The 135,600-nt window shown below is 39.3% G+C and overlaps 2 protein-coding genes across 3 annotated transcripts; one reads left to right on the top strand and one right to left on the bottom strand.

Moving 5' to 3' along the window:
- Nucleotides 1-44,555: 44,555 nt before the first annotated feature.
- On the bottom strand, nt 44,556-59,368 carry DDX24 (DEAD-box helicase 24). 2 transcript variants are annotated; one of them, XM_065635892.1, is made up of 9 exons: nt 59,254-59,368; nt 58,142-58,878; nt 54,710-55,087; nt 52,888-53,041; nt 51,986-52,501; nt 49,816-49,891; nt 49,026-49,214; nt 46,470-46,571; nt 44,556-44,700 (listed from the first exon to the last, which is right to left on the bottom strand). In XM_065635892.1, exons 2-9 carry the CDS (start codon nt 58,869-58,871, stop codon nt 44,653-44,655), a joined length of 2,193 nt encoding a protein of 730 aa, XP_065491964.1. In that variant the 5' UTR covers nt 58,872-58,878; nt 59,254-59,368; the 3' UTR covers nt 44,556-44,652. The 2 variants fall into 2 exon arrangements, with proteins under 2 accessions (XP_065491964.1, XP_065491965.1); XM_065635893.1 differs by lacking the exon at nt 44,556-44,700 and having other exon boundaries at nt 46,434-46,571.
- An 8,852-nt stretch (nt 59,369-68,220) lies between these two features.
- On the top strand, nt 68,221-133,663 carry PPP4R4 (protein phosphatase 4 regulatory subunit 4). Its single transcript, XM_065636182.1, has 25 exons — nt 68,221-68,310; nt 68,775-68,848; nt 92,917-93,019; nt 98,889-99,036; nt 99,731-99,804; nt 101,270-101,376; nt 103,906-104,013; nt 108,371-108,492; nt 111,040-111,162; nt 113,660-113,829; nt 114,806-114,925; nt 116,916-116,993; nt 118,447-118,530; nt 119,821-120,003; nt 120,982-121,087; nt 121,882-122,029; nt 123,635-123,779; nt 124,613-124,654; nt 124,746-124,820; nt 126,920-126,995; nt 127,419-127,499; nt 127,841-127,934; nt 128,385-128,455; nt 129,199-129,334; nt 133,591-133,663. The coding sequence occupies exons 1-25, from the start codon at nt 68,221-68,223 to the stop codon at nt 133,613-133,615; spliced, it is 2,583 nt and encodes an 860-aa protein (XP_065492254.1). The 3' UTR covers nt 133,616-133,663.
- The last annotated feature ends 1,937 nt before the right edge of the window (nt 133,664-135,600 follow it).

Genomic DNA, 135,600 nt, shown 5'->3' with positions numbered 1-135,600 from the left:
AAAAAACAACCAAACAAAAAAAACCCCAACCAAAATTCATTTGTACATCTTGGAAGACCGACAAGCTTATTACAGACTCATTTTGTGTACAGAGCTGCCATAGATGTGCCATCAAACGGTAAAGTGGAGGTAAGAAAGGACATTAGCACTAACTGTATTCCTGTCCATAGCCTGTACCTACCAACAATGACTAACTCTACTGTACCCAAACACTTAGCTCATGGGTGGCTGTTCTGGGAACAAGAAAATACTGATCGGTTGTGACAGTAACAGTTCCTGGACAGAAAATCCTCGTAATACTTTGCCACAGAACACAATACTGCTTTGTGCACCAGTTACCTAGAACTGTACCCTTGTTACTTATATCTTGTCTGAACTTTTTTATTTTAGAAAGACAGCTAGGGCACAAACGTCTGTACCTTTTGCAATCATATTCCAGTGAGCAGAGCTTTTCATTCAGCATTGCCGTGCTGTGCTTCCATCACTCCCAAAGATTAAATGCAAACACCATAACCAAAAGCTACTCTCCTGTGCCTCCTGCCATACAACCCACATTCAAATAATGAGAAGATAGAAACTCCCACAGGGGAAGATGGTTTCAATTTCCATTGCAAGAACTAATGATTCCTTTGGCCACAGCACCCTGAGAAAGGCAAGAAGCCAGAGGCACTTGTATGGGAAAAGGTGCAGGATGTCACACACACCCAGGGGTAGGAAATACAATATACATTATTTCTTGCCGGCTCTGCTGCCTAATTACTTCAGTGCTGCGAAGAAGTGTTTTGAGATCACTCTACTCAGAACATAATTCCCCTTTCTGGAGGAATTTATCCCACGCTAACAGCTCCTGACTCACAACTCGGAGTCAGGGTGGACTTAGTTCAGTGTACAACTTCCACCTCTGCACAGTGGCTCCTGAAAGAAAATTTTTACCTTTCAGATACAAACAAAATGGAGGCCTCACTCCTCTGGAAATATGACTTGAGCACAAAGGGGAACACCCCTGATCCAGGGCCCTAAGCCCCGTTTCAGGTATGTGATGCCTCAGCCTGGACCTGCCCTGCCAGTGAGCTTTGGGAGAACGTGCAGCTACAGCAGTCGCTGCCTCTCTGCAAATGTCACCGTAAGGTCACATCCACTGACTCAAACTGAAAGAGGAACCAGTCAGAGGGAACATGAAATGCTAATATGAAGCGAACATAACTCGAAGACTATATAAATAAATACATGTTCCTTGGAGGAAGAGGGAAAGCATAAACATTATCCTTTAGTTACTCTTTGCTGTGCAAATATCATTTATCTTATGTTGTAATGTATGTTAGTAAGAATTGTAATGAAAGACATGTCTTTTTCTTGACCTTTACAAAGTCCACAAAATTCAGAGATGTTGCTGCTATGCCATTGGTCCACGTCTCTTGCAGGGGAGCAGGAAGATGAGAATGGCAATAAGACACACAAGCTACTGTGAATAGCAAAGGTCCTGGGAGAAACAGCAAGCCCAAACCAGCAATGATGGAAATGTGAAATCGATTTTGATGGGAAACAACCTTTCCACAGCTTTTTTAGAGCAGTCTTTGGAAATATACAATGGGTATTTACCTCCATTTGATCCCCTAGGCTACTTTATGAATAAAGCCTCTTTTGATGCATTTATCTGGTACCCTCTAATTCCTTTCAGACTGAGTTGTTTCCAACTGTTGTGCCTGTGTATGCAATAAGACCTGTTGCATTGCTCCTCTTCCCTTCCCTTCCCCTCCCTTCCCTTCCCTTCCCTTCCCTTGCCTTCCCTTCCCTTCCCTTCCCTTCCCTTCCCTTCCCTTCCCTTCCCTTCCCTTCCCTTCCCTTCCCTTCCCTTCCCTTCCCTTCCCTTCCCTTCCCTTCCCTTCCCTTCCCTTCCCTCAACAACATGAAAACAGGCTTTCTAGGTATAGATCTGTCTTTACTATTCCCACAGATAAGCAGCTCTCAAAAAAAAAAAGATGCCCCAACCTAAATTCAGCAGCTTGCAGAAATGTCCGTAACTTGGAGCACAATGAAGTTCAAGGAATTATGACTTTCGATCTGCTTGGAGTGCTAAGTATAGCTAAGTGCTACCAGAGTGGCAATGCAGAGTGGGATCCTCCTGTGCACAGTCCCGGGGAAAAGTGGGTGGTTTTGGTTCCTGAGAGGTGGGCTCCAGCCTGGCTTGGGATGAACGCTGATGGTGGCTTCTGGCCACCCCAACTGGAAGGGGATTCACTGCCATGGGGCTCAGAAACTCAAGGCAGGAGGGCAAGTTGTCACCCACATTGACTCCTGCCATGCTACGCTGGTGCACTCCCCCGATGAGTTGGCCAGGCCTGGGACATCATCAGTTGCTGTGCAGACTAGAGCAGTGAAAGAACCAGAATAGACTGTGCTGCAGGACACTGTGCCATTATCTCTATTTACCCAGTGCTGGTTTTGATGTGTGGTCAAATTCATATGTAATGGATACAATATCTGAAGGTCTGATCAAATGAACTGTCCTTTATACTGCCACTGAGAAAGCTCTGTTGTCCTGTACCGCTTTGAGCACACACGAGAGAGGACCAGAGGTTTATGCCTCCTTTAAGTTCAAATCACAACACAACAGGTTTGTTTTGCAGGGCTGACATTTAACTATTTGCCCTACATCTCTCAGGTTAAATTTAGAGCTAAATTTAGGACAAGTGTCTGGACAGAATGTCACATGACACCAGTGTATATCTGTTGCACAACATGCCATACGGACATCTAACGTTCAACTCAGTTAAAAATAACCATACACTTACCTAATTCAACAGGCTTCTGGACTCCATCTACTGATCTGGTAAGCAGGCAGTGCAATAATAAGAGTCACAAGTATGCTGAGGTAAGAAACACCACTAAAACCAAGAAGGCAGAAAAAATATTTTTCTGTATTCTCTCTTTTTTTTTTAATCAAGTAGTAATTACTGTCCCATAGTCATTTATGTGTGACAGTCTAGATTACCTTAAAAAAGGACACGAATAGGTAAACTAGAGTGGATTTTGAAAAGAATTGTAGAGTTTTTTCCCACTGAAATGAGAGGTCTCTGATTCCACAAGAGCAGGGTTAAATGGCTGTTAAAACTCCCACTCTAAACTTAGAAGAGGACAGATTCTTTCACAGCTAAGAAGTAGCTTACTACATTCTCCATATGACACGCATCCTCAGCTACAAAAGGGTTAGATGACACCAGTCAGCGTGGCTGAGGCAGGGAGACCCAGACCTCAAACTAAGAACCATCAGCTTCCTTAGCTGTGTTTGGAGACCACAGCTACAGGGCAAAACTGAGCATAGGAAAAAAAACCCAAACCTGTTATACAAGCGTCAAAAACACAAAGTGAGATGGAAAATCTGTTTAACACCTTTACGGTTAAGGTGAGAACAGGCACGGCAGCATAGATGAAGGCTGGATAAAAGAGCTGAACTTCAGACAAGCTGCCTTGGTGTTACCGAGAGCTGTAATGATAAACAGGATGTATTTTCTCCATTTGAGCTGCTGCCATGCTTCTGTCCTTTGGCATTTATCTAGGCCCACCTTGCTGATAAGAAAAGGTTTTCACCAGGCCTTGGAGGGTGGGGCTATAGGCACTCCAGCAACATGTGGGTCATGGCCGTCAATGCTGAGCTCTCCTCTGGTGTGAGGGCCTGGAAGCCTCTGTGGGTCCTTGCTGTGGAAACGTTCTCGCAGGTACCCAGCTGGTGCAAAAGGTCCTGGTCCCCCTGTGTCCCTGGAGCTACAGCCTGGCATAGGGAGTGTCACTGGGATGAGACAAAAGGTGCTGAACAGCGTTGGCCATCAAACAGAGGGGCCAACAGCTGTAACATGCAAGTCAACGTGTTCTCAGGGTGCACGGAGAGCCCCAAGGCAGCGCGCAGTGCTGCTGAGCCAGCACCTGGGCAGTGCGGGGAACTGACACCCCGTGGCAGCTGAGCAAGGAGAGGGTTTTGTTTCAAGGCATTAGAAATGGGATACAAACGGCTCCCTTGGTCACTAGGCTAAAGCTGACCCAGCCCAAATGGAGGGGGCTGATGCCTGACAGTTGCGCCGTAGCTGGTGGGATGATGGGAGCACGTGTAGGCCTGGTTTGGGTGCGGGGGCAGGTTGATTGATCACATCATGGGCTACAGAGGGTAATGCCCGATCTCCTCAGCCAAAAAGCTCTGACCCTCAGGCGTGACAGTTTTTTTGGACCAGCGCAAAGCACATTACCCTGTCAGTGTAGTGAAATCTATCCATCCACTTTGTGCTTGCTCTCTGGATACTGAAGCACTTTGCTATGAGGCTATGCCAACACAACGCCTTTCAAAAGTGTTTAAATCATGTTTACCATTTTTTTCCTTTAATGAGTGATTTCCTTTTGACCTGAGATTGTGAGACAAGTTTAGACATCTTAAGCTAATCACACTATATATGAGTGTAGGTGGATGCATGCAGAGTGTCAAAGATATTTTTATTAAAATGCTGCAAAGGCTTAGTCGTTTCTTGGTTGGCACATTCTGTTTTTCATGAAAATGGTTTTGCTTTCTGTGTTGTGGTTGTACATCATGTCTGTCACATTAGTTGTGGTCACAGCTATGTATCATGGATTAATCTCTAATATAATCTAATTTTCTGTTGGTTTGTACCTAAAAATCAATCAGGCCAGTGGTCAGCTTAAGTAGACCTCATAGGCTGTCTCTGACAGTGATAATTTAGGAGCATTCGCAAGAAACTTCTGGCAGTATAAATTGTTCCCCTCAGAGGCGTCCTGCCAGCTCATAGAGGCTGGTTAAAATCTTCAAAACTTGGCACTTTGCAACCTTTCAAATATTTTTCTGATTATTTACTTCTCAACAGTCTCATTTTCATGTAATGCTGAACCCAACTTTGAATCCTGCTAAATTCTTTATCTCCATGACATTTTGAAGCAACAAGTCCCAGAGCCACAAATAGCACCTTTCTGTGCTATCGTTGTCAAACTTCTGACAACCTCTTGCTGTGTTCCAGCAGAGACCCACATGCGGCTTTGAACACTAGGAGCATGGACCTCCCTCGCAGACGAATGCTGGCACTGTGAGCCAGGCACTTGGGGAAAGCACGGCTGCACGCACCAGCCTGGCTTTTGACACATTGAGTCACACGGAAATGACAATGGGTCATGTTGTGAATACTGAGTTCACGTTGCACGGGAAACTGCGGTTAGCTTTAAAACATAGTCAAAGAAAAAAAGATCCCAAACCCCATACGTGCATCAAAACTTCGCTTTTGCAGCAGCAGCACTTAGGCAGCAGCTCTTGACGAATGTGCCAGCACACCCACTGGGACACATGTGGCACCAGCAGACCCTTAGACACATTCGTGTCTGGCAAGAGCCAAAATACTCCTTTCACAAAACAGTGATTGACAGTGTAAGTTTTCACCAGTGTTATGAAATGTCTCTGGCTATTGGTTCACTGCTCATGATGTGAATAGGAATGGAGTGTTTCATATTCGTTTTATTAATAAATACTTTTTTTTAAAAAGAGGGAAAAAAGGAAAGATGCACCAGAAACCACTGGAGTAATTGGAGGGTGCTGTCCTCATCACTGATTTTTGTGAGACAATCCATACCACTTGTCTGGCCCCAGGATCAGTTTGTTTCTGCTCTGCATCACATCTGTATAATAAAGCATGGGAACTGATATTACTTTAGTGGTATGCTCAGGTATATTGGTCCAATATCAGAGAAGATGACGGAGTCACACTGGAGTGAGGATAAAACAATCAGTCCAAACCCACTAAGGTCTCATAATACACTAGAAATAACACACATAAACACGCAAGGAATAGATCATCTAGGCATTACCAGCCTTTTCTTTCCCTAGTGTACTTGTATTTTAACGTTAATTATAACAAACTATTATTGTGTCTTCTGAACCTTCTGTCATGCAGAACACACATATGAATAAGCACTCTCTCTCTCTTTGCATGTGTATGTGCATATGTACAGATATTTTGTTGGAAACCTGCTGTACTTGCGTGAAGAGGGTGCAATCCCTTACAGAATCACAGAATGGTTGGGATTGGAAGGGACCTCTGGAGATCGTCCAACCCAGAGATATGCATTCCAGGTACAAATTTGTGTGGCAAGAGAGTAGCTGGGGAAAACATTGCAGAAGGTGCAGGCTTTCTCCAGCTTTCTGCTGACAAAGAATTCCTTTGCATAGCTAGAACTCCACTTTCAGATGCTTTCCATCCCTCCTTAAGTTCTTCACTATATGCTGCAAAATTGACAGACGAGGCCAGGAAACACAGTCTTTTGCATTTATTAATGTAAACAATGAGCAGAACTTTAGCTACTAGAAATCAGTTTATCCCTTCTTATTTTAGTAGAACTGTACTTCTTTATTTCCAAAGCAGGTGCAGCTCAGGCCGAGGAACATATGAAGCACTTCAGGGAGAGTAACATTTCATCAAGAGATTTTTAAAATTGTGTCTCAGATCTGTGAAATAATGTGACATGCAAATGGCATACGCTGTCTTGCCATATTAAGTTCTCATGATACGTTAATACTTTTCCATTTGAGCTCCAGAGTGATATTCTACATCTGGGAAGGAACAATGAGACTTCAGGCTCTTTGGAGATGAGTGAAAAGCTCTCTGCTGATCCCAGGTGGTTCAGGATAATTCACTGACCACCACAATTGTAAATAGATCTGATGACGTGTTTGTGCACAGAATCCACCCCTCTGTCTGAAAGCAGTATCTATGAAATATAAAAAATAGGTGTGCATTATGCAGATGGTAGGCTGAATTGGAACAAGCAGAAAAAAAGAGTCTTAGGACGCATATGTCTTTACTGTCATGGGTGGACAAGTCAGAGTTCTGTGCTGGCTAAGCATCTTCAGAAAAAAATGAATCCGAAAAATTAGAAGCACAGTATGCATATTAGAAGAGAACCAAAAGAAACTACATAAAAATAAAGCTACAACTACATATAACTAAAATAGCATAACCTGGATATAAGCATGGGACTCCGCACCTCTTTTGCTTATCTTGTAGAGGAAAAACACACTTTGCTGTGAAAATAAAACAAAATTCTTCTGAGACCACTGTAGTCTGGAGGAAGACTAAAAAAAGGTAAAATTTGTGTTTCAGTGCATACACTGCAATAGATATACATACATGCACACAGAGATGCAAAGAGGGGACTAAGAACTGTGTGTGAAAAAGGACAGCACCAAACAAGATGGGCAGCTTCTGAAAAATCAAATAAATCTAACCCTAACCCTCAAATTCTGTTTACAACATTTGTATTTTGGATGTATCCTAGGAACTGATTACACTGAATTTTTTGCAGTCGATTTTGAAACTTTCAGGCTGAAATTTTTCCTGAGGTGTTACATTTGGCAAGGAAGGGACATTTGCCCAGATAAGGGTGTTAACAGGACTTAGCGGATCTCTGCATAGTGGCACGCAGAAGAAAGATTTGCCAGAGCAAGTCTTGAGGCCCGTGATCACCTGCCCCACCTTCTCTGCCCGGACACGGCCAAGGCTGTGATGGGAACAGGGGCTGTGGCCATGGCTGGGAAGGCAGCTCCCCACAGCTCCCCATAGCTCCCCACAGCTCCCTCCCTGCTCAGCAGAGATCAGCAGGAGATTTGCATCCATCTTGAAATTTGTATTGCTCCAAATCATAGTCTGGTACAATTAAAACAAAGTGGGATGCAAGCAGAGGCTGTTAAAAACTTTTCTCCTCCAACTCCACTCTCTCCCTTTGCAGGAGAAGTCATCAAAATACATGTGGCTCCGTGCATAGAGCACTGTGTGTAGGGAAAGGCTCCTACTGCGCTCCCAATTCATTGTGAGCGATTGGGGTCCCCAGCAATCTCAAATGAGGTATTTGCTGCAGCTGCACAACAGCAAAAGAAACGTTTGCTGACCCAGCTGGGTGAATACAGGTAGGTGACTTCAAATCCCACCATACCCTTGAATATAAAAGGAACCTTTATGGGAAACGTGCTGGTTGGAGATTCTCAGAAACAGCAGTGTTTCTAAAAAAATTAGGACAAAAAGGAAAAATAATTGAGTAGTAACTTTCCCATACATGTAAAAGAGCTCTATCTGTAAACTTAGTGCTATGCATTAAGGGCGGCATCCCAGAAAATAAAAACAAACTGGGATGATGTCAGTAGGCACTGACTGAATTTAAATCTGTCTTGCAACATGGAGAAGGGAGGACGTAGAAGGCAGTGAGGTGATTCATCATTGCAAAATCAGAGTTTATAGCAAATAATATGGAGTCAATAAAAAAAAAAGACAGAACAACACCATGCATAATATGACACATATGTGTACAACTGGTTGACTTGGCCCCAGTAAAGCCTAGGACAGATCTGGGAAACTGAGTATGTGCAGCTGCTGCTCATCTGTGAGTCCATCTAATCCATCCCTCAACTGTGATGTGTCCACCACTGTGGCGTCTAGTTACATACCACAGAGCTCTGACACATATGTGTATTGACCTGCTTTGTCTAAACTGCTGCCCAAGCCTATTTGCCTAGCTACCTACATCTAGCCAAGTTGCCCTCAGCCTTCTCAAAATGGTGCAAAAGATCTGAGAGGCACAGACCTTCCAACGTGTGTTGGCAGCACTTCTTTCCAATAGAGTAATTCTGCAAAAGAATCAGCAGCATTCCAGACGTGTCCATTAGTTTTGCAGATTTCAAGGCCATTCTCTTGCAGCTTGCTCTCAAAGACCTCCCCCCACAGTAATAAAATACTCTAGACTTCCAAAATTTATAACCATAAACAAATCAAATGCAAAAGATCACTTAATACTTTTTGAATGAGATTAATCCTGGAACAGAAGCCTAATTTTTCATCCCATATCTGCCAGGCTTATTCTGTGCCTAGTAGAAAATCAGTAGCTGGGATGATATCTCATTTTCCCATTTGTAAACTTATAAGACTAGGTACTTTCTCCAAGACTCCAGCAGTTGTGTCCACTGAATTAATCTCTACAGAGGTGGCAGGACAAACGCTTCATCTGAAGAAAATCCTCAGGAGCTGTTTAGCATCCATCCATACAGAAGGACCCATCCAAGAGACCAACATGCTCTGAATTATACAGATAAATATATGTCAGTCTTGCCTATCGGGATCTGGGCTTGTAGATTTATAAAATTTCAGATCTTCAGAGTTAAACACTGATGTTAAACTTAGAAGAGAAATGCGATATAAAGGCTGTCATATTGGTAATTTCTGAGTTAAATCCTCTTGTTGGAAACCCTGCCTGCTTCCAGAATGCCTTTCTCCATTGTGCAATATGATGCATTGTATTTGCTGCCTGGCCCCTGAGCGCAGTACTGAAGTATAATCTTTGCACCAACTTCTTCAAGAAGCTGGACAGGTCTGTTTTATATTCCCTCAGTCTGTATTTAGTCCACTTTGTCCTCATAAGGAGCCCTGCCTGTATAGATACATATATATTTATAAAAACATCTATTCATTTTGTACGCAGAACATTTCAAAGTACAGGCATCTCTGTAAACACTCAGACCAAAACCCCTTTGGCATTGAAAGCACTGATGCCAGAGCAATGAAAGAGACTCTTTTCTTTGTCTTAACACAACCCTTTCTCATCTTTGCTACCATGCACTACTGAGCAGAGCTGTGTGATTGTATGCCACAACAATGCACCCCGTATCATCACTATCATCAGGGTTAAGAAATGTATTAGTAAAAATCCTCATCACTGCGAGCTGATACTTCTCATACAAGGTTTGATTCCAGAAGCAATTTCTAGATCTGTTTGTAAACATACAGCATAGGCCTTCTTTAAAAAGCAAAATCTAATAAACTACATCAGATTTCTTGTTACATTTCCATTCAACTTAATATTGAATGTAAAAGAAATGTTGCAATAAAAAAACACTGAAATGACCTTGCTTCATAAAATAATATTTTCCAAGTAGTGTAATTGCTTTTGAAACAGATCAAGCTTTGTAAAAATCAGAATACTAAACTTCCCCTGTCATCAATTCATAAACTTTTAAAGAACTTTTCAAACCATCACTGCATTCAGTATGCTGATGACAAATCTGCTAGAGACAAGGAGATGCATCCTGCCCTCAGCTCTTTTAACTTTCCTGATTACATCACCAGTGAATACAACTGCTTCCCTTTAAATTTACATCAGTATCATTGAGTTCATGACTTGGCCAAATAATTAAATAATTGTGTCTCAACAGAAAATCAGTAACTAGCAATATTATCAAAAGAAACCTGATGAAAGCTGTTGCCTGATCAGTTTTTGCTGGCACATAAGTAATGCTGATTTTTTACAAACATGTCAATTGAGTAATTTCCTGGCTGATGTAAGTACCTTGTCCCACACTGGTGATGTTATCTGCCAGCAGAGAGAGTGCAAGTCTGCAATGAAGATAACCAAAGAGTACTACAACTGTGTCCTGCATGGCCTAGGTGACAGACAGCATCATCAGTACTAACATGTGGTCAGTCCCTTCCTCTGGTCCCCAAGGGAGGAGAGGAGAAGTGGTCACTTCTGACCATCTCTGAGACATGAGGGATGGGTCTCGCTCTCCTTACTCTCGAAGTATGGGTATGAGGCCAGAAAGATTTGCAGTCCTGCATAACATTCAGCTTTTTCTGCATAGCTTTGGATGACTCTTCAACAGCTTTCCACAGAAAAGGTCAGGTAGGAACTCTTTCCTGAGGGCAAAATGCCTGCTGAAGCCAAAGGCCATTTCAACATATAGAGACAAGTGAACACCAAGTAAGAAATTCATTATTTGGGTGATGCTTCGGTTGATTTGATTGACTGCTGTGTGGTTTCCCAGGGAAGAAAAGGACAGACGCGTCACTCACGTCCCCATCACCTGTGAAGTTGGACAAATCTCTTTGCCCATTCACGTGTATGTCAGAGAATCTCAGGAAGCAGCACTGTCTTCTTAAATCAAAGCAAACCCTTAACTCTTAAATAAACTGCTGCCCTCTCATGTGCCAGCCAAGCTCACCCCAGATGTTTCTAGCTATTTGTCTGTTGTCATTTGGATCCAAGCTTAGGCCCCTAGAGATGTGAGCATGTGGCACTCTGTTCCTCAGGAAAATTACCTTAGTACAGTGTATTGACAGCCAAGGTGAGGTGGTGTCATGAGTGTGGGAAGCCAAGCATGCAGTAGATTCAAAGCGTCTGTTCAAATTTGAGTTGAGCCACATTTTTATATGGGGACTTCCCTCAAGTAAAATTATACATCCAAAAATTATTCCTTTTTAAATACATACAGCAACCCAAATAAGTAATTCATTATGAGAAAAAGGTAATAAATTGGGAATGCAACCAAAGAAGAAAAACATACTGTGTTAAGGAAATAAATCTTAGTTCCAAATCTTCAACAATAGCATCTGTAGTTATGGACGAGTCCTGTTTGGTATGTGAAATGTTTCAAGTCCTACCTCAGGTACTCCCTCCTGTGTGCAGAAAGCAGGACGTGCCTCAGCACCTGCCCAGTTCCTTGGACCGGATTCATCCCACATAACTGCAGGCACTGAGCACTGCTCCATAGTCTCATCACCTCACACCCCCTGAATCGCGACACAGAGAGGTGGTACCTCCTGGGCACTGCAGAGCTTGGGCAGGCTGTGCTGGCCTCTCAGGATGTTCATTTTTGTTCGGCTTTAGAGTTGGTTAAACTTCTAACCTTGTCACCTTTTTGAAACACTTAGAGATAACCAGGATGCTTTCTATTCCATTAGAAACCCCCCCCCTCCCAAAGTTAGATCTATCTGGAGTTTACAACTTGCTATTCATTTCAATCAACATGCACCAAAACCAGCATAAAGACAGCACTGAGTGAGGCTTAGCTAGAGTCTGGGCATTTCCCATCTTCACCCAGCGAGATCCATGGATGTCAGAGACTCTGAGGGCTGCTCAGACCCACATGATAGTGTCCCACCAGCCCCACTGGTGCAAGTAAAGCCCAGCCCACCACCGTCCCCTTTGCTGCTGCTTGGCTACACCCCTGACTGAAGGGTCTCTTCCTACTTTATGGTTCTTGAGGGCTGTAGAGGGATGGAAGCCAGAGTCACGGTGGCTTCTACCACGGCCTGAGGAAGTCTCATGGTTTACTATGACAAAATGGGAACTTCTTAAAACTGTCACACTCCTCTTCTGGTTTGGGATGATCACTTAAATTGTATGCCTGTACTGTGGGAGGGTGGAACTGCAGATTTTGGCCATCTTTAAGACAAAGAGTTGTTGCACTCTGACTTAGATTTATGCAAGCATAAGGGGATTTGCTGTTTACCTTTACTGACATGCAAAGCCGGTTCTGTTGGTAAGCCCCTAGCAAGACACTGGAAAGCAGCTCAGGCACACTCCAGAAGAATCCACTTCTAAAGGGAGAGGTTGAAGTCAGTCTTGTCACAGCAGAGCTCATTGCCAAGATGCAAGAAATTAAAGTGAGATGGAAGCTGTGTCCCAGCAGAGAGCAGAGCTGGCCACCAAGTGCAACAAGAGGTAAGCATCCTTCTCACTCTGTGCTAGGAGAAGAGAGCCTCGGCATCAGAGTTTAGTCCTGCTTCATCCCTCGGCGATCCTCTTCTGGCTGTTCATGGGGAGTATTTGCACATTCACACATGTTGCAATCAGTAGGAAATTTAAGCAGCAGGCATAGTCCATTGGAGCAGGGGAAGAGTTGCAAACAATAGTCTCTCTCCAAGGGAGAGCAGAGTGCTTGGTGTCTCTCTCCACTTCTCACAAGTGCACATCCTGCATGCAGTGACAGGAGTGACTTCCATATTTTACCACGACTCGCGAGTCAGTGCTGCATAGACTGAAGCCTAGATGTTTGCTTGTGCTGTAAAATCCGTTTGATTGGGTTCAGCAATGACACTGGGGCCAGTTATTACAAGAGTGTCTTCCCCTGTGCTCCTTTCCCACTGTAGACACTTCAGTCATTTGGGACTTGATCTGCTGGAAGCTAATAAATCTATCCAGGACACTGGATAATCCAGCACTTTACCAAGTCCCTGAATGGGGTGCCTTATCCACTTGTTAAATGCACCATTTAATTTCTTTTGTGCCAGAACAGGAAGCAAGTTCTGAAGTTTGATAAGTTTTTTTAAGGCTAATAGTGTGAAGAGGAAACAAGCAATCCAAACTAGCAAGCAGAAGTAGAGCTGAATGAAATGACAGATGGAGAGAAAAATAAACTGGTAGCGAATCCTGAAAAATTGAGAGTCAGGTAAGGGCTAAGCTCCCCCTGCCACAAGATCAGACTGCGTAACACAGAGCTGCCTCTGTCTGCACACAGTCTCCTCCAACTTCATCCACCTCCCTTGTTCCAATTATTCTCTTAATAAAACAAATCAGCACAATAGTACAGTACTGGCAATAGAAGCAAGGTACTAGAAGGGACCACTGCATCTTTAAGTCTTGTTCCCTGCTGTTGTTAGTAAACATTATTTATAAACCCCATTCAGAATATAACGAGACCCATCAAAAACAAGCAAGAAAATCTGAGCTAGGCACAGTAAGGGGCTGCAGAACTGCTGAGCTGGGCAATAAGAGTCTTGATTTATAGTCAAAGGGGACTCAGGATTTGGGAGCTCAGGTTCCTTCTACAGTCAGTGGGGATTAGCCTTATTAGGCTGTCAATAAAGAAGCTGTGCAAAAACGCGGATAGTGGAGCACTGCCTCCCCCTCCTGTAGCCATATTTAGAATGCAGCAGCTCTTGATGAATATTGCTAGGTGCTCCGTCCTGACAGCCCACTGCAACCCCACCATGAGGAGCCCTCCAGGTTTAAACCCCAGGACCTCAGCTGGTGACCAGCCCCTTCTGACAGGGCTCAGGTGTGAGCAGAAGCATGAAGTTGCTCAGCATCAGCAGTGCTGGGTGCATGGGGACACAGAGCTTGCAGCTCCCAGGAGACCCCCAATGCCAGCAGGAGAGGGCTAAGTGACCTAGGCACCTCCAGCACTAGAGGGCTTTCAAGAGGCTGTTGCTTGCAATGGCAGTATGCAAAGTGACAGTGTCCAACATGGCTCTAGCCTCAGCTCCTGTTACACCCAGTGATATATTGTTCAAGACCCCTCTCTTCTGATTACAAGCTTTCTTCTAATTGACTCATGGCCCTTTATTTCTTTTGCTACCGACTCTGTCCTTTAGTTTAACTGGCTCTTCATTCTCCCTGCTGTTATGCCCTTGCTTTATTTATAGACAGCACTGGTATCCACACTGGGATACTTTCTCACTAGCATTAAGCCAGCCAAGTTTCCCTTGTTCCAGACAGGGTCTCAGTTCCCTGCTCTGCTCAGCTCTCCTTAACTCCACCTGTCTGGTCCAAGTCTGCCTTTCCTGAACACTGCACACAGTATTTGGGAGTAGATCTCACTAATGCCTAATACCACAGGATATTAATACTTGCTATTATTAACTATAATGATTATTAGCATTACTATTATTTCAGGAAGCCATTGGGAGGCTCAACTGTCAGAACTATCGTAGGATAGTTGTTTTTATAATATTCCTCCAACATCATGGAAATCCTGTTTGTGTGGTATAGCACAATTAAAAGTTCCTTTGACAACAAAGGATCCCTTTAACAATAGGATTCATTCTTACTGTTTGAACTAACTCTTCTGAAATAGTCTTGTATATTTCTTAATTTTCTTAGCAGGCAGCAAAAGCTAGAGAGGAAAGTTGCTAAATATGAAATATATGAAGATTTCGTACTGAAAACTAGTGACAAACTGCCTGACAGTAAGTGTTAGTCTAAGACACCTGCTGGCTCTTTTACTGTAATAACAGCAGCTGTTGCTGCCTCCCTTCGCTCCTGAGCTGCGCTCCGGTGGATGCAGTCGCTGCCAGCGGCTGTGCGGAGAGGTGCTGGCGGTAGAGCTGGCAGCAATGGCAGGAACAGCAAGGAGCCAATCAGACCCACTTCCCTGGGGCTGAGCCTGTGTGCCTGGTCAGCACTGTCAAGCTGCAGGTAGAGGACAAGGCAAGCAGATCCCTTCTATAGCAGCTGCAGCCCAGTTTGACCATGGGATCTGCATAGCTTGTGGCTGGGAATGAGGAGCACACACTTCTCCAGCTGTCACCAGCACAAGGGGCAGAAATCGTCTTCAGCTTATCAATACAGCTGTGCTTGGGAAGAAAGTAAATCAGGACTGCACAGTGCAGCTTAGCAGCATCACAGCAATTAATTGATGATGTTGTCATTTTGGAAATTGGGTTAGGCAAGATGATATGAAGTTGCTGAAAGGATTCACAAAGTATGTATTTCATTTGTGCCTTGCTGAGCTTGTCTGCTATTGAAGATGGGGTGTAAAACATGCCCCTTGCACAGGGAGCTCTTAGACCTGCAGATTCCAACCACGCACTGCAGTCAGCATGGTTGCTGTTCTTGAGGAAGAGGGCAGTGATGTCTGGATGGCTCCACCACACTACTGCTGCAAGCACAGACTGGACTGAAGGTGGCTCTAAGCACCCTGAGCCCTGACTCCCTTGCTTCCCATTTCCATCCTTGGCTGTCAGCTCTGTTGTGCTCTTGGCTCCACACAACCATACACCACCTGGGTAGAGCCAAACTGAAGAAACCTGCTTGGACAAACTGCAACCTATTGGCCATGCTTAGCAGTTTTCTCAGACCACATGGCCCCCAGGACTTATGTTTTGACCACGGTTGGATTTGCTCCCTCCAGGTGACTGTGGAACTTGCCCTAAAATGGCTCCAGAGCACATGCTTGCATGGGAGCAGTGTGGAAGGGAGACAGCTCTGAACTTTTGTTTCCACGCTTTTGTGAGTGACGCAGTCTGTTTTTCTCCACTATTTTATTAGAGGATTAGAGTTGCAGTAGAAGAGGCTCCAGACTGTTTTATAGCTCAGTGTTTTCCATTAAATTGGTTGTCACCACTGTAGCCCCATGCAAGGCAACCAAGAAGGTTGTGATATGTTGAAATATTTATTACACTATAAAATGAATATAATATTGCTCCTTGACCCTCCCCTCTCACATGTCAACTATGCTCTGTCAGCTTCTCCAAACAAGCAAGTCAGTCCAACAAGCTTTGATTTTTTTTTCTCTTGCTTTTACAACAAATATACTGAGGTCAAGTGAATATTTATGTTAGAATGAGGGAGGCCACCACCCAGTGGAGGCTGTTAAATATAGATCCAGCTTGCAGAAGGCTTATTTGGTGTAGATAAACCGATTTGTGTTTTAATGCTGTATTTAAATAGATGATTTTCTTTTAAGTAAATTCACTGATGTGTTATTTACATACAGGTGAAGACCTGTCAACCATTACCAAAGTCTCTAATCCTACTAAGTTACACACACCTTACAGAAGATGCATGAAATGCACTTTCTTAAATGCATCTTAAATCCTACCTGAATCCTTTCAAGCATTCCAGGTCTCTGTGTTTTCGGTCTGGTCTCAGTCTGAAGTGATAATTCTGCACCAAAAGGTTTATCACTAAGAGCTATTTAACACCTAGTCAGGTGTTAAGCCTATAAATAGTTTGTCTCCTGGCAACATTTAGACCTTGCGCCATGAAAAGTCACTGGCTTGCTTTCGCTGTGAGGTCAACCCCTGTTTGAAGGAACAGCCTGCTTAAAGGACACAGGAGTCTCCATACAGATTTAAAAAAAAAAAAAACCCAAACAAAAACAGAAAAAAAAAAAGAAAATAAAAAGAAAAAACCCAACCCAACAAAAACCAAACCAAAATTCAAAACAAATAGGTTCTCTTAAAAACCCATTTCACTCATTGGTGTGAATTCTCACACTGGATTAATTTCCTTGTTGGGTCACTACAGACTCTGGCTGTATTAATTCTCTATTCATGGAACAAAACCTTACTTGCTGAAGAGTTTTCCTCCTTTCCATCCTTATCACCATGTTTTTCAGCAATTAGATTCCTTGAGATTAGAAGCTTAAAGCCCTCAGTAGTACAAGTCCAAAGCATTTCCCTGGCAAAACCTTGAAATGAAATAAGTTAAGCCACCTTGTTTTCTTACCCTTCCACACTCCCTGAGTAAAACAGGGTTGTTTCCTTTTGTCAGACATCCACCAGCATACGGACTTCGCATAATTTTCTCACACCTCAGACTAGCAGATGCTTTGGCTTCAGTAGATTAAGCAGCAGTCTTCACTGTTCAGGCACGGGTAGAGGGAGGAGGCATGCTATGTTTTTTTTCCTAAAGAATCTGTTTCAAGCCTCTTCAATGTTGCAGGAAAAGAACCTGAAAATGTGAAACTCTCACGTTTATAAACTAGCAAGCACAAAGAACTCCCGATTTCTATTTTTGGAATTAATGATTGTTGGGATGACCTCCAGATGTGGTAGAGATCTGAGTGCTGAGATACGAGTGCTCCTATCTAGCTCATCTTGAATCAGATTCCCACCGCTAGACTCACTCCTCAGCCGTGAGATGAGGCTGTTATGCAGAGATCCTGTTCCTTCATGGATTTGCAGGGTACAGGCTCTTCCTCAGAGGTCCATGGGCAGTCAAAATTACACATCCTGCAGGAAGAAATCTGTACATCAGCAGGATTTGGCCCCTACCATACACAATAAAACATGTGTGATAGACGGTAGGCGGCACCTATATCCACTTGATGTTCCATTTCCCTTGTGTCCTACTGATTATTTGAAACACAGTGGAGACCTTGTGGTGAGAGCTATCATCAGGAAGCAAGAGATTCAGCTACAAACCAGAACCTGATAAAGAATTTAGTCATCCTGTCAGATGACTAGCAAAAAAGCCAGCATATGACCTTGAAGCCTTGCTATGGGAACATGATACCACAAAAATCGTAATGTTATTAAAATGCCACCCTCTTGCAAGAAATACTTAGGGCCCAGATTCACATGTAACAGCTGAAAAAGAGAATATTTCTCCATTTATTGCTGACCATAAATACAAAATATTTTCCCCTCTTTTGAACATGCTAGAAAAAAACCCTGTTATCAAATGAGTGGTGTCAGTGGCCACTGCACAGCCTGGATTCCCTCCCGGCTGGAAGTTCCTCAAGGGTATCAAGCGGGTTCCTGAAGGGAGGCCAAGTGCAATCTAGGCCACGGTGATACACAGATGTGGTGACTGAAGCCTAATTCTGAGCCATGTTTACAAGATGTTACTACTGCAGCTGATTTCTATGGTTAAAAGATTTCTCCAAATATTTGTGGTTAAATCAATCATTCTTTACCCTTATTTTAATCGGGATAAAAGGAGAAATCATGCCTTTACTGGGAAGATAAGGTAGTCCTGCAAAAGCCCAGATCCTCACCGACATTCCAGGCCAAGTCCCAAAGAGGCTCAGATGTCACCTACTGGGCTTGGTCTGTGCCAGGCCAGCACTCCTCCTGGCGCCGACCCTTCTGCTGGGCAATGGCTGATGCTGACGCTGGAGCTGCTCAAGGTTTACCTTGGCGTTACTGGTAAGAGGAGAAGAAGGTGGCCCTGCCAGCAAGGGCAGAGCTGCACAGCACTTTGCAGAGCCTTGATGCCTGTGGAGCAGCCCACCCTGCACTTGTCCCGGCCCAGCTTGGTAAATTTGCAAAGACAGTCGCGGTCACTTGGAAAGCCATTTGGTAACTGGAAGTGATTGCAGCTGGCCGCCTCCCTGCAAGTGTGAAGCACAACAGCGGGCGAGCTTTCTGCTTTCTTCATCCAGATCCTGCTGAGTGAGCTTTCCCCGCTTCAGATGATGGGGAACAGCTCACAGGAGAAAAACCGAGAGCTTGAGCTACACATCACCCGGGAGAAAGGTCACCTCAGACAGCAGGTGAACGGGTTGCACAGAGGCCAGCCAGGGTCACAGCAAGGACATGGGGACAGGGACAAAAGCAGCAGCATCCCTGGGAAGCTCCCAAAAGAAAAAGGGGAACTCCCAAAGGGATTTGTACTGGGCTGGAGCCCTGCTCTGTCACCGCAGGAGGAATGGCCTTTTCTGGGAGCTTGGCAGCCCTAGACTTGCTGTGAGGGGCAGAAATCCAGGCAGGGCTTTTGTGTCAGGGCAGAGCCAGGAACAGGGCAGGTGGCTGTCAGCCAGCCCCTGCCACAGGTGGCCCTGGCAGGAGGTGGGATTGCCAGCGAGTCTGGACACAAGGCAGGTAAGTAGCAAGCAGGCTTTGAGTGTGGCACCCAGGCGGCACTTCTCCATAAGAAGCATGCACGCTCGTGGGCAGATGAACTCCAGAGACTCACCTGGTTCACCCCGCTCACCAAAATGCTCTGGCAAACACAGCACCACCCGGATCAGCAGCATCACAAGATCAGGAGTACTGCAGCAGTGGAAAGTGTCTAGAACAAACAGCCAGGAACAAGGAGTTCCAAACCATCCCCCAGCTCTACCAGTGAGTTACAAACAGGCTGGGAAAAAGCCACATAATGCCATTCCTCAGTTTCCCTGCAAAGAACAACATCCCTCCACCTCTCGCATTTTCTCTGAAATTTAATAGGTACATTAAACAACTTAAATACCAGGGGAAAAGGTGCTAAAAAGAACTCCGTATCATCAGCAGCATGTGCACATATGTAAGTGTGGTATGCACACTGCACAAAGCATTGCTAGTCTTATCTTGCTGCCAGTCTGTAACACTAATAGCAGTGGATTAGGCTCATTTTAGATGATCTGACAACAGACATGATACAAAGCCAGGACATGGAGACTTATACTTCTTGTCTCAGATATGTCACAGCATGTTCCTCAGAGCTGATCATTTCAAGATTCAGCCCCTGGGAATGTAAACCTGAGAAGCAGAGTATCGTTGGAGAAAGCCACAGAGCACACAGTCTGCTAGGATAAATAAATCGACTTGGAGACTGCCTAAGTTTAGCTATATATGGACATTTCTAGAAAGTGAGAATTGCAATGGTTTTTCCATCAGTATTTCAAAGGCTTTCTCCAGTCTCTCCCAAAGCCCTGTATTACAATGGTTTAGCAGAATAATCCTGTCTTAACGGGGAGATAACAGAGACACAGAGAAGTGCTTGGTCAGAGGAGGAGCCAGGGAGAAGGCCAAGAATAGAGTCCAAAGACAGTCCCCAAGCTGTTACAGCTTTGGGTCTGACTCTGAATCTTGCCTCACTTCTCTCAGTTTTCAATTCGAATCCTGGCCTGAGAAAAGACAACTTATTTTACATTGCTAAAATAAAGAGAAAGGAGAAAATCAGTTCATCTTCTGGTCTCAAATCCAGACTGTGGACCTAGTCGACATTTATAAGCACTTTATATCAAGGGCAGGAAATCCTAAAGGTAGGACATAATAATAATAAATAATCCCAGTACTGCCCAAGACTAATTAATAAGGTACAGAAAGAGGCTCCTTTCTGCTCTTTTTCTGATCCGCTTCCCTGCATTCCTGGCTGCAGAGGGTGCCCTCAAGGGGCTACCACAGGGCAGTGGTGGAATAATACAGTGTGGTAAGAAAAAATGGAAAGCATCCACACACTATTATAGATTAAGGTAGTGCTGCTTCAGATTAAAGTTGCAAACCTCAGCATCAGGCTAGCTGGTTTTCCTTCACTAATTATTCTTCTAATGTTTGTTTTCATTTGTTTTTTCTGCATCTCCAAGCTTGATAATAATAGATGTGACTGCTGCATAATGGAAACACACTGATAATAAAAAATATTGTCATTACACTGGTCATGCTGGGAATGAGTGGGATCAATGTATAGTTTGGTGCACTCTGATTCAGGGCATCCACGTTGAAATTAGTACAGAACCCTCCTTTTAGTTCTTCCTCCTCTGGGAGAAAGAATAGGTTACAGAATGGACAGAGTAATTCATACTGGATCACTGTGGGAACAGTCATGAGTGATGCTACTGGAATCACTCACAGTGCCAAAACCATATGATGATACTTCAGAGCCTTTTCAGTGTGAGGCCAGTGGAGTTCAGAGGCATTTGGCTTCTTGCTCTTCCCACACTTGCTCCTCACTCTGTGAAGCTCACCTTGCCTGGGAGCATTACTCTAGTTCCTGGAAATTCCCCCTGAATCTGGAGTCTACTGAACTGGCTGCACTGAGTCTGGTCCTCATCCCCCTCCCATCAGTGCCCACAGTCCTCCTCCCCAGTCCACCTCTGAGAGCACCAGCAGCTAAAGAAGGAGACAGGGGTGCAATTCTCCTTCACTCATCCTCCTTTCTGCACTCCTTCCCTGATGGCAATCCAGCCCTGGGAAGCTCCTCAGCTCTGGGGTGGCAGAGGTAGGAGAGGATATCAGGAGCAAAGGCTCTCCAGGGCTAGATGATGTGAGCAGGAACGGAGGAGCAAGAAAAGGCAGGATGCAAACCCAGCACCACAGATCCCATGACACTGTGGCAGCACTTTGGTACTGGTCAGTAACACATACACTGAACTGTGTTAGCACAGCCTCCATCACTCTGTATGAAAAGGGATCTAGTGCCTTATGCCTGGTGAATATCTTGCCCAAGATTTTCAATGTCATAACAGCATTTTCCATTCATGGCTCTCCTGCAGGCTGCCAAATCTCTAGATTCTCTAGGGTCAAGATTGAAATAACTAGATTCAAATCTCTAGGCTTCTATACTAGAGCAAGTTTGCTGGAAAAAAACACTACCAAATTGGAAAGGAAGCATCTGACATTGTTGTGCACCCGCCTGCAGTGAACCAAGCCCTTGACTTCTCCCTCACACCAGCCTAAACAGGACAGCTGGTTGCTAAAGTTTTGTTTCCTAAGAGTCACTGAATTAAGCACTCCTAAGTGACTCACCAGCTGGTGAAGCTAGAGGCATTAATTGCAGGTAGCATCAAGTTAATTCAGATTTAATCTCAAACCCCTTGTCTTTCCTCTGAGTCCAAAGGTAGCATCAGTTTTAATATCTCTGGCATCAAACCACTCCTCAAGACCAGCCCTCCTTGAGTCACCAAGAATTATCCAGCTACTAAAAGCCCCATGGGACAGCACCTAAATACTGTTCATGCCCCAGACTCACTGCCAAACTCAACAAAGAGTGGTACTGGGTGTCAAGGATGCTGACCTTTAGGACAGGTAGGCAAGCAGAGGTAAAAGCTAGCACTGGTGCCTTGGCTGGCAGGTGTGGAGCTGGGCCCAGAGCCCAGGAGTGCAGATTCACACATGCTGTCCAAAATGTCCCACCACCGTGCTGCAGACCCTACTCCCTTCTCAGCTTGTCAATCCTGAGCTCCACCCGGGGCAGCTGCCAGAGCAGGGCTCGGACCACCTCTGCCTTGCTCTTGCCCAGGCAACCTGAGGACATGGAACGACCTTCAAACGCATTTCTAATCACCACGTTATTGATAAGAGATGAGCCCTGTTCTCTTGTGCTGCAGCACTTTAAAAAAGCCGACGTGTGCTGCTCTGTTCTGGGGCAGGCTGCATGCAGGGCCAGGCACCCGTGGCCCTGGCTTCTCTGTGGAGACAGCACCTCACTTCAGTCCCAATCAGCTGGCCAAGCTATGGGAAGGTAAGGGACATTACATGAACTCTTTCCATTATGTCCCTAGCAGCAATCTTCAGGTAACACCTCACGGTGAGCGTGGGGGTTTTGAGGCACCAAGCCTCCCTGAGAGGAGCAAAGAGAACTATGTATGCAGCTCTGGGATCAGGTGCCACATCATAGGCTTTTATCAGCTAAATAGTGCTAAATAACTGACTTGGCGACACTGGAGACTGGAACCTGCATTTCTTAGTTCCCAGCGGTGCATTCCTCTCACAGGAGGCACTGTTCTGTCACATGCATTTGAAAACTCCTCTCAACCTGCAAAGTCATTAGTAGAGAGCAACATAATACCATTGCCTAAAACAGCATAATCCCACTGTCCCTGAAATTCGCATGGAGATAGTGCCAGGTACCCGGGTAGGCACCTGTTGGTGTGAAGCTTGTCTCTGGTTCCCCTATATTCCCCAGTGAGGCTGTGGTAGTGATGGCTCTTCATCCAAAGCATGGCACAGTGGGCTGGACAGGACTGGGATGCTCACTGGACTGCCCTGCCTAATGTTTTGTATTAAAATTGCCTTCTGATCACAAGGAGGATGAGAGAAATACCTTTTCTCCAGCTGGTACTGCAGCCTCCTGTCCAATCAGTCAATTGGAAGACAAAAAGCAATTGCTTCTCCTTTCAGAAAAGTGTAATGTAGCAGTTCACTGACTCAATCACCCCAGATTCTGCTAAGTTCTACATTTCAGATTTTTTCAATGTTTTTCTGATACTACAGTTACTGCTTGTAATGCTGCTGTATAGTTAAAAACCCAAAATGAACCAGTATGCCCGTGGGCTGTATGGACATAAAAAACAAACAAACAAAAAAACACGAAACAAAATGCCCCAAACCACCACACCTGTGCTCATTGGAAGAAGGACATTAATTTTCCTTTGGTGTTAAAGGCTCAATTCAATAGTACTTGGAAGCTGATATTTTTTGATAAACAGGAATTATCAAAGCTCAGTTCATGGCTTAGAAACCTTTAAAAGACATCCCCTTTATAACAAACTACTGCACAACCAACATAGAACAAGGAACAAGAACTGTCAGCAAACTAAGTTGTTCAGTAAGATAAAGAAGAAAATAAAAACATGTTTAAAGGCCTGAGGAAAGCAAGTGTTTTTGTTGATGTGTTAAGAGAAATGACTGCACAACAGTTTACATATATGAAAATATGACCCAATAACTCTGTCCAGGTCAGTCAGCTGAGGGGCAGCATGCTCTGCTGACAGAAGGCACAGCCAGCACCACAGACTTCCGCAAGATTTCAGTTACCATGGGTAATATCAGGAGTATCTTACATGATCAGCTTCACTGGGACTTAAAAAGCAGGATTTAGAGGCAACTGAGTACATCCCACCATTCTGGTGCCTCTGCTCATCTTCTGGCACTCCCTCTTTTCTCTGAGCATCCTTGCCTAAGACTGATGCATGGGTCTCACCTCCCATGTTTGTCACTGTGGATAAAGGCAGCTTTAAGCAGACAAAAGGACAAAGCATCAGTCACACAGAGATGGCTGTCAGGCACCAACTGGTCCTGGAGTGAATCCTGTTAACAAAACCACTGCTAACTGGCACTGCTAACGCTGAAGCTGCTTCTGAATGAAAAAAAAAGACATTCCAAAAATGCGATTATTGATAGTAAATGTAACTACCCTTTGACACACTACAACTGATATGTAAATACCTGGGGGAAAACTGAAAGTCACAGGGTTTTTAGACTGGAGTTGTACTTTGCTCCCTGCATGCTTCTGCTTTCCGAGAGGCCAGGGTTGCCAAGCCCTCCCCACTCTGTCCCCCAGGGAGCGAGGCCAGGGCCTCCCAGGGTGAGGAGGCTGAGGGGTCCATCCCAGCCCCAAGAGAAGAATGACCGCTGCAAATATAAACACCAACTTCCAAGAGGCATTATGGCTCCTGTTTTGATGGCATGTTTTTGGAAATTAAGTCAGAATTTTCCACTGAATGAAACACTTCTATTTCAGCAACTATTTCCCTTGCTTCCTCTCCGCTATGAAAATGTTTCAAAGGATTTAAGCTAAAACTGTAAACTGCACTCTATAATTTTTCTTTCCTTATTCTTTTCTTCAGGCTTTTCTATAAGAAAATGAGATGTCTGGAGTTGCTGTGGTCTTTGTTTCTGTGATAGGGCTATGGGGGCAGAATGGTGCCCACGTTGCCTTTGTTCCTCTGGCATAAAAGCACTGACAATTACATGGACGAAACTCAGAAATGTCTCATTCCCCCTCTGTGCCTGTGCAGAATGTAAAATGCAACCAAATTGCCCTGGCCCAGGCAGCTCTGGTTGCGGGGCAGTGGCAACCAAGCGGTGATATTCCTCACCTGCAGTTCCCCACCATCTTCTTCAAGATCCAATAGAGATTTCTGCCTTCTACTGCTCATCACTGCCCACTGCATGGACATGCCATTGATCCCAGCCCAGGCTCATCTGTACTGAAGAGGGATGACCAGACTCCCAGCCCTCTGCTCCCCTTCCCCAGTGGGCATCCCTCAGCAGGAGAGGTGGTTCTGCAGCTATACTCACCATGGAAAACCCCTCACAGAAAGGACATACAGAGGTGCATTTGCCACTGGAGCAATTCTAAGGAGATTCAGGACAACTGAAAAGAAGACCCACTACCTGATTTATCAATCGTCACAATCAGTTTAGAGCCATAGTTTTTCTCCAGGAGCCAGTCAGAATCTGTAGAGAGAAAGTAAATGTGACCCTACTGAGGCTTTTTGTTGTTTACTTGGAGGGGAGAGGAGAGAGAGATGGGGAGAGCAGGATTATCCGGATCCTGAATTTAGGACTGCCCACTCTACGAGGAACATACAGCTTTGCTGGGAACTCAGAAAGGACCTTGCTCAGCATCAAAATTTCACATCTCAGGTGATGGAAGAAAGCAGTAACCAAAGCTTGGGTGGCTCAGTTTATCTGACTGATTATGCCACATTTTGGTCTTTTTCCCCCAAAACAGCATTGTGCAAGCCTGCTGCTCATTTTTTTTGCTTTCTACACTTAGGGGCTATATCTCCTTTAACAGATTATTGGCAGAAACTGGTAGGCCCGAAATCTCCAGACTGCTTTATGATGTGAAAAGACACAAGTTAAAAGAAGAATCAGACTTTTCCAGGCTCTGGAAAAGCTGTTTGTTTTCAGTGTAGGCCTCAGTTGGATGGCAAGGTTATATGTAGAAAGCTTGTGTTAATGTTGTGGAGGTCGTCTACCACACCACTGCTACCAAGCCTATTTCCAGAATTAACCACATTTTACCATGAGCAGTAGCTATGTTCTGAGCTGATACACAAAAATCAATACACTTCTGAATTGGAGAAGTGTTTAATGATGCCATTAAGAAACCACTGTTTGAATGCTGGCTTTATCGGTTTAGTAAAATGCGGATGTAATCAGACATCAATGACACTCCAGCTGGGTTACATCTGGATGGATGCTTTGAATTATCTCTTTACTCCAAAAGTCAAGAGGATTGTTCTGACTGAAGATGCGGTCTTCCCTTCCCTAAGAACAGTACCTTGCATGGTTCAGTTTAGGATATATTGGTGACTTGGAATACACTGCAATAAAAATATGTAATACAGAAACACAAAGCCAGCATGTTACTTATAAAGTGCTTCTTAAATCACATTGGTATCCATATTTCAACAGAATGTGCTTACTGCCTTACGCAGCAGAAGTAATCATGCTGACTTAAAGCTGCTGATTTAGAGAGCTAATTGACTCTGGTCATATTTAAACACTGTTGCACAAACTGAGTAACTACTACAAGCTAAAAAACCCCTTATGTTCAAGAATATTAACTAGTCAGAGTCTTTGACAGCAATTAAAGAACACAAAAGAAAAGCTGGCTGAACATGAGCCAGCAGTGTGCCCAGGTGGCCAAAAAGGCCAACAGCATCCTGGCTTGTATCAGGAATAGTGTGGCCAGCAGGACTAGAGAAGAGATTGTGCCCCTGTACTCGGCACTGGTGGGGCTGCACCTTGAATCCTGTGTTCAGTTTTAGGGCCCTCACTACAAGAAAGACATTGAGGTGCTGGAGAGAGTTCAGAGGAGGCGACAAAGCTGGTGAGGGGTCTGGAGCACAAGTCTGATGAGGAGCGGCTGAGGGAACTGGGGCTGTTCAGCCTCGAGAAAAGGAGGCTGAGGGGAGACCTTGTCGCTGTCTACAACTACCTGAAAGGAGGTTGTAGCATGGAAGGTGTTGGTCGCTTTTCCCATGTAATAAGTGACAGAATGAGAGGAAATGGCCTCAAGTTGCACCAAGGGAGGTTTAGATTGGATATTAAGAAAAACTTCTTCACTGAAAGGGTTGTGAGGCATTGGAACAGGCTGCGCGGGGCAGTGGTCGAGTCACCATCCCTGAAGGTGTTTAAAAGACACGTAGATGTGGTGCTTAAGGACATGGTTTAGAAGCAGACTTGGCAGTGTTAGATTAATGGTTGGACTTGATGATCCTAAGGGTCTTTGCCACCCAAAATTATTCTATGATTCTATGATTTTATGATTACAGGTACTAAGGTTTAATACACCCTTCTGAAAATCTGCAGAAGCTTCGCAGTTAAGACACTCACAGTAACCATTCTGCTAGCAGTGGTAAGTTCACATCAGGGTCTCAGAAGCCTGCCTTCCTTAGTAAAACTGGTTGCAGGACTAGGACTCCTCCATCCAGGTGGTGGCATTGCCAGCTTCAAGGTGCCTGGAATAGGTAAGTGGAGATGTGCCTTTTGGATATCCCAGAGAATAGCAGAGATGATGAGAACAGCAAATAGAATGGTTCTAAGGACTGTATTCCTAAAGGACTAGAAAGCCTGGATAGGAACTTCAGTTAACCTCAGATCAGCCAAGTTAAGGTAGAGCAAAATAACGCATTTACTGGCAATAGAGGCAATGTTCCAATCGATAATTTTTTTACTGAAGCTGAGGCAGTTTGACAGGTCGTGGCTGCAACACAGGTGCTCCTGACACCTGCCCTGGGGCCGATGGACTCCGATGTGCCAGTGGGTGTGCCCCAGCATGGGGATTTTGGGAGCCTCCTGCAGCTGCTTGGGGCACCAACGAATGCTGTTAGGAGGGGAACAGACAAGTGTGCCAGTTCCAGCCAGCCACGGACTGTGGAGGTTTCAGTTTGCTGGAAATTCAGAAAAATGTTGTTTTACACCCAATTTGGGTCAAAACCAATTTTTTTTTTAAAGAAATACAAAAATTTCCCATGACTTTGCACTTTTCGGAAGGCTCTGCTTACTGTCTGTACACATAGTACTTCATGCAGGGACCCTATCCCGGAGGGAGGTCCGAGGCATATGGTAATATACAGAATACCAAGCACAAGATCCAAGACAGACAAATACAGATTTGCCTCAAAACAAGCAATTCAAATCCTGTTTTATACTGTTGAAATGTAATCTGAAGCTCACTCAGAGGAACAGGGTCAGACACCGGAAGTTCTATATTTTTTAAGCACTACAGATTTTTTTAAATGAATATTGAAAGTCAACAAGAATATTAAAATCCTAAACAAGATTTCAAATAGTGTCTATCAATTTAATTACTTAATGGAAAAGACAGCAAGAAGACTGTGTATTATTTTTACAGTCATAAAATGGTGGGATAGCAATCTGATGAAGCTGTGTCTATTTCCAAAACTATCTACTTAAAAAAAAAATGTTTGTATTTATGAAGCAAGATCAGCATGCTCAAGAGAGATTTTCTCCCATCACATACTGTGTTCTCAGTAGAACAGCCATATCACTTCCACCCAAAACATATTCTCCAGAGACAAGAGAATGAGATGGAAAGGAACCGGAAGAGAACAGGATAAAAATCAATCTCTCATGAAGTACACCAGCTGCTACAAACTTTGTGTTTCAAAGATTACTCCAATCTATATTTGCCTGTGGCCAGTTGTTGGGGTGTTTTTGCAATATTCCTCCTCAACAGCTACTTCTGAATGCTGTCAGAGATGAAGCTGGTCTGCTGCTGCAATCCACAATGGCAACTCCTACATTTCATGAATCCAAACGACTCCATGCTCTCAACAGCTACAGAACGGGTACATGTGTATGTCATTAAACCAAGACACTTATCACATCAACACTGTAGGATTGAACACCTGCAATCGTAGTTCAGTTGTTTCCTAATTGAAGCATCTTTGTGTTGTTTGACTGTCACTCAGTGGATGCCTTGCTCTCAGTGTTAGAGAGAATTAAATCTGGATGTTGTTTGATGTTATGGATTGAATTAAATCCAGCCTACTTTTGATTCAAACTCTCACTCCTTCCTAGAAATCTGAGGAATTGTAAACTTTAAGTAGGGCTTCTGCCCTACAAACTGGGAAAATTACTGAAAACATCAAATACTGAAAGCAAAAAAAGTACTGACTGATTTACTACCAGGCAAGAGATGTACCTAAAACTGAATTTGAGCACTGACTGTATAAAAGCTTACAAAGCTCAAGAGTAAAAACTCAGACCAACTATCTGGTAGAAAAATTGTAAATTTAGTGTCCCCCATATTTTAACAGTCATGACTTGAATCTAGTACTTCCTATATTTCTGCAACCTTGCTGTGGCTCAGTCATCCCATAGAAGTGTTTTTGCAAGTCTTGACCAGGCTGTTCAGGACTGCAGTGTGAGACTAAGCAAAGACCTGGGAATCTGCAAGTGATTGCTTGCTGAATAATGGGAGGATTTATTAGGTGCAAGCCGACATACTTGCTGTGTTTGTTTCATGCCTTTTTTTAGCCTGACTTCTGGGCTGGGTTTCTTTTACCCTCAGTGTTTAGAGAAAGAAACTAAAGCCAGGAGAGGGCAGGTGCTGCGGGCAGCATCCCCTGTTGTCTTTCATGGCTGTGCCTAATGCCCCAGAAGGACATGGGGACTTGGCTGAAGAGCCCATCCCTATGGCTTTTCCCTGGTTTTGTTCCACCACCAGGCGTGTTCTACTTTTACAAGCACTAACAGCACTTGAGCAAACTGGGATCCATCTGTCCCACCTTCTTGGAGATGTTACCCAACAGGGGGTAACACTGTCACTTCTGGGTCATGCCTGTGGCCCAAGATGTGCTTTGCGTGCACCCCAACTCCCATGGTCCTACTGCTGCCCTGGGCAAGATCTGCACGCAGCTAATCTGCATAAATGGAGACGCCGTCTCAGCCTGCGTGACCATTGTGATTAGGAGTCTATAGAGCGTAAGTATAAATGAGCGAAACTGAGTGAAACTTCCCCAAAAGAGTAACCCACAAGAGGTGTCTGCTGAGGCCATTTACCAACAAATGCATGGAGAATTAAAATATTCTTTCAGGCACCAGGCACATGGGGAAAACAATCCAGAACTGCTGCGTTTGGACAGCTTTGGAACAGTAACAGGGGTTTGTTCACCTGACTGATGACAAACCCCCAGTGCCTGCTGTCAAGACCCACATCTGACCACTTGCTTCACGGAGTATTTTGTCTAAAGCCTTTCCAGCTTCCTTTGCCCTGCCTTGTTAGGGCAGATTTAAAGGACAACTGTGATTACCTTCATCTCCTGACTGAACACACACAGATCAACATGTGTGCATGAGAACAAAATGGATGCAAAACACTGAGGATTTAAGTGAGGCTGAAGTCTAATATGTCTGCTTATTGTTCTTTGTTGACTGGATAAGTAAGTTACAAAAAGAAGTAAGTTTGGGCAAGTAAAAGGGGCAATGTAAACATCCAATGCTCATAATTTCACCCATGAACCACAAAGAGGAACATTTACAGATGTATAAACTTGGCCTGTGACACCTCTTGCTGTGGCTAACAAAGCAGAGTGTATTACAACTCATGGTTCATAACTACTTTGGTCACATTCCCTTATGTTTGCCACTCAGGCGCTTTCACTGCAGAGGTCCAGGTTTGGCCCCCCGGGGAGAGTGAGGGACCGAGACTCAGCCCAGCCCAACCCAGCCCAGCTCAGCCCAACTCAGCCTAGCCCAGCCCAGCCTAGCCCAGCCCAGCCTAGCCCAGCCTAGCTCAGCCCAGCCCAGCCCAGCCTAGCCCAGCCTAGCCCAGCCCAGCCCAGCTCAGCCCAGCCCAACTCAGCCCAGCCCAGCCCAGCTCAGCCCAGCCCAGCCCAGCCCAGCCCAGCCTTCCTCCTCCTTTGCCAGTGCATCTGTGCCATCTAGCGTCTGTTCCACGTCACTACCAAAATGTACCACTTGGAGCAGCCCACCGTTATAATAGAGACATTCTGGAAAGTAATTAGTTGGCTAATTGCTAATAACTTTAGCTGCGTAAAGATACACCTGAGATGGAAGACGCAAAACTCAGTTGCATCCATGGCACACAATCAGTCATTAAACAGCAGGGAGAGATGAACACAGTTGAACACACATGAACACAAGTTATTCTTTCTGCACATCTCTTTCCCTGTTACCTATGAAAAATAAAGTGCTGCAGTTACGCCCTCAGGGAACTGTGCAATGCAATTCAACTACGAAGGTCTTCAAAACTCCCTCAGTGTCTTTTTAAGTGCTTCAAAGCAGCTGGATGTGTTTCCCTCTGGAGAGAAAACACAAAGATACATTAAAAAGGATGTAAATCAAGCATGAAGTGCCTTAATAATGCGTTTGCCTTTTCTCTAATTAATAAATCTCTACTTAATCACAGCTTTTGTAAGCCTCTATTCAAGCAGGTCTTCAAGAGCAAGACAATCTCTGCTTATCAGAGCCCACAAAACCCTTCGTCAAATATTTGCAGCAAACTGAAGATCTTCAGTACAAGATGCCAAAACTATGTGTGACAAGAAGAGAGCAAAGCAAAAAAGACATCTTCAGCGTTGGTGGCTCCTGCTGTAGCAGAGAATTTTGTAAGAATCATCTAGATGTTTTAATCTAAAAAGTCACTGTACTCCACAACACAGAGGAACGCGAAAAAGCCCAATGACCTCAAATAATCCCCTAAAATGCACCAATTTCTGCTAGTCTGAATTTTACTATAACTGTTAAAGCAAACCACCACATTACCGATTTTTTTTTCCAAGCCAACAGAAATAATAGAGCATTTTATCTGACATTGCATCTGTATGGCTTCAGAAAACACAAGAAGGCTTAAGGATTATGTAGTGAAAAGTGAAAAGTTCTTTCCTGGTGTTTACAGAAGATCAGTACAATCTCTGAACTATGGAGCCTGCTGTCTCCTGCTGGCCTAGGCAGGCCTTTCATCTGGCCAGACAAGCCGTTCTTGAGCTCTGCCTAACATCTGCAGAACAGGAGAGTCACTTGCTAAGTAAAACTCCTGGAAACAGCACTAACATTTTGATGGGAACCTAAAAAGCATATCAAAGCCGCTACATGCAACAGCCTGAAACATCTTTAATGCCACATGATGCTTTTAGTACAGCTGAAAAAGCTGCCAGACGGCACAGCCAGGCCGCTGTGTTTAGGGATGGAGCAGCTGAACGTGCGTTTGACATGGTGAGTAATGAGCAGCAGAGGTGCTGAGGGTGAGCACTCCTGCCTGCTGCACCTCCAGGCGATGCTGCAGCTGGTTTAGGTGCAGCCAGATGGGCTGCTTGACCAGAAGCACTGACAGCTCTGTCTGGCTTCACGCTGTAGAGAAACAACCCAAGGAGCAACACTCAGTTGCAGAAAATGGGACAAAATGCGGGCAAAGGTAGTACTCTGAGAAATCAGCAAGACTCGAGGAAACTTTCCTACTCATACAACTGTGGCCAGTGGAGCACCATGTAGAATCATAGAATCATTTTGGTTGGAAAAGACCTTTAAGATCATCGAGTTCAGCTGTTATGCAACACTGCCAGGAACCCTATTAAACCATGTCCCTAAGCACCGCATCTACACATCTTTTAAACACCTCCAGGGATGGTGACTCCACCACTTCCCTGGGCAGCTTGTTCCAATGCTTCACAACCCTTTCCATGAAGAAATTTTTCCTAATATCCAATCTAAACCATCCCTGGCACAACCTGAGGCCATTTCCTCTCATCCTGTCACTTGTTACCTGGGAGAAGAGACCAACACCCTCCATGCTACAACCTCCTTTCAGGTAGTTGCAGACAGCAATAAGGTCTCCTCTCAGCCTCCTTTTCTCGAGGCTCAACAGCCTCAGTTCCCTCAGCTGCTTCTCATAGGACTTGTGCTCCAGACCCTTCACCGGCTTTGTTGCTCTTCTTTGGACGCACTCTAAGCATCTCCATGAGAGCTGAATCAAACTTAACTGTCCCAGAAAAGCCCCTCCTCTCTGTTATTCGCTCAACGTTTTGGTCTGTCCCAAGTCTTCCTCCAGTTCCAATTCTTTTCTCCACAGGTGAGGGGAGGTGGGCGCCAGCAGAGACCAGCAGCCACCAGCGCTGAGGCCACCTCAGACACGCAGCTGTCACCAGCCCCAGGGTGACAGGAGGAGCAGTCAGCATTTCGCTGTGCTCAGCAGCAAGGTGCACCAGCTGTCCTGGGGAGGAAACGTGGCACGTTTCAGCAATATAAACACCTGCCACATTAATGCTGGATTAACAGGAAGAAAGGCCAAGCTTAGAGCCTCTCTTAGCTCCCCTTAATGTGCTCCTACATGACTGGGCAAACCGCTGTTGAAGAGGCTCTTTCCAGAGATGTGGTGACAGAGGATAACAGGTACAGAGGATTTTGCTTGAAAGAGGAAGACACCGGAGGGAAATGCATCACCTGGACTAGGAATCCCCTAGCTTTAGTGGCTTAAATTCAAACGGCACTGTCCTATTGTGAACCTTTTTTTAAAAAATCATATTAACAAGAGACATTTTAACAACTTAGATATTTGCTCCATTATTCGCAATGTGAATTACCAGGAACGTAGTTACTATGAGTATCATCTTTTAGGAACTCTCCTTGTCTTCTTGATCACTGCAATGCAACTACACCTGGCAGGTGTTGGTTTTGGCGCAATAACTGAATAAATAAATATGGGAAAAGCTGCAAATGTAAAAAGAAGAGAGGGACTGATAGAGATTTATATTCAGCCGCGGTAAGAACCAAGAAGAGACAGAGCAACAATTCGTGCCTTATTATTGTTAGTAATGCCTAGAGAAATGAGGCAGAAAGGTGGGGTGGTAACTACAGCAGTGATGAGGAACTTTGAGATGTAAAATGCTGAAGCAGTACTGAGAGAAGAGCAAGGCTCTTCCTTATCTTACCATATTTCATTTGCCTCTTGCAAGGAGGAGGTAGGATTCCACAATGAGAATAACCACTGCTTGTGCTGCAGCATCACTCTGGTTAAGTTTTGTACACAGGACAAAACAATATCTCTGTAAAAGACCTGTGTGTGGAACTAATACTTCAGTTAATCACTGTACCCACTTATCCCTCATTGTATCCACTGCTGCAATGTGCTGTGCACTTTATAATTCAACAGCAAAGTGATTTTTTTTACTTAAAATTCAGTGCTTGCTAGGGAAGACTGTACTATCAGATTTGCCAGCATGGATAAAGCCAATGGCTAAAACAGAGAGTTTACCTCTCACACCAGCAGCAGCCTTTTGAATTTGAAGGCTTCCTTCCAGAACCCGAGAAAACTTCTTGAACATGGCATTTTTGTGCAAGGGACACACAAACACAGTGCCTGATATTCACTGTTTACCAGATAAAACCAGAATCTTTTAATGTTCTAATTGGGAAAGATGCCTGTCAATTCCCCAGACACAATGCAGCCTGCTGAACTCCCAGGGTTTTAAAACGCCAAATGATTTGACACTCAGATGGGCTCAGGCTGACGGAACATGGACAATCTTGTTCAATGCTTGTTAAGCAACCAGCACGCAGAGGCTCGATCTGCACCTGGCAGTTCTGGCTGTATTAATAGTATTGGATCAGTAACTAATGAGAGCTGTCAGGAATTGGCAAGCACCACTCGTAAAGCTGTCACTTGAATCCAGCGTCCCCCTCCCAAAACTCTAAGGTATTTAATCAATTTTTCTAAGCGAGTGTTTACTTTTCACATTAACTCATCTGAAAAGTTATACTGCTAACTTAAAAACAAAGCAGAGAAGGAGAACATATAGTTCCAGCAATTGCAAGGTCACAGAAAATTGTTCTCTTGAACGCGTTCCTCCCTAACTCCTCTGCTTTGGCCGCTTGGTAGAGCAAAGCATGTTCGCCTGTACATTACCTCTCTGTCAGGGAAATGATGTTATATATTCAAAAGTCTTACTTGCTTTTCAGAGCATGTAAAACAGTCATAAATATGAGTGCACTAAAGAGCAGGAATGTTTACTTATGCCATTGTTTGCCCAGCAGTGGAACCAGTGTCTGATGGCTGTTTGTTCTTGCACCTTAACCCAGCTCTGGGAGGCTGTAATTCACCGCAAACTGAATTCTGGTTTCACCGTCTGTATGTGAGGAACAGTTTAATTAAAATGCAGGAATAACAAAGACAGCTTCCATTGACATACACTAGATAAACCTTTGTCAGTCAGACTGATGTCTTACAAGAGGCAGTTTTCCCAGCCTGGGTTTTTCGTTTGGTGTTCGGCTTTTTTTTTTAATAATAGGGCATTGCAGTATAATGAAGTATAACGGAAAATGCAGACATTTTCTTCATTGCAATCAGAAAGCTGCCCCTGGGTATCGGTAACACCCAGGCTTTTGAGCACAGAAAAGCACTCACATAAATGATGGTACCCTTTTCTAAATGAAACAGTTCCTGATAAATGTTTCTCAATGTTTATTTTTGTGCTGTAATTGATCATGTTTTAAATAGAAGGAAACAACATGGAATTTCAACTTGATAAAGATGTCCTCATTTTTATGCTCCAAATACCAGGTCTTGATTCCCTTTTTTTTTTTTTTTTTCCTAGCAAATGAACCAATGTAATTTTTGTTGTCTTTGGGTGGGAAATAGGAAGAAGATAGATAACTCAGTATCAGGGATCCTATTTCAAGGCTTTGAGAAAGGTGCATTTTTTTGGTTGAGATTTGAGATCAAACTTTGAGTTTTTCTTCTTTCTTTTGAAATGTGTGGTGACAACATTTTTTTCCAGCTTGCATTTGTTTATCACTTGGTAAATGTATACTTCATTTCTTTAAGGAATGAGACATACAACTCCTGGGGAAAGGAGCGAATGAAAATATTTTGTTCTTATATAAATATATGTAATTGTATTAACTAAAAGCTAGGTCACATTGTTAGTATGTGTATATACATATATGATTGAATGATGCACTAGAAAATAGACTTCCGAAAACTTCTGTGATGAAAGGCACATACTTTCCAATCATGCTTATACATGTTTATATGTGCAAGAATAAACTTTTTTTTCCCAGCTGGAACTTAGGAGATTTTAAGAACCTAGTAAAACAAAAAAAAATAGTGAGAAATATTTCAGCAAATTGAATTCTCACATTTTTTTTTAACTTGCCTGGAAAACCACACTGTGAGGTCATCTCAGAACTGAGAGGATGAAAATTACCTCACTTGAGCCAACTTAGAAGTAACACTATAAGAAACAGTCTGAAATGACTGCACCTTATACTTTGTGGCTTACGGCACTGTTATTATCAATACTGGTACAGAAATCTAATAGGGTTATATTCCTGTGTTATAGAAGAAATTTGATTCACCATATTCTTCCCTCTGAAAAGCCTCGTTTAGCATTAGCAGTTTAGCACTAGTAGCTAAAGTAGTTGAAGCCTCTACTTTCATGGATCAAACAGCTCTGGATATTAAAAAATGTTTTTCTAAACATGTTCCTGACTGGCCAGGGAAGTCAATGGACAGGGTAGTGCATTTGGCTACATTTGTATGCAAAGGTGGAAATGAGGAAAGAGTTGAAGAAAAGAGATGTCAGAGGAAAGAGGAGGTAAATGTGTTTGTGGCTGTGCTGAGGGAGGGTTTGGAGAAAGTAGAGGGAGAGGCAAGGAAGAGTCAGAGGAGGTAGATGGCATCAAAATGAACATGATTTCCCTCTGAGAGCTAGTGACTGTCGTGCTTATTGTGGGGAATGGGGGCACTGGAAATGGGAATCTCCCATGAGGCCAAGAGGGCCCTGGGAACCCAGATTTTGGAGAAATTAGATTAATATCACTGAACAGCAATGACAGGAAGAGGGAGACTCAGACAAATCTTGGGGTACGTATGGGTTTTGGAGTATTAAACTGAATCATAAGGGTCAAATTGTGGGAAAAAAAAGAAGACAAGGAAATAGTATTCCTAGAAGATACAGTAGCTGCTGTATTACTTTTGCATTTCAAACCTAATGGGTAGCTCTCAACTGATAGAATATTGGTTCAAGGAGTCACGGGAAAAAAGAAACAATCACTTAGTCAGCCAATGTTGCTATGGATAGGTGGCCAGGGAGTGTGGGGAAGATTTGTGATCACAGAAGAATCACCTATGTGTTTGTCAGGATGAGACTTATTACAGTCCCTAAATGCCCAGATCTGTCTGTCCCCAGAAAAGGTAGAATTTACAGTAGCAGAGGTCTGTCTCACTGCTGAAAACTCACGCGAAGTTCCTGAATGAGAATGGATGTAATTTCAATAGATTTTAATAGAAATCAGCACAATCGGTCTCCATAAAAACAAAGGGAGGAAAGCCCACAGCAGTCGAGCAGTATCAAATTCCCAGGGAAGCAGAAAGAAGTATTCAGAAACAAATTGACCAATATCTGCAAAAAAGGCGGTTTGTGACAATGCAGTTCCCTGTATAATACCCCTGTTTCACCTACTAGCAAAAATAGGTTGGACAAAGGAGATGCAGAATATTGATTTGTACAGGATCTTAGAGAAAAAAAATCAACGTGTGATTGCACCCCATCCAGTGGTCCCAGACCCAGCAACAATATTATTCCAAATTTGCACCTTGGGCAAAATACTCTACTGTTATTGATCTAACAGCTGCATTTTTTCAGTCTTCCTATAGCAGAAGACAGCCAGCATATGTTTGTATTTATGTGGAAAGGCCAACAACTAACGTGGACCTGCCTGCCCCAAGGGTTCACTGGGTCCCCTATGATATTCTCCGATTTGCTTAAAGATGACATGAAAAATATTACCTGGAGGTTCTATACTTGTACAATAAGTAGGTAATTTGTTACTTGCCAGTAAAATATATGAGATATACTATTTGTCTATGTACTGCTTTAGCAGAAAAAGGTCACTGTGCATTTCTTGGCTTCAGCTGTGTCAGCAGGAAGTAAAATATTTAGGATTCATATTAAAACAAGGACAAAGATTAGTAGACCCAGAACAGGTCCAGGCTATTGTAGAAATACCTCGACCACTAACAAATAAACAACTGTGAGGACTTTAGGCACAGTAAGGTACTGCAGACCCTGGGTACCGTGGCTAGGGGAGTTAAGTAAGCCACTGACAGAAGCTACCAGGGCAGAGGAAGTGGAGCCTGTACGTTGGGGACCTGAGAGAGGCGGCTTTCTAAGCTATAAAAAGGAGCTTTAGCTTCTGCTCTGGCACTGGGATTGCCAGATTACTCCAAGCCCTTTGAACTATTCATGCATGAGAAGAAAGGAGCAGCCAGCCGAGTCCTTACTCCAAGGCCAGGTCCACACCACTGCCCTGTGGCTAAGTACCCAACTCAACGGGATCCTGCAGAGACAGGGAATAATTCCCATGTTAGAGCGATGGCAGCAACAGCAACTATCACAGAAAAAACCAGACCATTAGTCCTGGGTCATCTGACAACAGTGCATGTCCTGCATGAAGTAGAACTGATTCTTAAGCAACATGCTACACAAGCATTGTCCCCACAAAGAGCGCATCTCTACAAATTAATTATTTTAAATGCAGATAATATTATTAACACTTCTAAAAGATGTAATGTTTTAAATCCAGCAACTTTACAGTCTGTTCCCTCCAATGGTGAGCTGCATCAAGCTTGTGCTAAGGTAGTGTTTCACTCCAGTTGCCTACAGGAAGAGCTGCAGGATCAACCTCTAGAGAACTCAGATCTAACCATTTTCACTGATGGATCTTCATACTATATGAATGGACAATGACACACAGGTTACACAGTGGTGAGAAACTCAGAAGTACTCGAAGCAGAACGCCTACAACCCCTGGTATTTGCCCAAGGGCCTGAATTAACTGCATTAGCAAGAGCAGCCTGGTGGGGATATAACCAGTGGTAACTACTTACGCTGATTCTAAATATGCTTTTGGTGTGTATCATGCAACAGGTATGCTATGGAAAGAATGAAAGTTCCTTACCTCGTCGGGAAAGAATATTTCTAAGGGAACTGAAATCCGAACGCTCTTGGAAGCTATTAAGCTTCCAAGGGAAATCGCTGTAGTACACTGTCCAGCTCACAGCAAAAGATCCAGCAAAATTAAAAGAAATAAAGAATTGGCAGATGAAGCAGCTAAAGCTGCTGCTTGCTAACCTATACGTCAGTGTACCGCCATAACAACTCCCTCTGCTGATGACTGGCCAGAGATCAATAATCCAGCCCAAATATATGCAGAGATTACTCAGGAAGAACATGCTCAATGGGAAAGTTGGGGGGCTGTGAAAGATTAAACTGGAATTTGGACTATTGGGGGAAAACCCATTTTACCAAGAAAATATTTAATGACTTGATCTAGGTGGTTTCGTGATAAAACATACTGAGGGATGACAGCAATTGTTAACCAGATTGAAAAAATGTTGATAGCCCCTGGGATACATATGGCATAAAAAGGATTGTGAGTTCTTGTCCCACATGGTCGAAGTTTTCTGATGCAAAACCCAAACAGGAGGCTGGAAGACGACCATGAGCATACTTCCCATTCCAAACACTGCAAATTGGTTATGTTGACATGCTTCCTGTGAGCAGATTTAAGTACCTGCTGCTAAGTGTGGATCAACCCTCAGGATGGGTAGAAGATTTTCCCACCAGGAAAGCTGATACTGCAGGAGTGGATAAAGCACTCTTGTGGGAAATCATTTCCAGATACAAAAAACCTGAAACCATACAATCCAACAGAGGTTCTCATTTTTTTAAAGGAAATACTAAACAACATCTATGAAAGTTTAGGAATACAGCAACGACTACATGTTCCGTATCATCTGCAGTCCTCAGCACAGGTGGAAAGAATGAGCAGGTCTCTCAAAAAGAAAAATACTCAAACGTAGTCAGGTAGGTTTGAAATAGCCTCAGGTTTTAGGAACAGTGGTATGGGATATTAGAAAATGTGGTTATTATGCTTCTGATAGCCTGTTGGGTTTTTTTACTTGTATTTGGAATTGTTTTTAGAATATGCTTATGAAATCTATACAAGGGTATTGAAAAGTCCTCATACAAGACCAACTACATATGGGCAGGGATGCCTGAAAAAAAAAAAAAAAAAAAGAGAGGACTGTTACAGAATAAATTTGATTAACTATATTCTTCTCTCTGAATAGCCTTGTTCAGCATTAGCAGCCTAGCACTAGTAGCTAAAGTAGCCGAAGCCTTAGGCTGCAAGACCTGACCGACAGTAAAGTTTTTGATGAAACTAATGCTAACTCAGAGCTAGCTGAATGAGGCAGATGCGGGCACAATAATGATGATAAGGACTAAGGAAACAATTCCAAGAGAATGAGGTAACTTCAGAAGAAGGCCAGTCCAGCAACAGTGAAAACCAGTAAGAAATCAAGAGTCCAGCAACCAGGATTCAGTGATTGGACGTGGGGATAGGGTGACGGGTGGTGCGGGTAGAATTAAGGGGTGTGATGTGGGGCAGGGGTCCCTCTCTGGAGGTGCCCAGCTTGAGCTGCAACCTGAGAACTCATAAAAGAAGGACTGGAAACCTTCACTCAGACTTGACATCAACCAGCAGGATCCTAGGGTGGGGACCTATTATGGTGGCTGGTGTGTGTAAACCCACAACACCCGTCAGTACAAAAATTGCTTATACTGGTGCAGGTATCCCACGAGGAAAGGAACATAAACTCTACTCCTATAAAAGTATCCACACTGCTCATTAGACTGATATAATTACATCAATACTAAAAGAACATCAGACCTCTAATGGGCTCAGTGGTACCAAAGCCCATTCGTACTTTGTAGTGCCCTTTCTCCTTTTCCAGCCCAGGATTTGGGTCTGTGTTCTGTAACTGCAGCCCTCACTCACAGAGATTTGGCAATTTGTACCATCCAAATTTGGTTGCTCTGGAAACAGGCTACAATTTCTTCCAGCTTCACAGCAAGAGCTGCTGAACTCCAAGACAAACAAGCGTAGCAGTTCTCTTAACTCATTTCCCCAGGCTGATAAACTTGCTTCAGGAATCACAGATTATTTTCCTCTTTCTCATGCACGCTGAGGTGAACCACACAAGGAGCTTTTGATTGATTTGAGAAAACACTGAAACCCTTAAGTACCTTTCACAAAAGGAAGCTGAAATAGGAAATCTCACACGGGCCAGAAAAATATCAGACCACTTCTGCCTGAGTATCAGAATGGGAGTATGGAAGTGATCTATAGAGGGTTACAGAATAAGGACCATTTCCTAAAAGATAGCCCTTCTGTCTGGTGCCTCCCTCCTTCTCCCCAGTCCTATGACCTCTGACAACACCCTACTTTTCTGCAAGGACTATTGGATATTACTTACACATTGCTGCTTGCAGTAACAGTCTTACTAGTCACTCAACTCATGGTCTTCTGAGCTCCTTCCTTCACCAGGTTGTTTATCAATCAATCTGGAATCACTCTGGCACCCTAAACATACCCTGCTAGGACAGGGCAAAGCCGTGGGTATTCTAACACCCAAGAAAGCAGAGTGTTTCCTACCAGATTTTCCTCCTGGTGTCAGGCAGTATGAGGTGAGATCATCAGAAAGTGTCATTTTCCCATCTTTTTTCCCCCTTAGGGACTTGGATTCACAGCCTGGCTGCAGTAAGCCTGCGGCACCTGGCTCCTTCTCAGCAAGGTGCAAATTACCTCTCCTATGCCACATGGCCAGCCGTGTGCCTGGGCTGCTGGCATATGGCAAGACAGCACTCCGGTTTCTGCTCTGCTAACTTGCTCTTTTATTAACATACAGGGAAGGAGAGAAAGAAAAGGCTAGGGTAGTGTCAGGAAACTTTGCTGTCCAATATGTGAGATCCTGTCCAAACTTATCTCCTCAGCAGATGTCTTAAACTACAGGGACTCTTCCTTCTCTTGACAGGCATATGACAGACCAGGAACTCTGCGGCAAAGATGAGGTCAACTGGCCCTACGTATTCATAAAATAAGGAAGGCTCAGAAGCTATTAGGGTTTCAGGGTTCTGTTATGTAATACTGGTTGCCCTGCATCAGCCTGGCCCCTACCAATACTCTGCTGAACTCACATTTCTATTAATCTACGTGGAAGTTGCTATGACTGCCTAGAGAGACTTAATTAGTCCTTTAATTAATGGGTATTTTAGCAGACAGAAGCTGCCACAAAACACAAGATTACTTGAGGCCACAGCATAACTGCTGTGCCAGTAGAGCATTACAGAAACTGTTTGACACTACATATTTCATTACATACTAAAATTAAATCGCCAATACATACTTGATGTAAAACTCTTCATGTCTAATCTGTACCAGTGATACACATGCAAATGACCACAGCTGGAGAAAACATTCTTCTTTGCCTTCCTCTCTTCCTGAGTAACCTAGTTCATATTGGAGGAGGGCAGCTAAGTGGTAATATTTTCCAGTTACTGTTTAATTATTTGTTGAAATTAGCTAAAGCAAGTACAAGGTTTTTCCTCTAGGTAGAAGGCTCGGGGTATCCTGTTAAGGACAAGGCAAAGCAGGCAGCCACAATAGAGCCTTCAGAGCAATAGGTATGAATTCTTTTTAAGACGGCGAGATATTTTTAGGGCCCAAGCTCCACTTGAGCTCCTGTGGGGGTGCAACATCAGTAGATTAAGTATTGAGAGCTCATGCTGAGCACATCAGAGGCTGCAGGAGAAAACCAGCAGCACAGCACGCCACAGGAGAGCACAAAGACGGTGAGAAGGGCAGAAGTGTCGTGCTCCATCTTGGGAAGACTTAGCCAGACAGTCGGCTGAGGGCCAGATGGAGGGGTGGGAGTGTGAGAACTACGTTGTTAAACTGAGAGAACCAGAAGCAGCTGAAAATCTTCACAGTAGTGATGGAGAGGAAACAAAAATACTGTCCCCCAATTCAGTTCTCCTCATGATCACGTGGAAGTAGAAATTACCAAAACTGTCCTACCTCATGCAGATTTTCAGATAAGGGAGGACATGTACAGCTCTTGTGTCAGGATCCAGCCTTGATTTTGCTGATGAATTGTAAGCAGAAATATATCACAAAAGGCAGAAAAGACCCACCTGGTCTTCAGTCCCTTCAGGGATGCAAAACCAATGCAAATTTCCTTTCCATAATGTAAGAATATGATTAAAATGGCACAGAAAAGGACCAAGGGCATGCTTCCCTTTGCTCATGGGTTTTTTTCAGTTTTCTTTACAAGGAACTTTCTTTAAATTCTTGGTTTTATTTTTCAGATGTCACATTAACTCCAAAGATGTTTTTGTCTTCTCACAGGGGGAGGAAGCAGAACCTTACCATCTCTTCCCCCTCAAAACTTTCCCTCTGTCTACTCCGAAGAGCATGGGAGAAACAGTGTGTTGCAAGGTAAGCTTTATACATAATTGCTAAGCTCTGAATGTTTATGATTATATTGTCACAGCTCTTCTTCAGTAATGCAAGGAAGTAAGAGAAAAGCCCTCCAGAGGTTGGGGAGACTTCGATTATTCACATAGATGAAAGAGTAAAAACTTTGCTCTTCTCACGTAACTGGCAAATGGTTGGAGGCAGCACTCATCTCCATAGACAAATTTATTTTTGACTGGCTGAGTAAATCGATGCCTCCTGTCAGGGCAGTGACTCTGGTTATATACTGTATGAGACACAAAAACTCGCCTGATGTAGAGCTGGCAGATGAAGGTTCCCTGTGCTTCCACCAACACAGATCCCACTGCTACGTCTTACCTTTTTGATGCTTTTCCCCTTTCCTTGCCTGCTACATGCAAAGGGCATCAGCGATGAGCAATTCAGAAACTCACATGATTGAAAACTGACATACGCCTTGAGGTTTATAGCAGATATAATTCAACAAAAATTCAAAATATATTTTTCTGACGTATTTTTAAAAATAGCTTTAAAAATTATTTTCACAGGTCAGGTTAAAATGATTTAAAAGCATAATTATCAGGAAGCACTCTTCAAAGTGGCATTCTACAATATAATCATCTTTGTAGTAAGGCAAACATCATGGTTCTAACATGTTTTTAAATACAGACTTAACTCCAAATATCAATTAATAAAACACTGAGTAGCAACACTTATTTCTCAAAAATCTACACATCTCCCAAGGTCCGTCCACGCCCATTGCCACCTTGACTTTTTTTGCACATTCTAAAACATACTAGCACAGAATTAGACCCAGTAGAGAACAGAACAGAGAAATATTGTCAGAGTAGAAAGAAAATTGGGAGAGATTTCCATAACCGGAATTGTAGACTTGCTGGCAACACTGCCTATGTTTGCTGCCCTTCTCACTGAACTGGCTGCAGTAAAAGCCAAACCTCTCATTACAACCTGCTCAGATTGTACTCAGACTGTACACAGCCTACCTTCCCCGTCCTTTAAGGACATTAAAATTCAAATCAAGTTTTTTCATTAGAGTATGCCCACTGTGAATTTTACTCAGTATCTTTAACCCATCTCACAAAAAGGAGTAATAAACAGAACTATTTCAAAATTAACTTCTATCGAGAATAAGAAAAAATAAGTAAGAATGTAAGAAAACAAGATCCAAGACAAGATTCAACAGTACCTAACTGCATGTTAATAGAGCCCTTTAAATCAACATTTTGCTTTGTGCCTGCACAACCAAGACACAGGCAACATCCTCTGATGCTACGTGTCTTCTAGCCGAGTTCCTCCATAAGCACTGACAGCCTGGATAAGGATTGTCTTTGCTTCCGTCGCACTTAGTGATCTTGCTCAGTTATCTAATTTAGTTTTATTGATTTCTTCTTCTTGGCTTGTTGTTTGGACACAGTACCCAGAGCAGATTCTGAAATGCCCACTGATGTCTGAGGCAGCAGTAGTTTTCCAGACTGTGTTGGGTACTTGGTTTTCATAAGGACTTTAAACAGTGGCTGGGACAACATATGTTTTAGTTGTTTTTTCATCCCCTTCAGCATCTTTTGCTTCTGGCTTTCTTCTTGCTCACTAGCTTTTCTTCCTTGGGGAAGAAATCAAAGATACAGAATGTTACAAGAGAAGAACTTGCATTGGCCTCTTTCACTAGGCTTCTGCAGTGCTAGGGGTAGATGCTCATCTCATCCTTCTCTCTCTAACAAGGTCACTGAACTTCCATAAAGTCTTCCAGTCATCTGTGACACTTTCAGGTCACCTAGGCTGTCCATGAGATAACAAGATCAAGAAGTATCCTAACTACTGAGTAACTATACCCCAGGTATCATTCTGCTAAATCATTCAGCTAGCTCTCAACCCAGAACAGACTTGGGAACAAAAGGAAAGGGGGTGCAGAAGATAAGGGGTTAACCCAGGATTTCTAGCTCAGGCAGAAGCTGCTTCTTTTCTGTTACTTTATGCATGCCTCATTTCAGCACCTGTAAAACAGGAAACCCTATGTTCCTTATACATAAAAAACCAATGAGGTGCTCGGATTTAATAACATAGAAGAAAGAAGAGCACAGAAAACACTGGAGATGGTTAATATGGTCAAAGGCCTGAACTGGAGGGAATAAATGCAATCAAGGCTGCTGTAATGTAAATTGAAAGGACATTACTAAATCTTTTGTAATGTGTAAGAGGCATTTATGGGAGAAATTACTGAGATTTTAATTGGTCTACAAAAAGCTATGGAAGAATCGGAGACCGAATACATTTTAAAGCATGAATCTGACAAGATTCTGGCTGGCAATTACAAAGTGCTTCACTTGAGAGCTGCAACTTACTTGGACTGGATGTGATGTTTTGAAACTCATTTCAAAGCACAGCATACTCAGATTATGTCAAAACAAAGCAGCAGAGTGCTAATTATCTGAGAGCACTCCTGAACAGTTTGGACAGAGATGATTAGTGTTTGCTTGCAAAGTGTCTGTGAACAAACTAGTCCAGCCATGAATAAAGAAAAAAAATAATCTGAACATGCTTCAAAATCAAGGCATCTTCATATTTAGCAGCTAACGGGCCAGAGACAGCTTAAGCTGAAGTGACTCAGGCAGCACCCCTACTCAGCATGCCTTCAAAGAACTGGTAGGAAATCATACCTCCTAAAATTTGAACACAATGTGGCATTTTATAGCACATCTAAGCAGTGCAAAACTTCACCGCCTTGAACTAATAGGCACCTTTAGTTGCACAGCCCTACGTATTCTCTGAGGCACAGACTGCAGAACATTTAATTTTAAAAGGAAACGAAATTACTTACTTCTAACACACCACCAAAAACCTCAGCAACTTGAACATAATATTGGCCATTTAGTCCACACAACTCAACCTACATAAGGCTCACATAATTTTTGGTGTTTGCTGGTGCTTCCTGGGTGTTACCTTCCTGTTGCCTGACTACAGGGAGGTGGGAGAGATAAGCAGAAGTGGAGAAACAGCTTTTTCTTTGACACAGAGGGGACAAGACTGAAGCAGGACATACTGGGCTGTTAGATCACCCCAAAATGTTTCCCAGAAACTAAACAGTTCTTGTTCTACAACATGTGGACTTGTCTGTGACTTGCCAGAATTGTCACACCTCATTCCCTCGGGTCCAGCACTATCTACTGTGCAATCATCCCAAAAACACAACCAATACCATGTACTAAGTAATGACATTGCTTTCTTTCCCTTCCCTTCTGCCCTGCAGGTTTTAAGAATTTCCCTGCCATGGTGAAGAAGCCCCTTCTGGACACCACTGCTATGGGACCAACTAAGTATATCCATAAACAAGCATTTCTACTTGCCCATAAACATGTCATCATCAAGATCAACCTCAAGAGCCTCCGCAGCTTGCTGGAGCCAGGAGTCGTGTTGCTTTGCCCGACTGTTGAAAAACTCTGCCTTCTCAATCTGCCGTGCCAAATTCATCCGTTCCTGCAACAAAAGCACATTTCAGACATGACGATCAGGTTTAAACATGGGACACTTTAGCAGAATCAGTGTTTGAGAGCATGCACAACAATGCAACTGAGGTGCAGAGACACTTTTGTTCCCTCCTGGCGTCCCAGCAGATGCCTCACTTAATAAACAAATCTTGTCATTTGCTAAAGTGTTTTCCTTCTTCAGATCTATGATAGAATCTGACTTATAAATCATGTCAACTATTAAACATGCCTGAATGTTAACTCCTTATTCTTTAAATGCACCATTGCAAACACTTCAAAAAAGTCAAGGACAAATAATGATTCAGATACCAATCCTTCCTAATGTACATATTTACATAGCACAGCTGGATGTTAAAGTTACTAGTCTCAGCAATAAGGGGCAGCCGTTGGTTTCATCCCACTCTGAAGAAGTCAGCTCCTGCAAGGCCATATGGAAAGAGCACCATATGGAAACGCACCTGGATCTTATGTAGGCACAGGACATGTCCTGCCCTTCTTCCCAGCTGCACATAGGTGGAAGAAAGATGTCCAGCAAACCTAACATGACCTGCGGCCTTCCAGCTGGGCCAAGCTGTCTTAAATAACTAGTTCACTACGGAAAGGAAATCTGCACTGACAGTAAATAATAATCAACCCAACAGCAAGTTCTGCTGTTCGGAACATTCCTGCAGTTGCACAAAACAAACCTTGTACAGGACGCCCAGACCACCCCAAGGAAACAGTCTGCTGCTACATAGTAAGAGCACCAGCCAGAACTGCCAGGATAATCAACATGCAGAGAGAGAGGAAATTAAACATGCAGTTGACTAATAAAATAAGCCAGTCACTTTTTAGATCATTACAAGAAATTTTAAATAATTTTTCCATCTTTGCAAAACTTGAGTCCTCTTGGGCTATACTCTGGTTCACCAATTCTATTCTTCTCCAGTGTGAAATCCCTTCGGACTTGTCCTGAACTGGAAGGAAGGCATGCAGAACCAGGGAAGGAGCGTGCCAAAGGGACAGACATAAAGAACCAGCAGCAATATTAGTCCCAGCTACAACGGCTTTGTGATTAAGCCCAGGGCAAAGTGCAAAAGAGACCTGACCATGTGAAGGGCCTAGGAGGCTGGAGTCCTTTAATTACAATTACAAACACATCTTTTTCTGGGGAGAGGAGCACTATTACGTATAGGAGAGAAGATCATGAGATGATGGCAGGAAAAATTAAGTGTGGAAACAATATTTATTTGCCCATTAATTGACAGAGCATGATAAGACCCAAGAAGTACTCATCAAGAAACACAGAAGGGACCTCTGAAGAAACACTCTAAACAGATTTCTTTCAGTAACCAGAAACATTTGGCAGGTGGAAACGGGGTGGGGGGAGACAAAAAAAAAAATTAATCAAATTCTCTGTGTTACTACCAAGAGGAGAAAAATGAGGCTGTGGAAGCATTTCCTTGATTTTCTTTCTCTTTCAGAAAGCCATACCTCCTGAAAAAATCACGCTAAATAGCCTATTTGCAGCAAGCCTGGGCTTTGAAACGTGCTGACATTATTCCCAAGGTGAGAATACCCCTGTTGCCACTGGGGTGGACTCTGGGCTCAGTCCAAGTGAACTGGATGAGCATGAACCAGAATACCATATGGAAGATACCTGTTGCATTATCTGACTACTTGCATCTTTCTCCTGTTCTCAATGACTGTGCAATATTCAGACACTCCAATCCCAGCTGGATTCCTTTCAAATGCAATATTTAAATATGCCCCATTTGTACAAGGCAGATGCCACCCAAACTGTCAGGAAAACGCTGAGACATGAAACAGCCTCTTATTTGAGAAGCAGAAAATCTGCGGTGACTAGAAGCTTTCTAAAATATATTGTTTTGTAAATTCCAACCGTTGTTCATTTGTGAGTTATTGAATGACTGAATTCTCCTTAAAACGGGCAATAACCTAAAAAAAGGAAACATATCTGGTTTCACAGAGTTCTGTGGCAGCTGCGGCCTCGCAGTGTAAGAACTTTTAGAAAAGCAGACAACTCACTACTTCAGCTGAAAAGAGGCAGATGAAGACCACTGAATATCCCTGGACCTGCTACTGTTCTCTAGTGTGTTCCTAACACAAGAGGCTTTAAGCAACATATTTTACCTAACAGAGCCACCCCAGCTCCCCAGCCAACTTCTCTGTACTCGTTTTGGGAATCTAGTCAGGAGAAGCTTTACATAAAAACATGCAAGAAAAATGTAAGTGACATTATGTTTGAACGTTTTGAGGCCAGTTATTGAGGAGAAAACAGAAATATTTCTTAAAAAAAGGTAAAGTGCGATTAACTTAATTTTCAAACCCAGGTCCTGAAGAGGAAATTTCATCTGAAACCTAGACAGAATGTACTGGACAAGGCAGTAACATAAGTAAACAAGCAACTATTCAGGCTATAAAGAGATCGTTGTTTCTTTACCTTGATAGAAGTCATGCACTTGGTATCAACTGGGAAAAATGGCAGCTCTTCACTCTTCTCCAATGTTTTATAAATTTTCCTAAAATTGATCAAGTCATCAGGGCCAATCAGCAATAGGCTAAGGCCTTCATTGGCAGCTCGGGCTGTTCTGCCGCTTCTGTGTACGTACAACTCAGAAGTACGAGGGACCTGCAAATATTCCGAAAAAACATGAAGCTGGCCATGGAAAGCTAGCAGCAGCCTGTCATGCTTTGCCTAAGAGGTTGCCAGAGAATATTAGTTTTTAGATACACATGGTACACTGCACGTAACACAGCTGAAGGTAAAGTAAAAGATGATGTCTGTAGACACTCTTTCTTCTCTGGGCCAGTATTCTTTCTTGCATAACCTTTTGTGAGTCTCTCCTAACTTCTGACCCTCTGCCATTTCATTTGCAAAGTATGAAAAAATTCTATGTGTCCTCAGAGAAGAGTTATAGGGCTGAGTCAATTGACACCTTTGGATATCAAAGTTAAGCAAAAAGCAAGGAGAATCATAGCTATTACGTCCTTTCTCATATATAATCACACTTTCATGAAGTGCTACCTACCAGAGTCAGCCACTGCAGCAATGAGATCCTTAAGTACCAAGCACCAAGGACAGCTAAATTAATAATGATTAAATCTCTGTACTCGGGACTATACTATATACAGGACCGAGAATCAAAGCTTTATAGCGTTCAGGGTTTGGATCAGCAAAAGCTTATTTCAAAACCAAAACAGTAAAAGTAAAAACATTAAAAATATTTAACCTGGTAGTGGATGACATGCTGCACGTTGGGAATATCAAGACCGCGAGCTGCAACATCTGTTGTCAGGAGGACACAGCTGAGAAAGTGATAACATTTAATGAACATAAAATTGAAGAGTAAACCATGTGCCAAGGAACATGAAATACAGCGACCTAGTATTCTACCACAGCAATTTAAGGAACAGATTTGTACTACATCATCTGCTGGAAATATGCTATTTGTTTTTCCTTACAGAAAACGATACCCAATATTACATCAGAGGCAGTCTTGAAACAGCAATTCTTAAAATAAAAAATGCAAATACTACCTTCGACAGGTCTATTCTGCTTCCAATAAAGAAGTTCACTACCTTGCTTCCTAAGCTTTTATTCTCTCCCAATTCACAGGAACGCTAGTGCAAATCACTGTTCAATGACCTAATCCAACCACTTGGCAGGGGGGTATGTTCCCCTTCATTACATTTTTCAGTGCTCTGCCCAGGCTGGCTTTAAAAATACCTTTAGCTTGATACGACCATACCATTAAAACCATAGTTGATCTTTTGGCAGGACAGATGGATTATTACAAGTTTCTCCAGTTGAGAAAAATCGCATTATTAACATTATAGATTTAATTAACAGCATTTGGGCCTGAAATGTATTCTACCAAGTGGCACTCAAATAAGTTTTCTCAGTAAATTAAAAGCTAGAACTACAAGGGAGGGATTCTGTTCTGACAATTAGTATTTCTGCTTACCTCTGGAAATGGAGAACTACTCAAAAAAGTCATTCTTTTATATAAACAGTCTACAACAGAGAAAGCCTACCTAGCGTATGAAACAATTTATTTTTAAAAAAATCTCCCTGCAACTGAGTTACTTGTAGGTAACAGGAACGTGTTCAGATTTTATGGCATCTGACTGCATACTCTATTGCTACAAGGTTCAAAGCAGACATAAATAGAGAAAATTCTACGGCTTGCAATCTGCAGGAGGCTGTGATAGATGGTCTTATAGACATCTTCTTGCCTTGAAAATCTGCAGTCGGAGAAGGCCCCGTCTGCTACCACTAGTACGTTTTGCCAAGGGATGTTGTGGATCCATCATGGCAATTCAGCCTCTTCTCCCTGCCTGAGTCCAGTACCAAGGTACAAATTTCCACACAGTCACACAGCACACAGCGCTTCACCGCAGGACTGAACTGTGGGGCTTCTGGATTATGGAAGTACTGAGACCACCGACCTCCTCCCAAAGGCCATCCCAAAGCCAGCAGGAAACAGTAATTCTTCAAATGGCAGGACAGGCCTGCCTGGGCAAACCTGACTGTCCACTGCTGCTGAAAGGCACAGCCGCCCCTTCTCTTGCATTGCTCTAGAATACCTTGACCCTTAGGAAGCTACTTCACCTAACTACACCTGAAAACCCTAACCCATCAAAAAGTGGTTAGTCTTCTGATGGCTTAGTGAGATGAAACAACTTACAGAAGGATCAAATGAGCTGCAGTGTGGAGGCACAGAGGCAGAGAGGTGTGTAGGGCAGTTATAAAAGCATACAGCTGAAAACAGGGCAAGTGACAGCTCCTTTGGCAGCAATGAGCTGCCAGACCACAGGATAATTCAGGCTCCAAGGGACCTCAGGAGGTCTCTAGTCCAACCTCATCCTCAAAGCAAGATGAGCTATAAGGTTGGACCAGGTTGCTCAGGGCTTTATGCAATAGAGCCTGTTCCAGTGCCTGATGGTCCTCATAAACAAACACCTTTTTTTCATATCCAGCCTGAACCCCTTGTTTCAATTTGCACCTATTACTCCTCACCCTCCTACCAGGCACCACTGTGAAGAGCCTGACTCCATCTTCTTGATAACCTTTTAAGATATCAGAGGGCTGACATGAGGTACCCACAAAAATATTTTTTGCAGCTGACACAAACCCAGTGCCCTCAGACTCTCCCTTTCCAGAGCAAGTGCTTCTTGGCCATCTTGACGTCCTTCCACTAAACTTGCTCCAATTCATCACCTCAACCACTCCATGAAAACTCGTCCTTAATCGTTAATAACCTGGGCTCATGAACGGGGAACTCGCATCCCCAGCTAACTCCCCCAAACTGCTCCTACTCTAACAGAGCTGTTTTCTCTCCTCACTTCATTTTACATTATTTCTTTTTTTCTCTACTAGGAATTAGAAAATCAACTCACTTGTCTCGCTCAGCAAACCTTTCCAGGTTTTTCAGCCGTTGCTTTTGATGCATGTTGGCATGCAAAGGAAAAGGATCGCAATTTAAGATTGTGAGGAGAGAACTGAGGCGTTTTACACAGTCTATGCTGTTTGCAAAGACCATGGTTCTTCCTGGATACTGGAGAAGAAAGTAATAGAGATAATAGTCCTTTTCATCTGTATTACAGTGAATTCTGGTTTCTGTCAGAGTCTCAACAGTAGCCTCTTTCCTTGTTAAGTCTATCACTTTGGGTTTGCCCTTTATTCCTACTTTTTCCATTAACAATTCTAGTTTGGTCTTCTTGTCCATCTTTTTAGCATTCTTTTTCTGTAAAACTCTTGTGGGAGTCTGATGGACTAAAGTCAAAGTGGCAGAAAAAACAAAAGTCTGTCGTTGAGGGTTATACTGTGAATCATTTAAGATTTCCAGCAACTGAGACAGCTCTGCGAAGTGACCTTTCTCAACCATTCGGTCTGCTTCATCAATCACAAGGCACCTGTCAAATAGAAAACACACAGTAAAAATCCACTTGTGCTGATAAATACAAATGTGATAGAGTTCAAAATAATTTTTCCTGCTAAACACTTAAGGGAAGTTCTACATGTAAAACCCAAAGCAACACCAGGTATGCTGGGGTAGCTACAGCAGCTTTCCACGTTTTTTTGAAAAAACAGGTCTCTAACAAAAAAAAGCGGTTTTTGCTACTGGCTTTACTTGACAGTCTCCTCCATCAATATAACCACTGGGCATTTCAATCAAACACTCTAACAAAGAAATAAGTGACCTTACGTAGTCTAAATCATTTAATCGGTTAGTAAACATAATCAGCATGCAGTGATGCCCAGTTCAGTATCTGGCAGTCAGTCTAGAAGGCACGTTTACCTGAGCTGTCGAAGATTTGAAAGATGTGGGTGTCTCTCTTTAACTAACTCCCACAGGCGGCCTGGTGTTGCAATTACAATTTCTGGCTTTCGATTCAGTACACGTTCTTGCTTCTGTGCAGCCATGCCTCCAACTAGAATTGCAGTCTTGATGCCTAGAACAAATAAATAATAGTTTTTAATCTCACTAGTTTATCAGTGAATGTCTTTACATACATCCACTCAGAGAAGTATTTTTAAAAGTCTATACTGCAGTTTTCAGGAAGCATTTTGTCCAGGAAACCTCAGAGGTTTTATATAACACTGAACACGCAGCAATGCCCTCAATTTTACAGAAAAATCCTCATTAGACACCAAAAATAAAGTAGTCTTTCATTTAGTACATCTGTCTTGCAATAGCAGGAAGCATCACTTATGTCCTCCATAGGTGTTAGCTTTGTTTACCCGTACTTCAGAATCTCATGTTTTGTCAATTAAATTTGCATGAACAAACAAGTTCCTGTTATGAATAACCAGCAGGCTCCTCCAAGACTGAGAAATGCTTGTCTTGCTAATAATTGCTTACTTGCTATGGAATAATCCTAACAAGATTGCTCCCTCCCAATTAATGATTCTCTGGACTGCACAGTAGTGCGGAGACCCTGAGTCAGCTTTAAGCAATTTGCTCAGGTACTAAAAGTTTAGCTTTGGAAGCACAGAATCAACACATGGCTTATTTCACCCTACTTCTTCAAAGAACACAATGGCCCATGATAAACTCAATGCTACTGTCCAAGATTCCTCCAGTATCCAAGCTACCACAGATCCCTCTTCCCTACGACTTGTTGAACCCCCTGCTTCCAGGGGGGGATTTGTTTCAAAGCGAATTTGAGACAACAAAGCAAGCCCATATCAAAACATATTTTCTCTCCTGCCGCAGCAACTATATATCACTTGCGCAGCAGATTTTTACATACAAATAGCACTGCTCGTATCAAGACTGTGCTGACATAAATTGATTATTTCAGGCTAGGAGTTAAAATTAGCCATGTAATCAGCTGTAGACTGATGAGCACAGCAGGACGTATAGACACCAAAGAAAGATGTGCTTAAAAGCAGTTCACTGCGCTACATATCCTCTTCAATAAAAAATTACTGCTACTGGAGAAGTGAGGAGTTGTTCCCCAGTTCTCTCCCTCTTGGACTGTTCCACATCCTCGCTCACTCACTTAACAGATGTGCTGACCTCTGGTTTGGAAGAGAAAGGAACAGAATGGAATTGCTTTCATCAGACACGTTACCCAGCAATGTGCAGTGTCCTGACTGCTGTAGGAGGTTAATCAGACAAAGCACCAATGCCTTCTATCCTTAAAATTTATGGGCATATTTTCTTTTTTTGATAAAGCAAAATTATTTATATAGATAGATCTATATGTATTATCTATATATATCAAAACATCTGTCAAAAAAGGAAATTATGAAAAAATATACATATATAAATAATAAGATGATTTTTTATACATAACCTACATCATACAAAACCAGGACAAAGCTGTGGCGGGGTATCTAGTACTGACTCTGTGTTGCTGAAGCACAAGTCAATAGCTATTTGAAGGCAGAAATATTTAAAACCAAAATACCCCACATTAACTGTTTACTTCCATATGCATCTCATGAAGAATCTTAATGCATTTCTCAAATACTAATGAGTACAAACCTTAACCCTTCTAAAGCCACCCTGTTTTTATGATGCAGAAGAAACCGTGGCACACATTCTGGCTCAGCACCGATGCCAAGATCCAAACCCAGCATAATGTGGAACATGGCCCATGGGGTCTCCATACCTGTGAACTTTGCAACCGCATCAATGTGGTGTTTTACTTGTACAGCTAATTCTCTTGTGGGGGTAAGGACCAGTCCTAAAAGAGGTCTCTTTTTATGGGAGCCAACAGTATGTGTCTCGTCACCAGAATCAAATTCAATATTTTCGAGCACCTTCACACAGCCTGCTGTAAAAGATGCATCATCTTCATCCCCACTGTCTTCAACCTGCTGATGGATTAGTTTTTCTGCTTCATCCTCATTTTTCCATCTTGTTTCATCCTCATGCTGATGGGACTCTTTAGAAATGCTGTGATTTCTTGTTGTTGAGCTATTTGATTTTTGCCACTGCAGCACAGAGTGAATCATTGGAATTGCAAATGCAAGCGTTTTGCCGCTTCCTAAAAAAAGAAAAAAAAAAAGACCAACAAGTCATTTATTTGAAAATATGATAAAAGTAACAGCAAATCGCACACTGTTCTTAAAACATACAGTTGTAACAGATGCAAACTCCTGATCTTTAGAAGACCAGAAATTTGCGGCAATACCATCTTTTCTCCTGTTCCCTTTATACATTGCCTTGAGGTCATCAACAGCACACTTCCTGAGGAACAGGTATTTTTCCTATCTCTAGCAGGTCAGGCAGATTCATTTGTTCTGAAAACGGTTTTTAAAAGCTGCAGTTGCAGCCAAGATATTTTTAAAGAACTGTATGCCTGTAAGGAGAATACCATGCCCTAATTGACAGTTCTGATCAATGTTCTCAAAATAAAGGAATAGCAAATGAGGCCAAGGACAAACTGGAATGTACTTGAAGGATTTGTTTCCATCTACGATTTACAGTACTGTGTTTACAACTTTCAAATAAACTGTATTTTGAAATACTCCACCGTCTAATTTTCTGGTCTATCACCAGCTCACATTTTTATAGTCAAAACACATAAATGTAATTTAAAACAGATAAACCACTTTGGAGAGGAGCTGTCAAATACAAAAATGCTCCCCTAACTTTAATTTCAGGGGTTCACTGTACCAAACTGCAAGTCACATCCCTGCCACACATTCCTTTCTGAACTACCTGACACTAATAAAGATGTTAGGAGACACCTGGTAGCACGTCCACCCCAGTTAAGGTTCTCATAAATACCAGTTCATCAATCACAAAAGCGGCATCCGGAACACAAGACACTATCACACCATTCCTGTAACAGGCCACTGCTGGGGAACGGTTCTCTGGAAATCTCATCTCAATTCCTTGAGCACAGTTTGTCCTATCATAAACCCATAATGGTTTGCCAAATTCAGCAACAGAGCATTTTGCCTGTTTAGGGAAGAACCTTAATATTAGTTTTTAAATAGCTAAGCCCAGTATCCTGACCAATATGGCCGCAAAGTCTCCTCATATCCACTTCCCACCTTTCTGCATGTCTAAGAAGTCTCTTCTGACTTAGGCACTTGAAGCAGAAAATGTTATGATCTGCATTTGAAGAGCACTTATACAATAAGATTCTGTGTTACCAGAACTTCTGTTTTTAAGGTGAAGAACACTGCTGATTTTGAATTAAATGTACTGCAATTTGGCTGGTGCAAATATCAGTACTGCACCCAGGTAGATTATGGCTGTGATAATCAGGACTATTCTACAGGCACTAGATTCCCCCACAAATGAAACAAATAATCACCTCACAGGGCATGTTATCTCCACAACGCACTTATCACATACCATAACCAGGCCTGTAGAACCTGGAGAAAAGGTACTCTCGGACACTACAGCACAAGCTATTTCATGTTCTTTTAAACAGTTTTATATTGTAAGATTTTACAGAGATCAAATTCAATTCCTTAACCAAAAACTTCACTACTTCCACATGGCAATGCACAGAACTGGTTAGATCCACTGTAAAAACAATAAGCCTTGACGTTCCCTGTATCTGATCGCCACAGGGATCTACTTCCATATCAAAATCTTGTCATTCTCCCCATGTACCTAGCAAAAATGGAAGAAAAACAGTTGTTTCACCTGTCACCTTCCTCCCTCGGGCCCAATGCTAAGAGAAGCTATAGGATGTAGAAAAAAGATCTGGAGAGTTCCAGCTTCTCCCAGCTGCAGCGCTCCCTAACAGACAAGGGTTCACATCTTCTCTCAAGTTTCTACAGGAACACTGATGACCCACTGGATTCTCTGGAGAGAACCTGGCTTTCTTTCATGAAATAAGAAAATATGAGAGCAAAACACAGTCCTGCTACCTCAGGGTTATGCAACATTAGACAGCAACAACACAACCAGCCACCAATCATGCTTTCCATTCTGCAGCTAGAGAAGGATTTGCTTTCCAGCACTGCCAAAATGTCACTTTTTTGCAGCACAAAAACACCATTTAAATTTTCAGTTCCATTTTCAAAAACAGCCCCTGCGGGGTTTTCTAATCTTATTAAACCTAATAGTGCCAGCCTAGCTTCTAATTAAAATAAAAATGCAAATGACTGCATATCTTATTAGTTACTATAGCTTCATGTTCGAGAGCAGTAAATGGCTTTACAAGACAAGCAGTAAGATAAGGCAACTGGAACAGATGAGAAGAATGCAAAGGAGGCTTTTAAACCAACACAGCTTCCAATTGTGTCTCCTATTTTTAGTTTTTATGGGAAAAAAAATGTTGCACTGTTGAAGAGACAAAACTTCAAAGGTATGAGCAGCAAAAAAAGTTAAAGGGGAAATAATGCTCTGCAACTTCACAGCATTGTTTAAGTAAAAAATAAGCTATAACAAATCTCACAAAGGCTAGCAATGCTCAAAGACAAAGGTATGAGCTGATCATAAGTTGGACAAGAGACAGTACCTCTCCAGTTAATGAACCAAGGTAATACTTCAAGCACAAGCCATGAGAAGGGCTGGTGACAACCTACAAGCCAAGCCCAGAGACAGGGCACAGGGTGGGCCTGTTTTGCTACAACAAAGTCCTAGGCCACATCCACAATGCCTCACGCCGGGCCCAGTATTTATTGACCTCTCCAAGCTAGTACTGTATGTTCAGAGGAACCTAGCTCTTGGCTTTGCCTCAGCACAGGGACATCCACAGAAGTTACTGCCAGAACATGACTCTGTTTTAATAATTCTGCCCTTTGTAGGGTATCACCCTGCAGTTCCCAAAACAGGAAACAATTTGAGAAACAACAGAAAAAGAGGCTTCTGTCAAAAGCATAAAAAATCATTGAGACTTCAAAGCCTTGCACACTGTGCTTCACTGTATCGATGGAATGTCCTGTGTTTGTAAGCTACAAAGTTTTAATGCTTCACAATGAATCTACTAATATATTGGATATGCAGAAAATACAAGCTCTTCTATGTATAAATGCTTCTTCTGCTACATATGAAAACCTGTAACAATAACCTGCATTTAAAGAGGGGAGATAAGAAGCTCCCAGCATACACAACCAGTTTAAAGGATCTGTACCTGTTTCTGCAGCACCAAGAACATCCATATTATCCCGGATGGCAGAAGGCAAGGCTAAGGCTTGAATAGGAGTTGGAGCACTAAACCCCAGGTAGCTCAAGGCCTGCAACACTGGCCCAGGTACAAAGAGGTCTTTCCATGCAGACACATCGGCTTTGTGATCAGTTGAGGCAGATAAAACTTCTGTTGTCCAGTTTTTAACTTTTTTAGAAGTAATTATTGATGGAAGAGCTTCTTGAGCCTGAGAACCCTTCTTTTTAGCTGCCTTCTTTTTCTTTTTCTTTGGAGCACCTTTTGTGCTTGAAGTGCTCTCAGCCACATGTCCCTGGTCCTCCAAATTTGCCACTTCAATTATTTCATTACACTCTGCCTCTTTATCAACTGGCACATCAATTTCTGTTGCATTAGGATCATTGCTTTTATCTGTTTTGCTTCTCAAATCTTTGGTTTTCTTTTTCTTTTTGGGAGGGACAAGAAGTTCTTCCTCCACCTCAGTGTGTTCTTCTGAAACACTCTCCGCCTTTCTCTTCTTATCTTTTACTTTCCCCACTTTGGAAGAACTTACTAGTTTGTACTCTCTGAGTTCCTCCAAGCATACTATGTCTTTAAACTCCTCATCAGCAAATAGATTGGGGTCAATTTGCACAGTTTTCCATTTCCCTATTACTTCAATGCCTTTTTGTTTCATTTTAAAGGAAGATTTAAATCGCCTTCCTTTTTTCATCTTCATTTTTTACCTAAAAAGAAACGGAGGAGTAAAAAAGCAGATCATTAGATAAAAAGAATAAGGATTATATTGATGATATTCAAACACACGGGAACGCAAGGCTTATTTTTTTTTTTTTTATCTGGGAAAAACATCATGAATGGCGTTAAATATAAGCTCAGCAGGTCAGGCTTTCAGCCTCATCTTTGGAACAGCTCCGGGATAAAACCAAAATCGTCGGAATAAATCCCCGCAGGCCGCGAGGAGCTCCCGCCCCGCCTGCCCGAGCACCGCCCGCCAAGGGCCCCGCACGGCAGCTCCGGACGCCTGCCCGGGCCCGCGGGAGGCCCGAGGGGCTCCAGCAGCCCCAGGGCGAGGGGCTCCCCGCACCCCCCTTGGCGCTTACCGCGCGTTACGGCCCCAGAACAGCGAGGGACAGACGGACAGACAGACAGACGAGAGAGCGAACACCCGTCCGACCCGACCGCCGCTACCGCCGCCCGCCTCGTGCGCTCCCGGGCGCCGCCATTACTGCGTGACGTCACTGCGCGGCGCCCGCGAGCGCCGAGTCGGTGGTGGGCGGAAGCGGCGCGCGCATGCGCACAGCGGGGGGCGCGCTGCCCGCCCGAGCCCGCTGGCGGGCGGCGGGAGGGTTGGCCCGGCGCGCCCGTCCCGGTGGCTGGCCCTGAGGGAGGGCCCCGGGATGCCCGTTCTTCGCGGGCCGGGTGGGGCGGGCTGCCGGCCCTGCGGAGCGAAGGGCTCGAGGGCGAGCCCCTGCGGTAGCGGTCGGGTTTCCGCGCCGCCCGTGACGGGGGTGACTGCGGGCAGCCGCTGGCTCGGCTTGTCCCTCACCGAGCCGGCGGGCCGGGGGCGGCGGTGCTGGCCGGGCCGTGCCGAGGTGCTGTGCAGCCGGCGGTGTCTGCGGGTGCTCCCTGAGGTAACGGGTCTGTGCGGGGCCGGGTGAGGGCTATGCTCAGCAAGGCCTGAACGCAGGGGTTCTGACAGAGCCCTAACAGTGCTGCGGACTCCTGTGCTTGGCTCTGTGATCATAGAATCATTTCGGTTGGAAGAGACCCTTAAGATCATCGAGTCCAACCAGAACCTAACTGTAGCACTAAACCATGTCCCTAAGAGCCTCGTTTACACGCCTTTTAAACACCTCCAGGGATGGTGACTCAACCACTTCCCTGGGCAGCCTGCTTGAATGCTTCACAATCCTTTCTGTGAAGAAATGTTTCCTAATATCCAGTCTAAACCTTCCCTGGTGCAACTTGAGGCCATAATGAGCTTAGCGACACAAGCTTTCTAACACGTAAACAACTAACCTGGAAGAATGAGGATACTCCCTCTTCTTTTCCAGTTTTTGGATTACTGGAGAGTAACATCTGCTTGCTAGTGTTACTATCGACTTGTTACTGCAACCTGTCATTTAAACCATGCAAACAGCAGGCTGTGGCTTGCCGGCCCCTTGGACTGACAATGCAGATTGTGACAGCTACTTCACCAGCATAGAAAAATACATACCTTTCTTCTAGTCAGGCATTGCATTTATGTTTCACAATTACATTAGTAGCCATGGTGCTGTTTGCATACTGAGGTGTGGATTAGACATACTGCTGCAGCCGTGACAAAGAAGGAATAGGAAAATTTGTTTATCTTCCTGCAACTGAAAATTTTCTTCTAAAATATAGTCAACATCTCTATATATCATTTGTGCATTATTGTTTGCATAATACATCTCATTCAAGAAAGAATGCATAAAGGGCCTCTTAAATTTCAACTCTAAAATTAGCAGCTAAGGTTGAATGTCATCAGCATTGCTCATTCAATAAAAAACTTGTTATTCATACTTCCTTATGTGTTAATGTGTTCTTTATTATTCCCTGTTCAGAAGAGTATTGTGGGTAAAGTAATGCAATTTGGAGAGAAGTTGCAAATAGCATCATACCACGGAGGTCACAGCATGACTTTTTCTCCTGTGTGATCAAGTGTTCTTTGCAGCTTGATCTTGGTGTAGGAAGAGGATGTCACAAATTATATACTATGATAATGGAAGTTTTTTATTTCTGCTAAAAGATTGGCAGATGCTCTGAACAGCTGCTTTTGCTATGAGACATGGTGAAGAGACGAAAACACAGGAGGTTTCTAGGAGATAGAGACCAGGGTATTAGATTAAGGTGCAATTATAGCAGCAATTACAATTATTCCTTTTCTGTGGTATCTGCAGGTGTTTCTTGTTTCTGTGAGAAGATGGGAAAATAGAGGGTTATTGTGGTTTGCGGGGTTTTTTTGTTTGGTTATGGGGTTTTTTTTTTTGTTTGGTTTGGGGGGTTTTTTGTGTTTTTTGTTGTTATTGTTTGGGTTTTTTTTTTTTTTTTAATGATCTGCCAATGTACAACATGAGGACTTGCTTCCAATTCAGATTTTCGTAAGAACATTTGGTGCTTTGTTCTCGTGTTCTGTAAGAAATGAGTTGAACTAGGTGAGAGGCCCAAACTGAGTTTGGGGAGCAGGATTTGATAACGGTAGCTTTAACACTTCAACAAGAAAATCTTATTTATGTAGTACTGAACTGGAGACAGCAATGACTGGTAGTGCTAGCACGCTGATAGGAGCTGTGACTGCATCTTCAGGGTCAAGTTCAATGAGGAGTCTCAGCAGTCTTTATGCCTTCCTTCATTAAGTATCTCTCATTCCAGATTGTGTAGATTTAAATTTTTAAGTCACAATTTTGCTAGTTTACAATTTTTCCACTTATCTCTTTTTATTTTACTGTATATTAGGAAAAGCAAATTTGCAGAAGCAGACTGATTATTCTCAAATTCTTTGGTAAAGATATATCAAGGTGAAGATTTTTCTGTGTGATTGAAGAACAGCAAGGGAAACATTTGCAATGATTGCGAGTGCAGTAAGATGCAATAGATACTTCAGAATGTATTTTGATGGGAAGAACAATAAAAGAAGTTATGAAAATAATGGGAAATAAAATAAAAGGCTGTATTGGTTAACCAAGGGGAAAAGGGAGATCGAGTCATGTCACTTGATAGGGTAACTGGTTTTCTGGGCAGAAAAACAGAGTTCATCTAGTCTATCTGGATATCCTAAAAATATTTTTATACGAAAAATGGTTAAAAATAAGGAATAGGAGAGAACTTTGAGGTGAAAGGAGTTGGCTAAAGAGGAAGGGAAAGGCATGTTTCATTTGGGGGCGCACGTTGGTGTGTGTATTGATAGATTAACCTATCAGGTATATAGAGTTTACTCAAGGAGTTTCTTAAAGCCTTGTGGACTAATTTATTTCATTAATAACTGTGATACAACATTAAATTTACTGATGACACAGTTATTAATACAGAGGGGAATTACAATATCAAGCAAATTGAAAGGACCTCAAGGACCAGAGTAATTGAATGAATTTACTCATACAAAGGGCAGCACCATTCAGGTAAGGCTAATGGTGAGAATTTATACGATTAAGAAGGGAATTAGTTTTAGATCACTGTGGATGAGAATGACCTCATATATTAATTGATCCCAAGATAACTGTGAGCTGCCGATGTATATTTGGTAAATTAATTCCTGTATAGACGTCCATTCTTCATGGGAGGCATTACTTCTCTGAAATTCTTATTTGCAATACTGTATTCTGATCACCTCACTTCCAGAGAGGTAAAGCCGAACTGCAGCAAATGCCAAGGGGACAGCTAGGGTGGTCAGAGGAATGAAGAGCCTGTTTCAAGAGTGAAGACTAAATGCTGAGCTTAGCTTGTTTAACCTGGGACTATAACAGATATGACTGCAGTCTTTAAATAACAAGAAAGGAAGAATAATTTAAAGCAAAGGACAGCACTGGCACAAGAAGAAACTCTGTAAACTGGCCAACAGTAATTTTAGGTAGGAAATCTGAAGTTTCTATGGCAACCAATGAGTAAAGAACACTTGAAGGCAAAAAGTTGTTAGTTTTTATACAAAGTTTGACATGCATATGACAGATAGTGTTCATGGTTGTCATAGCAAGGAACTGGACGCATCGGCTACCTCTGTGTTATGAAAACAGCAGTGCCAGTCTTTGGCTCTGGGCAAACTGGTGTGATGTGACCATTTCCGAACTGGTAAACCCTCTGAACCTCCTGAACTAGGGCACTTGCACCCTTCCTGCTGATGGGAAGTGTCTGGGCTGGCACTGACCAAGGGAACAGGGCGGGAGCGTGCAGGCTGGCCCTGGGGACCGCGCTGGCAATGTCACTGGGTGAAAGATTGAGCTCCAGTGCCTGTACCAGGCCCAGTACTGTTTAATCTGTTATTGGTTCCAGAGATGCTTTCCCTTCCCTGCTCATTGTAAAGGGTTGAAAATTCCTGGTAGAATATGGTATAGACCTTCCTCCTGAAATACTGATGGCACTGACATTTTTGCCATTATTGTTTCTATTTCTAAAATGTAAATAAATTCTGCTTTATGCGGACATTTGAAACAAATAGTAAACCTGGAAGAAAAAAGTGTTATTTTTATACAATTGAAAATTACTCACTTAATAAAGTAATTGGCTATTAGATCCTACTCTTAGGTCAAAAATCCTAGAAATAGGTGGAAGATAAGAGGAAAAATGGCAGTTTCTATTTGCTCTGTTGTTATTCCATCTTTATGTATGTGCTGTTAACAACTTTTGGACAGAGGGTAGTGGATTAGATGCTGTAGGAGGAGAACATTGCTAATTCTTATGGAAAGACATGAAGAATGCAGTGATTGCAATCTTATAAACTTTATATGTTACATAAGAACAAAAACAAATTTAAGGGTCTTTTGTGTTTTCTTGTAAAGTGATGTGTTGTTTAGATCTTATTGGACGATACAAAGTTACAGGAGAAAATATGGGAGACCAGTTTACAGATGATGAAAGCACAGTGAGTACATTCCAGTGTTTTTTCCTTTATACCTCTTTTAATTATATAGCTGTTACAACAAGATGACCAAAGTGGCAAAAGAACAATCAGAAATTTTCTGCAAATGACAATAGTAAAATGAAGCAATGGTTTCTTAGCAACAAACTGGAAAATATGCTGATTTTTTTTTTCTGCTGAGGTTTGTGTATGCTACATTCCAATGATTGTTCTGAAGTAGACCCAGATTTTTGTCTGTGGTCCTTTTAGATTAATGTTCTTACAGGTTCGCCTCGACATGAAGCTTTTCTGAAGAATCACTGTTTGTGGAGACATTCTTACTTGGAGTATGAATGAAATAAAAAATCTTTTATAAGGCTAAGGCATTAGGTGGACTATTAAAGCTGCATTTTTAAGGGTTTGGTGAACTATAAGGAAAAAAAAAAGGCAAACCATTCCAGTCAGAGGTTGCTCATTTGGAAATGGTGAGGGGTGGTTGATCCAGCTCTGGTTGTCTCTGGTTGTGAACAGACTGAACTGAACTTCGGCACAGTTTAGGTGCTGAGTCCTGAGCAGAGCTGTGATTACACAGTGCGTAATCTACATAGTGTACATTATGAAAGTGTATTTATTTTTTGTGTAATATTAAATTAACAGGAAAAAAGGAAAAGAAGAATGAAATATTTAAGTCTGACCTTTATTCTGCTGAAGTTTTTCTCCTTTTTTGATTTGGCCATTGCATAAGAAATTCTGGCTTTTAATGTAGAGTGCATGCATTTTGCCTGAAGGCATTTCTTTGCATGCCCATCTTTATCCTCCAAACCAGTTACTTCATATACCGTCTGATTCAGGCATTGCAATACATGCTGAGACTTCCTAAATTTTCAACTTCTCTGTGAATAATTTGATTTACAGGTTGATTCTTTGGGAGCATGCAACAGGTAAAGTAAGAATTGCAACATTTTCAGAGGAATTTCCAGAGGGCAGACACCGAACAGCAGAGGAAAACCCTGCATCTGTGCAACGTGACAAACCCCTTCATCCCAGACTCCTGAGGTAAAGTTGGTGTACCTGAAGAATCCTTCAGGTACAAAGCCCTCCCATCGATTTGTCTTTTTTGGATCTTGGTCTGTGTTGTATTTAGAGTTTATTGCTTTAGAGGGCATGAATAATACTATTTCTTTTCTTCCACTAGGTATGCGAGACGTTTTCCCAGGTGCTCTGCAGTTGTCTCCATCAATGAAGGATTATTTAAAATCAGCCCTGTTTTGGCTTCACCAGCTTACAAAGCTCCTGCGTGAAAATGGAGGTTCCAATTCACTCTGGATTTCACAAAAGCAGGATGAAATAGCTCTTCATTCTATCACAATAGCTCTGACAAGGTTAGAATGAAGCTGAAAGTAGAGCTGTATTTGGGAGAGTAGTAGAAAAAGAGGGGGTTAAAGCAGCAGCAGTGGAAGTCAGGCATGACTTTCATCATAGATGAGAATGGCAGACCACGTGGGGAAAATATGCCTGCAGAATTACTATCAGAGGGGATTAATTTTTATGTATGTGGTTTTGGAACAAAATATAGCAGCTTTTTTTTTTTTTTTCTGTCTGGAAAATGTGTAGATCAAAAGGAGATATGTTTATATTGAATCCGGGCAAGCTAATCCCTTCTGTGATCTTTATTCTGGTCCAATATTCAATTTACAGAAAAAAACCCCAACCTTATTTTTATTCTGCTTTTCACGTTTCCAGGATTTTTGTAGATTTCTTTGGCATATCTACTGATTTTAGAATTCATGGGAGTCATCCCTGCACAGTGTTTCCTGGACTGACTTATAATGACAATTTTTTAAAGGCATCAAGGGAGCTAGTTACATATAAAAAACTCTCTTCTTTAGTGGCTTACAAAATTTATGTAATATGATCATTTATATAATATTATAAATCATAATAAATCAGCATAATTGTATATCTAAACTCCACATTCTTCAGTCTTTAAAACTGAGTAATGAAATACCTGATTAGAAAACTGCAATCTGTTTCTAATTCAAGGCACACAAAAGAAATTATCTTTGGTCTCATAAGATCTTTAAAATTCAGGAGAACTGTTTGCAAGGTGAAATAACCACAAATTGGCTGTGAACGAACTTGCAGAAGGGTTTTCCTAACTAATAGAGATTGGGATTTCGGTATGTTTTCCTAATATTTATCATTGGCAGAAGCCTGCATCTCAGGATTCTGAATTTGAGAACATTTTATAGAACTCTTTTTTTTTTTTTTTTCCCTTGTGGAGCTAGTTTGTTAGCTACTCTGAGAGGGCTTATGTTCAGTTATAACTATTATATTTGCTGTCTGATGATGTTCCCTGCTTAAAAGGATAATGCAAAGGAGATGTTCAAAATAGTGTTTCTCATTTTAATTCATCATCATGCCTTGCAAACTCCAATATTTTTTTTTTTGTTACGTAAGTTTAATTATTTATATGTATCTTGGATTAGATTTTTCTCCTAGTAATTGTGTCGTACATTTGAAATTAATGGCGATGCTTTATTTTTTTACCGTTTTATTGGTTTAATGGAGCATAGGATTTGGCCTAACTAGGACACAGAGCAGTAACACACAAAGGACCACGTTTATTTTTTGTTAAATAAAAGCTGAGGTACTTACCAATCATAAAACAAAAGTCAATCAACTTCTGGGCAATATACTACATAGTATTATCTAATCCTTACAATTTCTGGTTATATCTTAATACTTTATCAACAAAACTTACTGGGTCATGCGAGCAGTTCACAGTAATAGCAAAATGTTGCACCCACTCAAATAAGCCCTTGTACAATATTTACAGGAGCTTTTAACTCATGGTGTGAGCTTGATTGTTGAGTTGTGTTCCATATAATCATTGCAAAGGCTACTGTCTTGAGGCCTGGAGAATTACTTAGCTCAGTAAATGCTAAGTGCAACTGTGTGTGTGTCGATGCTTGTCCTGCATGTGTTTTGCATCACTAACCCACTCCAAAAGAAGTGGTCTTATGATTTTTTTTAAAAACAGAGCATTTATTTGCTCATCAGTCAGGGGCAGAAATGGCATACCTTTATTTTGAAATAAATACTCTCAGTTGTACCCTCAATGTACTCTGTATGTCAGCCAGAATGAGAAATCCTGCAGCATCCAAGGCATATCAGAAGAATGTCCATGGCGAGGTCTGCCCTGTTCTCAGTATGAGCGGTGTGTAACCCGAGTTACAGAATGGGGCAGGAAAGATGCAGAATAAGAAGTTATGAGGAGTGGAAGTGATGCCTTTGGTGTAGCTTTGCATTTCACTGCCAAGGACGTCGAAGGTTTTTCTTTGGATTTTTTTTTTAAGATTAATATAAGAGCATTCATTGGGGGAGGAACCTGCTTTGGAATTTTCATTAAAATCAGAACGTTTATAGGTTTCTTCTGTGTGATTTTCCTATTAAATAGTTGTGACGGCGGGGCAGGACGCTGGCGAGGTGACCCAGGACAGCTGGGAAGGGACACGGTCCGAGCTGAGGGGACAGCAGCAGCGGAGGAGCCGCTCCGGGGAGGCTGGAGCTGCGGGAGGGAAAGCCCGTGGAGGCCACGGCTGTGGAAGAGGCGCCCCGCGGGCGGCCACCGCAGGCCGGGGGCAGCCCGACGGGGCAGGCTGGGCTGCGGGAGGCGGCGGGCGGTGGGGTCGGGCCCGGCGGCGGCCGCCACCGTCCCGGGGGGCGCGGCCCCGCGCGGGTACCGGCCGCTGAGGGGGCGGCGGCGCCCCCCGCGCGTTCGGGCACCCCCGGGCTCGGGCGCCGTTTTGCCCCGCGGAGGCCGCTGTAGCGCCGCGTTGCCCCGGCTACCGGCTCGGCGGTGCCGGGGCGGACCCGGCGCGGGGGCCGGCGCGGTGCGGGCCGCGGGGCTCGCCCCCGCGCTGCCGGGGGGCTGCACCGCGGGAGCGGGACGGGGGCGGGGAGCGTCACTGCAGCGCAGCGGCCGTCCCTCCTCCCGGGGTGCGGGGGCAGAGGCGGCACCCGGGCACCGCGGCGGGGGCTGGCCCGCTCTGCGTCCGGCGCCGTCGGTGAGGAGCCAGCGCTGCAGTCCGGGCACTGCGCGGAGAGGCTCCGCCGCTCCCTGCCCGCGCCCGGCGGCAGCCTACCCGCTCGCCCCCACCCCTGCGGACGGGGAGGGGAAACTCGGCTCGAAACTGCCCCCCGCCGAAGTACCCGCGGCTGTACCGGGGGCTGCAGGCGCCGGCCCCGCTCGCCCGGGCCAAGCGGAGAAAGTTTCCCGGCAGGGGGCTCGGCGGGGCGAGCGGCGGCGGCCGCTGCCGCAGTGTGTGCGCCCAGGCGAGGCCGCTGGCGGCGGCTCCCGCGGCTGGCGCGCCCGGAGGGGGAGCTCCGCCGAGCCCGTCCTGCCGCCTGCCGCGCGATGTGAGGCTCGCGGAGAGCATCGGTTGCCAAAGGCTTTAGCGGTTACATGCATCCAATAATCTTCTTCTCCAAAATGGATTTTAGTCAGAGCAATTTATTTGGATACATAGAAGACCTGCAGGAACTAACTATTATAGAGAGGCCAGTACGCAGGAGCCTGAAGGTATATACTTCAAAATAGAACCGTGCTTTAAAATCCGCTTGCAATTGTGTCTTTTATTTACGCACAGCTAACCGAATAGGCAGTTAGTGTATTTTACAGCACCAGGATACTAAAAATTGTTTTCATTCATTTTGGAATAAACAATCTCGAATTCTATGTATCTCTATTCTCTCTATATGTCAGACTTAGGTCTTTTGATTAATTTATATGTGACTTGTATATATTTAAGTGGTTAATAGTGATAGTGTCTTACTTGGAACTGCACTTCTATTACATCCCATCTTTTCCTGGTGAAAGATTTATTTGATTTAATTTGAAGTGTTGGCTTGAGATTTCAAGGATTAAATTCAAATTACTCATGGAATTATCTCTGGATGTGAGGAGGATGGGGTTGTTCTAAGAAGATTAAAATGAGGAAATAGTAAGGCATTGTAAACTCATAATGTCTATTTCATGCTTGACAGACACCAGAAGAAATAGAAAGATTGACAGTTGATGAAGAACTCAGTGATATTGAAAGGGCTGTTTATCTACTCAGGTATTTCCTAAAATAGTACTGTGGAACATTACTGACTATCATGCTTACATACAGCTTTTTTTAGTGTTTGACTTTGCACTCCTGTTATTTTCTGTCTTTCCATAGTAGTTTTTTACTTTCTTCTATGGTAAATGTATAGACAAGATAAAAATAGGTACTGCAGGTGTTTTTTAAAAATACATATAATAGAATGCCTGTGTACATGTATAAATATTTATTTTCTGAGTTTCTAATATGGCCCTCACCAACACTGAGTTGTACTTCATCTTTTCCCCTGCAGCTGATTTTGCAAGATTCCCTGAGTGTTAGCATTAATAACACCCATCATTCAGTGACTTCATATTCACTCTAAGGCATATGAGCAGTTACCACAGACTGATAACAGAGCTCTTTGAGCATACTGTATATGTCTGGGCATTCAGAAGAGAGAACTTCAGAGATTAGTTTTATAGTCCTTAAGAAATACTATAGAAGATAATATATTAATAGTTCACTGTGTTCTGTTTTTTCATTTTACCTCCTTCTTGTTCTTTGAAGTATTTGCAGTACTTGAATAACTGAAATTTCTATAGTTTAAAATACAGGTCTTGCAACTACTGTGTAAGTCATCTTTGAGAGTACAAGTGTTCTGAGAAATTTTGATTTGAATATGCACTTCTATACAATACCTAGTAATTGGAGAACCAGCTGCAGCTCCCTCTCAGTTTGCTTATTCTGCTGTTTTAAGTGCTTTTCTAGTCTATGTCCGTCTTCAATGTTTAGAGTACATATTCTCATTCCCTTAATTTTATGACTTTGGGGTGCGTGGCATTATTTTTAGATAAGCATTTTTGTCTACTGGTATTACTTTTCATACTGAATTTTGTTCATGTTTTTTTAATGCTGAACTTAACTAGTGATTTTAAACTTGCTTTTCTAATAGTTCCTGTAATCAAAGAAGTCTGTTGACTCTAGGGAAATTCAGAGGAAACAGTTTGCATGTGGTACCTATCACTGCAAAGAATGCATATCAGTTTTGGTTTTTACCACATAGTAATCAGCACAGTTGACTTTTTTTTTTTTCTTCTCCTTTCCCTATGTGGCAGCAAATTTCTTTGCTATTTACCCAATTAAATGTCATGTTTTCAGCAATATGTCTTTCCTGGATCATTGCCTTGTTAAAGGGTAAAAGGTTCCACTTTGTAGCTTTCATTTTACCAATTGCTTTGCAACCTGGCCTTGAACTTCTCCTGACATCTTCACCTGCTTTCTATCTACTTGAGCAGCTGTTCTGGAGACATAATATTATTTTCCTTGTGATGAAGTTTTCATGTTTGCCTCTGCATTGTCCCCGTTGCTGAAAGGTAGCTTCGTCTCTGCTTGGTAAGCTTTGCGCAAGGCAATCACTTGCTGTGATTGTCCAGGTATGTTAATACAATAATCCAGTGGAAGCTTCTGCTGTTCAATAGTATATTGCCTTCCCTGTACTGAGTGGGGTATAAGCAGAGTTGAAAAGCTGCCTGTAACACAGGTTGTATCCTTTATGTAATGTACAAAGGTATGCATTTGGGGCTTGTCTGGTGATTTTTAATCTATTATAATACAAACCCCCTGCCTATTCCTGTTTGACAATGTCAGTCTGGTCTTTTCGTGCCTCATTTTCTCACACAGATGGATTATTTGCTGTCCTTCACATTGTTCCTTATGTGGGGCTCTCCTTGATGTTTTCCAACAAGACACTGCCTTTTCTGAAAATCCCACTATAAAAATTGCTTTGGTGAAATTGAAATGAATTGTTAATGATGTCTGTGTTGTGCTCCATTTGGAAAGGATGATGCTATCTCCATACACATTAAAGAATTTGCAAGAACAATAATAGAAGGCAAATCTCTTACCTTAAATATCTACAAATAGTATCAAAATACTTAATGTTGTGTCACGTTGGCTTTTGTATTTTCAATTTATGTAAGCCTAATTTGCAAATTGGGGATTTTTAATTTACTGAGGAGGTTATCTGTAGTGTTGCTTGTACAGTACAATGGACCTGACTGAGTGGAATCTTTGCATGATACAGCAAACATAATGTTTAGTAATTGCTTTCTCCGAAAGTCCAAAAAGAGTCCTCACCTTTTAATGGCTTTCATTCTGAATAAAAAAGACCAACCACTTTCTTATCTTTTTGCATTGTCCTTTCCCTCCAAAACCTGTCCCCAACTTTTCCACTCCACCCTTGAACTTGGATGCTCTGGTCTGCTTATATGAAGCTGTATGTTTAGTAGATACTTGCTTTTTCTAGATTTCTTCTTCTAAAGCCTTTTACTGGTGTAGTCTGAAAACAGGTACATTGACATTCTAGTTGGAGAGAATAGTACTGCCTTTTACTATCTGAGGTATTTGGTGCCTTACTAGTATTTTATTTTTTTTCCTGTAACTGATTCTTGCTATACTGTATATATAAGGAGGTATTATTTCCCCAACTCTCATCAGTTTCAATGGTTCATTCTTCTTTTTTTCACCTCTTTTATTACTTTTCATTTGCTAGTAATACTATGGAATTTCTGGCATGCTCCTTTCCTTCTTGATATTGTAAAGTGATTTGTTTTCCTTATCTAGTATTTATTTGTATCCATCTAATAATTAGTTTGTATTTCTGCAATGATTTGTCTGTCTATATCAGGCCAGATATTTTGTAAATTTCTGTTCATTGTCCTAAGTATTACATAAATATGTCTGCAAATGTTCTTAGTACATGGCAGAATACGTTGACACATTAATCCTGTTTGAAACCTCACTTTCACTGGAATGTCTTTAATTAGTTTTCTGTTGTTACCTATCGTAGTTTGATTTTACATTTTAAAAGTGCTAATTGCAATTTTTATATAAGTTTTTATATATATATTTAACTATTATTTTTAGGGGATTACTTTGCTTTCAGTCTGCCCTTTTCTGTCAGTAGTATTATTCAGGTAACTATGTAATGAGGTAGATGGACAAGAGGTTCTAGCTAAAGCTGATCATTTTTAGTCAGATTAGTTTTTCAACTAAGTCAGCTTCTTGATTTGGTTCATCATGTGGGTATAGAAACAGTTGCACAAGCAGAAGGCAAGGACTCAGTAGCCCTCCTGGTTGCCAGAGTCACTTTAATGTGACAGAGGCACAGGTGAACTTCAGCTTTAGATCATCGTTTCCCAGAGTACAGAGTTTTAATTAGGTAACTTTCTGCAATTAGACTGAGCAAGTTCTAATTTAATAAGAATGCTGTAGCAAATTGGGTTGTCATTTGTTGTAATCTCAATTAACCTTGATTCTCGTTGAGGAACTGGGTTTCATTAGGCCAGGTTGTCAGAGATGTTTATGATCTTGTCATGGAAATCAAATGGATTCAGGTACCTGAAGAGGGAGAGGTATCTGAGTGTCTAGGATCTGTGTTTTAGAGCTGCAACCTTAGTGTGTGGGTGTTGCTGGAGGGTCTAACTGGAGTCACTGAAGAGTTGTATTCTGATTGTGTTTAGGATGCTGCTGGCCCAACAGAAGAACAAGGAGGGCAGAACAGCTCGTGCATCTCAGCCGTGTCTGTGTCAAGCCTGATGGTTTATTCTAAAACCGTCAGCAGATTAAGACAAGCTGCCAGACTTTGTACCAAAGTGACTGAATAGTTTGCATTCCATTTCAGGGCATCCTGACCTCCACCAGGATAGTGGCAATAAGCAGCTCAGGGGCAGCAATTTTTATTCCTGCTGTGAACTCTTGTCTGTAGTCTTAGTTTCCATGTTTGCTGATGTTTGATGTTATTACTTATTTTTATTTGTCTTACTGTAGTTCACTCTTTTATGGCATATAGTCAATAGGAAATATGTATTCATTGCCTGATGTGAATTTGGTTTGGATATGAGGATGCTTACTGGCATGCACGTTGTAGTGTGGTTTGTTTTGTGAGACCTTTTCTGATAGATTTCCCTAGGGGTTTTACATTGTTATGTGTACTGTATTTTCTATTCAGCTACTTTTTTTTTTTTTTATTTGTGCCTGCTTAGTGTTAAAGCTTACAGGCCTTGACATTTCTGTCATACACAAAATAACAGAGTAGTAATGAGTTATCAAGGTGAAAGGCTGAGTTATTCACCCTTTTGGGAACATACTGTACTTTGGTTTTGGAGTGATCCTATCTCTCAGTTCAGCAAACTACACAACACCCCTCCAAAACATCTAGCACAGTTTTTGAAGACACAATAGATACTTCATCTAGATTGGAAAGAATTCAATGCCTGTAAACTTAGCATGGCTTAAAAAGGAAAAAAAAAAAAAGTTGTACTTTATTGTAGCCATCCCTGATTAGCAAGAGTATTCTCAAATTCTAAACATCTTTTTATACAGTATATGTTGTTAATTGTGAGTGTCAAAACCACTACTATTTTAAAGATTTTTTTAAAATCTTTTGTTTTCCCTTTAGTTTTTAGTCTTCGTCATGTTAATTTTGGAGATTTTCTCTTCTCTGTAGGTGCAGTCAACTCACCTTTGAATTTAAATGAAAGCTTTCATTTAAATGTAACTTTAGGAGCTGATTTTCTATTGTGAGAACTGGCTACCCTATTCAGATTATACAGCTGCTGAATTTATGATCCTGATGTGTACATATGATAATGAAAGATCCAGCTGTCATGCTAAGCATGTTGGAAAATAATTCTTCCAACTATACTGGCAAGCTGTAAATACTAACATTAAAAGTATTTCTTCAGTCTTTTTTTCCTGGGTACAATTTAATAGTGTCTTTTATTTTTTAAATCAATTTTTTAAATTTTATAAAAGTTTAGTTCCTGATTCACTTAGTTGGATGGATAAATTAGTTCCTTGACCTTGACTCTGTTATGCAAATTAATGTATATGAAATTGATGCTTTCACCTTGAAGTGAAAGGTGTATCTGTAGTCTTCTGAAATGATGCTAAGTCACATGCTTCTATTAAAATTTAGATTTGTATAAATACTTCTGTCGATCATATTTGCTGTGTTGAAAGTACAACTGAGAAACCTGCTTTAAATATATAGAGCAGAGTTAATATAGTGCTCTGAGAAACCTCAAAAAGAAAAAAGGAGAAAAATCTTCATTTCAGTTTTCTCCCCCAGCCCGCAGCCGGTGCAGGAAGATGGCAGTGCCAGTCCTCTCCCTGTTTGCCCTTGTGCCTGCACAGTGCGTTGGGGAGTTTATCAGAGGCAAACCGTGAATATAACAGTTTTAAAACAAATCCACCGTGTGATTCGAGACTTTGTGCACCTGGAGCAAGCCCTGTGCCAGCACAGAAGGGAGCTTGGGAGTGGGTCAAATGACTCTGAGACGTAGCACTACGTTTGGCTGGTTTATGGTATTCCTGAAGCTATGCTTTGCTGGTATGTAGTTTTACAGTCACATTAAGCTGAATGAAGCTCTTCCTATATCAGAAACAGTAGCTCTTCTCTCCTTTCCTTATGTGACTGGATGTTTCTGATACGTTTCGTGCACCAGCACTAATGCTATAGCAGATGTGCAGTCTCGATCAGATTAGGGAACTGATGCTAGTTCTAACAAATTTTTGAGGTACTTGCTTCCAACAAAGTGTGCAACCGCATGCCCGCTTGTGCTCCTATAAGCCGAACCACGAGCAGAGAAGATGTCACAGCTGGGAGATCGCTCTCCCATCAACAGCAGAATAGATTTAGTTCACGTTACGCTAATGTTGAGTCTATGCTTTGAATCTGTGAAGTCAAGTACTGGTTGAAACAGTGAGAGACTATGAAGTATCAGCTGTAGTGTATTTAATGAGCCCTTTGACAATAAATGGACTTCTGGAAGTCCACGTGAGAGCTGCGATGAGTGAGATCAGTGGTGGCTCTTCCTTATGTATTGTCAAATTCTCCTTTGGAGATGTCAATTATATTGTTTCAGAGCATCTTTGTGCATGACATAATGAGGAGGAACTAGGTAGATGTGTGGATGCCTTTTTTTAATAGTAAACACAGCTGAAAGAAACTGCGTTTTCTTAACTGCTGAAAGTTGTTCTGTTACTCTGGGAAAACCTTATGCTCTCCTAGGAAAGATCTAGGTAGGAATATCCAGCTAAATATCTACAATGTTTCTTTCTTTCTACATGACAAATCCCATACAAGAATAGCATGTTGCCCAGCAGGAGACAGAGTTTGTTTTGTTTTTGTTTAGATGAGCACTGGCATTTAATAAATAACTTTAACAGCTGCATAATTTATTTTGAGATGGCACATAATTAATGTGTAAGTATAATCATTCTCCTTTATATGACCATCCTTAAAAAGCTCCAAGTGTTTAAAACAACATTTTGTACTTGTAAGGAGCTTTTATCCTCATGCTTGCTCAAAATTCCTAATTTATGTTTGTATCCTTTGCCTGATTTGGTAAGAGGTAATAGTATTGCACTAGTTTATGTCAGGACCTGGGAGATGCATCCAGTGGAAACTGATTGAGGATGTATATGGGAAGATGTAATGTTTTGTGTTAGAATATGTCAAAGGTACAAAATCCTCAAATAGTAGGTCAAGATCTCCATTTATGGCAAGTCTGAGAACATTTTCACATGATGGTGCCCTGTAATATGATGACTCTCTTATGCTAGTGACTGAAACAAGTATCTAGCAGGTTTTCTTGCAAACTCCTGGTGTTTTGAGAACTACTTTGTTGTAGGCATAGGGAGCCCTGCACATGTCATGGTGTGGTGCTTCCATGGCCCTGCTCTCTGACTCCATTTGCTGCTGACAGAGAGAAGCAACAGCACTGAGTACTGGTCCACCTTCTCCTCCCCTAAAAGCAGTAGTAGACACATCAATTTTGTGAGTATCAGGATAGTAACATTCACTATTACCTGTCCCAAAAATCAGAGTGCTCTGAGACTCTTCAGTATCATGATTCTTAGTGCATATATACCACGTTTTTGCATTCAGATTTCTTTCAGATACTCCTCTGAATCGCCACAAAGTGAGGCAGATGACACTCCATTATGTATTGGTTCACGTTGCTGCAGTTTGTAAACGTTGTGTGAAGGCAAGTTGTTTTACTGAGGTGAAACTCTGGTTGTAAGTTAAGGACTGCAGGAACTAGGACTGCAGGAACTAGGGCTGCAGGCTTGGGCCTGTTTCTATGCCTCAGCTGATATGCTGTGACAGGAATAATTTGGAATGAGACGAGAAATAGCTTCATTGAGATTTAATTTTAATCCTGTTCTCTGGGGTATACTTGTAGAACTGTTTTATTTAGCTATTTTTAGAGTTAACTTTAGTGATATTAATGCTTTTGTCTTTGTTCCACCAGCTGGTAGTCTAAATGCCAACACTGTGGTAAAGTTATACTGGATCTTTGTCAAGCCTCAGAGCCCAAAGCTTTATGTCACAGGAAACAAACCAGGATTATTTCATCACTTAAACAGAAATTTTTATACTGGGAAAACAGAATGAGAATGTAGATAGTTCTTGAGACTAAGGAATTCAAGGAGGTCTCCATTATTCATTGAGAAGTTCCCTTACTTTGGTAGGGGCATCTTATTTAACCTTTCAGAGGCAGTTTTTTCTATAAGAAAAGTTCTCTTTAGGTCTTGAAAACAAACTGAAGAGGAAATTGGAAGTGACCTCTAGATTTCTATTGATATGATCTGGCAAAACCCATGTTACAGCTAACGAACCGTTTAAATTATACTCAATTATAGGACTCTGTGCCTGAAAAAGAAGATCACTTCAGATTCCAAAACTGATACCACAAGTGGCATGTCTAGCCAAAGACAGAGTTATGCCCTCAGGGAAATATTCTTAAAGATAGGCTAGTGATGGAAAAGTAGCAAGAATCTTTTCATTTGAACGTGATAGTGATGGGAATGCTATGTAACTGAGTTGTGCTTGAAAATTGCACTTTGAGAATTAACATGTCACTGTCATTTTTACATCTTGATTCCCCCATCCTTCCCCCTTTACCCCAACACCCCCAATGTATAATTACCCTCCTAGATCAGGTTGTATATGGGTCTTTCCTGTCTGGACCATAACAGTGTTATTTGCAGGCTTTGAAAACAAGGGCTCTTTAACTCTCATGCCTCAATCTGTTAAAACTAGTTTTACAAGGCTGTCACATTCACTGCAGTTATCGAAGTTGCTCCTCTCTCTCCGTGAAAAACCTTGCTAGTCTCATGGAGACACTTTTTGACAAGATAGAGTCTTTCTCATTGAATGTTCATTCCCTATAGCCTAACAGGTGAACACTCCTGTCTACAGAAGAAAAATGTCTTTCTGCTTTGAGTCATAATAAAACAGAACGAGAAGAGAGACAAAGAACCACTTGGAAACTTCTGCTAGGTCTCTTAAATACATCTGTCTGAGGTATGCTTTCTTGCCTCTGACTGATACTTCTATATAAGCCAGAAAATATAACAGACATTTCATATCCATGTGATTATTTGAATGGACTCTTGATGATACAGGTATTCTTATTTTAATTCTACCTTTAGCTTCTTTTGCATTCAAATAAATGCTTCAACATGTTTCATTTTGCAAAGCATTACCCTACGAGGGGTTAATGTTAAGGAATAAAAATATCAGGTTCTGGATATATTCCCCTGTATCTTGGTAGCAGTTATTTCAGGAGCAGTTTTCTTTATTCCGTGTTGTTGCGTGGCTGCGGGTTCTGAGTATGTGTACAACTCTCATGTGCAGACAAGCTGAGTCATTCCTTGTCAGTGTATCAGTTCACAGCAGGAACGAGGGGAATTGCTCTACTTTATTGAACTTGTTAACTGATGCTGGAAACATCTTGCCCATCTGCCCTTTACATACTAGTGGATTTTAGGTACCTACCCCTTTCCTAACAGACTCTACGAATAAACAATACTTCGTCATTGTATAATTCCAAAATTACACACTCTTTGTTTATAGAGGCATACTACAGTGTGATTTTAGTCCCAGTGTTTCTCTGTAATTCCTACTTTCCTGTTCTTGCACTGTTCTTAAATTTACTATAGCACAAGAAATTCAGATTGAGGCTGTGTGCGAGCAGGGGTATATAATGGATATGAATGGAATTGCATAATTTTAAGTGTGTATGAATCCAAGCTGAATATAGTAACTAGGGGTCTTGTTTTATTGACTTCATGTTCTTAGAGTAAGCCAGGTCTTCAGACTTTTTTTTTTTTTAACTCACATTTTGGGTAAGATTCTATAAATAAGGGTGATTAGCATCACTAAATAATGTGCAAGGATGAAGAAAGACTGAACCTTCAAAGAACATACATAGTCTTACACTCTGGGGACAGACTTTTTACAAGGGCATGTTATGACAGGACAAGGGGTAATGGTTTTAAACTAAAAGAGGGGAGATTCAGGCTAGACATGAGGAAGAAATTTTTTACAATGAAGGTGGTAAAATACTGGCACAGGTTGCCCAGAGAGGTGGTAGATGCCCCATCCCTGGAAACATCCCAGCCCAGGCTGGATGGGGCTCTGAGCAACTTGATCTATTTGAAGATGTCCCTGTTCATTGCAGGGGGTTGGACTAGATGAGCTTTGAAGGTCCCTTCCAATCCAAACGATTCTATGGTTCTTTCTGATGGGGAGAAAAAAAATCAATTATCCATTTATCTTGTTCTTATCCATTTTTCAGTAATCATTCAGTTTTAAGAGAATTGTTCTGGTTTCGTGAAGAGATCAGCACAGACATTTTTTCCTAAGGCATTTTTCTCGTAGGTTTTTAAAGTTAAATATTCCACTTGATTTTGGAAAATAAACTTCCCCCCCCCCAGTGTACCTTAAATCAGAATGATTTCATTTGTTTTTATTTTTTTTAGATGACAATGCCCTGTTACTTTGGATAAAATTGCAAAAGTTGCTGCAGGGTTTTCTGTGTCAGTCCAGGAGCATGGGGAAGACTATAAGCAGAAAGTCTTGGGGCCCCTGATTTTTTGCTTATGAGAATAAGTTTGGATATGAATTGTCAATTATGTCCCTTTTTTTTTTGTTTATGGGAATAGCTTTGTGTACAAATTGTCAGCTATACCCTAGGTAAAAAGCTTTGAATCCACATCTCTTGAAGTAAAAACTGTGAATTAATTTGGGTAGGTATCAATTAGCTTTCCCTCTAATGACTATTGTTGAACAACAGAGAACAGCATTAAGCACAGAAGCCATCCATTTATGCTAACATTAAATTGTAGTTGTTCAAAGCTGCCTCCAACACATTTCTCTTTACCAGTTGGAGAAGAGCAAGGAAGTTGGATTCAAGCTGGGTCAAAGCATTGATAACTCAATATCAATAGGACAAACAGAGCTGCACAGCAGGAGAAGCGCTGTTGCACTCAGCAATACCAACACATTTTGCTTGCGAGGGGTTATGTCTGCAAAATGGGCTGATTTACTGTTTGCCTGTGCTGCATGAGAAGTACAGCTGACCAGCTTGTGGTATGACTTTCCAAAGCAGCATATACTCTCTTTTCTATTTTTAAAAATTATTATTATTTTATTTGCCTTAGTGAAATTGCTTGTTAACTTCTGTTAACCAAGAGTATATTGAGAAGACTAGACCAGGGACAGTAAAGAAATGCTTTAAAAATGCTAACTATGTTTTTGTTGTGGATATGAATTGGATTTACTATCTCTGATAGAATAAACATATCTAAAAGAGAAATGTGAAGGGCATCTGCTTTAATATACATATTTACATGGTAGTATTACTTACTTTGTTGTGCAGGCCTATAGATAAAAATGCTGGCTTTAAAGGGAGAAACAGAAAAGATGCCATTTTCACTGCTGAAATTGTAACTGAGCTTTTTGAGGAGGAGGATTTACGTCCATATTAAATAGCAAAACATGAGTCACAGCCTCATTGCTGCTTGCACCAAAATTCTTCTGTTATAAACAGTTAATCTCCTTTATGTAATTTCATTTAAAAGCTCAAGATTAGAATACCTATTTTTCTACCATTTGGGGAGCTAGAAGTTATTTGGGTTATAGTCTTCAGGGAAAGATGTATTTTTTATTTTTGCTTTTCACAATTGCATCAAGTGCTAACCACTAATTCAGTAGAGAAGATAATGATGACTACTTAAAGTTAACCTGCTTCTTTAGTACAGATTTTAATCCAAGACTATGTCTATTTCCTCTTATTCTTATCAGCATGTGGCGCCAACTGTAAGTGTATTCTAAGGGTTACTTGTAAGTTCTTTTGAGCCTTGCATGCCTGTTCCATTACACATGAAGAAAATACTTGTACCATGCGCTTGTAATAAATGATTAGGTGCATACTGGTATGGAAAAATCAACTTCTAAGGGCAAAAAAATACTCTTGTGCTTTGATCAGGTAAATGGTCCCACCTATTTGAAAGCAATGTGTTAGAGAGTAGCTAGATCAATAAAATTAATATCCAGATCTTTGTATCTTATTACCAATTCTGAAGGCTTTGAGTACTTGTCCAGTGCCTCATCTTACTTCCTGATTAAATGGAGAGGATGATTTTTTTTTTTAAATGAACAGTTGGAAAGTGGCAGCTTTAAGATCTATTGTGTTTATGCCTCACGCCTATAAGACCTATGAGTTGAAGAAGATTCTAAGTAGATTTTAGTATGTGTTAGGTCATTCGAGGTACTCATGACTCACTTTATTTGCTTTTTGGTGAAGGATGCAGATACAAGGTGTTTTCTTTAATTCTGTTGCTCCCTTTTTTTGAGTCCAACATGCAGAAGACTGATTTTATTTTTCCCCAAATGCTATTCCTTCCCTTGCAAGTGCGTGCATCTGATTTTCATTTTCTTTGCCATCATGACTGCCTTATCTTCAGGAGACTACACACTGAATACCATTTGAGGTGGTTTGTGTAACACCTGTAGAGACCATTAGTCCTGTGATACTCATACAGAACTTTGGAGTTCTGGGTGCACTGAAGTAACATTGATATTCTAAGCACTGTGTGCTGTTTTTAAGGTAAATTCTACCTGTAGATACCCACTTGGATGGATGCCATATCAGATGCCTAATAAAAGTATTATTCATGAAAATACTACATTGTGTTTATATTCCACAATGAGTTTAGACTGAAGATTTACTGTCCCACACCTTTTAGTGATCAGTTAATTCTGTTCATTTTCAGTAACAAACCAAGTGAAGGCAGGGACAGGGAGGGGAAGTGGTGTGCAAATGGTATTAGTGGTTGCTTTTTACTGTAATTTTTCTTTTTCCATGTTACTTTTGCTTCCATAGAAGAATATTGATACTAACATAGTAAACAGATAAGCCAGATATTCTGTTGGTTAACACTGGTATGCTGTGAAGGATCTGTGCAGTTGAGCATATTAGACATGCATTCAAAGGAAAGGGATATTATTTTCTTCCAGAGATGATTCTGAAGTAATTTTAGTAAACGTGGGTGGAATTACAGGTAAATGCTTTATTTATTCTTTCCATTGCAGAATGTCAAACTCTTTTTGGGATAATTGTACCATTAGAAATAAGTTAAAATATGAGTATGTGAGGAAAAAATAGTCTAACAAAAGGCTGTTTAAGCTTCTTGTAGTGATTTTAAAGGTAGAGAACATCGTATGGATTATAATTACCTAAACCTAGTTGGGTAGGCAGGAGGATTCTGATGGTGTTCTCATAATGATTTTAACAGGAATGTAAATACAGATGAATTATCTGTATATGTAATACTGATTTTTATCTACTGTTTGAATTATTCTGCCAGAGGGCTGGAAATTTGCAAGATTTGTCATCACTTCAATGTGTTTATTATGTTAATTGTGTTATCTGGTTTGATTATCTGTCCACTCCAAGCTGAATGCCATCAGTGGAGAAAGTCTCTTATTTCTGAGAGACATAACTGTGACTCTTCCTTAATTTTAATTAAGTAGCTGAATTCCATCTTACCTTCGAAAGTGAACATGAATCAAGTAAAGCACTCTTTTGTAGAATCAGCAACAGCTTGGAATTGAAGTAATTTTTAGTTATTTGCTTGTTTACCTCAGAAAGCTGCCTTTGATGTATGGTTGCTACTGATGGATGAGAAAACAGCACTAGAGTCAGCTCTTTGACATTGTATTGCTGATGCATCTAACTGCATCAGTCTGAAGTAGATGTCCAAAACTACTTGAAAACATTTGAATAATGAACAGAGGGCAAACAAGCAAAGCTTTCCACTTCTGAGCTGTCTAAAAGCTAGCTTAAATGAGGAGTAAATTCATAGTTTTGTGTTCATTTTCTAATTATTTTTCTCTTTTGAGTCACCAGGCCTTTTGAGTATGACAGCAATAATTTGGTAGAAATTTAGGGTTACCTGTTTGAAGTCATTCTGAGGTCACAGTCAGATTTCCTTGCTCAGGAAAAAAGAACTGCTTCTACAGCTAAAGCTTCTAAGAGTTTCTAAAATTTCAGATATTTTTTTCAGTGCTCACAATTTTGCTCTCATATTTTTCAAACTGAAATGTAAGTTCAACTTATTATATATGATATATAACTACTTACTGTATCTTTATAGATAAATTTTTCTTCCGTATGGTGGAAAATGCTGTGAACAATAGTTTCAAACCCCTGGGTTTGGTCTCTTTATGTTTTTCTTTACCTTTTTTTTTTCTTGTGGCTTTTCATTCATTCACTGTACTTATGCACTGTACTTTGTTTCATTCTGTAGTCAGCATTCTTTACAATGTCTCTACTAGTCTTTTACATTTGCACTTCCTGTGTGATTTTGAAAATGGTTGGTCAACTCATGTACAAATGATGTTTTATGTACCATTTGTCTATGATATAGTTATTGATACAGCAACTTAGATTTTGTTGTTCTGGATCTTATAAGCCTCTTGTAAAAAGTTTGAATTTTTTGGAAGATGGCTCAAAAGCCCTACTTGTACTTTAAGTCTTAGAAGGTTATGGTTATTTCGGGCTTTTACTCTGTTCTTCAAAATAAAATAAGTGTTTGTTTGCTGTTTTGTTTTTGTGTTTTTGTTTGGTTTTTTTTTGTTTTTTGTTTTTTTTTTTTTTTTTTAATGAAGCAACGCAGATGTAGATAAATAGACCAGTAACAGTTACTTTCCTAACCTTTGATATGCTTTTCCTAATGGTATGCAGAGGAATTCCTAACGAAATTAGTATAGCATAGTTTGGTTTTAAAGGGTTGAAGAGACTCATAGCAAGGGTTGAGGTGAAGGGAAGTGATATCTCCTGTTAGAGTAGTCAATAAATATGGAAAAAATTGACAAATTTTTTTAGACTTGCAAGTCCATTTTCTAAAGGAGAGGTTGAAAAGTACAAATACTGCTTTTTGGATCAAGAACCTTTAAATATTTCTGAGAAGATCCTCATTGACTTCAACAACTATTAGATTATAGTTGCTATGAAAAAAATATGGAATTGATGCAAGATAGAATATGTTATGGTCAGCAAGAATGAAAATGCATGATAGACACACAGTTAAGTAATAAAGTGGGAGCTATTGGATCTATTGCATATAATACCTCACACTTATAAGACCCACAAATGGAAGAAGTCTCTGAGTAGATTTTAGTGCTTGCTAGGTCATTTGAAGTATTTATTTCTTTCATGCCACAAATAGCTAATTCAGTGGATGAGACTACTGATACAAAAACATGACTGGAGAATGAGAAGAGATCCTGGGTCTAAATTAGGCTATAAGATAAATTTATGTCAGCAGAAGTAATTTACCCTTCTAGAATTTGGTTAGCATCTGTGAATTTTTTTTTCCTCACTTTCTGTGTGGAAAAATTACAGGCCTTGTACTTTTCCAGAAGACTTCTTATTTCACATAATGCATGCTGTGAAATGACAAATCTTGTTGAAAGTGAGAATTATAAATTCTGAGTCAGTGAATGAGGACTGAGCAGAGGGAAAAATAACATCAGCTACTAGCTCATTTTTGTTATATTATCTAGGAATTGGAAATTGCATTATTGTGATCTTAAAGTGAAAAGACTGGTTTTACTTTTAAAAATTTAGACTCCAAGTAAAAACCACCAAGATGAATTCTACCCAGAGACCATAGAAAATACAATATGTATTATAAGTTATCTAAGGAAGAGGAAACACTTATCTTCCAGGAGATAGTAACGTTGATACTAGGGTAATATTTGAGAGGAAAAATGTGTTCCTTTGAGGCACTTCTCATATTCTTCAAACTTTTCTTAAAATTCAAGGGAGAAAAGCTTAATGTTTCCTCATAGTAATTCGTGTCTAAACTCACAGAAACTGATGATATTAGGAAGAATGAAGTTATTGTGTCGTTATTGTGTCATTATAGTACATTTATTTTGGCTCTGGAACAGAAAGGTGTATGTGTATGAATTAGAAATCCTTTCTCTCTTTGATAGTTGTTCAGCAGGCAAACAGAAATAAGAAACTTGAGTTGACCAAGCCGATCCTGGTAAACAAGGTTACTGTGAATACAAAACTACTGTGCAGCTATATCTGGGGTTTCTATTCTTACTTTAATTGCACTAGGATTTTCATGTGTAGTGGTGTATGTTCAGATATGTGCTAAGATCAGATTAATTTCTACTTTTTTAATATATAGATCATGTAGCTTTTTTTCGGATGTGCTGTAAAATGACTATAGGCACAAATATCTGAAGAAGATGATCAGGATGAGAAAGTGGTTTTGAAAATGAGATTTTAGTAGAAAAGGGTTACCAATGTCAATTTGCAAGGTGATGTTCGTACTGTGATATTGTCAGGACTTCTGGGTTCTTAATCAGGTGTTACATTTTCAGCTTAGTTTTATTCTTTCTTACTTTCAGCAAAATTATAGAAGCTTGAAAAGAAGGTTTCTTCTCTTTATTTGCTCTGGCTGGACGGGTAACAATGGGAGGGAAGTGTTAAAGGACAGAGTTGCTTAATTCTTATTTGGCCCCATCATAGTCTTGGACTTCCAGTCTGGTTTATATCTCTATTCTAGAATCTTGCAAATTATCATAAATTTCATATATATGAAGGCTTGCATACAGAAATGTTATAGTGTATTAGTACATACAGAAAAAGGCCATTGGCTTCAAGGACAATTTAAACTAGTTTTGAGGTTGTTACAGTTCTGACAGTGAAGAAAGTGCAGCATATAGTTTAGGAGCCCCAATATGGTATTTTAATATGTAAGATTGGTCTATAATAAATAAAATAGTTGGTATGATAGTGTGTGTTTAAATGAGTAACGCTTTCTAAATTCTTGTACTGGCCTTTTTTGAGAAGGAAGCCTCTTTTTTTAGCAGTTATGGTACAATGCCAGAAATGTAAGCATATATCTGATTTTAGAAATATATCCCAAACATCTTAGGCATCTTTGCAGTTTCAAATCCTAGGGCAAATTATCAGATAAAACATCATTTTGATTCCACATCCTTTTATGTGTCATTTGCAGCATGGTAGAGTATAACGTACAAACAATGTTGTACAGCACTTATGGTCTACTAAATCTCCCTTGTAATATATGGTTTCAAGATTCTGTTAGTATTTGTACAGCTTGTGCTTCTCATTCTTTGTTCAACTGAGGCTCTTAAAGGAAGTTATTCCGATGAATTGACAGATCTTTCCATCGAACTGGGTCTGCTTATAATATACCTATTACAATACATGTCAAATAAATGTTCAGATGCTCCTGTTACATAATTTTATGTTTACAGAAGTATACTTGAAATGTAAGCATACATAAAATGAAATAAAAGCAAAGTCACTGCTTTACACTGGTATTAAGAAAGGATTGCACTTTTACAGAAAACACCAGATATTTTATCAAATGAGTATTCACCCTGAAGTGAGATGAAGATTAGTCTTAAAATCACTCATCAATATTTTTGATTTCAAGACATTTTGACTTTCTAAAATTTTTTACCCTTTTTGTTACCACAAACCTGAAATTATACAAAGACAAAAACAAAAAATAAAATTTGTAAAGTGTTAATTTTTACTTAGCAAGGACGTAAAATTTATTAAACTGCTTTCTAAGTCTGTCTCCCTGTCTGCGTAGTAAAGATCACTATATAAAAATCTTTACAATAAAAGTACAGAAGATTCTCTGAGGCAGGCTTATGGGCCAAGCACTTTCATGTTATTGGCTGAAATATTTATCTGGATTTCTAGTTTGCCTTGGCAACCAGTATGTTGTACCGGAGAACAGAAGTCCTGGAAGGAGAATTGATATTGAATCATTCTGAATAGGCTAAATCCTGTCAGATACCGAACTTTTATACAAATAGGAAATTAAGTTTTGGACTTATGAATCACAGTCACTGAATAGTTTAGATGTTTGGGGACCTCTGGAGGTCATTAGGTCCAATGCCCTGCTCAAAGCAGGGCCAACTGCCAAGTCTAATGTAATTTGGTGTTAGATCAGGTTGCTCAAGACATTGTCCAGATGAGTTTTGAACATCTCCAAGGATCCCCCCAACTTCTGGGCACCCTTTTTCGGTGTTCGACAACGTTCTTTGTGAATTTATTTTTCCTAATACCGAATTAGTTATTGAATACTTTATTCATTTTTTGTCATGTTATTCTAATCCCTCATTCAGTGAAATAGGTAATTTAGTTCTGTTTTCAACAATGCAGATTTAGACCAACACAAAGCATTTTGGGATCTCGCACTGAAAATAATGTCACTTACAGGGTGTTAACACTGTAATCCCTGCAGCCGTCCATCAGAACTTCTGGCTTTGTAAATCTAAGTTACACAAAGCACAGACTTCAGTGGTTGATTCAACAATGACTATTTAGCAAATAATTTTTGCTGAACTAATACAGTTAGCCACAGCGTTAATGAAAATACAGTTCATAAACATAGTGCTTTAGTTAGAGCTTGGGTAAACACTTTACCTCAGCTGCGCTTACAATGCTTTATTCTGCTCCTGTCATCATGTTTTGCAGGCTAGTGCAAATGAAGGAGAGAGAGATGTAAATCTATCTTCTCCTTTTCAAACTCCTTTGTGGTAATATCCTCTTGGGGAACATTCAGTGACTAATCTTCTTTCTTCATGCTATAGAAGGAACTGTAGTCATTTGTTCCCTTTCCAGATATGGGTTTTCCTAATTGAGTACTCAGGGACTCTTAAAACTTTTTTTTGTTCTTATTTTGCAGAATCTGTTTTTAAAAATACTTTTAAAATGAAACTCAAATTGGATTTTTAAGCATCTACGTTAAGTAGTTAGTTTTTTTAAATATAAGAAATCTCTTTGTCTGCCCTGAGCTTGTTGAAAGTTTGCAAACCTGGAAACACCTATCCTGAGTATGAGAATCATAGAATAGTTGTGGTGGGAAGGGACCTCTGGAGATCATGTAGTCCACCTCCCTGCTCAAAGCAGTGTCAATTAGAACAATGTATTTAGGGTCTTGTCCCGAACTCGGGATTTTGAATCCTAAGGATGGAGACTGCTCCACCTGCCTGTGCAATTAATTCCAATATTTGAGTACTCTGAAAAACTATTTTTTAAGGTTTAGGTGGAATTTTCTTCTGTGTACTCAATTTGTGCCCTTTGCTGCTTGTCCTGTCACTGAGCATCACTGGAAAGAATCAGCCTGCATCTTCTTTGCTTCCTCAGATCAGATTTTATACATATTAAGTAAGTCTCCCAACCTTATCTTCTTGAGACAAAAAATCCCTGTTGTCTAAGGTTCTGCTCAAATATTAGATGCTGTAATCTTGTAATCATTTCAGTGGCCCTTCAAGTGACTCACTCTTGTCTGAGTTTCTTGTGCTGAATAGGGAAGAATAATCTCCTCCCTTGAGTGCTGGGGTTGTTCTTCCTGGTGCAGTCCAGGTTGCTGTCAGCTGCCTTTGCCGCAAGGACACATTGCTGGCTCCTCGTCAGCTTGGTGTCCATTGGAACCTCTAGGTCCTTTCCTACCGAGCTACTTTCCAGTTGGTTGGCCCCAGCCTGTTCTGTGCATGGGCTTATTCCTCCACAGCTGCCAGGACTTGCATTTCCCACTGTTGAACTTTCTAAGATCCCTGTTGGTTTGTTTCTCCAGCTTGTTGAGGCAGCACAACCTTCTGGTCTGTCAACCCATCCTCCTGGTTTTGTGTCACCTTCATAGTAGCTGAGGGTGCACTCTGTCCCGCTGTCCAGGTCATTAATGAAAACATTAAACAGTATTGCCCCCCTGTGTAGACCCCAGAGGTGAAGCACTAGTGGCTGGCTGGCTGCCTGACCATTGATCGCAACCCTTTCAGCTCGATAGTTCAGCCAGTTTCCAGTCCACATCACTTTCCGTTTATCTAGCTTATACTTCATCAATTTATCTATGAGGATATTATGGCAGAAGATGTCAAAAGCCTTGCTAAAATAAGTTAAACAATTTCCATCATCCAACCCAGTTATCTCATTATAGAAAGCTGTCAGGTTGGTTGGTCAGGCATGACTTCCCCTTCGCAAATCCAGGCTGACTACTCCCAGTCACTTTTTTGCCCTTCATATGTTTGTAAATGGTTTTAGGAGGGTTTACTCTAGTCTCAAGGCAGTCAAATGTGATGTAGACTCCATTTTTTAAGGGTAGAAAAAACAAGTAAAGCCAAATGCAGGGGCTAGAGGGAGAGGCTTAGTGCTGCACTTAGGCTTGACGAGTACCAGTTCTTCAATGCACTGTGTAGCCAGACCAGCTCTGGTACTGCAGCTGGGCTTGCAAAGCCAGCAAGTGTTGGGACAGGAGCTGAGGATTCCCAGCATTGTAAAGTCACTGGGATCTCCTGTAGGATGAACCCGCAAGATGAATCCTGAAGTTTTATATTTAAATGATATTATCTATGTGGATTTTGCTAGCACAAAAGAGGTTGAGCTAAATTGCCTCTAAGTATAGGGCTCTGTTGAGTTCTTCTATAGTTAGCACTGTTAATAAAGGAATAGCACTTTCATTACATTAAGCTTACTGCAACTCTGAAGACTTAGCATTTGTTCTAATATATTTATTAGTACAAAAATGTATAAATCTGAGCATTTAACAGTAATTCACTATAATCTTGAAGTCTTTAATATTTAAAGAAAATCTATGGTGCAGCTTCTTTGGTAGAAACATAAGAAAAATCTACCACAGTTGGAAAATTACAGGCTGTGTAGGTGTTGAAATGCCTCCTGCTTCACATTCTTAATTGGCAGCAAGCCAGATACTGAGCGTTTCTCGTTTAAAGGGAAATGCTCCCATTTTCTTTACATTTCTGATGGATAAATATTGCATTTTTTACCAGTTAGGATTGCTTCCATCTTGATACGAAGTGAATAAAGTCTTCAATTAAATAGCTTCTCCAAGTTACCTTGACCTTTTGCATTATTGCATTATTATACAAAGGTACATATCGTTTCCTTGCAAGTTGTATCATAAGAAGTTGTGGGCCTCATCCACCTGGTGACTCTTTCCACTCTGGAAGCTCTAGATTCCTCAGTTCTGCTTTAAAGCTTTGTTGGAATTAGTATGTGATATTCAGAGAAACCTGCCATAGCCATGAAAGGCTTCAGTATTCATGGCTTTAAATTAGATAACAAAATGGTTTTGAATTATGCAAAAATATCGCAAGCTGTAAATACATCAGTTATTAATAATTAATTTAAGTCAGTTTTCAGTAATTGACAATTACTGTCCTTTCACTGAGTTTATACTTTACCAGGAGACCTGTTTTTATTGAGTGTGCACATACATGTTTACCAAATAAGACTGAAGGTATGATAATATTAAAATTGTACGAAATTCTGCACTCTCATTCATTCTTGCTGGTTTTGAATGGCATTAAAAAGGGCTTTGGTGTAGCTTTGCCCTGTCAAAACTTGTCAACATTCTTGTGTTTACAGACAACATTTAAAAATTGTAGAGGGGTGTCTATGGTAACTAGCCAGAAAATTGGTTCCTAAGACTTTTTTGAGAAAATCACATCAGCTTAATTTTACATCAGTAGTAGTTTTAACAGAGGATTAAAAAACTACAAAAATACTGATACATTTTCTCAGTTAGTATACACACTGTATTTAAAAAATGTGCAGTATTGAATTAGTAACTTTCCATATTCCTAAAGTAAGGTATATACCAAGGGAAAAATACAACCCATATTCGAAAAAATACAGGAAAAAGTGATTGCTTTTATGCTCTGCCAAGCCTTTTGCTCTTGACCTTGAAATTATGTATCTTATTTTTTTTTTTCAGCCTGTTGAGGTTTTTTTGTGTGGGTTTTTTTTTTAATGTATTTGTTATTACACTGTGATATTGTGAATTTCAGTGTATTCGTTTTACATCTGTGGTGAGCTCCACCCACAGCTGTAATTTTTGTTCACTTTTTATTGTTGTAAATGTATAGGCACAGTAAAGGTGAAGTCTCTGCTCTGGGAATGATTCCCAGATTGTGCTCAGCGAGTCAGAATGTTGCAGTCCTGATGGCAGCAACGTGTGATAACCTCAGTGCAGTGTTCACAGCTTTCTGCTCACTTGTTACTCATCTTAGAATTTGTGATAACTCTTCTATTTGGGTTCTCATCTTTGTAATATTAAAGTGTATATAGTCCACTAAAAAACTAGGCAAAAATACCTGGCATTAGTGATGTGTAGCACCCACATAGAACAGTTGTTGCTATGACTAAGTTTGTGATGGATCGTTCTTGATTACTGTGGAACTCCAGGAAGTAGGAATGTTTAATTTTGTCCCAAGGTAGTTATATTATTTACGTGCTATTATAACTCAAGCGTTTCTAAAGATGTAAATTCAAGTTCAGATTGGACAGTAGGAAAAGGTTCTTCACTGAGAGGGTGGTAGGTCCCTGGAACAGGCTCTGCAGGGTCACAGCACCAAGCCTGTCACAGTTCGAGGAGCCTCTGGATGATGCTCTTAGTGCTACGGTTTAGCATTACATAGTCCTGTGAGGAGCAGGGAGTTGGGCTCGATGGTCCTTGTGGGTCCCTTCCAATTAGAGATATTCAATGATCCTAATATATCACTAGGTGAGAAACAAATGGGACTATTTGCACTCATCAGCATGAATGCCTGTAGGACTAAGGCTTGAAGTTGTTTCTTTGGGCAGGATCCATCATTTCCTTACCCCTGCAGGTGCATGCAGGAGAGCCAGTCTTCGTGTCCAGCTTTATAGGTGATAGCGGGAAACAGGCACTTCGGGACACTCTCCATCTCAACTTTTTAGGCTGAGATAAATTGCTCTTTATTGAGTCCTGTTTCTTTTCATTGATTTTGAAGGAAAATTATCTTAGAGGCAGACACGCGCAACCTAAGATGAGGTTACTTCCAGCATATATGCTTTAGACACATGCGTTCAAATTAGAGGTACTTTCTGTTATTCTGTACAAAAAATGAGACATATCTGCCATAGCAAGATTTAGGCTTTCTGGAAGGGGAAGTTTTTGTTTGGCAGAGGTTTTCCAATGTGAAGACCCTTATACAGAGGGCTAACTTGTAGTTGGTGAGTTAGATAATTGCACTCATCTGCAGAATGGAAACCTTACACAGAAGTGAACTGAGGTCTGTGTAACTCTCCACCTTGCAAAAAGGATTTGAACTCCTGAATTCCCGCCTTCCAGCCTGTGTTTAGTCTTCCAGAATTTACTGTGTTTTAACACAAAAAATTATCTTCGTGAGGATAGTGAAGAATGCTTTCTTTCAAAAAGACACTAAAATTGCAGTTTGCTAAACACAAGCAAGTTAATGTTGGTGATACATAATTGTTGTTTGAATATTTTCACTGGGAAATTATAGAGTGCAAAGAAAAAATCTTTATAGTAGGATATTACAATATTTCTATTGGGGTATTTTGATTGCTGTTGATTTTAACCAAGGCTTTTACTTCCACCTCTTGCTTATTATACAAACATATCCTCATTTTTAAAAGCACATTTGCATGCATTTAACAAAATGGATCTGAATTGGCCTGCTTGACTGAACCTGTAATTTCGTTTGATCTTCTGAAAGCTGTTAATGTTGAGGATGACGTAGGGCATTAATGGAAGGAGTAAAGATCTTTTCAGCTCTGAATGCTTCGGGAAGGCTTTGCATCTTAAACGTGAATTCCCTAATATATTTCAGAGACAGAACAAGACTGGAAACTGGTTGCGCAGATCTAATGTCCTGTGACCAATTTATGTACCTAATCCTCTTCCTGAGCTCATATATTTCACTAAGAAAACTTGGAATGATGAGGGGATGGGGAGTGGTATAGGGAAGTATTTAAAAGTAGTTTTACTTTGATTTTCTCTTAAAATGATGTGTATAATGATATTGTACATTTAATTGCAATGCCATACTAAGAAAAGTGCTTGCATGTGTACAGTTGAGCTTCGTGTGCCTATTTAAAAGCAAGCTGCTTAGCTCTTGGAGCAAATCTGAATTTACTTAGCAAAATGGGTTTTATGCATTTAAACAGGAAAAAATTATGTGTTACTGTTCAGTTTTATTTTTTATTTTGGCAACCAGACTCTTTCTGATTCCGTTCTAGAAGTTTATCCACTTGGGTGGCTTTTGTTTTCATCTCATGCCTTTTCTTCATTGCTGCTTACCATTTCCCTGCTATCCTGCTGTTTTTTGCTTTTTCAGTTGTGGGATACCATTGAAAGAGACAGGATGAGGAGAAACGTACAAGATCTGTAGTCTAACCAAGTTTTTGCATCCTTCTTTAGTCATGTTTGTCAATATACATCTGAATATACATCTGACTGTTTTCCTTACAAAAAGGGAAAAAAATGGTCGATTTCTATTAAAATGTTGTATGAGTGTACTTTTCATTTATATCTTCTATTTGTCCCCTTCCTGTGCTTTATGACTTGCATTGTTATAATATAAAAGCTTCCATGGAGCCACTGCCTTGATCACCCTGTTTGAAAAGATCTTTCAAACATTTTATATTTTTTTCCAAAGCTACACTAAAAATTAGAACGTTCCATATTAGAAATGATACATAAAGGTTTTTATGGTTGATACCATTTTAATGTTGTTTTCCACTACATATTATATAAAAAAGTAATGCCTCTCTTGACTTATTATATGAATAACTTAGGTAGTTTGTGTTTTGTTTGGTTTTTGTAAATGAAAGCTGTGAGCTTGTAACCATCCTAGAGAGTAATATATTGTGTGTATATATTTTTGTAAGTTCTGGCCAGGATATCCAAGGAACAAGTGTGGTGGCAAACCTTCCAGTCCTGATGCGACAGAATCCCGCAGAAACACTTCGTCGAGTTTTACCAAAAATCAGAGTAAGTTGTACGTGTTGAGGTCTGAATGTATCTTTTTCTGCCAGTAAGAGTATTTTAGCAAAGGTAAAAAAAAAATCCCACTTTTATTGCAAAGTCACTCTCTGTGAGAGGTATGTCCAGTAGATCTTCCACATTAATTCACTGAATTTATGAAGTATTGCAGGTATTATATTTTTTTTGAAAAATGTTACAGCAGGAAGAGAAAGCAGAATTAATAGTATTTACATATTCTAAAGATTTACCAGTGTTCTGACAGCTTTTTGAGAACTCTTTTTGAGGACCAGCTGATCACAATGGTTCATTTTTATGTTCTCAGTCACCTTCCATCCAAATGTTAAGATTTTCATGCTGCTATCCAGAAAAGTATACTTTACTTTTAGCTGGCTGAAGTTTCACATGCTGCCCTCCAGAGTTTTAATAAGTCACTGCTAGCTGTGGTAGGTGCATGCTGGCCATGTAATGTTATACAGTCGTTTTACATACAGATGTGTTTGTATAAAGGATAGTTGGAGTGGTTTAACCTGGAGAAGGCTTTGAGAAGACCTTCTAGCAGCCTTCCAGTACCTAAAAAGGGCCTACAAGAAAGCTGGAAAGGGACTTTTTACAAGGACATGTAGTGATAGGACAAGGGGTAATGGCTTTAAACTGAAAGATCAGATATAAGGAAGAAATTCTTCACCATGAAGGTGATGAGGCACTGGAACAAGCCCCATCCCTGGAAGTGTTCAGGGCCAGGCTGGACGGTGCTTTGACCAACCTGGTTTAGTGGAAGGCAGGGAGGTTGGAACTAGATGATCTTTAAGGGCCCTTCCAACCCAAACCATTCTATGGTTCTCTTAAATACCTGAAGGGAGGATGCAAAGAGGACGGAGCCAGGTTCTTTTCAGTGGTGCCCAGTGACAGGGCAAGAGGCAGTGGGTACAGACTGAAACACAGGAGATTCCTTCTGAATATCAGGAAACGCTTTTTCACTGTGAAGGTGACCAAGGACTGGCACAGGTTGCCCACAGAGGTTGTGGTCTCTCTCCCTGGAGGTGTTCAGAAGCTGTCTGGACATGTTCTGGCTCTAGGTCACGGTGCTTGAGGAGGAGGATTGGACAAAATGACCTCCAGAGGACCCTTCGAACTTCCGCCATTCTGTGAATAACAGACATCACCTTTCAATTTCATATTATCTCCTGAAACCTCTGTGATCCCAGGAGACTCCTGTTTCTTAAGAGGAGCTGTTCCAACTTTTGTCTAATTATTTTAATTCAGCAAATGGCCAAGAAATAGCTGTCCTCAGAACTGAGGGCTAGTATAGACTTTAAAGTATTTCTAGTTATCGTGTTCTGTGTTATAAGATGCAGGTCAAGATGCATTTTGTTTAGATATATATGTGTATAAAAAGAATCTTTGAGAAAAAGAATGGCTCGAAGTTACAAAGTAATTGCAAACCCTTTAACTTATACCAAGTTTCTACAGTTACTACCATGGGTTATTCTGACATACATAATGCATTCTTTCCTAAACCAACCTACTGGCTTCAAGAAGAGGGGTTTTTTAAATTTTCTGTTTAGCATACTGAATCCATTTGGGTCTCTGATCTTTCTGCTTTGAGAGCAGAGTTCTTTCTGAAAAGGAGGAGTAATAAGAAATACAGGGTTGGTGTGGTGGGGGTTTTTTTGTGTGGTGGTTTTTTTTTTTAATTTTTTTACACTTATTTGCCAGGGGGTATAGAAGTGTTAGTCTTTGCCTCTCTGTCTTTAATAAAAAGTCTAATATAGGAATACAGTTATTTATTCTAGTCTTAGGATTTTTATATAGGGATGGAGAAAAAAATCAAAAGGATGATCATTAGCATGATCAGAGCCTAGGGCCTGGAAAATACCTGTATGGTGAGAGTTGGAGCTCAGTGTGTTTAGATCAGGTGGTACTTAATTACTTTATAAAAAGTGTCTTCCTGCGTAATAATAATGGACATTCAACTGAAAACAGTATATGAAGAAAGAAGAATTAGGAATTGAAGACAAAATTAGAAATGAAGCAGACAATTTTAATAATAAATCTAATCAATCTTTGAGCAACTGAGAAAAGTAGTGTGTTTTTCATCTTGCAGTGTCATTTAAATCCAAATGCTTTCCTAGATGATAAATTAAATGAAACTTAATATGCTTAAGGCAGGGGAAAAAGAGTGAAATATAATGAGGTCAGTCTAAATCTAAGTGTTCCTTTAAGGTTTAAGTTTTATTGATTAAAACTTTCTGGAATGTATGTGAGCCAAATTTGTTTCTGTGGATGTACTCTTATGAAGCAGATTCTTCAGTGGTGGTCTGTTATCTAATATTTATTCAATCTCTAATAGAAGAACAGTTCTTTTGTACCCAGGTTCACTGCACTTTTAACAGTATTTGGCATCATTAACTGCTTGACCTATTTTTTTTTTTCTTATCCTTGTATTTATGGAGGAATAGTCCTCTAATGGAAACTGTTATAGTCTATAAAGGCATAATTGAACTCAGCTGTGGTTAGAGTCTTGCAAATGTATTCTGGCATCGCAGGGAAATAAGCTGACTTAAATTACTGCACTTGGTTTCACTTCTGTAGGTTAGGAAAAATCGTTTTGAATTCAAATTTGCACACGAAAAATAAATCGTATAGTAGTTTTAGGATGTTATTTATCTGAAAGTATTGTCACCATATAACTGGGAATAGAAAACAGTGTACTTATTTAGCATACTTGAAGAAACCTAAAAGCAAAAATAAGTGCTGTTTTTATCAGAGCTGAGGATAAAACAGATACAGGAAGAAATAAATACAAGGAATTTTCTGGCTGGATACATTACAAATTTTTATTTCACTTGCAAGATATTGATAAATATGATCACTTTTAGAAATAAATATAGAAATGGGTATATGCAAATTGCTTATCAGTCCTTAAAACCTAATTAAATAAAAATTATATCAAAGACCCTTTATATGTTTGACATAAGTGTTTCAGGTCTGAAATGAGCAAAATAAAACATCAATAAACTTGCCAGATCTAACTAATTATTAAATTGCGTGTCAGTATTTTGGTTACACTAATAAAACAAATACATTGTATATCATTTAGATGGTAATTCAGGAATGAGATTATGAAATTTTTTTAAAAATTGTACAGTTAAAAGGAAGTGGCATCCTTGTATGTGTTCTTTTGCATAGAGATCCCCACTCTCTGGATTTCTGCATGCACCTCCTCATGAACCTTGGAAGTCATTGAAATGCAGATTTAGGGAAGGTTTAGACATTCTTCTCAGCGTTTCTTGTGCACCAAATGGCTCCTCTCAAATGATGTCGGTTGTATTTTCCCTGTTGTCCATCCTTGGGCACTGCCACTGGCAGCAGTGGAGGGAGATTGCAAGTGTCAGTCTCGTTGACTAAAAAGAGATTTTTCCAAATGTTGTGATTGTGGAAAACTGCGGCTACTCTTGTGAAGCATAAACATCAAGCCTCCTTTGGTTCTGTCTGATTAGTTCCAAACTCATTATCACAGTTACTTATTTTCCTAATATCAGTCTCCCCTTGAAAGCTTTTATTTTTTCCCCCAGTTGATTTTATAGCTTAAGAAGAGGTGGGGTGATTTTCACTGTTTTACACCTCGCATTGATTTTTAAGGTATATCTTCTTTGTATCTTGGATCTTCTGTAATCTCCATTATTTCTCTGTCTTTCTATTCCTAAATAAAGATTTCTGGCATGCCTTCAGTTACTGAAACAATTGACTGTGTCTCTGCTTGCAGCATTCTTTCAAGAGAAATCTGTTACTGCAGGACATAAAGTCTATTAAAGTAGAGGTGAATTTTCTGTTTTCCAATTCATGGGATAAGCCAGGCTTTCTAAATTTTGCAAGTTCTGGTGCCTGAGTTTAACTTGTAGACATTAGGACAGTTCTAGAACATGTCAATGCCCTTAAATTCCGTTAAAATGCTTGTCTGAGTAAGACAGGAAAATAAATATATTAAGTATATTTGAGTCACTCGACTTCAGTGAAATTGGAATGAGAAGGGGAGACCCATGCGTTTTCATATGTGGAACTGTACAGTTCTGAGTGCAAACATCAATGCAGGCAGGTGTGTGAGCAGTCTAGAAATTTACATTTCAATGTCTCCCGAGGTCCATGAGGAGGCACATCCAGAGAATGTGTTCACACACATGATTATGCAGAGTTGTGTGGATCTGTGGAGGAGACTATTTGGAAACTTTATTTGATGGTAAGTAACCCTGTTTGCATTGCATACAGAGCGAATACGTACAGAAAATTGAATTCACCTCCATTGTGTTCTGATCTACAGTGGTGTCTTAGCATCTTCAGTGCATAGATAGTTCTTTTGATTATTTTGGGGATGTATTTTTGAACAAATGTAGGCCAAAATCCCAGAACAGTATGCAGAGGTATTCTGATCCCAGAAACATTCCAATTACAAAATTGGTAGGTGTCTTTATTCTTAGCTGTGGCTGTTGTAATAGCAATGGAGGCACAAGGCCAGAGACAGGCTGTGGAAATAACAAGAGGATGGTTTCCATGGCTATTGAATGCAAATATTTTTATCACATCTGGACAATGCTGTTCCTTTTTTCATTTGGGGATGTCAGGGCACAGAGAATGCTGTTACAAATATACACAGCTGTAAACTGAGACAGCTGTTGAGAGATAAGTCATGATTCTCTTTGAAATCACATAAACTAAAAATTACACATTTGCACACACAAACTGGTTGACATTTGTGTATTGAAAACTTCTTGTTGTTTTACTCTGAAGTAAGCTTGGTCTACTAAATTTCTCAGTTGTTCTCTGCAAACCGCATTTTCTCTGCATAATTCCTATTCTACATAATACTTAGGTGCATAGTGGATATTTTCTTAATCTGGTCTAGGTTGATTTAAAAAAAAATTAAAAGATCAGCTTCTTGTTTAATATGTGATCTGAGAAAACATTCTTTATTTCATAAACTTCAAAGAAAGCGACATATATGAAGTATTGAATAGAAAGTATGAGCTCTAAACTCTTACTGAGTTTTGAACCACTGAGTGTAGTGCTTTAGTAGTAGAATAATGCACTTTATTTTGTCATGAAATACATTTAGAGAAGTAAACAAGTGGAATTTTCACCTAGCTGGTATGTACATACTTACAATGAATGCTATGTTATAGATTGCATCCTGCAAACTCTGTGGTATGTGTATAAATCTGAAATTTAAATTTTTTTGTTTCATTCCAAAAATCTAGTAATATTTCATTCCTGTATTATCTTTGTTTAACTTTTGATCTGGTGTTTTTAAAGACAGCCTAATTATTATATTCTTAAATATTAAAGCTAAGTACTAGTAAATGCCGAGTTACCTAGATAAATATTCTAGTACATCTTGCTTTATTTTTAAGACTACAACTATATATATATACATACATACACATTTTCATCTGTGTTGCATGTTAGTTGGCAAGGGATGTAATTTAAATTGCCTTCTGCTATTTTTGTATCATTCACTGGATAAATGAAATATTTATTTTTAGTTCATGTACATAAGCAGCAGAAGTACAATTGTTGGCTTGTCTGTTTTTACGTCTTATTTTGTAAAGCAGAAAAATCCATGCATATGTATTGATGAAGCTGGAAGTCACCAAAAATGTTATAATTAACTTTATTTTCCTTAAAAAATTCATGCTATAATAAAAAAGATTTGAATATCTCCAAGTAATTGCTGTTAAGAGAAAATAATTTTACAGCCAATATTGTAGTTTACCCAGGTTGTTGCATATTCACTCTTTTAGAAGTGAATGTGAAAATGTGGATATTCTTTCAGTACATTCCTACCTCATGCTCTAAATTGATATAATTTGTAATTATACAGGAGGTGCTACATGTTGCAGGAGTGGAAATGCAGTTAACAGCTGCTGTTTCATTTTTGACGGTTCTGCAAGAGGAGTCGGTGTCCATTCATACGTACTCCCACTCCTTCCTACACATCATTCTCCAGCACCTGGAACACCGAGATGCAGGTCAGGGCTTTGCAGCTGTGCTGGTGACTGGTTACTTCCATACGTGGTGTTTCCTTAGTGACTGTACAATATTGTGTAAAACAGTGAGTGCAGTTACTGGGACTTGATATATAGCCTTGCATGAATGAAAAGATTTTTGCGTGTTCACCACTTCCATACTGATATTTAAACATAATTCTGATGGAAGCAAACAAAAACACTTTGTCTGAAGGACTAAATGCCAAAGTTGTTATTGAGTCCAAGCTTGTACTAAAGTGCCAGTGTTCTGTGGCTGAGAAAACAGAGCAAGAATGGTTGACATTTCTTCTGTAATGATTAGTTTTCTTAACTTCTTTGACACCATTTTTAAGATATAAAGAAAAAAGGACCTGTTGTAAAACTACAAAGTTTCAGTGGGCATAAGAAAAGAATATGCTTCTAAATGAGGGAAATTGTCTTTTCAAAACAAACAGGATAATTATTTTCCTCTACCAGAATTCGAAAGGTAAAAGAAATGGGGGAGGAATTTGCTTCTCACCTATTCTACTACTTAATGAGTGTTTGAAGTTTTGAATGTTAGATTAGTGACTTTTAGATATACAACTCCTTGAAGAGATGCAATTAAAAAATGAGAACTAATTTTGCAAAACTGATGTGTGTTTTCTTTTACTCATTATATGAACAACATAACATATAACCCTTTTCTTTCTAATAGGAGTCAGCAATGCATGGCTAGAAACTCTTCTTGCTGTAATAGAAGCTTTACCAAAAGAAACCGTCAGACATGAGGTAATAATAGTCTCCCGCCTATGTTAACAACAAATTAGTAATATTTTGTAAGACCGTGGTGCCCTGCAAATCTCATTCACTTCAGTCAGATTTGTGGCAGTTCCGTACCTGTGAAAACAGTAGTGCTTGTGGCACATACTGTAAGAGAGGAATGTGCTAAAAGGTGAGACAGAAAGGTCGTCTTAAAAAACTTTAGTGTTCTTTAGCAAATAAAGACTATTTACTGTAACACTTCCAGTGCACTTAATCATGTATTTTCATGTGTACTGTTTTGGGTTACAGGATAGTATCTCATTCTGTGTCTTCATGAAAGAGCTACATTTTGTTTGCTACTGGACTAAAATTCTGATTTCTGCTAAATGGGACTTAATACAAGAGGTCAATTTCATTTTCTGTTTCAGTTGTTCTTGATGGAACAAAGACCTAATGCCCTGCCACCACTCTTAATTTTTCACTGTGTAGCTCAAGCAAGAGGAAGTAAATCCGTCACTAAGTCATCATGCCTCTCCCCTTTACTCAGCTGATTTATTCAGTTTTGTTTTGAGTATTGATATATCATTGTCAAGTTTAAAAGCTTTGCAAGAGGCATATTTACTGTGTTTTTAATATAAAACAACATGGAGATTTGCATATATTATCGTTTGTGTAGTATAAAGATACACTTTAAAATTAATGGTTAATTGCAAAAGAGACTGAGTGAGGAACTGTGGCACACTCCAGGAGATACCTCTCTGTAATGTTCCTCTTGGGCTGACACCTGGTTTTCTGTGATTATTTCTGGCCAAAAAAGACTATATCTAAATACAGTGTTCTGTGGGCCTGCCTTTGTTTCTGGCACCACAGAGGTAATGCAACAAATGACAGCAGAGCTCCAATAAAGATGCAGGTTTTCTGCATCTATAAGAAAATGAAACCTCTTTCCTACAGATCCCTGAAGGGGATATATTATTCCCTGAAGGGGCATAATCAAGAGGAATCATTGCCTCAAAACTTTACATCAGAAGTAGTGTTTCCTGGGAAAACTTATGAGAAAGAACCTCAGAGAGGCTTCCTTTTATTTTCTCTTTTTTTTTTTTTTTTTTTTTTTTTTTTTTTTTAGGAACATATTTACCAACTTTTGTGAAAATTACCAGCTAATAGCTATAAATATTCATATACAACTTAGTCTCAAAATAAAGACACAAGTAGACAGATGTAAAACTGTGGCTGTGATTTGAATCATAAACTGCTCTTTGGGCCAAGATGTGGGTTTAATGTGCTATAATTAGTGCTGAATATTAAATACAGGTTTCCAATAGACTGTTAGTGTACATAGGCATTATTGTTGTTAGTACTGATTCATTCCATGAAAGAGGCAGATGATATTTGGGATGTGTTTTTCTAGATTTTTTTTATAAGAAGGGGAATAAAATATTTACTGCTCACATTTATTTTCTTTACATTTCTTCTTTTTTCTTTCATATAGATCCTGAATCCACTTGTTTCCAAAGCACAGCTTTCTCAAACACTTCAGTCCCGCTTAGTTAGTTGTAAAATCATGGGAAAATTAGCTAACAAATTTGAAGCCCATATGTAAGTAAACTGTACATATATTTTCACTCCACAGTATATACCACTATTTCTCTCTTAGTGGGCAAAAATTACTATGAGAAAAGTAGACTTTATTGCAAAAATTAAATGCTTTCTTTTTACAGATATCTTTATCTGGATATTAATTAACAATAAAAAGTTCATTATGTAACTGGCATATTCAGACTTGCTGATGTTCATCAGTTTATAACTTCTATTTGTATGTTCTTCCACGGGTTTGAATGGGTTCCATTCTCATGCTGTTCTTCTGTATTGTTTTCATTACTAGGAAATAAGCCAAGCAGTGGATGTCTCTGCAGTTTACAGAGACAAAACTTCTTCATCACCTTAGTTTCTTGTCATAAAGAGAAGAATCCTGTTCCTAACTTTTTGTTTGTCTAACCAAATTTAACACATAGATATATATATTTTCTTTTCTATCCCTAATTATATGGAGATGTATCAGGGGCCACTTTTGTTGCCTGATATTGTCCAGCTCTTAAATTCAGTGTCTGTGGGTTTGGACAATGGTGCAGAAGAGGGAACCGATGATGAAAGTAAATCTGAATAGCTTATCTACCCAAAGCAGTTGGTGTGGTCCTTTCTTTGGACAGTTTTTCCAGTCTTATGATAGTAGGACCATTTCACCAAATTGTTTCCTATCCAGGCAATTGACCACATATGATTTTGCATTCCAAAAGAAATCCACTGAGGGCTAGTAAATGCACAGAAACCATGCCTAACTGAGAAAGTCTGCTCTAGTAGTGATTTCATCTGCCCCAAAATGCAATACTTCAGCATAACAGAAAAGATGAACAACAGGACCATATGACAAGACATTTAGGAATAAATGTCTTTAAATTGTAATTCTTTTCTTCAATAAAAAAGAACTAGAAGCAAACAAAAGGAAGCTATCTATGCTTTCATTTCTGGTGTAGACTACACTTGTACATGTGTGGTAAAGTAGTATTTTTTGAGAATGTTACTAAAGCCTTCAAATCTTTATCTTCAAAATTTGTAGAATTCTGGCAGAATCACAATTGCTTTTATTTATTTAGTGTTAAATTCTCATGAAAATTAGGTGAATTTCCAGATCACTTCGAACCTTATGAGAAATTATAATAATGTTATCCATTATAAATTCAAATATTTGTACCTTCTCTTGTTGTATTTCTTTAAGATAATTCCTTGCTCTTCAAAAATAGGGAACCCCTTATTTCAGTGAACAGATAGTTGCACCATTTCTGTACAGAAGCTACATGTTAACAAGATCACTGAGAATTTTCGGGGACATATTGATCTTCTGGCAGAGGGCTCTGAGCGCAGTTCAGAGGGCTGAAAAGAGACCTGGAACCACAGACTGAGAACATGGCAGACTAAGATTCATGGCACACTCTCATTCCCCTGGCAGGAGGTATCTTGGTATAGGCTCAGGAGACATGTCTGGCCTCAGGAACAGGCAATATATAAGTGTATGTTCATGATCTTCTTCAGAATGGCAACATTCTTCCTCATAAAATTTGTACTATAATTAAAACCCTTTATTTTGTATTTCATATGACTCTCAGTTTTTTATATAGACTATTGAAAAACTCCTGACCCTGGAACAGAATATTAGTTTTTCTACATCTTGTTCCAACAACTATTTAAAAACAAGTATTTTTTGGAACTAGTCCCTGCTTCAGGGTATTCTAAAATACCAAACTCCCAAGACTTTGTACAGTTTTTGAAACTTGAGGCCAAATTTTTCTGTAAGAAGTAAATTAATTTTCACTGGGATGACTGGAGGCTGTACAAGATGCCTTGAAAATTTGCTTCTCTGTGGCTTCATATTATTTCTCTTGAGTTTTGCAACAGCATAAGGATTTGGACAGAGAGATTTTATGAATACTCATGACAGCATCTTGGGCAGTGACAGGCAACACAATGGCTGATTCTGCCAAGTTGCAGTATGTGTTTTTATTTAAATGGAATTCAAAATAGTGTTTTGTATCTGCCATTGATTTAGCATGAAAACTTGGCTCTACTTGCATAAAGACATTGCAGTACTGAAGCTTTTAATCTGAAAATAATTTTCTACTTTCTTCCCAAATATCTGTTTGCTGAGACGCATACCAAAGATAAGGTATCAGAGGCAATTAATTGGGAATTGTACTTCCATTTATATAATTCCTTGTATTCTTGCAGTGGCTCTTCAAAAATTGTACTGAAGATGGTTATTAAATGAGGACAGCATCTCTAAGCCTACTTGCCATTTTTGTAGTTACAAACAAACCAAAAACTCCCATGAATTATGAGTAAATTATAATGGTTGTAAGTGATCGTTTTTCTGTTTCTTTATAGCACATATTTGTGTCTGATGTATAGTATTGTTCTATAACTGCAAATTCTCAGAAAAAATCATTTACCATATGTGATAAATTAGTTTAAAAAATTGCCATTAGAAGTAACATATGGGTAAAATTTGAGTACTACAGAGTGGTTTTAAATATTCTTGTTCCGTATATTAATACAAAATGTTCATGTTTTCAGTATTAAAAGAGAGATTCTTCCATTGGTAAAATCACTGTGCCAGGATGTGGAATATGAAGTTAGAACTTGCATGTGTCGGCAACTGGAACATATAGCTCAAGGAATAGGGTGAGTACAATTTGCATAACTGCTTCTAAATGCAAAATCTTTCTCTAAAATATGTAATGATGGTAACCTAAAAATTCCTTTTAAGGTTTCTAACTAAATTCTTGCATACTCAGTAATGAATTTGGACCCTACAGATGTGTTCTTAGAAACTGACTGTTGGCAGTTGGCTCTTTTCCATTTTCGGATTTTAGTTTCTCCCTGATAGTAAAATTGTTGAACTGTACGGACACAGTTTTTTGTAAATAGTGAGTTCATCTACAGCTTCTTGCAATCATCTCAATTATCCATTGATGTCACGGGGCTTATTTACAAATGAAAGAAGATTATGGCAAGTATTAGCAGTTTCTAATAATTGCTGTGCAGTAATTTGCGAAAGGCAAAATGTGTTTTGTAAGCAAATTTCATTTCAGTATCAACTTTTACTCTAAGCCTGAGGACCTTCAATCTTAAAAGTACGGGAATAGAAGAAGTCTGGAACTTTTGTTTTAATCGATAGAACATATTAACTACCCACATAGGATTGGTCTTTGAGTGAACAAATATTTTAGAGTTCCAGGTCTGTCCACCCATTATTGTGTTAGGAAGAAAGAAAAGCAGTAACTTCTCTTACAGACTTGAAGAAATTATCAAGTAAGGTTCCCTGCCCTGTGTTATACAGTGGGGATAGATCAGATTTAAGAGTCCCTCTGGCTTTTAAAATTGTGAGTTCATGAGCAAATTTAAGCATGAAGCTGAAACTGAAATGTAATTTGAAAGATATATGGTAAGTATACGCTTCAGTTTGTTAGTACTGATGTTTGGGAAAGGTGCCTTCCTGTGACTGTGGATTTCTTTTTTTAATGGAGAGTTATGTTGTAGCTTAGAGTATGAGTTTAAAAAAACAAAACCAAAACAAATTCCTGAAGCAATATAATTTACCTCTCAGCCATGGAACACTGAAAAAGTGTGTGTTCAGGCAGTGTTTTAGCTTACTCAGATATAAGGAATGAATATTCACAGCAAGAGCTAAGCATTATTGTCATGTACTTAGTTCAACTTTTAGTAACGTCATGAAGGATAGTAATTTCTAGATTCCTAGATTAACTTATATTTGTTGCAAACAGAATAATTTTATGTGTGCGCTTTAGGCGCCTCTTCTGCAAGGTCCATGTCCTGCAAAATTCAGAGGATGTGAATAATGTGAAAACACAATATTACTCGTCTCACTGAAGTTAATGATTTGGTTTTGTACTTATTTTCTTTTATAACAAAATGTAGTTTAGCATGGTAAATACTTTTAACATTTCCCATATTGGATGGCTTTGAATATAAAAGAATTTGCAATTACAGAAAAGAAAGGTAGAATTTGTTGATATTTTTTATTGTAAAACTGAAAATTTAATATGCGTTCTACTAACCTGAATTACTGAATAATTTGAGCTTGCATTTATTTTTACTGTATGCATGTATCTCATGTGTCTTTGTGTATCTTAAAATTGAAGTCTGTTTAATGGGAGATCAAAGATGAGTAGAAGAGAGAGTTCCGTGTATCTTCAGGGAGTGACCAGGTGTGGGTTTTTTTTTTCCATGACTACCTAGTTTTGAAGGGAGGGGTGGCTCTAATTGTCACATTATTTTGAAGGTTGTGTTTGGTTTTTTGGTTGTGTTGGGTTTTTTTTTTTTTTTTGGTTTTTGTTTTTGTTTTGGTGGTGGTGGTGGTTTTGGTTTTTGGGTTTTTTATGCCACCAAACTGGAGATCCAGAGAAACATATTTGCAAAGCATTTTTTTTTTCCCCTGATTTCTGGGTCTTGATTTAGGATGTGGTCCTACCCTTCTCTGCCCTGACCCTTCCTATGCCGTATGTTCTTGTCTGTCTCAGTCACCTTCGTTCCTTATTGCTTATTTGTTATTGCTCAGTCCCATGAGCTTTTTTTTTTTTTTTGGTGTCTTATTTGAGATGCCGTCTGCATTTCCATGGATTCTTCTAACCTTCTCAGTTAACATCTCTTATAGTAAAGAACTGAGAAGTAATCACATGAATTTGGCTTTGAAAATGATTTGTGACACATAATACTTACATTATTTTTTTAATTATTTTGCTGTATGCTACTCTGACTAAAATAACTCTCATCTAGTACATGCATATAGTTAGAGAATATTTCTTTCAGATATTACTGAAATATTTCTGATGTTTTAAAAATGTACAGCTGCACAGATTGCCTTGTGCCTCAGTCTGTTGAGATGCAGAAAATGGTTTTGGTGGTAGACTTTAGGGAGCAGTCACAGTTTGTGTGAATCTGTATGAATTTGCTTTCAGCATTCTGGTTTTTTACATTAAGGATAGGTATATGTACACCCAAGTGTTTAAGAACTAAATGCGTACATTTGTGGTGTTTTCCTCACTCCTCTGAATGCTTTTTAAGTTCAACATATGCTAAACAGTGTGAAAGAAGAAACAAAGTTGTTTTAATTTGTAACAAGGTGGCTATATCTTATACTAATAAGTGACCATTTTGGAAAGGAAATAAAATTTTCTTCATTCTGTTTACTGTCTTTAAAATTAACTAGATCACATTTATTATACCTGGGAGCTGAAAATCTTAAAATGATATAGGTGTTATGCAGTGGCCACTGACAGTATTACTGGCAGTTTACCCAGCCTTAGACTAGTGATTTAATAGGGCTAAATACAGAATGAATCACTAATTAATAACTATGTATATTTTTCTTTAATTCTTTTATTTTTAGTATTAATGTATCCATATACACTGTTTGTGAGATTTTCACCTGGTCACTTGCTAATGATTTAGATGCTTTAATCTTTAATCTCATAAAAAATGGTGAACTGTTGGTATTTTTGGTATGTAAGCCATTGTAGTGTTTCATGTTGAGGATCAACAAGTAGTAGGAAAATACAGGAAATTAAAGAAACGGTAATAAGCACATTTTTAGGTGAATGTTGAAGGCGTAATGTGACAACAGCCCGATGTTTATGTTTACAATTTAGTGATGTTACCACTGAAATGATAAAATGTAATTTTCTCATAATTTTAGCTGAATAATTAATCATCTGTTTGGAAGAATACTGTTAAGCTAAATCTTGATTCGCAGGTAACAATAATAAACTCTGTAAGGTGCAAATAACTTTGCTGATTATAAACATTTGAAAGTGTTATTGTTAATATTGATTTACCATAGGGACACCTGTTACTTGTTTAGTCTGATTAGAAGTGATCTTTTCAGGCATTTTTATTTCAGTAAAAATCTATCATCCTGGAGGTTGTGATTGGTTCTGTATTAAAAACTGATTGAAATGACAGAGTCTAAATTCTTCATACACAGTTGCTCAAAGTGTCAAACGTAGTTCTGATTTTGTCATGTTGGTTAATGTAATTTTATCAGTGTTTCCCTGCAGTGTTATGCTCTGGGCAGTATAAACCTTGAGGGCCAGATCCCTGGCTGTTATAAATTGCTGAGGTCCTGCTCTTGAAACATGGTGCTTACAACAGCTTTCATTAGTTGGTGAGCAGACCAAGAGCTTGCACATGAGAACAAGACTAAATGGGCTTCTTAAATGCAGACAAGTTCAAACACTAGAAATCTCGACTAATACAAATTTAAAAAAAAATGAGCATGACAGAAAAAGTAAGTGGAAGTACTGGGTGTGTCGTCTTGTTAGTAGCAGGACTGCAGGAAGATCTTTCTAATATCTTAAGGCAATCAAGAATCAGTTATACACTGGGACAGGGGCAATTATGCTGGGTGGTAGCTTCTACAGAAGTTATACTTTTGCTCCATCACACATGCAGACAATGCTGGTACTTACCAAGGCAAAAAAGGACAAGCAGAACCCTTTCTTTACTACTTTAAAACAAGCCTGAAAGCTAGTGTTTGGACTAGTTGGGAAACTGTGTTTTCTCTGAGCAGTAGTTACTTACCCTCTGTAAAGAAGGCTCATCTTTGAAGTGTAAGATGCCCAGACACTTCAGTCCAACATATTTAATGATTTTGGGCTTTGGACCATTGCACTGAGCAATTTTTGCATATTTATTCAGAAGTGACACAGTGAAGTAGCTGGACTCCTTTGAGATTTTTCAGACTGCATTTTCTCCAATTTGTTTCGAGCTAATTTGAATGCTTTTTTAGGGGTGAAGTTTCACATTTTAAATTAGCATGTTTCTTTGACTGACAGGGAAAGAAGTTCTGAGATTGACTGGAGGTTTTTATTTAATTTTAATTTCCTTACAACTTTGGCAGTTTTTCCTTCTTGATTACCCAAAAAATATCTAAATTAGTATTTCAAGGAAGAATTCTGTTTTGCTATGGCAATATTGTTTCATTACATGTTTTCTCTTGACTGTTTGCCTCACTTTGCAGGACAGAACTAACAAAAACCGTGGTGCTTCCCGAGTTAGTAGAACTGGCAAGAGATGAGAGCAGCAGTGTGCGCCTTACAGCTTTTGAGACGTTAGTGAATCTGCTCGATATGTTTGATGCAGGTAAGAATTTAATTCAGGCTTACTAGCCCAGTTCTTAATGCTTTAATGCATCTTACAAATTTATTTAAATGCTTTTTGTTCTGTCTACATTCTTCAGATATTTCTGATTTCATTTTTTGTTGTTTTATCCATTACGTATTTCATGTCTTGTAGTACTTCATATATAGTAAGTTTTAAGGAAGCTGAACCAGTTGTCCACAAAATCAGTTATCTTATTCCAAGTTTCTACTATAATGTGGCTAAATGGAATGAGTAAAATTACTGTATAAATGATAGGAATATTGGGTTGTTAGTATTTACTCAATGCTCCCAAAACACAGAATACAAAAAGTTAGCTCAACAGATGCCATTTCTTGTGCTTTTTTTTTTGCTGTTACCTAGTTTTTACCACTTAATTGAAGTAAAGCTGGTGCTAGCTCAGGCTGCAGCCTGCCCAAGAACCCAGGCTGAAGCAATGATACGAGATTTGTGTGGGTATTAGTAAACATTGCAGGTTTTAACATTCAGTGTTATATGTCAAATACAGTTGTAAATTTTGGAACAGAAAATATTTCTTCATGTCCCATAAACTGCAGTGTGCGCAACTGATCAGTTTTAGAGGTACTAAGCATCCAGCGATTGCTATTTAAGTCCCTTTAAACTTGTAACTATATGGTACTGAAAGCTTCTTTGCAATGAGAAAGTGTGTATATTTTATAAAGCTTTTCAGTATTTAACATAGAAAGTATGAATGCTCGTGTTTTCTTGGTGCTCTGTATCTTTCCTCTGATCTACAAGCACATTTCATGCTTTTCTGGGTTTAGGGGTGAGTGTCTGTGTCTTCACGTGATGGAGAAATTCTCTGTTGTATCGTTTCTTTTGGTGTGGTGTGGTGGGTTTACCTACACACATGGCTCTCGGGTTCTCAGCACAAGTTCAGTTCAGCACGGATTGGGCCAAACTTTAAGGAGAGTTACAGTGACTGCTCCAGTGCAGGGGAACATTCTGGGTAACTGATGTGCCGTGGCCCCCAGTCAGCTGCTCTGCCGTGAGTTTTTCAGGGCAGTGTAGAAGACAATAACAGCCAGCTTTTCTGGCTCCATGTCAGTCGTGCTCTCTGCTGGTTTTTGTGACTGGAAGTGTACAAAGCAGCAAAGTACATGATAGATCATTGCTGTAGCGTGTGTGCAAAATATTGTTGATCACTGCTCATTATTTGCCACTTTGCTCTTTATACTGTCCTTTTCCAAACTCTTCAGTTGTTTATCTTCATTAACAACTATATTTTGCATCACATTTTCTACTCCCACTCGCATCTTACTGACTCTACTACTCCTTCCTGATATGTGAGTGAGGAGCAAATATTTATTGTACAAGAAGTTGGTGTTGAATTACTAAAATACGTGATTGCATATAAGCCATATGGAGGAGTACATAAAGAAATAAGATAGTTTTGGGGAGAATACCCTAAACAGATTTTTTTAGCAGTTAGCGCTTCTATCAGTAAGTTTGATGGTAGGTTAATTTTCAAATTATTGAGCCTTTGCATTGATGGTATCAAGTTTGTGCTTCTCTTTGCACCTTCCTCCCCTTCCCTCCAGTTGCTGTAACTACTGCTTTTAGCTATTGAAAAAAGCTCAGAGAAAGCAATCAGGGACTATTTACAGCTTTGTAAGGAATGTGTTTCTAGGAATTTGGTTTGTGTAGTTTTTGGTTTCCTGACTGAATTAGAAATTGAACATTTTGAAGGTAGATGACCCAAAACTATATCGTACAGTTTCTTTCCCACCATATCAAAATATTTCTTCAGGTCAACCTAAATATTTTGTCCAGCTATAATTACTTGCTGAATTTTGGTATTGATCTACTATTAAAAAATCCTAATCCCTTTAAAACTTGAACATTTTAAAATACAATGGTTTATTCAAAACAAGTCAAAACACACATTTCTTTGAACACTTACTCCATTATTTTATAAGGAGGCAGAGTGCTTGGATTTGACTTTAATTTCTAAATGATTTCATTTGTTTTATCTTACTGTAATTATTTTGTTTTTCTGTGAATTTATTGTTTACAAAAAGACTTTCAACCTCTTCTTCTCAGTAGGTTGAAGAAATTGACTTCCAGCATATCCAGATTTTTCTTTTTACTGTCATGGTCATGTTTAGTCTTGATCTCCCTGTATTCCTACTATTGTAACAAATCTTATTGTAGGAGTACTGCAGTATTCTTTCCTTCCCTATATTCCTGGTGAATGGAGAAGTTGGTGAGTCTTCATTTATTCTCTGTCTCATCCTTTACTGGGGGATGCCTTTTCCCTAAGGACAAATGAACAAAAAAACCCAAGCAAAGAAAACAGGTAAGGTACAAACATTTAGGACCTGTATTATGGTAGTATGTTTGTCTTTCTCTATACGTCTTGTTTCCTACCTCCAGCAAGGGCCTACCAAAAATACTCCTGAGCATGTTAAATTATATTTTTCATAACTTATTATGGAAGTCCACTCTCTGTTCTTTTTTTCAGATGTTGACAAATGGCTAACTTTAAACATTTCTTTTGTTTTTCAGATGATAGGAGTCAAACTGTGCTCCCCTTAGTGAAGTCATTCTGTGAAAAATCCTTCAAATCAGATGAATCTATCCTAATTTCTTTATCTTTCCATTTAGGGAAACTATGTAATGGATTATATGGTATGATTTAATGTTCCTTTAAAAAAAAAATCTTAGAAGTGAGGGAAGATCAGAGAATTTGAAGCCCTTAAAAAATACCCAGATTTGAATGTATCAAATGAAATTATAGTTAGGAAAGGAAATATGGAAGTAAAAGTCTGAAATCATCAATTGCATAAATATTGGATTTTGTGAATTTCTGCCTTTTTTTTTTTTCTCTTCCATGTTTAGACAGGGGCAGAGATGGAAACATGGTGGTTTGTGTTTATTATTTTGACTGATTAGTTTTGATTCCTTCTTGGATATTCTGGAGCTTGTGAGTTGGATGACTGAATTTTTGAAACTAGAAGTCTTTGAAAACACAGTCTGATGTTAACTGTGAACGTTCGCTTCTGTGCTTGGCATCTGTTTTGAGGCACAGTACAGAGTGTGGCCCATAAGGAACTTCAGAGGAAAAAGGAGACCTAATAGCCTGTGGATTCTCAGCTGCAGCTCAGGCCAAATCTGTACCCATAATTTTTGTGGTTTTCTGTACATTAGCACTTGAGCACAGCACATCTTTCCTTGATCATTCTACCCGCCATATACCCTCTACACAGAGCTTACCTGGGGTGTGGCTATGCGGAATCATGGTCTTATTTTACAGAGAGTTTCCCTCTAGACTCTTAAACCCTTTGACCTTTCTTTCAAAGTCACCGTTGCTTCACTACAAATAACTTGAATGGGCTGCTCCAGTGTCAAACTGTTAGTTACAGAAACATAAGCTGAGACAGTCAGTCCTGGTTTTGTCATGTCTTCCCAGTCTTCTTCTCTCTTGGTTGAATGACTTTAGTTGCTGATCTCTCTTCACCTCTGAACCCTGTTTGACAAGTTCACATTTTTCTTGAAGTGTTATTATGCCTTAGGAGAGCTGAACAAAGTGAAAGAGTTACTTCATGTGTCTTGCAAGCTATATTGCTGTTTACATTTTTCAGTATGAAAAATTGTCTTTTTATTTGCAGCAGTTTGCAACAGGTTGACATTATTTGTTCAAGTGCAACCTATAAACAGAAGTAGCTCAAAGGTCTGTGGTTTTGTTTATTTGTTTGTTTTGATAAAACTGTCACCTAGTTAGTCTTTTCTTTCTTGGCTTTATGTAGGCAATGCAAATCTGGCTAAGCATGGTACCTTACTTCTGTCCTAATGGAATAATACTCTAAAAGTTTGAGGACCATACATTCCGTTTCTGAAGATCATTTTAAACTCTGTCTTCTGAAGAACTAAGTCTCCCTCCTAGGCTGACGTTATCAAATTATTCAATAAGTGTATTCTCTAATCAAACATCAAAACACCCAATTAAAATACTGAATAGTACCAGAACTAGGACAGACCTTATTTTATACATTTCATGTCTTGTCAGTGAACCATGGGTAACTTTCTCTAAACTCCTTTTCCGGGCGGTTTTGTAGCAACTTTACAGTTTCCAATCTCTTTCCTGATCCCTTATTTTGCTTATGAAAAACATGGCCTTCACTGCCTCCTTCTGTATTCGGTCAGGATATCTGACAGGTTCTATTATCCAGTATTAAAAGGAAAGGGAATCGCTTTGAGAAGTTTTTCTTTTGCCATGTTGGCTGCTACTCATTTTCTTGTTTCCTTTTTGAAATTTACAAATAGATTTTTGATTTTTGTTCCAATTAAAAAAAAACAACAAAAAAACCCAACTTGAAAGTAATGTGACTGACCTGTAATTATATGGCTTGTCCTTCCCCTCTCCAGCTGCTAAATATCTGTGCCACTTCAGCCGTTTTCCATTCCAGTATCTTGCTTATTTCAGCTTTCAGCAGCTGGTACTTTAAATACTTTTGAATACAGGAATGAAGGACATCTGACCCTGCACATTTCAAAAACTTCTCATGTTTAAGTATTCACTGACCTGTTCGTTCTCTACTTAAAGCTTCAATCCTTGTCACTGTTATTAATTGTACTGATCCTGATGATTCTAGTAGAGTTCGAGAAAGAAAATAAAAGCACCGAGCATTTCAGCCTTCTTGATACCAATCACTGATAGCTTTTCTCTCTCTTCAGTAAAAAACCAAGTCTTTCCTTGGGCGTTCTTGTATTAGTGATGTACTTCCAAAATGACTTGTAATTTCTGAAGTCATCTTGCTAGTTGCCTTCCAGTTTGTTTTCTAATTTTGTTCTTACACATTTTTATTATCTGTAGCAACATAGCCTATTTTTTCAACTTGTTGCAGATGTGTATCAAACAAGTATGTTCATAGTCGTGCAGATAAAATCCTGACTAGTTTAAGAATTATGTAAATGCTATTATAGTTACCTATCATTTTCCTGTAATCACTGTTTCTGTATAAAGTATACTGATGATACTCTACTAGACTTACTATATGGGAGGGGAGAGAGAATAAATTGGTGTATTTGATAGATTTGTAAAAGAGATTTGAGTTTTCGACATTATTAATTGTGTTTATAAAGAGAAAATGAAACTTTTTTTTTTTTTTTTTTTTTTTCCTCCCAGGCATTTTTACTCCTGAGCAACACTTACGGTTTTTGGAATTTTACAAGAAGCTTTCCACGCTGGGTTTGCAGCAGGAAAATGGACACAATGATAACCAACTACAACTTCAAACTCTAGAACAGGAAAAGAAGTATATTTCAGTGAGGAAGAACTGTGCTTACAATTTTCCAGTAAGTAACTTTAATTTAAGGTTAAATACTTCATGTCATGCATATAGTTCACTAAACAGGACTGCATGAATGATAGAGAAGTTATTGCCAAATTACACATTGTTAGCTAGATTCTAGCTCTCTCCTAGAAAGTTAAAGTTATTGGCTTGAAGTAGAGTTTGTCCAAAAGAGTTACTGGGAAAGATTCCTTTTTGCAGAGCCCCAGAAAATTATTACCAGGCTTTGGCTGAAAGAGTGCTGTTCTGAAACGTCACCAGTCTCATCCTTTCCTACACGTTTTCTCCAAACCCTTAGCACAAAGGCACTGAGAAAATGGCTGTGAAAGAGGCGTCAGTTTCAAATCCCTCAAAGCCTGTTTTTCACATTTGCTGTGTTGTGGCATTACAGGGAGTTGAAGATTGAATCTGTTTATGCAAAGTGTTCAAATTTTCCACTTGTGTTTCTGTAAATCTACTTTGTATTTTGGCAATCTGCATTTATATTTAAAGAAAATATATTTTTATCAAAAGCCGGTACACGGTTATTTTTGTTCTGCCATTTAAGGACAAGCACCATGTATATAGGTATGCATCTGTTGGTTTATTTGAGCAAAAACACGGTATGTACACACAATTATGTTGAAATTCAGATGCTTGCTTTGTTTTTGAAATCTCTAGTTTCAGCTTCCACTAGTGTATAGAAACATTAACAATATTTGTAAAACTAAGGTTTTATATCTTGTGTTTTTAGTGTCTTCAAAAAAAAAGCCTGCAGCATGTCTGGAAGATATGTAAATCCAGTTTAGTTGTCGACTCTAGAACTTGTCTGGTGCCTGTATTTTGAGAAGACCATAAAAAATGCCACACTTCCTATTTAGAATCACAACCTGCTATCTCACAAGTGTCTTGCTGGTTGTAACTCCATGTTTTCATCTGAAAATCTCTGATAGTGTGGTCCTTTAGTTAGGCAGTTAATAAAAGACTTTATCTTCCCACAGGCCATGATTGTTTTTGTGGATCCAAAGAACTTCCATTTAGAACTATATTCTATATTTTTCTGCCTTTGTCATGACCCTGAAGTTCCTGTCAGATATACCATGGCCATAAGCTTCTATGAAGTAAGTCTACAAAGGTACTTTGTTAGTACTTACATGTTTTTGATTTATGTTGTTTTATTCTTTAAGCTTATTTTTGTGACTGTTCAACCAAAACTAAAGGACTTGAGAAAACTATTTGAAATGTAGTTTGTCAGAAGTGTTCGGTCCCTTCTAATATGTAAATACAGCCCATATACGCAATTTGGTATTGAAGTTATGTGATATTTGACTACAGAGCCTATTGCTGTGTGAGGTCTTAAGAGGCACAAGCTGGAAGAAACTTAAAACAGTCTAATACAATAAATATAAGCAATTGTACTGATAAGAATATTTTAAATTTTCGAATGCTATTAGAAAACAATGAGACAAACAGGAAAAAGGAACTTGCCACTTCTGATCCTGAAAACCTTCTTTAGAACTGTACAGTTTGCTGCTATGCTGGTGTTCTGTGGAGAATATTTGTATGTATCACGTCTAAGTTAAATGCTCAAATTTATTATGAAACTACTTGGAAATTTATGCAGATGTAAAAGTATATGTATTCTTAATATTCCATTCAGTTTACATAAGTTCCACTGTATTATGTTCATGAAAGTTCAAAAACACACAGCTGCATTGATAATATTAACTATGTGAAGTACATTCCAGAGATGAAAATACTCTCTGTCCTGATGGTTGTAACCCACGTAGGGAGATCTTCAAGGTTTGATAGTGTTTTACTAAGAATCCTTGTTTTAGTCCTCAAGCTAGCTTTTTATCCCATTTTGTTGCTGTAGAAATTGGTAAGTTAAGCAGCTTGCTGAAAGTATTTAAATAACTAGTAGAGGCATAAATGAAGCCAAGATGGCTTTATTTCCCCCATCTTAAGGAAGATGGGTGGATTTCTAGTTCTCTTCACCTGTTGATGCCTTGTCTTAATGAATGATAATCCAAAGTAATTGTTGAAAGGATAAAATTAGCATGTAATTCTACATAATGTTTAATGTCAGATGTTTAACACTTTTAAGGTACTGCCTGAATATAAGAAAAGTATTCTGTCTCATTTAAAAAAACTTGTAAAGTTATGCCATGGTCTGAATATATATTTAGTGCTGGTTGATTTATTTTTAACACCATAATTTGCAACCACGTGACAGCCAGAAATGAGTAATTTATGGCATTCACTGCTAGGTGGATTTTTTTATTTTAAATAAACTTTCTGTAGCCATTTCTCTAAAGCTTTATTTTGATTGGAAGTAAGGTCTTGTTTTCTCTTGGCTTACGTACACAAAGAAAACTGTTAAAAAGCATCATCTAAATACTCCAAATGGTAAAAACCTCATTCTTAATTTTTTTTCTTATATTTGCTATAAAACCTTTTTAACAGTGTGGAGATGAACTTGTGGTGGTTTTTACAAATTTGTATGTGACTTACGAATCACAGTAAGAAAAAAAAAAAAAACAAAACAAACCACCAAACCAACCAACCAAACCAACCCCCTACGCCCACACCCCCCAAAAAACCTCCCCAAACCTCAAACCCAAAAATAAACGAAAAACCCCACAACAACAAAACACCCAAAGAAGTAAGGAGTGAAAACTTTGGATGGAAAGCTGGGGAAACTTTAAATCCATAACAGCCTAAGCCAATTTTTATATTTTATCTGTTGTAAATTATATAGGTGACTGACTATCTCTCCTAAGGAGTATGAACTACATTTGAATATTCCAGAAGGAATCTTTCTAGCCTTGCAGTGCAGTCTTAAAAAATGTTTGGTAAATGTGAAATAGAGTTCATTTTAACAACGTTTCATGGTTGAGTAATAGTCCTGTTTCTTGACTCATATTCTTTATATAAGTATATTTTCAATGTGATCAATGGGAAAGTACACAACTTTAGAAGACTGATATTAAGCAATTGTTCTGTCTCCCTTCCTCAAGCTTGCTGTAAAGTAAGCACATGTAGAATAGTTGCTGTAGTGCAATGGAACTAAAGAATGTTTCACCTTGCTGTCTTACTGTCCTTTTTTAGGTTGCAAAGCTTTTGAATTCTGGCGTGTATACAATACATAAAGAACTGGTTACACTATTACAGGATGAGTCACTGGAGGTAATATACTTTTATTGGAACTTTCTTTTGCTTGTTACATAGAGGCAGATAATCTTGATGTTTAATACATCTGCAACAAGACAGTGCAGTAACAGTTTGAAGTGATCAACAGCTTTTACTTCTGTTTCACAGGCGCTTCATAAAGATGCAAGCCGTCTGTGAATAAAAAGGAGGAAAATAGGAGGTGTTTGAATTTAGTAAACCCATACTGAATTTATTAGCTTTTAAAAATATTAATTCTAAATTGTTATAATTGCTATATTATTTATTACCTTACAAATGCTTTGGAAATATTTGCTTTTGATACTATATTAAAATAATCATTGATAGCACTCAGGGCTTTGCTTTGTTTTATTTTCACTTCTCTTAATGAACAGGAGATGAAGTTGTGTATGGTTCAAAGACCAGGATTTCTACAAAGAGTTTCAGTCCAAGATCTGCTACAAAATCTGTGTTTATGAGACAGTTTAGTTTAATGTGCCTTGGTTTCAACCTATGTGAGACTTTTTTGTATTGAAAATGACAAATATTTATGTTTGAGACAAAATCACCATTTGCTCTGATACTAGTTACTCCAATAATAGTGGATCTTTTTTCTATGTAGCATCCTTGGATATGGCATGGAAAAATGTGTTTTGCTTTCAAATGCTCCTTTTTGTTTTGGTACCCTTTGTTAGACATTTTTAAGGAAATTAAAACTATTCATAGAATATCTACTTATTGTTTATGAAATTCTGACCCATCTTAAAAGACTTCTCAAGTTGAATACCTGAAAGTTGAGACTTGAAAGCAGCTGGTCATTTTGAAAAATTCCTTGGCTTGATCCCTATGCAGTTATCTAAATTAAAAAAAAATTTGTTCCTTTATATTGTATATCACCTCAGTCAGAATTGGTGCCAAAAATATGTAATTATTTACTTTTCTAGTCTAGTTTCAAGTATTCAACCATTCAAAAGTAAGATTATTCTATTAATATAGGCTATATATTCTATTGTAATGTAACAACTGCAGTTTTCCCTAAAGCAGGAAAAATTTATTTTAGGATCCAGCTGACAGATATAAAGAAAATGTTTCTTTGTTTTTATTGAGACTCTTAACTGTCTATGAAATACAGATCTTTCTTAAGAATGAATGTTCATTTTTAAATATTGTAGGATGTAAATAGTTTAGAAAGCATTGGCTGTGGTATTCACATAAGTCAAAGCTATAGTTTGTTTTCCTAATCTGAAAGCTATAATACTTACTACATTAAAACATAAATGTTAAATTCCAGTCATCATCAATGCAAATACATTGCACCTCTTTTTTCCTTTCTTTTTTATTTATTTTTTTTTTTAAGATGAATCTGAGAATACAATGACATAAGAGATGTCAGCAGTGGTATGTTGGTGAGAGAGAAAACTTGAGTCAAGTTAATTAACAGACCTTATTCATGCAGCCTTTCTTTAAATAGGTGTTAGATGCCCTGGTAGGTCACCTTCCTGAAATCCTTGAGCTAATGACTAATGGAGGAGAAAACAGTGGATCAGAAAGCAAGGTGTGTGTTCTCATGTGTGTTTGTGGTTTTTTGGTTTTTGTTTGTTTGTTTTTAAGTTGCTTTCTAAACTGAGGTAGTAACAAAGATGTTGAGACATAAATTGTGAGCAAAGGCTTTCATGTTTAGTTTCTCATCTGGAGAGAGATAAAGTTTCTGTGGTTTTTTGATTGGTTGTTGACTTTATAAACTTCAAAATTAAAAAAATGCAATATTAGACTTAATATAAAAATAATCAGTTTATCCACGATCTTTTTCTAATTTGCTGAAATAGATCAAGTTTTGAAATACAGTCATTAAGTTAAAACAAACTTGGTTTCATGCTGAGGGAATGATAGCAAATACCTAATTTTTTTTTTTTTTCTTCATATTGCTGTGGCAACTGCCCATGGTTGCCATTTTCAGACACAGTTTCTACTAGGAGGTTTCCTTTTTCCTGAGGAAAAGGTACTGAATTAACATTTAGGAGACATGTATTCAGCTTCCAACTTTGCTAATTTAGTTGTATGTAGCTCTGGATGATGGTTTATTCAGTGACTCCCTACCTGTAAAATGGAACATAAAAGATCATCATCTGTTTCAAGGTGCTGTTTTGAGCATACTTCCTAAATGTACAGAGAAACCGAAATATTCCAACAATAGAAGAACTGAATAAATTTATTTTCTTATACAGACAAAAATTGAGAGTATACTTCAAAATGTGATTTTTGTCAGATGTTTACAGCTGTAACACATAACTAGGGCCATGTCAAGTCTCTCGTAATTTTGCTTAGTGCTAAAGAGAAGTTAGCTTGGCCACTATAAAGGTGTATAATTCCTACTAAAAGTAATTAGAGAGCTGAGAATAATAACTGCAAAGTTTAAGAGGCTAGGAGAAAAATGAAATTTATTTGTTTTGATAAAGACTGGGGAGGATTGTCGTAATTGTCTTCATATCTGTAAAAGGGTATTACAAAGAGAACGGTGATGGGTTTGTCAGGAGGAGGAGTTGGAAGTCAAAGTGTATTTAGGTGCTGGAATAGCTTTTTGACTAATTAAGTGGAATTTACTGCTTAGGGGAGATCTTTTAATCCTGATCATTATTATTATTATTTTTTTTTTTTTTAAGAACAAGTTAGACTAATATATATTTGGAATGGTCACGGTATAGTTGATCCTGTCTGACGAGAAATTAATTGTCCCCCTAATATCTCTTCCCTCCTTACATTGTTATGATATGCTTTTTAATTATAGTAATATGGAATATAGCTAGATGATCTAAAAGTACTTTTCTGTTTTTATTTTTATTTCTAGTTATTGTCTATTCCTGACTTGATTCCTGCATTAACAACAGCAGAACAGAGAGCAGCAACTTCTTTAAAGTGGAGAACTCATGAGAAGTTACTACAAAAATACGCATGTCTCCCTCATATCATATCAAGTGATCAGATTTATTACCGTTTTCTTCACAGAATGTTGACAATCATTTTGACAAATGTGAGCCTGTCTCTTTCCTATTGTTTTGCAGTTGTTTACTGTATTTAGAAAATTAGCATTAGATATTTGCTGTGTGTAGCACTTTATATATTAATCTTAATGTACTATTTTTCATTGAATTGTGTATCAGGCTGTGGTTTTTAATATAAGACTGAGAAATTGCTAAGAACTACCCCCCAGTTTGAGGAGTGAAATTTGGTTGTCAGATTGGGATGTTTTTGCTCACACCCAAGATTTCTTTTCTTTCCTTGTGCTGATTATCAGTTTGTTTCTAGAAAAATCAAAACTTTTTCATCTGAGATGTGCCTTCATTTTTCTAGTTCCATAGATTACATTGCATTGTGTTCCATTCTTTATGAAAGAACACTTAATTCTGAAAATGAATGATCATGTAAAGTTACTGGTCTGAAATTTTATTGAATTCATTTAAACTGTCTGTTGTAATAGAAGATCTTGTATGTTTTCCTTCCTAACACCCACAATATAGAAGGTGCCTTCCAAACATGGAATACTTTTAGGCATTCATAAAATAGTTGGATAAACAACCTAGGCAGAAGGGATAAAGGAGTAGGTGTCTCAGGAACTGGCCCGACTTCATTGTTCTCCCTTACATTATGCCAATTATTTCAAAATTGTACAGAACCATAGAATCATGGAATATCTCAAGTTGGAAGGAACCCATAAGGGTCATCGAGCCCAACTCCCTGCTTCTCACAGAACTACCAAACACTGAACCATATCACTAAGACCATCCTCCAGATGCTCCTCGAACTGTGCCAGGCTTGGTGCTGTGACCACCCTCTCAGTGGAAAACTTTTTCCTGATGTCCAATCTGAAGTTCCCCAAAGCTTCATTCAATTAATTCCAGAATTTTTAAAATTAGGATAATTTTTAGTTATTTTTCTACTTCTATAATTTTTATACATTTTAGTCATATTCCTTCAGGTATGTTTAATTGTTTCCTTTATTTCCTTCAAGAATGTCCTGCCAGTCCAAAAAGCAGCTGCTCGAACTCTCTGTGTTTATTTACGTTATAATCGCAAGCAAGAACAGAGACATGAGGTTATTCAGAAACTGATTGAACGTAAGATAATTTTTCCTTCATTAATTAGAGATGCAAGTTAGTTTTGACTGAAGATCTATTTATAATTATATTTATTCAGTGTAACTTCCTGCTTAATTGGTGGGATTACACTTAGAAGACATTCAGTTGCTCACATTATCGCTAGGCAAAACATATTGTGCATATGCAAGGAATATATCTCAAGCTTATGCAAAGGAATTGGGAAAATCGCAATATGGGAAGTTGATAATATGCCAAGACCGTTCCAACCCTACTTCTTGAACCTAAAACTGCTTCGCTGTAGGTGCTGCAATATACAAAGCAAAATTTCTCTATAAAAGTAAAATTCTCTAGAGACTTCAGCATAAGAAGTTGTGAATTAATCTTTTCAGAAATTAATTTATGAATGAATTAGTCACCTTAGTTGACTTTCTAGTCTATACTATGTGTTACAAGGTTGAATAGTTCCCACTAGTAATCCTTAATGTTTACACAGTAATTTTGCTTCACTTGTGTCATGGTTTGAATGGCCTACCGGGCTTCGTTCAGCACAGTAGCTAGTTCGCTTACTATTTTTGCTTTTTCAAATGGTTAAAGGGATAAGTTGAATTTCTGAAAAAAATGCTCACTGACAGAAATGGTGGTTGAATACAGAAGGTTAGGCTTTCACTGAAAGAAAGAATTGAGAGAGACTGAGAAGGTGTGCCTTGTGATGAGTGTGACAATCATCTTTGAGTCAATGCTTAACCTTTGAAGTATTTTCTAGCTGAAATTGAAAACTTAACAGATAATATCTGTGGACTGTTATTTTTCAGAATTGGGCCAAGGAAAAAGTTATTGGAACAGACTTCGGTTTTTAGATACTTGTGAATTCATTATGGAACTGTTTTCAAAATCATTCTTCTGTAAATACTTCTTTCTACCTGTGCTTGAACTTACACATGATCCCGTGGCAAATGTGAGGTACTGTACAAAGAGTGTGTAGCAGTGTACAGGGAAAAGCTTTAAATAATATATTGAGGAATATTGTTAAAGATTTTATGTCTTTTTTTAAATAATGGGACTTGAATAAAAAGGTATAGAGCCTTCAGAGTGACCGACATTAAAGGTGGAGGGTACTATGAGAATAATGTCAGAAAACCACAGAAGCAGGTCAGTCTGAGTGTTCGGAAAACTGACTGGAAGTGTCAGGTTTTGGGAGTGAGAAAGGAACACCGAGGCAGAGGAGCCAGTAGATGAGAGGAAAGTAATACACTGGTTTGTGGTTGTAGAGAGAGAGAAGTGTAACTTCAGTATCCGTTAATTTCCATCTCTTTCAACATCATGATATGTAAAGTAAAACACACAAGTAATTCTTTCAGTGATCAGAGCTTAACAAGTTAGCATAGCTTTTACCTTATGTAAAAGTTTTTTACTTCATTGTTAAAGTAAATTTTAAAAAAATAGAAAAAGAGAATTTGCTGTGTTTTTCATTTTTATACAGTGTTTTTTCTGTTATTTTTTTAGCCAATTATTTTATTCACTAAACAGATAGGGACCAGGCGGTTATTACCAGCAAGAAAATAGTTCCTTTTTTTTTGGTCGTGTATTTTGTGTGATTTTACCCTTTAATCTTATTTCTGATGTGTGTAATTCATGTTGTCATCATTAACATGTCCGAACGTCTGATACTGATGATGCATAGAGATTTACACATCAACACTCTAGTAACTAAAATATTTCCACACAGTGTCAGAGCAGAAAGGTATTAATTTAGAAGTTTCTGTTCTTAGTTATTTTATATGAATAATTTTTCTCCCTTAATTTACTGCATTTAAAGTTGCGTTCTCAGTCAATAGAGCAGCTCACATCTTCTGAGATCATCATAGAGTGTTACTGATTTCTAACCACACTTTCCACCCCTTCTGTTGCCTTGAGGAGCACTTATTGGACCTTAGGCTGGGCTGATTATACTCACTAAGCCATCAGGAAACTGTCCACTTTTTTATGCCCTCCCCCTCTCGAGGAAGCTGATGAACCTCCAGACAGAAGCAGGGAGACAGGGTAGGGGAAGAAGTGCTTTCTTCTTTTAAGAGTCAGTTAATAGTTAGGTCCTTTTACTCTATCTGATACATCTTCATCCTTGCAGTTGCCTGGAACTGTGTTCACATGGGTTTTGGTGAGACTCAGGCTCCTTCATACTGATGGACCAGATTTCCAGGGTATTTAGGTACCTATTAACCTATTAGAGTAAGGTGTGTAGATAATTTTGGTAATCTAGATGTCTGCTTTCTGGGTTAAGAAAACAAACAACACACACAACACAAAACAAAGCCACCACCGCCACCAAACAGCCCAACCAAAGAAATCTTTATGGACTTTCAGATACAGGACTGCAGTTCCAATTCATAGAGAAGTTTCTGAAAATGTTACAGAATGTCTGGAAACGATGTATAATCAACAGTCATTTCCCAAAAATGAGACCTACTAAAATTATTTTATGTCAAATGCTAGCATGCAATACAAAATTTAAAAATGTTTATTGAACATCTGCATCAAAAGGTGAATGTTTATTTTTTTTTTGTGTAGAATGAAGCTATGCTATTTGTTGCCAAAAGTTAAATCTACTCTGAAGATTCCAACTGATAAACATTTACTTCAGCAGTTGGAATTATGTATAAGAAAACTTTTGTGTCAAGAGAAAGATAAAGATGTCCTGACTATTGTAAAAAGGGTGAGCATTTTTCTTTTCCAGCAGCGTTTTGTCTTGGGCTTATCATTAAAATTTAAGATGATCAAACTTAAGCTTTCTGTTAATTCTCTTAATATAAGAACAGGAGACTAAAGAATTCTGTTGTCTGTTATGTAATTTTTAACAATTAAGATGTAGTATAGTGCATTCTGTCAAATTTAAGAGAGTTGGTGTTTCCTTGGTTACTTATGTTGAAGTTATTTTTTTTAGTGATTTGGATTCAGGATTTTGGCTCGGTGACCATTTGTGAAAAAATAGCAGATGACTAGAGAGAGGATTAAAAGTTGACCCAAATAAAAATGATCAAGTCTTTGAGGCAGAGATATCTTGTTAATCTATTTATTTTACAATATACAGATAAAGAATTTGCAGGATTTTGAAATGTTACAAATGTCCTTGTAATGCGAATATTCACGAAAAAATACATCTTTAGAGAATGCCTATGCTTGGTCTCAAAGAAGCCATTAAGTGAAGTAGCTAAAGTAGGTGGCATAGTTGTTTTTCCAGTCTTGGTTCCTGGGTCCGTGGTCCAGCTGTTCATGCTTCTGTGCTCTCCTTGAGTGTATTTTGAGTTTGATACAGACAGTCTGTTAGTGCTTTGTTATGAGTCTCAGCAGGGCTCTGAGAATACTCTCTGACAATTTTTAGCTGCCTTTGTAGCACAAAATTATAAATGTAGGCTTCAGATGTTTAGGGAGAAAAGGCATGTTAATTTTGAATACCACTACTCTAAGCTTCTCATCTGGACAGTTTTTTAGTTAAAAGTGTGGCATGCTATTGAATAAGGAGAAATAATGTTTTGATTTTCTTTATAGACAGTGTTAGAATTGGACAGAATGGAGATCTCTGTAGATGCTGTAAGTACTTACCAACTTTAATACTTACCAAGTACTTTTAATTCCCATTTTCATGTGGTGATTTTTTATTTTTATTGATTTTATTTTGAAGTTTCAGAAAAGATTTTACGAAAATGATTTATTGGATCAAGAAAAAGAGAGACAAGAACATCTCCTTTTGGAAATGGTATAATCTATCAGTACAATCTGTCCTGTTTTAATAGTTTGTGGCTAAATATTAATGAGGCAATAATTTTAAGGTAGGGGAAATGCATATTATGGAGAGTCCTGGTAGGCTTGTAATCTGTGTGTGGTTTCATTTTACACTTGTACAATAGAGTTAAATTCTTCAAAGTAATATGTAAATTCCTTTTCTGAACTACCTCAATTTTGCTGTTTCAATTAGAAAGGTAAACTGGAATTTCTTGAAAAACACTCACGCTTGATGCCTCTGTGGTTCTAAAATCCCTTCAGTAGACCTTTATGAAATTTTTTGAGGGAGCTTATCAATTTGTCAGGCATGTATAACGTAATAAATTGAATAATAAAACACCTCAGAATTCACATAGGGCTTCCATAGGCAAAGAAATGAATGTCATAACTTCTTTCGTGCCAAGGAAGCCAAAGGAGGTTTTGTATGTTACAAGCTTTCCTGTCAGACAGACAGACGGACGGAAAGGTCATTGACTTTTGCAGCCTGGCAGGAGCAGGTCATAGCACAGGTTGTACAAAGCAAAAAGAGCTGTGAGTTTGGAATTGGAATTTGGAAATAGCATTTGGAAGATTTAGGATTTGAACTCATCTGTAGAGAACCAGAACAGGTTCAAGACTGTCCAGAATGTCAGTTTTTTGCCTTTGGGATTGTGACAGAGCTGTGTTTGTGGCCCAGGTTGGTGTCAGTAGATACTGCTGGTCTTCTCTTGGGCCGTTGGTTTCCTTAGTTCATGATACCCGTCTCGTGTTTCCTGCCACCTCCCATTAGCTCAAGCCAAAGGTTCAAGCTTTGTTCTCAGGACCTGCGTACACATATTCAAAGATTTGAACTTAGCTTCAGTAGTTTTTAGGTAGGTACAATTAATGGTTTTATAGTGAAAGTAATTGAGGCTGTGATAAAATAGCCTTCAGTGTGCCCTGTGTTATCATGTCTTGTGCGATAAAATTAATTTTTACCCAGTTCCTACAGCTAGACTTTACAAGAGCACCTGTATTTTTATGACTTATCCTGTTGGTATGGGCATACCTTTGGTGTTACAAAGGTCTCATTAAGTATTGTCTGTGAGAGGCTTTTGAGGAACTGGAGATGTACACAGTAAATTGTTACATGTTGCAGTCCCAAATAGGTGAGAAGCCATTGTATCCAGTTAAATGTGTCTGACTGCTACAGATTTTAGTACTGAATATGTTAATAAGTTTCCTTAATTTTAGTAATGGCCTTGGTAGAAACTATATTCCAGCAACCTTGACCTGAATTAATGTCTTTTTTTTTTTTTAGCTTGTGTAGTAATTAGAGTGAAATTAGAGTAGAACAATTATGCTTCAGTTGGCACTTTTTATTATGCATGTAATACAGAAAATAAGCTAATATTAAATAGCTTTCTGAAGCTGGAGTGATATCTATTCACCAAGAATCCTGAAGCAAGTATTGGCTTTTGAAATTACTGACATAACTGTGTTAACACTGTCGTCTGTGTGTGTGTATGTGCTCCCAAAAGGTATTCTAAAGCTAGCTAATATTACAGAAAGGCAAATAAATTCCTTAAACTTGAAGAACTGTAATACTTAGTTTTGTTTTGCATAAAGGCTTATCAACCGTAGATGGTAATTTTAGACCTTTAAAAAGTTTGAGCATGTGGGACATCATTTGAGAAAAACATTTTAATTGAATTGTGTGTTTGAATTAAAAATATTGCCAGTTCTGTTATCAGAGTATCTGTGTAATACAAAAGTTTTACATTGTCAGCTGCCAATTTCTGCATCTTTGTAACTAAAAAAAATAAAAGGCCAGACATAATTTTAATAACAAGTTATAAATGTGAACTTAAACTCTGAGTGTCCTTCATAATTAAAGTAAACATTTTCTGATATGATTCTCATATAGGGTACGTATCCTGATTTTATTCTGTACTATTTAATTGGTTGTCTGGATATTCATTAGGATTTGTACTAATAGCAGGTGAGAGTAGAAATTAAATGTTATTTTGGTGATTTGAAAGCAATCCCTAATTGAAACACTTTTTTTTTTTCCTTTTTTTGAGTAATACCTAAGAAACTTATTCATTCTTTTAGGAACAATTGGAAAAAGAGAAGCAGCAAAATGAAGGAAGATCTACAAATATTAATGATAAAATGTTTGAAAAGAAGCGTAAGTTGGTTTATTTGTGTACATATTGTTCATGCATGCATTACTCTTCTACAAAGGCAGAAGAGTAGGGAGCAAAAAAGAGACACTTTATATAGTAAATAGCAGAGTTTTAGAAAGTGGCAATATTTGTTTTAATATTGCCAAAGATGTGTATGAAAACTGGCCTCATTTTATTAGAAGGAAGACTTTTGGCTTTATTAATAAAATGCATAACCATTTTAGTTCTCTGGTATTTTTCATTTTGGGATGCAATGTAAGTACTTGTCTGTGGTATTTCTGAAGTGTTAGTAGCACTGGATTAGATGATATTACTGTTTACCCCAGAACTGTGATATATGTCCTCTTTCTGTATTTAAAGTTAAGATTTAAGAAAGAAGTATTTATACCAGGGCTGGTTTGTTTGGGTTTTTTTGGGTTTTTTAGGTAGAGACAGTAAAACATCATCAGTGCTGACAAAAAGTATCACACTGTCTGTTCCTGGAAGCTCTTCTGGTACATCAGCAGGTAAGAATTCTTTAAAAACTCTTCTAGAATGCTTTGATCTCACAGCATAAGGTTAAAATTCAGCAAAGCTGCTGTTGGCATTTGTGGGCCAAAGTTTCACCTGCTGCACGCAGGAAAAGGTTTCACTCCTAGAACTGCATGCGTTTTCTATGGTTTTTAGTTTTGGTTTATTTTTTAGCATATAAATAAGTGACATAAGGTTTGTTTATTCTTATTGAAGTATTTAAGTAAATTCCTTCAGCTGGCATAGGCTAACAGAAAATTATGTTAAAAAGTGTTCTGAATTACTGAGGAAATGCAATGATGTCCATATTAAAATTTTCTGCTACTTCTAATTTTAGGCAAAGAAGACAAGAAATCCAAGTTGGTTCGAAGCCAGTCTTTCAATACTCAAGCACTACATCCAAAATACAGCAACATAGACAAGTGTCCTAAGTATCTCTATTATCTTCATTGTTTAACTCATAGGCAACTCTTTACCTAATAGACAGCTGTTATGAAATCATATGCACGTGAATCTATGAAAGTAGAGATGTCGCACTGAATTGTGATGTAAATTTTCAGCTTTCTGTTCAATTGATTAAGGTATGCAGTTTTGAACTGAGGGAAGAAATACCATTTTAATGCAGGCAATGAATGCCTATAGATTCTTATGAATTCCTTTTAAGTCACTGTGTGTCACCTTTTATCATATATTAAAAATATTTTTTCAATAAGAACTGCTAAATGTAAATTTGCACATTTCTTAAAGAAATTTCAGCGTAACTTTCTCATTTAATTTTTTCATATAAACTCAGAAATAACCTCAAATATTATTAAACAACATGATGATACAATTGAGAATAACTCTTTTCTGTAATAAGCAATTTTGTTTTGTTTTTTAAGTAAAAGCTCTGCTACAGGATATACATCTTCAGTATCAGGGATGGGAAAGAGTTGTATGTTATCCTTTAGTGGTAAGTAGGTCATTATATTGTATTTTACATTAGTTTTTTATGTGGGTGCTGAATCTGTGGGGCCCCACTGAACAGGCATACTGTAAGATATCATACCCATAAAGAACTTAAAATGATAGATGTTTGAACACTTGAGTGCTAGTCTAGTTAGTCTATTGTTTGGGTTCTTTGTTTTTTATTTGGTTTTTTTAGTAGTTTGGGGGGTGTTTGTGGGTTGGTTTGTTTGTTGTTTTGTTTTCAATATCGCTCCACCCATTTTACATGAGGAAAGGGATATTTTGTATAACTTCTCCTGAGTTAGGGGAGAGAAACTGCTATTGGGAAATGACCCCCACTCCATTTGCTGTTGAAGAATTTGGGTGATTAAAGGTTAGAATGAGATGATCTGCTTCCTATAGGAGCCAGTCTTTTTTGATTCACTACCAATAGACACTAGACAATTAGCTTAGGTGAAATAGCTAAATTTTAAGAAACTAAAGATTGGTCAATTACGTCTCACTATTTTCATATATTAAATTTATTCATCTTCTCTTTCAAAATGTGTCTTCTAATTATTTTTATTATTTTATTTATAATTTTTCGTTAAAAAGTTGAAACTCTTCTCTTACAAAAAACCAAAACTTTTGGATTATTGCTGTAGGAGATATGCCACTATTGCCACAAGAAAAACAGCTCATTCTGTTCATTGTTTGTGTATTTTTTCAGACAAAATTCTTTCTTTAAGCTGCAACTCTCTATTTCAGATGATTCATTCCGGAGTCATTCTACTGGTAACAGTGGGAATACTGCCTTCCCTTCCAGTTCTTCTCGTAACTTATTTAACTCAACTGACCAAAAGAGCAATGGAAATAAGGAGAGTCAGTCCCGAAAGATGAGCATGTAAGTGGTTGACAAGAGGTTAAATCAAGCTTCTGGGTAACATTTTCTAAGGGAACTCAAAAGAGGCGTGTAAAATTAAGCCTGTATTTATGATACTTCTGCGCCCAAATTTTGAAATAGCAAAATAGCAGGGTAGAAATGTGATGTGTGTAATTACAAGTGGTTTAAAGATTGCATTTCCTTTTAATTAGTCTTTCACATTTTTTCTCCTGCACATGTTTGTATTCAGCTAGTGCATTATGGGTGAAACAGAACAAAGTAAAGGTTAGAGCATTTGATCTATAATAACAACAGTCACAGTGATTTAGCTGCCTGTAGCTGGAGAAATAGAATATATGTATTGTTAGATGATTTAATTTTTCCTTTTCTTTCTTTTATGTGCTTATGTATGTTTATGTATTATTATGCAACAATTTCATGATGAATTTTGAGAGTTATGATGAACTGGTACTGCCACTTGTTATTAAGACTGCCTTCTTTGCCTCACCGTAACCATTTAGATTATAAAATTTCAATGCTAGGCATTTCCCTCAGGCTGATTTCCTTTAAACATCAGCCTAAACTGTTCAGTGTTTTGTAAGAATAAAATCGAAGATTAATTTGTTTGCTCCTGTGATAAAAGTATAACAACCTTAGAAAATCACTGTGAAGTGTGCTTAGTCAAATCTCTAGGCTCTAACTGCTAATTCCTTGCAGATTCCTTTTATGCTATAACTTGTAGTTCTAATTTTGGGTGCTCAAACTGAGATTTTTCTTTGATATCAGAGATTTGTTTTCATAGCCAAGGCAGAATGGAGAAAGGAAAGGGGCCAGCTATGTCAAGAAAATGAGGTTGTTTGGGAAAATAGACTTAAGTGCAATAGAAGTATGAAAGAAAGCATGGGGAAATGCAAGCTGGGCCTTGGGAGCCTGGATAGGTATGAGGGACCAAAATGAGAGTTGGAATGTCAAGCTGTGACTTGCTGGTCAGAGATAATGGAGCTGAGATATGGAGCCTGCACCAGATAGGAAAGGTGAAACACCAAGTATAAAAAGGAAACAATAATGACAGTGATGCCTCTTGAGTGGTCCTTTCTGGTGACGTATCTATCTGTATGAATTCATATTTTTCCACTTGAATTTTTCAGGTTCCTTTAAAAAACAAACTAAAACCACCCCTCCCAACTTTACTCACAGATATAAGTTAATACAATTCTTAAGTTGCAAAATGAAGCATTCAAAAGCTTGACTTCTCTGAGCAGCTTGCATTCAGCTACTTGTATACATTATGTTATGATACAGTCTCTTGCTGTGTGATCACATAGGTTGTTTTTTTTTCTACTGGAATTTTACCACTTTCAGTGTACAAGATACATTTTTTTATGGAATGAAATCAAGCTTGCATACTGACTTATTGTTTTTAAAACTTTATTTTCTTTCTAGAAAAGGTTGGAAGACAAGTAGCAAATGACAGTGGACAGTCGTGTTGAGTCAGTGGTTTTGCAGCAGAAGCACCTTAGGTGCCAAGTCAAATTGCACTCTGTCCCTGTCTTTGCCAGAGTCTAACGCCTTCTCTTAAATATTACCCACTGTACTTACTTCAGACTTTTTATAGGTCATCATTAGGTGGTCACTTATTTCAAAGTGAATGATTTCAAACCCAACAGTTTAATAGACATGCTGACATTTTCAGCTATCTGTAAAGTACATGGGACATGTAGACTGAGTACATAAAATGACATACAGTGCTAAATACTTTCAAAAATCAGGTGTGCTCAAAACCCCATGTGTTTTTACCCTAATCACTGTAAATCTCTGTTCCCTCTCTTTAAAGCCAGAAAATTAGTTCAAATGTTGTAATTTTTTTAGCAACCATTTTAGAAGTTCCAATTAGTCATCCATCTCAAAGATTTGGGGAAAATAAATGGATTAATGTTCACAAAGCAGTTAGATGCAAAGGTTAGTTAGACATATTTTTTACATCACATGAAACTTTTCCAAATTTAAAAGGTTTTTCTCTCTGTCACTTAAAATATCTTTTGTTTGAATACAAAGGGACAGAAAAAGACCCACATAGCAGTTTGTACCTTTGTCTTCAGGCAGGAAAGTGAAATTTAAGAGTCTCAGCTTCAAGTCTCAATGTTCCATTCCCAAGTGAATACCTTAACAGCAGACTATTTGAAAGTAGGTATCTGATCAAACGCAATGATCTGGATGCTCTCTCTGGTTCAGAAAGTCTCTAAATTGTGTAGTGTCAGAAGCCGAGAGGATATACTAGGGGAATAAAAACATTTTTGGAGAAACAAGAACAGGCTTAGGATGACCTACATTTAGCTCTGAGTAAGAGTTTTAGTGTTCTCTTTCTTACGGGAAAACACAGCTCTCAAGTTGGTATAATTTCTGCTGCACTGCAGATTCAATTTCTGTATTGTAATCTAGCCCAATATTTGTTTTAATTAAAAAAAAAAATGGAGCAGCTCTATAAGAAGATATTAAGAGATACAGATAATGGAATGGTTGGTGCATTTATGCATAACCTTGTTTACCACAGATATGTTTAGGTGTACCTCTTTCATCTTTCTTCTACTCAGAAAGTCAGTACTGGTGCTAAATATACACATAGTAAAATACAAAAATTAAGTTTCAAGGAAACATTGTTTTCTGACTTGAATGATGAAAAAATTTAATATTCAAATATATAAGCAGTTGACAGAAATTGCACTTACTGAGAGAAGAATTTGAAAATTGTACAATAAGTTGCAATTGAATAGATGCTCTTGAATGAGTGTCACCATCTGTGGACTCACTGAGGCAGGAAAGTTGTGAGAAAATAATAATTGAGTATATATTTAGACTATATCATCATGTAAATTTACATATGTACTGGTTAAACATTGCACTGACTAACTTAATTCTGGCAAGTCCTAGATTTTATTTTATTGGCTCTGTAACACGAGTACAGTAACTTTGAATATGTTTCTTTTTCTAAGTAATTGTTTGTGAAGAATGGAAGGTTGGGCAGTAATATGTTGTTTAACAATTAAAATATCAACAGATGTAGTTAATGATTCTTAGTTCAAAGTGATGTATGTTTGGACAAAATATTATTTAATTGCTTAGGTGTAATCTTTTCCATAAAACTGCTCTACTGAATATTGGCAAATGTTCACTTTTGACAATATAGTGCAGTTTGCTTGATTTTTATTTCACTTTCAATTAAAACCTATTTCAAGAATGAGGGGCACAGGCTTTCCATTCTGTAAGATTTGGGAGGAGCTTTATTATTGCATAGAAATAAATTTCTTAATAATAAATTGATATCAGTATTTTCTAAAGTGTCCACAACTGACCTTTAAGACATCCATGTTGTAACAATTATATGCATAAGTATCTTAAAGCAGGGTCTTTCATCCAGTCATATAATTGCTTAGGAAGTTGAGCACAAAATGAAGTAGTTCTGTCCCTGATCTACTACACTTTGAGTTGGTTACTTACGGCTTCTAATCAAGTTTTCCTTCTGCCATTTAAGCTCATAAAAATTCTGAGGTCCAGTGGGACTGACATGTGGTTTAGGTACCATTTCTAAGATGAAGCTAGTAGATATCCTAACGCTGGTGTATTATCATGAAAGATTCCATCAGCAGTTTTGAAAGGGTAAAAAAGAACCATATCTTGTTCTGTTTGTAAATGATAGTGTAAAATATTGATGGAAATATTTCCAGAGTTCTAAAAGTTAAGCCCTGTTCTTCCAAAGATCTCTGACCATTACAAACAGTTGTTAGCTGACATAACTGCAGCTCTGCAAAGCTGAAGAACAGTATATTTAAAGATTAAAAAATTAAGGTTATGAAAAGTGCAGAAATTGCCCAAGTGACATGATCAACAGAAGACATAGAGATAACACTGTCAAGAACTCTAAGCTTCTCTCTCTTACCCGTCTCCACTTTCCCCAGATTTTATCATGGGTCAAGCTGGAGACCTCTGGCTTTATCTATAGGCATGAGCAGACTGCTTGCACTGCCCTAACCATCTCACTTAGAGGAATCTCAACATGACCTTCTGTAGAAAACTTAATGAAGACACCCTTTTAGTGAAGATTGCCCTCAGAATGTGTCCGTTTGTTTTTTTCAGTGGGTTCAGTAGCGCAGCTAGTAATCTTTAAAGTACAGCAGCTAAGAGTTATATTAAAATGTTGCATGCAATAGCAGTTTATTATGTTATGTTATTTAATAATACAGCAACAACAATATTATATGTGTTTCTTTTTTTGTATGAAGAAAAAACAGAAAATCAAACTCTTAGATGTTCTCACAGAAAAAGAAGTGAACCAGAGAGTGGAGGAAGCAACGTTCTGGTGCGATAACATGGGAGCAGCAGATGGGACTCTCTAATGACTGGAATGAGTAGAATGCATCTTGCAATGTTAAAACTTTTTATATTTTAAATAAAATCCCAAGTCGTAAAATACGTTCCGATAAGTAATGTAATGGTTGCAGAATTCTAACATTGTAGTGAAATGTTATGAAGTATAACTATGTGCTCTTAACTGCTGCAGCTAAAGAGAGGATTTTGTTTTCTTCAATTATGCCTTTGTAGTTCAAATTCTTGGATTTAGGATGCACGTATTCATTACTTAATTGGCTTCTTTACAATTTTAGCAATTCTTAGCACCCATGTGTTATGCAAGAAAGAGAGGGATTTTTTATCAATATGAAAAAGTAATCCCACATTTTAAAGAACCTTCACACCTAATTTAAGACCAAAGTCCAGAACCACTGATCAGTCTATAAAAAACATAAACTTCAGTAGCATTGTACTGTGAATTTGGAGGTGATGTTTTTACAAGTACTAAGTAAAGTTCATAAAAATCCTCTGTAAGCTACAAAGCAATCTAAAAGCAGATGTCTCCAAATGATCTAAAAAAAGGTTTTATTTCATAAGTTTTGTTGTATAAATACTTGTTTTAATTTTTGGTATTTCAGAGTGTATTTTCACTTGAATAATTTATAATGATGAATCTAGTTTTTAAACAGCTGCTATAGCAAGCTATCATGCTTCAGTGATGTCATCTGCATTTGTTTGTATTAATGCTAATGTTTCTATCAAAATTTGTCTGTGAGAAAACATGCAATTCTATTTTAAAAAGATCTATTTATGCCAATACCTGAGAGAGAGCCTATGAAGCTATTGTCAGCTTCTCTGTTTCAAAATGAAAGCAGCATAAATATATTGATATCAGAAATATGTGGTTTTTAAAATTTATTGGTGTATGATAAAGATCTGATCTGTGAATGCATATGCGTGCGTGGTTACTTTTTATAATGTAAAAATATGAATGATGATTTATTCAAAATAAAACCCAGGACAATGCTGTACATGCATGTTCTTGAAAAAAAAATTCTCAGGGCATCTTTTATAATTAAAATAAATAAAAGCACTTACCTATAGAAGGTATTTATTTTAAATAGTAATAATGCTGGATGTATGCTGTCTTGTGCGAAGTACAAATTGTGGGTTTGGATTTAGCAGTGTTTCACTGTCTGAATTCTTAAGCTTCTTACACTGCAGCTGGATTTAGGTGTATTCCCCATCTTCAGTCACAGACATTGTTTGGATTCTGTGGAAACACTCCAGTTTTCAGTTTGTTCTGCAGACTGGCGCAGAATCTTGTAAATCAAAGGTTTCTTTGAAAGCTTCTTCAAGTATTACGATGTTTAACATGCAGTATTGATGCAGATATACACATGACCGAAGCTGGCTCCTTCCAGGTTCTACTTTTATCTCATTAATGAAAGCAGATAGTCCTGGGTCCCCATGGACAACTAACTCAACGTGCCACCTGCAGCTGCTTACCCGTGACCACAGGAGCTGCTCAGTCTGTTCTCAGTCCAGCTGTGCCAGGGACCACACTCAGATCAGCAGTACCCAGCTGCAGGACAAGACGCAAAACTGTGTTTGACCCTCACATACCTTTACTAGAGCACTAAAGAGCAGCCCCTAAGTTCAGAAACTTGAATCCCAGCTGTTTCTCCCTTTAATAAGCACGTAATCATTTCTGTATACAGTCTGTCATTTGTTTCCTATTGGCTGTCATTTGTCTGGCATTTTTAGCTGATTAACTTATTTAATGCTGATAACACATGCTTCACTCAATAACCCTACAATGTATTAAACTCATGCTCTGCAGTCTTTAAATGCCCTATTTAGACATTTTTTGGTCTGTATGTCTTCCTTGTACAATACTCCTGCAGTCTCATGTATCCTCTCACTACATGTATCCTCACACC

Source organism: Caloenas nicobarica, chromosome 5 (genome assembly GCF_036013445.1).
Source record: "Caloenas nicobarica isolate bCalNic1 chromosome 5, bCalNic1.hap1, whole genome shotgun sequence".
Lineage (NCBI taxonomy): Eukaryota > Metazoa > Chordata > Aves > Columbiformes > Columbidae > Caloenas > Caloenas nicobarica.
The sequence above is the reverse complement of the archived record's forward strand: the minus strand, read 5'-3'. Positions and strand labels throughout refer to the sequence as shown.

What these genes read in the sequence shown, in the direction of transcription:
- DDX24 (XM_065635892.1), bottom strand. Translation starts at nt 58,871, where the DNA reads ATGAAGATGAAAAAAGGAAGGCGATTTAAATCTTCCTTTAAAATGAAA. An exon ending in TCTTGGTGCTGCAGAAACAG is followed by an intron (nt 55,088 to 58,141) that starts GTACAGATCCTT and finishes TTCTTTTTTTAG; the next exon opens with GAAGCGGCAAAACGCTTGCA. An exon ending in AGCATGTCATCCACTACCAG is followed by an intron (nt 49,215 to 49,815) that starts GTTAAATATTTT and finishes GAATATTTGCAG; the next exon opens with GTCCCTCGTACTTCTGAGTT.
- PPP4R4 (XM_065636182.1), top strand. Translation starts at nt 68,221, where the DNA reads ATGGATTTTAGTCAGAGCAATTTATTTGGATACATAGAAGACCTGCAG. An exon ending in ACTGTGCTTACAATTTTCCA is followed by an intron (nt 113,830 to 114,805) that starts GTAAGTAACTTT and finishes ATCTTCCCACAG; the next exon opens with GCCATGATTGTTTTTGTGGA. An exon ending in TGGCCATAAGCTTCTATGAA is followed by an intron (nt 114,926 to 116,915) that starts GTAAGTCTACAA and finishes GTCCTTTTTTAG; the next exon opens with GTTGCAAAGCTTTTGAATTC.